The sequence below is a fragment of the Uloborus diversus genome, chromosome 2 (genome assembly GCF_026930045.1).
Source record: "Uloborus diversus isolate 005 chromosome 2, Udiv.v.3.1, whole genome shotgun sequence".
Classification (NCBI taxonomy): Eukaryota; Metazoa; Arthropoda; class Arachnida; order Araneae; family Uloboridae; genus Uloborus; species Uloborus diversus.
In genome coordinates, this window is record NC_072732.1 from 53230830 (window position 1) to 53375008 (window position 144179).

At 33.3% G+C, this 144179-nt stretch overlaps 2 protein-coding genes across 2 annotated transcripts; both read left to right on the forward strand.

The window, feature by feature from the left end:
* The first annotated feature begins 3992 nt into the window (after positions 1-3992).
* Positions 3993-58945, forward strand: LOC129217040 (cyclin-dependent kinase 4-like). Its single transcript, XM_054851277.1, has 9 exons — positions 3993-4117; positions 6363-6731; positions 47627-47768; positions 51176-51343; positions 51535-51644; positions 51943-51993; positions 52988-53123; positions 56498-56650; positions 58633-58945. Exons 2-9 carry the CDS (start codon positions 6391-6393, stop codon positions 58639-58641), a joined length of 1110 nt encoding a protein of 369 aa, XP_054707252.1. The 5' UTR covers positions 3993-4117; positions 6363-6390; the 3' UTR covers positions 58642-58945.
* Positions 58946-72302: 13357 nt separating this feature from the next.
* On the forward strand, positions 72303-119067 carry LOC129217041 (GTP-binding protein 4-like). The gene is made up of 18 exons (XM_054851278.1): positions 72303-72446; positions 72540-72710; positions 75118-75221; positions 83822-83905; positions 85462-85615; positions 90921-91013; positions 91499-91648; positions 101226-101267; positions 103859-103924; positions 104006-104206; positions 106870-106950; positions 110892-110943; positions 111020-111117; positions 113825-113937; positions 114845-114932; positions 117638-117706; positions 118488-118616; positions 118821-119067. The coding sequence occupies exons 1-18, from the start codon at positions 72399-72401 to the stop codon at positions 118971-118973; spliced, it is 1896 nt and encodes a 631-aa protein (XP_054707253.1). The 5' UTR covers positions 72303-72398; the 3' UTR covers positions 118974-119067.
* Positions 119068-144179: the final 25112 nt, after the last annotated feature.

Consider the following 144179-nt stretch of genomic DNA (forward strand, 5'->3'; position numbering starts at 1 on the left):
AAGGGCACCCCGATGGGAAGCTACTGTGAGTCATCGATGTATGTTTGCGGAAATCATATTTATATTACTTTGAAAATTTGAGATGCATTTGAATAAAAGTTTTGTTCAACAATGGTCTGATGAGCAATGAATTTCCAATTGAAGGCTCACCTAAATTTTGGCATGAAATTAGTTAAAAACAATTATATTTCATGTTCTAATTATCTTGGAACATCGGAACAAATTTTGTCTGATGCAGAAAAATTAAAGGTTTTTGTAGATATTTTTAAATAATTTTTGCGAGCATTTTTTAATGTATTTTTTTTTAATTTTTCCTTTTTCACATTGTTGGATTTATGCCAAAATATTGATTAAAATGAGAGGAAACTAACAATTAAAAGAGTTAATTAATTAATTTGATTACAGAATATTGCATTGTCATCGGGTCTGAGGTCGCGTGCCAAATTTCAAAAGAATCCGATCTCAGGAAGTGGGCGAAATTTGAGCTGCAAGATTCCGTTCCAAGATACATACATACATACATACATACAGGTGAAGTTAGTTCTTGCGGTGAACATCTTGTATTATAATTTGTGCAGTTACAGTTTTTTTTTTTTTTTTTTTTTTTTTAATTAGTGGTAATCACTGCTTCGTGTTATCATACATTAAATAATAAGGTAAGCACATTTGCATATTATTTAGACGTGTGTAACATTTATATATTGTAGACAATATTTCAGGTTAACTTTTTAGTTCCGAAAAGTAACGACTTAACTTTGGAGAGACTATGTATTTATTTTAGATAGTAAACTCAATACCTTTTGTAACGGTTCCGTATTTTAGATTTTTTACTTTACTCGAAATGATTTCATTTTCAAATTTTAAGGGGGAATATCCACTATCTCAGTTTAAAAATCTATTCAGTACTCTGCTGTCACGTTTTGACAGAAGAAAACTTTAAATAACTATTTATCAATTAGAGTTTAGAGCAGCGTTAACTTTGATATCTAGAATATTTTCTTTTTCAAAAAACGAATTATCATATCAAAAGCAGGGTTCGTCAAAACAGGCCCAGCACGGAAAAACCCATCCGGGTTTTTGCGGGCGGGAATGCTTGAAAAAGCCTCCATCTCGGTCAAGTGGATTTTTCATAATTTTCTACATCTTCAAACATATTCTTCAGAAAGAAACTAAATATTGATCAATACGAAGTCTAGAAATAGACATATTGTTTTCTGGTCAGTATATGAAATATAAGAATTTTAAACTGCACAATAGCCGTTACCCTTTTTTTTTTTTTTGAAATACATATTAGGCTAAAATAAGCAATAATTATTTCATTCAACTTCCAAGATTTTTTTTTTTTTTTTTTGAGCATCAGTGTTTTCATTTGACCGTCTTTGATGTCCGGTTCCGTTTTAAAAATAGACCAGGGGAATCTGCAGCACCGCCGTCCACCGCAGGACGGAGCTGCTCGTCTTGTCCCAGCCTCCACTACAGCACTGTCCACCGGAATCCCCTCCTTCTAGGTGGTGGCGTCCATATCCTATATACACACACGTCTACACACATACACACACGTAACCGCCCAGGAGGAGGGGCAGGCTTGGGAGGACATAAGCCGTTTCTAGAAACAATAGCCCCCAATGAGTAGGGTCCTGTCGCAACTCGTGATTGCGAAAAACCTAATTTGAATCCGAAATGTCAGAATTCAAATTATATACAGTCGACTCCCGCTACAACGCGATTCAACTTATGCGAAATGGCTATAACGCGAATTTTCCATGAGTAACGAATTTTAGAGCTGACGCGAGCGAATTCCTCGTCCACATCACGAATTTCTTTAGAAGGAAGTAGCGACTTCGTTATTGACAACTAAATATATATTTTGTGAATGTTATTACTTCCCATTAGCATCACACTGACCATCGAAAGTTCCCACATCAAACTAGTCTAGGCATCACTTTTTTTTTTTTTTTTTGTTTTGTTTTGTTTTGTTTTGGGTAAAATGCTTTGATTTAACTGAAACTGGCGATCTCTTTTTTTTAACAGCAGCTCAATGCAAGGTTTCCAAAAGAAAAAGACAGATTTCAAAAGTCAATTTCAAACGCCCCTCCCTTACATCCATCCTTACTCGAAATAACTTCGAGATATGAAGTAAAAACGTACGCTGCGTTCCAAACTTAAAAATGTACAGACTGTTTTTCTTTTGATAAATTAAATGCCAAACTTTTTTTTCCATATTACATTTGTCTACAAAACCGCACCCGAGGTGTTAACTGTATTTTGCTCGAACGTAAATGCATAAAGGCGCTCAAAAGACATTTGCACGACGGCGCCAATCTGGCTTGGCGCGGGCCTGCTGCTGATGAATAAAAAATAGATGTGGCTCATTTGCTTGTGGTGTGAAGGGAAATGAAATCCTCTGCCCCAGGGCCATCTCTACTCCGTCCCGTCTTTTCCTACAATGGTTATTAGGAAAATTAGGATAAGAAGTGGCAGCGATCCCCTATGGGGTGTTAAATGGAAATAAATTACGGGAAGAAGATAGCTTTTTTTCCTTTCCGATATTTTCTATTGCAAGCAGAAAAATCCTTCGTTTCTCAACTGACAAAAATTAATACATACAATAAAATTTTCCATAAGAAAAAAGACGGCAGTTGACCGGGCACTTTTTGGAGTGGCGCACCGGGCATTTGCCCAAATGCCCATGCCCACATAGCCAGACCGACCGTGGTTAAAAGAACGCGTGCGCCAGAAAAAAAGATTTTCCACTCTCCTGTAAAATTGCGAGTGACTTACGTCCGTCTGGCTCTGAGGCACAAATATATATTAGATTTATTTTATGTCTTTTATGGTACTTATAGATTTCAGATTACATGTTCAATTACCCAATAATTAATGTGAAAATTTTCTGTACTTTTCCCACCGTTCTGTATGTAAGGGAAAGGGGCGCCAAAAAATATTCGCCCAGGGAGCGGTCATTTCTTAGGACGGATCTGCCAGCAGGGCCTTATCTCGGTGGTCACGGCAGGGCAGGGACGTCCGAAGAGCGAGGCGATCGAAAACTATTTCTCTTCAATCCCCTTCCCGGGGAAAACTTTGAGACGTCGTGCTTCCAAGGATGGGAGACATTTCTGAATTCCTCTCTTTTAGAAATTTTCTTCATTTGTCGTAGTTTGAGTCTTCGTGTGTGGGGGGGGGGGGTGCATATTTACAGGCAACGTCATCGAAATTTTTTAGATGAGTGTTTGAGAGGATCATTTTTTCCTTTGGGGAGATGCAGGGGTGCTCACCTAGAGAGGACATGGCGCAGACTGCGTCATTGAAATTTTTAGGGGCGGGGGGTGGGTGTGTTTGAGGGGTATTTTTCTCATTTGGGGAAGGGCTGTTGCTTCTTTTTGGGGAGGGGTCTTTGCATTATTGAGGTGTTGTTCCCTGCCCTTAGGGGATGGGCGCCTCCGAAAGATTTCTTCTTTTCAGGGGGCTCCTTAACTTTTGAGAGTGGGGGGGGGGGGCAAAGCTCTTAGTACATATTCCACTGCAACGTAAGAAGTAACAAATTAAGTTTTGTTTTTAATGAAATTCATACAATATGAATTATTTCATTCCAAACATTTTCATACTTACGTTACATCAATCAAATAATAGTCAACTAGCATTAACTATTATAGAGAAATTATATGAAATCAACTTTGGAAGGAAACTTTTTTGTGAGTAGAGAGTAGTTTCTCATTTTCTTTGGAAAAAAGTGCAACGTTGCATGGATATGTGCTGAATATTTATACCGAATTCATGCTTTTTAAAACATTTATCGAACAATAATTTTTGACATCCCTAAATTACATTTCTGCTTATTCTCAGCAAAACTGCAATAAATGCTTCCCGGTTTTTCTAAAAAGGTGACATATTCGCCGATAGATGGCACTGCTCAGTTTTCACATCCGCGCTGTTTTCATTCATGAAAGGAGAATCTAGTCTGGCAGCTGGAGCCGTGAGTAGGGACAGGTGATAAAAAATATTGTTGCAGAACAATTCTTTGTTGATAGAGGATGTATATTGAAAAAAGGATTTGTTAGAATGTTGGGCAGATAGCAGGCTCTAAAACCTATGAAACCTAAATGTGACCTTCTTCTCTGTAAGTTTTTATTAATTATCTATCTTTAAAATTCTTTTGTTGTAAATATGTGATACAATGTTCTTAGAGTCGTAAGCAACATGTGTTAATTATCTGATTGCCTCTTAAATCCCGCCGAAAGATATGCTCATCAACTCTATTAATTATTTTTCTGTTCAGGAAAGCACAGAAAAAAAAAACAATTTTTTTTCAGGAGGATATTTTCAATAGAATCATAAAAATTTATTTTTATTTTATTTTTTGCTCTACTATGTTATTTTATTTATGTAAATACATAGCTATTGCCTAAATTTTTAATTTATACTCTTCTGCACTGTTTTTATAATTAATTACTATATGATAGCTAAATATTTTCATATCTAGTTGCTTTAAAATAGCTAAAATAGTCTTAATTTTATTTTAAGAAATAGCTTGATATTTCTTGTCTAGCATTAACCACCATAAATGATTACTTATATTTTATGAGATCAACGGAAGTATAAAAGTCATCTTGAATCCTAATTATTAAAATTCATAATTTATGTTGTTCTTTATCAGATGATTGTTAAGTATGTTGTTGTGCAAGTTTTGTTTCTTGTTCACTCTTTTAGCATATACATTAGTGAATAAGTATTTATTTTGTTATTCGAATAACTGCTGCGTTGGAAACACATTTAAATGATTTTGCTAATTTCAAGACTTTTTATTCATCAATTAATCTCTAAAATTCCTCAATTGGACTATGAAAGTATGCACATGGTTTTTTTTTTTTTTCAAAAGTTTTTTCTGTTTGGGCTTGCCAGACGTCTCGGTTTGACCGGGACAAAATCCCTGTTCCCGGCTGGTTTACTTCATGTCCCGGAAAAAATAAATTTGATCACACATGACCAAAAAAGTCTAAAAATAATTAATTGTGGAAGATTATCTAGGATAAATGATAATTGTCATTCATAATTCACTTTAAAAATATCAGATTAGCTTGTGAGAATTTTTACAAGATTAAAACCAAAAAGATTTTTTAAAAGAATTCCTTGCCAGTGGAAAATATATGTAAATATTGCCCAATTTTTATTCCTCATTCAAAATGTTTCTTCTCACTAAAATAACTTGAAAATTTTAACATGCTAGAAGTAAAATTTTCAAATTTATCTGCTTCTGTCACTTTTTATTACCCTTGATTTAAGTGCATAATTAGTAACCATTTACTCAAAGCATTGAGAATGAATTGCTCTGTAAAATACTCTTCAGAGCCAGCCAGGAGTGTGTATCCTTTTATATACTTATGACACTGTGTGTGTGTGTGGGGGGGGGGGTCATTTCGGTGTACCGGTTGAACATTTCGGAAATCTGGCAAGCCTGGGATTACACAGTAATCTGTGTACAGAACATATGTTCCCAATTATATATATATATTTTACTTTTTGCATACAATTTTTTATAATCTTCCCTGAGTTGTAAGTATTTTTGAAATCTTTTGGAGCAATGCCTATGATAATCTGCAACTCTCCAAGTTAAAAACTCTGACAGATTCTCAAATAGTGATAGATCCGTAAAACAATATTCTTACATTTTTGTCTTATTAATTAGAGTTTTCAGAAAGATCTCACATTTAGGGTTGTTCCCAGACTTTTGTTTCAGAGGGGTGGTTTTACTTCCTCCAGTATGGAAGGGAGAGGGTGTCAAATTGGAAATCAATATGACTAATCAAATTTGATTTCATTTGTCTATTTTTTTTTTTTTTTTTTTGCAATTGGTTATTTAAATGGGGGGGGGGGGGGTTACACTATAAAACAATGTTATATTCAGGCCTGGATCTATAAATATAAATTCTGGGCCCGCTTGTAAAAATTTCTGCAAAGCCCCTAACTGTTTTACTTGATTTCTATGCTGCTGAGCCCCTTAATTCCCATGGGACACCCCGCATTGGGGGGTTTATGGGTACATAGATCTGGGCCTGGCCATGCTGTTACGCAATAAATGATGTTCTTAATAACTCATACAAATGATACAGCAGATAAAGCACAGAGTTTTTCAATAATACTAACAATTTCATTATTCAAGTAAAACTTAAATGTATTTTTCCACTAAAAATTTAAAGATAATTAATGGAAAGTATTTTTTGGAAGAAAATTTTTGGAGGGGAGCTTAAACCCTATAACCTCCCCCCCCCCCTTGCATATGGCCCTGCTCACATAATGTAAAAATTTATTGCATTAAAATTTCTGGTATCAGATACGCATGTAATTCTTTTCATGTATATTTCCAGATATTCACGCTAGTGAAATTCAAGCTCTATGATGCCAAGCCACATTGCTGCCAAAAATTCATCCCTTTCCCTTCCTCCCAATACTTCTGTACCTTGTGCCAATACACAACAGAACATGCCACCTGCAAGTATAAACAACCCTTTTCTAATGTTTCAGCCAAATACAAAAAGCTACGAAGATATGACTTTAATTGGAAATGGGGCATATGGTACCGTATATAAAGCTAAAGACTTGGCAAATAATGGTCAATTTGTGGCTTTGAAAAAAGTTAGAGTGCCATTAGGTGAGGATGGTGTCCCCGTAAATGCAGTTAGAGAGATAGCTTTGCTAAAGCAGCTGACTTCATTTGAACATCCCAACGTAGTTAGGTAAGTGTGTTATTAAAATGATGTCAATTAATTTATTCTGTAATTGTAAATCAATGTGGAATCTTTTTCTTCAGCAGGCATGCAACCCAGGGTAATATTTTTAGGGTCAGCACAACACCTGCTCCAGAAGCCAGGGGTGCCCACCAAGGGTTGGGTGAGGGGGGGGGTCATGGTGCCGACTGCACCATTAAGATTTTTAGTTTGGGATTTTTAAGGGATATTTTTCTCTTCATTTTAGGGGGCTTTAGTATTTGGGAGGAGGGATTCGTCCTTGCTCTTGAGGGGGGGGGAAGCCAACCATGCAGATGCTGTGTTCAGAAGTTCATTCTTGGCTGAATTAATATAAAAACATTTTCCATCTAAATCATTTTTTAACCTTGCATTAAAAATAGCTTTTGTGCTAAATAGGAAATAGTAGCAGATACAATTGACTGGCAATATCATTTTTTATATGAAATGAAAAGTTACAATTAAAAAAGTTTAATTGCAATACTTTTTTATATAAGTAATTGTACTAATTGAAACCTAACATTAACTAAACTATTAAATGCATGCAGTTGTTTTTGGTATTTCAACCATACCCTCTAATAAAAATATTCTCACTTCACCCCAGTTCTTCTAAGATCATCTAGTCATAATAACTGCCACAATTGTGTTTCCAGATGCAATCACTAACCTCCATGAATAGATATTTCTGCAGTGAAATCTGTGTATGTTGACCACTTGCTGTGCTCTAAGTTGTCCTTAAACAGACAGTCAACTTGTCGAGGTTGATTCAGAATGATATAGTACTAATTCTGTACCTGAAAAGAACAGTCAACTTTAACAGATGGTCAGCTTTACATGTTTTTATTGGAAACTCCTTAAAGTTACCAATTCTTTAAAAATAGTCTTTGTTTATGTTATCTTTTTCTCATGCTGGCTAAAGAAATACATACTGGAAGGCACCCCCCAAACCCAAAATCCTTGGTTTTGGGAGGTTTTCTAATAAGATAGTTTATGTACATGCAAAGATTGTTAGGGCCTAGCTGTCCTCCCAGAAGGTAAACTCTGGCTGCCCAGATGCAGAAAGGGTTTGCACATTGAAGTCAGAAGGATAATCCCAGTTCTTCAAGAATGAAAATAAAGATGTATTTTTTCAACTATTTTTTTTCCCTTAGTGAGTGTGGGGAGAGGGGGACAGCAACTAAAAGTTTCAAATTTAGCTATTGACCGAGGACTCAAAACTTGGTCTTTGCAGGCCTGTTTACTCGTTCCCCAATGATTTCATAAATCTCAAATTGATATTTTATAAATTTGCTTGAATTATATATGTATGTTTTGTTTGTTGGTGTTAACATACAAATAGGGCGTCATTTTGAATTTTTCCAGGGGTAATAAAAAGTATTAACTCAATAGCAACTGAAAAAGAAAATTAACAAAAACCTTGCCGACTTATGTTTATATGAGCAATTTTTCAAAGTGGGATTGGGATGGGAGGTTTGGGTGCATTGCCCCCTTTTGGCTCCCTTAAATGATAGGACTGCATTACTGCATAGATCTCATTCTTTTTCAACCTTGTTTTTTGGCACTTAGTGCAGGCCCGTCATTTGAGCAATCAGGGTTGGTTGGTCATTTGATCCCCCCCCCCCCCCCCGGATTTTAGAAACATTTTGAAATTCGGCATTTTTGTACTTATTTTGTTGTTTTATTCCTATAAAATGTATTAAACACAAACCCGTTGCCCCCCCCCCCTCCCCCCTTGGAAAAATTTCAAATGATAGGTCTGTTTTGAGTGATCTCTTACATTTTTATTCTTATCTTCCTTTTATTATTGCTATTTTATTAATTTTTTAAAACTTTTTAGTTAACATTTGAGTAGATTAAACAGAACTTTTTATATAAAATATAATATCTGTGTTGTACAACTTAATAGTTTTTCAAACTATTTGGTCATATATACCAGGGGTGCCCAACTAGATGGGGTCATAGTGCAGACTGCACCTTTGATTTTTTTTTTCTTTAGATGTTTTTACTGTTGCAGGGCTAGGTGGCATTTGGGAGTAGGGAAGGCGCCATTACCCCTGGGAGGTGGGGATATGGGCACCCCTGTATATACAGTTGCAGAAATGAAACCCCAATTTATCATTCCAGAATATGTGTGTGAAATCAAAAGAAAATAGAAGATGTCTGAGGAAGGTTCATTTAACTGCAATGAGGAACTGAAATCAAAATAGTTGTTATCCAAGTTGTAATTGAGTGTAAAAATTTAATTCCCAATAAATTTGCCAAATCCAATCAATGTGACAAGTTCCATGTCTTGCAAGAAACTGTTAAAAGCATCTTCCAATAGTATTGGATGAAAACAAATTGACAGACAATTCTATGAATATGTTGGCAATTGCAGCATTTTTTTGTGTGGCACACATTTTGGCCCAAATGTGACCAAAATAAAAAACGCATACGAAGGTTTTGAAGTTGCAAAGATCTCCTCTTCTTTCCTGCAAGACGTTGAACTATGCAAAAAAAAAAAAGCCGAACTCATATTAGTTGTTAAATTAAGAATAATTTTTTTCTAAAAGTAATTTATTTTTGTTGTACCTATAACAGGTTCCATCATTTAGGGAAGCCAGGAGGAGCAAATATCTCCCTCCGCCCTCCTGGCTTTGAGAACTCAATTTATTTACATACACATAGATAAGCATGGTTTTTGTCGTTTTTTGATACGATCACTATCTACCCCCCCCCCCCCCCTGACAGGTAACATCTGAAAAATAATGCTTTTGGTTATTGTCTCCATTTTTAAAAAGTTCCTCTCTAATCTAGTATTTTTCAGCGAAAATAATTGCTGATTGGAGTAGAAAAAGAAGACTAACAGACCTCGACTCTTTTCAGATTTTTTTTCTTTTTTCCGCCGCTACTATACATAGTTAAGATAATGATTTTAAAGCAATTTTTCACGTATCGATCAACAATAATGAACTTCAAATTACTTCCCCACCTAGTTCAAGTGATGCTACCAGAATTTTATTCTGAAGGGGGGAGGTATGACGATCCTTATCTGCATATGTATCAACCTTAGAGCATAAATTAAAATGGAGAGAGCAAGTCTAATCAGGCTTGGGAAAAGCTGACCCAAGAACTTGGGATCCCCAAGTCACGTGACTCAACAACGACGAATGGTTTACACGTTTTGCGTGAAACCAGCGAAAAAGACCTGATTTCTTCCAATGCTTTGTTTTAAAATCTATCACGTGACTTGGGGTCTGGGTTTCATGAATGAAAGTCTTCACTCCCTCCACCCTCTTACGTTGCGCCCAGCCTCACTCCTCCTCCCCGCCCTCCATCCCAACCCCCTTTTTTTTACTGTATTAGAAACAAATAACAGTTGAAAGAATTAGATTTTTGCAGATGCCTTAAAGCACCCCCAACATTCAAAAATAGTCGTTTCATCAGATTCAATGTTATTAACATAGTATCAACAGTCAACGTGCGTTTGCAAAACATCGAAAAGGAAATAAAACGGCAATTAAAACATTCTGCGGGACAGATTACCCTCCTCCGTTTTCTCTCTTCAACAGCTGTTCCATTTCTTTTCCCCCTGTTAATTTTTTTTTTGATTCGCGTTCTCCAAATTGATTTACTGTAGCTGTGTGTAACATTTAATTTTCTTTCACCATGGCGAAAAAGTTACAAAATGAGCAAACTGAGTTCCCTGAATTATATTCAGCAATAATTTCGTCACTATGAAAGATACGGCTGTGAATATACTGTGCAGTGTCGTAGCGTTGGATTTGTAGGTCAGAATCGCTACGTGTGCTAAGGGCGGGACATTACGAAAATAAAATTTATATCAAAATAAAATAGAGAAGCTCAAACTCCTCAATTGTCAATTTTAACCACTCAACGCATTTGCTCGTGTCTGACAAGACAGGAGCGAAAGTTACCGGTTAACACTGTTTTTGTACAATTCTTTTTAATATTACCTCCTCCCTCCACAACTGAAATTACAAAATCTAACTTACATAATGCCGATACATTATCTTTCTGTCAAAAAGAGATAAATAAATCGATAATTTTTTGCCAGATTTAATGAAAAAAAAAATCGTGCCCTAAGGGGTTAAGTGAGCAAAGAGCTTAGAAATGTACTTTTAAGATTTCCATTTTGAAAAATTTTCTGAGAAGGAAATCCACTCATTCGCTCTTTCTCCTATATTTTGACCGAATATATCCCAAAATGGCGTTCATGGCTTGTATGCCATGTTTGATTTCAATTTCCAGTGATCTGGCCAGAGGATAATTGGGTCCGTTAACGGACCCTTCACAAAATTCCGATCAACCAAAACGGACCTTTCACAAAATCCAAATCAACCAAAACGGACCCTTCACAAAATTCTAATGAACAAGATCGGATCTTTCAGAAATTGTTTATTGAAAGAGCAAATCTGAAAGCAAAATAACGCATATTAAACGGATAATTTTTGGAACCTTTTTTAAAGTCAAATTAGAGGGATCAGCTCATACAAAATCTGCTAATTTTGCAAAGAAAAAAAAAAATCGGAACTCTTGTGATGCTCCTGCAAGCGATAGATAATTGCTACTGCCAAATAAATGTAATGCTTGTTGTTTGTTTCTTGGAAAGAAATTAACAGCTGAAAATAAGTTTGGTTTTAAATAATTTTGTTAGTTTGTTTTATCACAGCTAATTAGCAGCGTTGTTGTTGTAAACTTTTCTGAAAAGGCGTTGGTGAGCACTTTTCTCCCCGCTCATGATTTAATAAACAATAATAATAATAATTTATATCAGCGAAATGAACTTAGAACTGCAAAGGGATAGTAAAGGTGGAGAAAAAATATGATCGCTTCAGAGAGGGTTACCAACTTCAAAATTATCGCCATTTAGTGTCTGGCGTTAAACCTTTATAATGACTTGATTAGAAAATATTCTCATGATTTTACCAGCTTTCAATATTTGCGGTGCGATGTTTAACTGTTATTTTGGAAGAAAATTATATGGGTTTGATTTTTCGATGCTAACAAGGATGATTAACTTTAAATAAGCTCTTATACTTGCCGTTTTTTTTTCTTTAGATGTGTGCATTTTGCAAAATAATCTTAACATCCGATATGAGAATCATATTTTGTTCTTTTTTCAAGATAACTTCGCTTTATTAGGATGCAAATAAATGAAAAGTCTCTTTATTTTTGTTAGAGCTCTCATTTCAAGTTTTTAAAGCAAAATTCCATTTTCTTTTATGAGTCAAAAATTAAAATGCTGAATCTGTTTTTTTTTTTTTTTTGCTTCAACTGTGTCCACAGATATTAATGATATGTTTATCATAGGACTCTAAAATGCAATTTTTTTAAATAATTTTATCAAAAATATTTCTTTTACAACCCGTTTTTATACTTTTGATTCCTTCACTTTGAGAATTGCGATCTCTTTGCATCCGCTATGGGAATCCGAATTTTTGATGTTTAGTACGCTTTGTTAAGAGGTAAACAAATAAATTCTCTTTTTATTTTTGTTAAAATCACGGAATTTATACGTTTTAAACGAAATTCTGTGCTTTTTAAGAGTGTCTTGGGTCAAAAAGTTAAATGCTGAACCCCTTTGTCTGAATTTTATTTATTTTTCGTTACAATCATTTTAAATACATTAATCATTTTAATGTACAGAAACATTTCTAGTATAATTTAACACAATGTAGAATGGTAGATAAATGTTACTACTTGAGAGAGCGATGCCGCCCCCCCTCCCTTGCCAAATACTAGAAAAACACCCCAGAATGATATTTTCAACATAGAAGAGGAAAACACTCAACTTTAAGTTTAAATGATGCAGTTTGTACCCTCTCTAAATTCTATAATTTCGTTTTAATTTTTTTTTTTTTTTTTTTTTGCAAAATTATTTGATTTTTTATAAAATTAATTCATTTTTCACAAAATTAATTCATTTTTCACAAAATTATTTGATTTTTTACAAAAAATGGACCTTGTGAAAAATTCTGGACAGACCCTTGATTTCAAACAATTTCCGGTCTGGATTCCGGGTTACAAAATGTAGAAAGCTCTTAAAAATCCAAAATCTTCTAGTCATTCCTAGGTGTTTTTATCTTCGAAAAATCATTTGTATTGTTGGAATTCCGCCACCATTGAGTAACGTCATCTTTATCTTTACTAATAAAGCTGAAATTTTGTGTCTCTGTATGTCTGTTACGCGCACAGTGCCTAGACCATTCAGCCAATGCTCATGAATTAGTTCGAACACACACTTACAGAATTAGTTCGTAGCATAGGGTGAGCACCTCGAAGCAAGGGCGTCCATAAGGGGGGGGGCAAGTGGGACCCAAGCCCCCCCCCCTTTTTAGAAATTAGAACTTCATTGCTTTTAGTACTTTTTTATTTGCTAAAATGTAGAAACATTTTTTCTCTAGCCATTAATGAATAAGTTATTAAAAATGTGAAATATTAATAACTAATTTGTACTGAAATCGGTTTCCATGGGGAAAATGACCTGCTAAACCATGGGGAAAATATCTCAGCCCCCTTTAAAATTCTGCATATGGGCGCCCTTGCCTCGAAGCGATTTTTCGAAAATTCGATTTTGTTCTTTTTTTATTCCAATTTTAAGGACATTTTATCGAGCAAATTATCACAACATGGACGAGTAAATTACCATAACGTGTACGTGCAAATTACCATAACATGGGCGTGCAAATTGACGAGTAATTCATCATACATTATTTGTAAATAAAGAGGCGAACCAATATCGTTTTAATTTTCTACTACGGGCAAAGCCGTGCGGGTACCACTAGAAATCAAATAAATTAGAATTCAAAATAACGTGTCCGCACTCCGCGTCGCAGGGCCGGATTTAGCTTTTGAACTGCTCCGTGCTAAGGTGAAAAACTGCGCCCCTATTGACCTTTGTCCCCCCCCCCCCGAAAATACATGGAGATAGTATTTTTACATTTTTTAACAACTATGCAAAAAATGGTATGCGGTAACTGAATAATTAAATGTAAATATTTATCATAATTTTGACTGAAAATGTTTCGTTTCGAAAAACGATTAACAGAAGTTAGGTAAAGAGGATTAAAAAAAAATATTAGAAAATTTTTTTTTGTGAATATTTCAACTATTCAAAAACAGTTAAAGCGTTACCAAGTTAATATTCATCATATAGCTTAATCTGATAAAGGACAAAAATCAGGTGAATTGCTTAATATATGCAGAAAAAAAAAAACTAGCAATATCACTCATAAGAGCAATTATTCTTACGGAAATAGGGAGTTCTGAGATTCTTTCCCGGAAATTTTTTTAATTCGTTCCATAAACGCAATTTTAGCCGATCTTTGGGGTGCAATGATATTAGGAAACTCCCCCGGAAATGTTTAGAAATTGAAGCATTAAAATGCGGTTGTATGCCATATCATTTATGATTGTCTGAGAAATGGAGTGAGGTACTTTCCCACAAAACTCTTAGAAATTTGAAGTTTCAAAAATGTAATTTTAGACTAGCATTGATGATGTTAGGAAAAGGGGCTCGGAAACTATTCCCTGGAACTTTTCGTAGTTGAAGTCCTGAACGCAAAATTTTAGACGATTCGAAATTTCAGTTCGAAAAACGAAATTTTTATTGAGAGGGCTATCCCGGAAAAATTCAAAATTGAAGGCCTAAAAACGCGTTTGTGGGCCATCTTTGACAACGTTAGGTAAAGGGATGCGATTTGGGGATCCTCTCCCAGGAAATTTCAGCTCGAAAAACCCAATTTTAGACGGGTTTTGTTTATGCCAGTATGATGGGGCTAGAGGAGCTTCCCTAAGACTTTTTTGAAATTGAAATTATATTTGAAAAAAATTTAGACGTTCTTGAATGACTCCAAGGGCGCATAGAATAGAGAGGAACCCTGGGCCCTCTCAAATTCCTTTTTAAAAATTTAAATAAGGGTAGTTATTGTCATTTGGTTTAAGTTTACACACAAAAAATTTCCATGTTTGTATCTCCAAAAAATAAATAAATGATGATAATAATACTTTAGATGGCACCAGGCAGTGGTACAACCTGAGGGGTCAGGGGTCCGCGCCTCTTACTCAAGAGAAGAAAAGAACGTGTATTTGGAAAACGAAGTTACTAAGAAAAAACAAATAATGTTGTGGGGAAAATCTTCCTTATTTCAAAAAGAAATCTTTGAACCAAAAACTTTCAACAGGCACAATTTATTGGGCAGCAAACAACGCTCCCCTCTCGTTCTTTTGTTTCTTTTTTTTTTTTTTTTCTAGTCTGCCTGAAAATAAGAGTTTTCAAATCGCTGCGCCCTGTAGCTCTCCTCCCCAGCAAGAAATTAAAAAGAAGGTTTAATTATTCGTTGGAGTAACAATGGGATATTGATATCATATAAAAACGTCTAAGGAAATGCGTTTTTAGGAAATCGATTTTGAAACAATTCTCGATGAAAGTCACTGAACCACCCCTCTTTCCCTAGCGTTACTACCAAAGATAGTCTGAATTCTGAAATCGTGAATTTTAGATTTCAATTTCGAAAATTTTTGGAGAGAGATCCCTAACCGTCCCTTATTGCTTAGTGCCTCTTAAGATAAATTGAAATTGCGCTTTTGAATTTCGAAAATCCTTCAAGCGAGGATCCGATCGACTGATTATTATTCGACTGAGTTTAGAATAAACGATCGGGAGGCTTTACGGTGCGCGCTCTTCATCTGTGAATGAAAGGCGTCTTTCTGTTGCTCTTTTTTGAATTTAAAAAAAAAAAAAAAATGTTGTAGAAACATTTTTTATAAATACAAATGAGCAGTTTTACACATGGATTTTTTATGGATGTTTTCCCACTATCGCTTTATGAAGCGTTTTTCAACCCTTTTTTAACGCTGCTCCCCCCTTCACTTTGTGGATAAACTTTGAAAACTGTTTAGTCATGTATGAATTATATAATTTTCATTTTTAGGATTTTGTTTGCTGATTTTTTTTTTCTCTTTTCCCCCCTTCCTAAATTTTATTTTTACAGAAACTCAGTTGCGATACTTTCTTACTTTGATTAGGTAATTTTGCGCCCCTCAAATTTTTTGCTTCGTGCCGGGGCACGGACTGACGGAGTGTTAGTCCGGCCCTGCGCGTCGTCGCATTCCTGCAGTTTGTTCCCCCGATGAAGGGTGAATCAGAAATTCCATTAGCATTTTTTCCTTTAGCGGAAGAGGCTAGTTCCTTCTCTCGATTGGGTGGCCCCCTTCTTCTGTGAAGGGAGCTTGGCAAATTTCCGCAGCCCGTTTCACAATAGTCTTCCTTCTCTATTCAACCTAGTTTTTCTATTCTCACGCTTGTTTCAATGGGTGCTGAAGTAAAAGACGCTGAGAAACTTGATGGGACTCGTAGGATTCACTTAAAACTTTAATTATGTGAGGTAATTCAAGTTTAACGAAGAAAACTTTAGAATTCAGTTGAACTTCGTCAGAACGAAATCGTAGGCACCTTTAAAATCAGTTTACCTTATCCGAAAACAATGTGGGTACAAATGTAGTTCGTCTTAGCACAATCCGCCTTAAGCATGTTCGAATTGACGAGGTAGGACTAGTTAGTGTGATTAGTTTTGAGTTCCTGATGTCTTCGCCGAAGTTCTTAACAATTTTCGCAGCATTCCACTTTTAAGGCGAAACTTGTAGTTGTTCCTTTAATCAGGGGTGCATACTAGGGGGGGGAGGGGTCATGGCGCAGACTGTCGCGTTGAAATGTTTAGGAGGTGTTTTAAAGGGTATTTTCCTCTGTTTTTCGGATGGGGGGGGTGCGCGCTCCTGCTTTAAGTGATTTTCTATGGAAAAATAAATCTATGTAGTACCGAATTGAGACAAGGATTGCCAGTTAACTGGACAATACCAATAGTTCTTTAAAATGTTGAAACTCCCCTGAATGTTTTGTGTTATGATTTCTTAGTTTAAGTAGAACCTTAGACGGATAAAAAAAGGATTATGCTAACCTCTTGGAGCTTTTTTTTTTGGTGTATATATATATATATAAGCAAACTTTACAACTTATTTCTTTCCGAAGTCCCCCTCCCCCCTTAGAAAAACTCGAAATGACGGGCCTGCCTGCGTTTTCTCTTTCAGTACCCTGATTCCTCTTTTGAAAACAGCTAATCAGTAGATGTTTGTAACCTTTCTAGCTTTGTACCTAGCATCATGCCCATCGTTTCGAATTTTTCAAGGGGAGAGGGTGGGGCAAAAGGTGAATATTCAATGCAAATTATAGGAAAACAACAAAAGCCACTCTCACTTATGTGCAAAAACAAATTTTTCAGTGCCTTAGGGCAATTGCCTCCCCCCCCTCCTCAACGATGGGCCTCCTAGCCTGATCTGTATTAACAGTTTTTTGAAAATAGTATATTTAAAGCCAAGCGTGAATCAAGTTTTTTTTTTATATTTTTTTACCCTGTTTATCCCATTTTTAATACTAGTGCTTGTACTTACATAATTTATTGATATAATTTTATCGAGTCCGCAGGGTGGCGTAGTGGTAAGGCGTTGGCTTCTTATGAACAAATTTGCGGTTTCGAACTAACCCAAGTCAGTGGATATTTCAAGAGGCAAAAATATGATTATGCGCAGGCCCGGCTCTTGGAGTAGGCGACCTAGGCGGCTGCCTAGGGCTGCAAATTCTAAAATTGAAACTTTTTTTTAAAGTTTTAATATCTGTTTCAGTGCCGTAAGATACACAGCTTTAATGTTAAAAAAAGTAATAATTTAGAGTTTGTACCAGTGTTTGAATATGCAAAACATGATTCGGAATTCACTAGAAATTCAGTTTAACTTGAGGGGCCGCAAATTATTTGATTTGAAAGTCTTTGGGAAATATTAATACATGTTTCAGTGCCACAAGATCCGCTACTTTAATGTTAAAAAAGATAGTTTAAAGTGTGTACCGTGCTTGGTACACACTTTATGGTGCTTGGATATGCAAAACCTAGTTTGGAATTTAACAAGAAACTCACTTTAATTTTAAGGGGGGCAAATTACTTAATTTATTTATCTACTAGCTGTGTTACCCGGCTTCGTACGGTCTATTTCGAAAATATAAGTTATGTCAAGTGACGCTTGTTCAACAATTAGGCTTAATAATAGAAAAATATATATACTGTAAAATGTCTCGTCAAAAAAATGAGTCCTAAATTTTGTTAACGATAAATCTTTAAGTCCTGAATAAATTAAACGCAACCCTCCATTTATGCAATTAAAATCCTTGGTTATCTTCTGTTGGCAGTAGAAAAAAAGGGGCCAAATAATATGCAAAAGGGGAAATTTTTGCCTCAAAGCAAAAGCAAGAAATTTTTAGTTCACAGTCGGAAAAAAAATGTCAATAGATCAAAAATGATTATTTACACATTAATTTAAACTGAGCTCGTTGGCAAACGATACATTTCCGACTTGATATGGATGTTCCATTAGGCTTAAAACTGCTTATAACTCTTCTGATTTTACAGCCTTGGTTTTTTTTTTAAATTCAAAGGAAGTAAATCAACTTGAGGGGTATTTTTCGCGTGCTTTCGAATGAGACCTAAATCAAGAAAATCGGGTAATTATTTCTGGTAGAGAGAGCCATTACATTGCATCCATATTTTGCCCCACAAAATATATGTGAGATTCTGGGAAATACCTTTTATATACATTTTTAAGATTAAAAGTGTTACTTTTTACTTATTATTGTAGAAAAGAGTATCAACAATGTTTTATAGTTTCCATCAAGCACTTTTACTTAAATGTATCTGAAAAATATAAAATCAAACATTTCATTTAAACACGTTTCAGGCGTACTGGTTCTCAGTCCTTTACTCTCATTTATTCCTCTTCTCTAGTTCTCAGAAAATAAGAAAGTCTTTTAACGACCCCCGAGCTTCATCTCTCTGATATCACCAAAAGGATGATAAAAATTGAATTTTTAGTTCAGTAGACCCTCGTTTTACGCGGTTTCGATTATACGCGGTTTAAGATTTGACACCTCTTTTTTTATTTTATGCGCATGAGTTTCGGTTTCAAGCGGATGCGGCAATGGAAACAGATAAAATGTTCCCCTCTTTCAAAATCGGAACTCCTAAAGATTTCAGATTACGCGCAATCAACTGGATTTTGGCGTGCTAATAATCGAGCTTGGGCCACTGGAGACATTTTATGCGATTAGTTCCAGAGCTCTTTCTTGAAGTAAAGTTATTAAACTCACACAGTTCTGAACTCACTGGAAAAAGAACTTTTTAGGAGTGACAAAGGAGGTAAAAACCAACGAGGATACCAACGTCGGTGACGCACAACAAAAAACGTTCGCATTGAAAATTTTGAGCCATTCCTAGACAATAGAAATGATCTTTCCAAATGGAATTGCAAATTTTGCCAAATTATAAAATACGGGAATGTATAATGAAACAAGAAGTTCCGTCTAGAACTAAACGAGCCTACTTTCTCGTATACCCATTCTACTTTCTAGTACCTGATCAATATTCTCAAAAATAACTAAAATCGCAAATTGTTTAAAAAAATTTTTTTAAATATTTTACGCTGATTTCTAGGAATAAAATATTCGTTGCTCATCTAAAAAATTAGATGCGTAAAAAAAAGAAAAAAAAATGCAGCACCTTTTAAACAAAGCAGCTAATACACTTTTTTCCACTAAAAAAATCTTTAACAACTTTCAAAACGAAAAAATAATAATTAGAATTAATAAGCTCATTATTATTATATCAAAAAAAAAAAAAAATCGTTTCTTTTTCCCGCTTCCAAAAATAATTTTTTAAATGAATTAATTCGCAACTCCAACGAACTATAGGGGGCACTGCCGTCACTGTCTAATGGCGGACGAAAAAACTAAAACAAACGCACGTGGTAACGAAGAAAATGCTAATAAGCCTAGTAAATTTTGTTCGTATGCATGATTTTTTCGCTTTATTCTTTTAAAATTAATTTTCAAAGTCTTGTTGATATTCTGGCCCACGTAGAAAGAAATAAGAATTCAAGAAGCATTACTAAACGTCAAACATTAATGCAAACTACGTGGTTCGTAGTTCTAAGCAGCTATTTTCACGATGTTGAATTCGATATTTATCAATTCTTGATAAAACTAAATAATAATTGTGGCCTGACAAGAATAACAATTAATGCTAGAAAATTTAATATGACATTACAAATTGTTACCAAAAGAAGATGATACTTCTTTTCTTTGCTTGGCTAGCGCTTATTGTTTTGCATTTGTAGCTGAGTTATTTCTCTCGAATTCCCGAATCGGTTAATTTAAAATTTTTCTGTTTCGATGTTTCTAATTTCTGAGTTACGATTTAATTATGTCATGTTATGCAAATCATCTACAAAATTCTTACGGATATATGGTGGTAGTTTTCTTTTCAGTTGATTGACCATTATTTCTTTTTACTTATCGAATTCTGTAATCTTACTACCATTTTATTCCATTCATGATAAAAATTAAAAATGGTTTAACTAAAAACGCGAAATCTCGCCAAGGCTACTTTGCTCGCACAATACTAAAACTATAACCCTAAACAAATTTGGCGAAACCTTTCAGCTGAGAATAAAAGGAATAAAGTAAATTCTTTCTCGGTTAAACATTTTTCATTTTGTTCTACGATAATATATTCAAGAAAATATTTTGCATACGGTCCATTCCAACTAAATGCTGCTGTAAAATATGGTTAGTTAAATTAATTTAAGATTAAAAATAAAAACCCCATATTCTTACAAATTCACACAAAACAATAAAAAATTTTACCTGGTATCCAAGTTTGTTAATCCAGAGTTCTCTTGTGTTAGCGCTATCACCATTTCTCAATTAACTTACGCGTTTTAGAAGGAAATAAGGAAAACTAACATTATTTTGAGAAGTTCGAGAATACTACTAAGGGACGAAACAATTTCTGTAGCTGAAAGACACGTCGATTGCGTTAATAAATACTCAGAACAAACTGCCTGTGTTTACGTCAACAGACATACAGTGGCTCCCAAAAGTCTTCGTACACCTTCGACTTTCAACGAAATAGGCCCCAATCCATTGGTTGGAATTAATATTTCGGAATAGGTATTTAATTATAAGATCTATGATCTATTTTTAACAAAACTACATGAAAAGTTTTTAAAAAATATTAAAACTTAATTTTTTAAAAACCAAAAAGTGCCGGAAATTTTATCTCACAAAACTCTTCGTACACTTTATAAAATGTCTATATATTATTGAATAATCTAACTTTTGATTAAGTTATTAATTAGTAGAATATCATACAGCATTCATAACACCTTTTAAACGTCCGGGAATAAATCTCATTTTTTTTTGCGTAAATTCTGAGTAAGTGTTCAACCACACTTCGAGTCTATTTTCGTTTTGAAGCCCTATTTTCTTAATCTAGCCCCCCGATATCTATAAATACGTTACATTAAGTTAAAATCTGGAGATTGAGGGGGTATTTTCAAAATTTTAGGACAAGCGTTGAAAACCGTGTGCTTCTTATCGTTATCTTGATAGAAAACAAAGTTGTTTCCAATAACCAAATTTTTGGCTAAGAGTTCAAAATTGGTTTTTAAAATATTTATAGGAACAGCATGATTCATTATTTCATCCAAAAATTCCAAACTACCAAGTCCTGATGCTGATATGCACCCTCACACTAAAACACCTCCACCGTCCTGATTAACTGATCCAACTAAGTTCTTAAGATTAAGTTCATAATTTTTTCTTCTACTAACAATTATGCAACAATTTAACCAAAAATGTTGAATTAATTTTTATCTGTAAGTAATACGTAATTCTAAAACGTTTTGAGATTATTTATCATTGATTTTGCGACGAAAAGCGTAAGCTTTCTGTTTTTCGCACGATCAAGAAAATTTCTGCTGGAAGAGGTCCCATTTAATCCAGCTAATCAGAGAACTTGACGAACAATTTTAGGTGAAAATTAAATGTAAAATGTTTCCTTTAACTCTGCAGAAACTTTTACATCATTCAAATGTGTATTTTTCATAATTTTTTGAACTGTAAATTTCCGATTACGTTTTGTCAACTTTGCCGGTTGACTTTTCTTACCTTGTCTTCGGTCCGATTTCTTACTTTAAAGCATTTTATCAAGCACTTTCATATACAAACAAATAAATTAACTACATTAGAGACATTTCAAACCAATTTACCGCTACTGTGGGAAAAAAATTCAAATTTTGAATGGTGTTTGCGGTTTTTTACGAATACCAACCATTTTACAGTAATAAGCACAATATTAAGGAATAAATAAACAAAAAATTAAAGCCAAATGACTTATAAGGGTCAACACACTGCAAAAATATTAATAAAACGGCATATGATAATTTTAATCATGAATTTATTCTAAAATATTTGAGTGTACGATGACTTTTGTGGCGTGTTATTTCTCTGTCTCTTCGTTTTCTGACCCATTTCAAAAAGAAGATATGTCAATATTTTGAAAAGAACCAATGGGTTGTATTTAGAATGACTTAGGAATGATGTGAAAAAATATTGGACTTCATATTCGATTTCAGTTCCGAGTTATTTTGGTTTTATTAAAAAATTTCAAAGTGTACGAACACTTTTGGGAGCCACTGTACGTGGAACGCAATGTGGCAATGTTTTAGTTTTTCCGGCAGTTTTATAAATCACCGCAAGGTAGCGTATTCGAGCGCTGGAGTTGCGAATGCACTTACCAAAATAAATAAAAACAATAAAATGTCAACTTAAAAAAATAATTTTCACTGTCGAAAAAAGAAAAAATCGTCTGCGCATATCTTTATGTAGAAACATTAATGACTTCGAAGGCGTGAAAATAAAAACAAGTCATATTAACAATAATTATTTCACAGTTAAAAAAATAGCTGCGGAGTCGGAGTCAGTCTCATTTTGGGAAAAAGGAGTCTGACATCCAAGAATAGGAGGCAGTCATTTGTCTTCCGTGTATAAATTTTTGCCAAAGCTACGAAGTCGGGGAGTTTTTTTTTTCTTTTTTGTAATATTTTCAAGATGCATTAAGCCTTCTTTCATGCTTTTTGAGCAATCACGATTGCTTATTGCTTTCATTTGACTGTTTTGGCGTCCTATCATTTTATTTTCTCACCAGCAACCTCTGCAGCACCACCGTCGACCGGCCTCACGATTCTGCTCCTCTAGCGAAAACCGTCTCCAGGTTGCGCCCATATCCTACACTCACACGCATACATGCACACACCTGCACACACACAAACACTCATGCCTGCACACAAACACACACACACGCATGCATGCATACACACACGCTCATGCCTGCATGGAGACACAAAAAAACACGCATACATACAAATTCCTATACACACACATACCCACTCACTCATGCATGGGCACAAACACACACCCCTACACACACACTCGTGATTGCGAAAAACATAATTTGAATTCAAAAAGCCAAAATTCAAATTAATTTAGCTTTTTTTTTCGTCTTTCTCTGACTTTTACTGGGAAAGTAGGCTGAAAAGGGACACTCTCGGGTATTTCAACATTGTAGTATTGCAATGGGGTCGTTTCCGAAATTTTAAAAGTTTTTTTTTTCTACAAGAGCATGCTTAAAAACATAGGTTTTGACCATTTTTTAAATAATTTGACAAAGTTTAATCTGTTTAAATCTGCGCACCGCTTGAAATAATTTTTTAATTTTATTTTTTACGCTTCTGCACGCACATGCTTATGACATCCCAAGTGATGAAATGCCATTAGCGCAAGCACAATATTTAATTCGCTTCTTTACTCACATGTAATGGCAACGATATGGTTTATAGCAAGCGTAGAGCGGAATATCTAATTCGCTTCTGAATTATCATAACCTGGAAACGCGGTAGACAGCAAGTGCAAGAGTTCATTGCGCTAGTGGAATACGCGCCTAAGTTCATCTCTTGTGACGTCATAAAGACCACGCCTTGTTTGAAAAATCGGACAATTCAAAAAATTGATTACAAATTAAACGTTTTGAACGTAAAAGATTCCCTCGCTCCATGTTATTTATTTATTTATTTTTATTTTATTTATTTATTTTTTTGAGCAATCACGATTGCTTATTGTTCTCATTTGACTGTTTTGGCGTGCTATCATTTTATTTTCCCACCAGTACCCTCTGCCAGCACCACCGTTGACCGGCTCCTCACGATGCTGCTCCTATAGCGAAAACCATCTCGAGGTTGCGTCAATATCCTACACACACACGCATACACAAACGCGCATACAAACTCACACACCTACACACACGAACGCCTACACACACACACACACACGCGTACACACACAGCGCTGCATACACAACATGCACACACATGCATACATACACACTCACGAACGCCTACACACACACACGTACACACACAGTACTGCGTACACAGCATGCACACACATGCTTACATACACACACACACACACGCACGCACCCACACACATGCGCCTACACAAACACACACACTCTCGTGATTGCGAAAAACATAATTTGAATTCAAGATGCTAAAAATTCAAATTAATATATATATATTTTTTTTTTGCTCATTCTATGAACTCCAGTGACTAAAAGAAGCACTTTTGACTGGTGGAAAAAACCCCATTATGTCCCCAAATTTGCCGAATGAGGAAACTGTTTGGGAGGTCACAGTGACCTCTCATCGGGATGGCCCTGGAAGCACATTTATGAGTGTTTGTTTAAAACGCTCAAAATGTATCATTTCAATTCACTTGAACTGTTTGAAATTCCTCAAATATCCTATGTGACATAAAAAGTTAAGAAGAAAATTTAGTTTGCTTTTGAGTTCATTGAAGTGAAATTCTAGACGAGGTCGATCGAAGAGGATGTTATTGCGCCATTCTTCGTAAGCGGAATTCTTCATTTGTCTCAGAAACGAAAACATTTTCTTCCGAAACTTTGCTGAACCCCAAATCCAAGCAAATTATCCCTTAATTTTCGGTGAAAAAGAATCATTTATTGTATTTAGATATCTTCCTGCGTACAAAGGGCAGGAAGTTAGCGTGGGTTTCGGCTTTTTGCCGCGAAGGATAGAGGAAAGGAAATGCTCTGCGTCTTCTGTCTGACCTTCGAGATTGCCTTTGATTGTTTCGAAGAACTCCAGTTATTCCCGCCAAAACGAAGTTCTCACACTATTCACTGCAGCTCATCTCTATAGAGACATTTGTTGTGGTGGACTCCTGCTGCATATTAAATCTTAGTTCCTGTATTTGAAAATTGTAATAATAATACGAATTAAGGCTTACGAATTGTATTTATAATTATGTGAGGGAAATGACAGTAGAAAATGTCGCTACGCTTTGTAACAAATGATAAATTAATTTTGTTGCTAAATTTTCTTTTTTTTTTCTGTCATGAGAATGCAACGTGTGCAAAAAATGATTTTTCGGATAAGACTAATTTTGCAAAAAAAAAAAAAAAAAAAAAAAAAAAAAAAAAACGTGCTTGAAATACTTATTTTACTTATTTTGCATTAAAAAATGGTTCTTCTGGGGAGCGAGAGAGTTCTCATTTTGTTCTAATTGTAATGCGCATTTTACTTAAACTCTTCTCCTTTGGGCAGAGAGTAGATTTTGTAACAAAATAAATAAATCGTGGTGGTGCCTAGTGCGGGGCTGTTGTGAAATTTTGATTTTCATCTTGTTGCATTTACAAATGCTTTTTCTTTTTTTTTTCTTTGGGATAGAGTTCATTTATTTAGATCAATTCTAATGCTCAACGGAAGGTACTTATTTTATTTCAGAAAGAGTTACAATGCTTATTTTAATTAATTATTTTTACTTGGGGGGGGGGGGATCTTTATTTTACTAGGGAGTTTTCAGGTTCCGTTGTCGTTATTCCAATTGGGAGGTTTTTTTATTGCTGTTTGAAATATGCTTTTTTTTTTGAATGGATGTTTAGATAATTTGAACAATTGTAATGTTAGCATTTTGAATTTAAAATGCTATACATTATTTACATAAATGCTATACATTTCATTTTCCAATGATTTTCTATAAGTTCGGTCGCCGAATAAAACCGAGTCTAAAACAGATGAAGGAAAACGAAAGAAAAATTTTAAATTCTTCAGTCAATAGCAATTTTATGCTGATTATTTGCAATCTTGCTTACAATAAAAAAAAAAAAGACCGGACTCAAGTTATTAAAACAAAGTTCATTGTAAAGTACAGTATCTCAAAAGTTTTCTCTTGTTAATGATAAAAATCACGAAATAGTTCTGGAAAAAATTATTTGGGTCTTGTGTTCATCTTCCTCTAAGCGGTATTGTAAGAAGTAATCCTATTATCATACGGTTAATAAAACACCATTTTCGTCACAGTTAAAATGGGAGAACCGCACCATAATTAAGAGGGAACATTCGGGGGATGTTATCCCTCTCAAATAACAATGCTTAAATAAATGATCCGATCCAACTGTGGAGCGGAAGTGTAAGCCTACATCTTTTTGATCTTGTCGCTCAGGGGCTCTTGTCGTAGAGGGCTAGAGGGACAGGCCTGTGCTCCCCCCCCCCCCTAAGAATGTTGAGTTAAATATTTTTCAAAAATATTCTTTATTATTGAAGAGAAGAAAAAAAAATTCTGAGAAAGCAGTAAGATTTTTTTTTTTTTTTTTTTTTTGAAAATAGAATGTTTGGGGGGGGGGGGAATCTTTTTAAAAAGAAATCTTTCAATTAAACGTTTTTAATATTTACTGCTTATATGTTAGCTAACTGCCCCCCCTCCCTCCGTCCTATTTCTTCCCTTTTTTTGTTATTTCTAGTTCGTCTATGAAAGTCTTCAAAGTGCTACTCCTTCGAAGCCCTCCCGCCCACCCTCCCCATTTCGCTTCCAGATCTTTATTTCGCAAATTTTCCAGGGAAAACCCTCGAATACCTAACAATATCTCTTAAAATTGCGTTTTTGGAGCTTCAATTTCAGAAGATATTTGGTCAAGGAATATTGTTTAGACTTGGATTTGGAAAAGTTTTCCAGTGGAAAGCTCTTTAGTCCTCTTTCCGTAAAACCGTAAAATCTTCTAAGTTTGTCTACACTGCAAATAATCAAACACTTTTTGAATACTTTTTTCACACGGACACTTGTCTCCTTTTTGAGAACACTTATTTTGGAACATGTATTAGAACCGTTGTCAGAACACTTTTCGAACACGTACACTTGTCACCTTTTTTTAGTACACTTTTTTTTTGGGGCCAGTTTCCAAAACACTTCTAGGAACACAGTTCGGAACATGTATTTAGTTCAGCACCCTTTTTAGCGCACTTTTCAGACACATATAGAATAGTGTTTAAGAATGGTTTTTGAGCACTTACACTGAACATTTAGTGGCACACGTTTTGGTACAGTTTTAGGGCATGTTTTAGAACAATTATGGATCACTAATATCCTCCCTGAATACGTGCTACACAAGAAAGTATAAAAGAAGCTTTGAAAAAAATGTCCTAAATTCACTTTTTTTAAGACTGCAGGCTTGATGATGGGTTTAGACTTTGAATGTGATATTAATCAGCATTATTACTATGGAAAATTCATATCTATTGGTACTGTAAAAGCAATTGAATAGTTTACAGCAAAATGACAAATGAGCTAAAAAGTAGCAAGAAATTGTAGTACAAAATCATACTTACTACAGAAATTACATCTAAATTTGAAGTATAAATTTCCATGATTATGTTTTCAAAGCTAATTCATACTGTAAAAAGTAAACAAAAATCTCGAAACAAAGGCTCATTTTCAAAAATTTTAATTTCTCAAAAACAAAATCAATAAACCTTATTTGTTTGAATTCATGCTACTTAGCTGCTCAGTGCAATCTATTGCTGACCTTAAACATTAGTTGTGTTCTTTTAAACAATGTAAATGCATAGGAGTTCTTTAATGACTAATCATTTCCTTAAAAAATCACTAAAGAGATCAGTGCTGGATCTGAGGGCGGAGGGGGGAGTCAGGACCCTTGCCTCCGGGGGGGCAACTTTTGGGGGACAACAAATTTATTTTATTTCCGTGGGGGGGGGGGGGGGTCGTTGAAACTCAATATAAAACTTGAAGGAAGATGGGTATGGACAGCAGTTGCAAGATTTGTCTCGACTCGGAGAAATCGTAGATCTGGCACTGACAATATTATCAATTAATCATTATTATTTTAAGTTCTTTACTCGAAGGAAGGAAAAAAAAACTTAGTCGTCAGTGACTGGCATACACTTTTAGTACAGTTTTTTTTTTTACCATTAGCAGTAGTTTTTGAGGGGTGCTGTTTGGACAGTGAAATTAATAATGGCTTTTATTATTGATTGACAGGCAACATGTAATAAATACTATGTGAGAACTTGGGATTGCTCTTACATCGCAAACAAATATCTTCAAAATAGGAATGATTTGTGATGAAAAATCATTGGTGCAAACATTGTGTGGCCAGTTAGGTTTTTAAGAGGTGACTGGTTAAGTCTTCTTTTTAGTTTCCAAAATATGACATTTATGCGCCATATGAAAATCGCTTATTTTCAGGTCTAACTCAAGAAAATATCAATCATTGTAGTGCAGCTAAATATAAAATTCGCATAGGATTTATATTTTAAACTTACGTACATAATAACACTGAACTGAGTTTATCGAATATATCTGGTCATTAAACACAATATTTTAAAAATTATTTTATTTAACTTAAAACATACACGTTAAAAAATTTACATAACAATGCTTAAAGCTATCTTGCTGTCAATAACCAAGTAAAAAATTACCTAAAAAATAAGAAAAAGATTATTTATTTATTTATTTATTTTTATTTTTACAAATATAAACTTCATAAAAAGAACACAAGCAATACGTTATATATTTATATGTAGGTATTTTTTCTATAACAATATTTTTTTCGGAAAGAGCTCTTACCCCTCCTCTCTTCCTTTTCTCTTTGCATTATCAAATATAGCTAAAAAGTTTTAATCAGTTTTAAAGATTTTCTAGAGACTCTCCCTTCTCTCTCCCCGGAGTTCCCTTTCTCTAACGTCATTAAAGACAACTTTGAACTGTACTTAAAAAAAAAAAAAAAATCATTTAAAAAAAAATTGCGGTAAATACATTTCCATTATTCCCTCAAGACCTTACAGAAATGTTTTTAACACTTTAGCTTCAAAATAATTTTCGGCTGAAATGATTCTCTGAACGCCAGAGTTTTTTAAAAATGCCCTAAATGTACAGTTTTAACGCTGTAGTTTTACAATTTTTTCCACAGGTTCCCCCCCCCCCCAACCTTTTACTCACCTTTACATCATCGAAGACAACCTTAACTTATTTTAAGACTAGATTTGATAAATCTCCGAGGGAGATCTCCATACGCCCTTTCCATAGTTTTAAAAATGGCTTAAACTTGCGTTACTAATATTGACCTCTGCATTTTTCTCAGAAAAAGGCCTTATACTTCCAGTCTCCCCAGTCTGTGGTCAACCTTAATCTATCTTTCAGTGTGATAGAATATATAAATACTAAAATGCAATTGAAATAGTTTTAACACTGCAACAGGCTGCACGTTTAGTTAATCCAAGTGTTTTCACAAAATCATTCATCGTAATTTTTTTTTTAAATGTTTTTGTTTTTACGTTATCAGGTTGTTCCTGTTTTATAAAGAAATCAAAGTTTTTTTTAAATATATTTTTTTAATTCACATGCTCAACAGCAAATTAAAAAGTGGTATTTAAATGAAAAAAAAAACTATTCAGAAATATCTTCTGAACTAGCGGTTTTAACTATTTTTGTGTCATGACCCCATTTTTAAGTTCCATAGACCCGATACCTGTACGTACGTAAAACGCACAGTTATATAATGCCGCGCGAAGTGCGGGTATTGTGCGTTCATGAGGAGAAGAGACTTCGGAACGCCTTCCCGAAAGCAAAGCTAAGTTTACTAGCCGGGGCCATCGTGAAGTCAGTCGGTTTCCCTCTTTCTACCGGGCCTGCTTCAAGATTTAATTGCGCAATCCACGTGATCCCATACTTTTAAGCGCTTCATCCCTTCTCTTCAAACTTACAATTCGATATGGAGCACGAAAGTCTTAAAACTTCAGTATCTTCAGTTGATTTTGACATATAAGGAATATGAAAGAGGGAAACCGACTGACTTCACGATGGCCCCGGTTTAGCGCGGGGGTGATCGCTACCGCTTTCAATTGAGACAACCCTAAATTTGGCGGGCATTTAAATTTGTAAAAATGTCTTTGTGTTCTTTCCTTTCGTTTCTAGCTTCGCGTAATTGTCGTCTACGGGGAATCTATACTTTTTAAACTGAAAATTTCAGAACAAAAATATTGTATTTACAAAAAAAAAGTAAGGTATTTTGTTTACCGAATGAAACATTTCTATTAAGGATAGGCTTTCTGAATTTTGAACGGTATCCTTTTAAACACTAACGTCCTATATTCGAAATTGCAAGTGCGCTGATGAAAAAAAAAGGGGGGGGGGGGACAGGAAAACTTCATTACCACACAGACTGTGGCATTGAAATGCTTAAGGGTTGCGTTCGTTTTGAAGACTTAATATCTCTCTCCATCTCCCTCTCCCTTTTCTTGAGGGAGGGGTGACTCAGTAGCTCTTACGGGTTGGGTCGTTTTGATGCATCTGTATGGATTGTACAAAATTTCAGATCATATAGAGCGGATATACAGTCAGTAGATCTACCGTAGCAGTTATTTTTAAAAAATGATGAAAACATTATTCGAACAAAAGTTGCCCCCCCCCCTCTTCCGCCCCCCCCCAAAAAAAAACTTCGTTGAACCAAAGGCGGGGACTGGGCAATTGTTCCAGAAAGGATTTACATATGAGAAATAAAAGTAAATGAGAAAACAATAAAAAATCAATCTGAAATATTTAAAGCAATTGACTATTAAAATCAAGGCTATTTCTCTAAGTATTGCATGAATATTAATGTTTAGAAATATGTAATAATTTGCGATGCGTTATAAAAAGTGTCTTTGGTTTGAATACTGTTTTAAAATTATAGGTTCATCGGTTGGGTCGGCTTAAGAGATGATGACTACCCCCAGGGCGAGTATTTTCAAGGCGGGGGGGGGGGGTAACCAACTTCGTTTCTGGGGGGGGGCAGAAACGAAGTTAGTTATAACACTTCAGTACACAGTAGCCTAACGTAAACACGGATTGTCCATAAAGGACGTTACACTTCACCTTAGCCTCTCCCCTCGTCACGTCTCACGCAATGTTCGATGAACATATTGCTATAACGAACGCTTTTATTTGGACCAAAATGTGTGAAGTCATATTTCTTATAATCCCCTCCTTCCCCCTTGAGACTAACTCTCCGAAGTTCATGAACCCCGAACCCTCTCTCCCTACCCCTTTCAAGCGTGACATCATTTGTGAACGACTCCTTAGGTTTGCTCTAAGTCACCAAAATCGCAGTAACAATTGTTTTAAGGGAAAAGACCGGCTCCCTCCCTCCTTCCTGGATAGCTCTAGTCACAATTTGTTTATGATCATGTATGTTTTTAATAAAGAATCATATCGCACTCCGGCAAGGAAAGTGACACAATTCAAAATCTGGGAAAACCGTACCGGCTATTGATTTAAAATCTAAATTTAGTGCTTTTTCTCGACACAAAAACCACAAAGTTAGCTCACCTAAATGGTACGGGGGGGGGGGCGTAGAAACGATTTCATCAATAATGACACATCATTAAAATTTCATAATTTGGAAGAATATTTTTCGAGCTTAAAGTATGCATTATGTATCTATACTTCAAAAACTAATTAATAAACATCACATAATAAGTTGACTGCGCATATTGTAATATTTGAGACTAAATCACTTAAAATTACTATTGCGTCAAACCTTAATTTTCTCCATTGCTGTTTTTTTTTTTCTTGTGGTTGAGTCAGTTTCCTTGCCAGTGTGGGATATGTTGAACAACTGAATAGGTTGACTATAGCAACGTTTCTTGATAAAAATAACGCATTTTACATTCAGAGCCAAGGACGGATCCAGAAACTATTCAAGGAGGGGGCGATTGATTTCACACCCTTACCCTTTTATAAATTCGCAAACCTCCGCCCCCCCCCCCTTTCCAAACACCATGAAAGATCGTCTCATTTCAGTTATTTTGGGAAGGGGAGGGACTTCCTTTTCTACAAAATTGTGGAGGAGTGTACCAAACCCCATCCCTTACCTTAACGCCATCAAAGGTGTCTCATTAAAGTTCCTCTTTTTTTTTTGGGGGGGGGGGGGGGGGAACTTCAATTTTCGAAACTTTCCTGAGAAGAGCCTTTGAACCCTATAACCCTATTTAATATCATCTACAATCTTCTAAAATTGAGTTTTGGAACTTTGAAATACTTCCTATATACAAAGTTCAGATCTCTATCAGTAATGTGTTGAGAATAAGATATGTGCTACACTTTCATTTTCCAGAGAGCAAGAGCTTCGTCAAACTATTGAAGATAGGCTAAAACAATTTTCAACTTCAGTATCAAAGACATGCCGTGGAAGAGTTCTGCATCTCGGCTCAAGGAAGGGGCGGTCGCCCCATCGCCCCTCCCTTGTGTCCGTCCTTGTTCGGATCTGTATTAGAATACGGGCAACAAACTTTTGCCTATTTTATGATCCCCACACGTAACGCTGTTCCGTAAAAGTACTGGAAGAACTGAATTACTTTTAGAGTAATCGAAAAAACTTGAATAAAAAAAGCATGTATATTTTTTCGTATTTACAAAAATAAATAGGTTAAAACAGTAACATAAAACGTTGTTTCAGGCACTTATTCAATTATTCTGTAGATAACCATATTGGCATGTGAAAAGCTTTAATTTTTGTTTTGTTCCTTTTTTCATTTCTGAAGAATAAAAGCCATATTGGAAAAAAAAAATAGTACTAAAGTATCGAAATGTGTCACACAGAGTGCAACTTACCTACTGAGGCTTCCAAAATTGGTTAAAAATGAAGTGCCTAGGAATCGAAATAGTAGTTCAATACTTTTTCATACTGTCTCTACATGATTACATCAATTCAACATTTTTTTTTACAAAATATTGACTGTTTGAAATGGGCCAAAAATGAGGTGACAGAGAAATATTTTCAGAAAAATTCGAAATTAAAGTTATCGTCTGTCGTTTTCTTTCTTTTTTTTTTTTTTTTTTTTTTTGCTATTTTTTCAATGCGGTGATAGTTAAAAAATCTTTTGGCATTAATTTTTGCTTGTTCACTTTACAAATCTACGTATTATTTTAAAAATGACTCGTATTCGCAAAGTAACAACAAACACAATTCGAAAACGCATTAATTCTTTATTATATTCGAAGTAAAACAGTTCGAAATATTGCAAAAGTAGTTCATTTATCCCTAAGCACTGTGTAATATTTAATAAACGCTTTAAAGAAGAAAATCGGATCGAAAATAAGGTGAGAAATGGTTGACCAGCAAAGTTAACAATATGCGATTAGAGATTTATAATTAGAATACCTATGAAAAACCCACGTTCGAGAGCTGTGAAAGTTTCAGCAGAATAGAAGGAAAATTTTTCCTTCCAATTTCACCTGCAACTGTTCACCGTGTTTTCAGAAAATGTTTACTTAGCGTGAAAGACAGAAAGTTTAGGATTTCCTTCGCAAAATCAATGATAAATTAACCCAAAACGTATAGAAATACACTGCAAATCTTAAAATACTTTTATGTCGAACAATTGTCTTAGTAGCACACCTTTTTTTCGGGAAAGAAGGTGGGAGGTAATTTCTTAGAAAATTATAGAACACTTGTCTTCTTACAGCGCGATAACGATGGCCAATTGCAACCTTTCTCAGTGTTGGTCTGAAGCCTCATCTCCAAAAGACGCATATAGAATATTCCGATATCACGTGTTGGGGGCGTGGCCAAGTCTCAACTAGTGAAAAACGGACAATACTGCTAGTCGTGATATATATCATGACATACAGTGACTCCCAAAAGAGTTCGTACACCTACAACTTTCAACGAAATAGGACCCTATTCATTGGTTAGAATTTCGGAATAAGTATTTAATAAGAAGATCTAAAATCAATTTTCAACAAAACTACATGATTTTTTTTTTAATATTAAAACTTAATTTTCTAAAAGTCAAAAACCAAAACGTGCCGGAAATTTTATCTCACAAAAGTCTTCGTATACTTTAAAAAATGTCTAAAAATTACTGAATAATCTATTTTTTTATTAACTTACTAGCAAAAATACCCGGCGTTGCCTGGGTCAGAAATAAATGTAAGAAACAATCGCTACTTCCTTTCGTTTTCTGTTTTAACTGAAAGAACTCAAAACATATCACTTTGACGTGATTAAAAATCGAGCTTCTTCCTTACCCATTAAAGTAAAACAGCAATAAGTATAAAGAACGAACGAATATTCATTTAGAAACGAAAGCACGAATTTAAGCATATAAAAATCTGAAGAATTTCCAAAATATGAACTAACAAAAACAAAGATCACTGAAAAAACCGTGCGCTTTATTTAATTAAATAGTACACACTGAAAAGAAAAAAAAGCTCTCTACCATGTTTCTTTAAGGATGCAAAAAGTAGAGTTTCCAAATGTTTAAACGACTTTAAACTCATGTCTGTTCCGGAGAAGTCTTGATTCAAAAATTTCATTATGATTACTTTTATTATTGCTGTTGTTAGGCAACGAATTTTTGTAACAATGGGTTTTATATTCGCAACTTCAAAGCTCGAATACGCTACCTTGCGGTGATTACCAATACTAAAGAAAAAGGTAAAACATTATATTCCACGAGTTTTCTTTGGGGTAAATTTCCAGCTTCAAGTAGTTTGTGGTGTAATGTAATTTCAGAAGGATAAAAAAGAAAGCTTCGCACAAATACGATGAAATAGTACTGTCATTCACTAAACGTCAAAGCAAGTTATAAGTTATGGCATTCGTTTGTTTCACCTTTTTTCATCCGCCATTAGGCAGTGGCTGCTGCGCCCCCTATAATTTATTGGATTTGCGAATTTAATTATTTAATGGGGAAATGATATGAAATTTACTGTTTTCCACCATAACTTTTTACAACTAAGTTTTTAAGAAATAAATTACAGCCTAAGTTGCTCCCTCATAATGTATCTATCTATGGTGAAAAAATGGTTAAAATCCGTCCAGTAGTTTTGAAGTTTACCCCGGACAGAGATTAACCCTTTATGTATAAAGATGAGGATGCAATTCCTAAGAAAGCAATGTCATGCTTGCTCCAGAGAAGCCTTGATTCAAAATTTACATTATGATTACTTTTAATATTGCTGTTGTTAGGCAACGAATTTTCGAAACAATGGGTTTAATCTTTAATTATTTGATGTGAAAATTACATGACATTTACTGTTTTCGATCACGACGTTTTTAGACTAAGTTTTTTAGCGATAAATTATAGCCTAAGTTGTTCCCCGATTATGTAGCTATCTATGGTGAAAAAATGGTTAAAATCCCTCCAGTAGTTTTGAAGTTTACCTCGGACATCCGGACACAGATTAGCCCTTTATGTATAAAGATTATTTAGTAGAATATCATTCAGTATCAACAACACCTTTTAAACGTCTGGGAATAGATTTCATTCCCCCCCCCCCCTTTTTTTTTTTTTCGTAATTTCTGAGTAAGAGGTCAACCACACTTCGAGTCTAACTGTTTCTAGGTCTATTTTCGTTTCAAAGCCGTATTTTCGTAATCTAGCCTCCAGATAACTCTAAATATGTTACATTAAGTTCAAATCTGGAGATTGAAGGGATATTTTCTAAACTTTTTTTAGGACAATTTTTGAGGCACTAGACGATAGACGTAAACGTTGAAAACCGTGTGCTTCTTATCGTTATCTTGATTTAAAAAAAAAAAGTTGTTTCCGATAACCAAATTTTTGGCTAAGAGTTTAAAATTGATTTTTAAAATATTTAAATAAACGGCATGATTCATTATTTCATCAAAAAATTCCGAACTACCTAGTCCTGACGCTGATATGCACCCTCACACAAGAACACCTTCACCGACCTGATTAACTGGTTCAACTAAGTTCTTAAGATTAAGTTCCTAATTTTTCCTTCTATTTTCTTCTATTATCACCACGGCCCGACATATATCGACTGACGACTGATATATATCGGCGAACACTGGTTTCGAATCCAGGAAAAATCTTCAAAAATTGAAGATTCACATCAAACATCGTGTGTGACGTTAGGAGAACTTTTCTGCATATAGTAACGCATTCTGCGTATAGTAATGCTGGTGAATTGAAGAGAAGTAATTGACAATTTTTCTCAAATACAAGCGCAATTTATTTATTTTACTAGCAGCGTGCCCGGCGTTGCACGGGCTACCTAAAAAATGTAAGAGCAGTCCAGTTGATGCTTTTGTAGTACACTGACACTAGTTTCTAACGCGTTAAGGAATAAATAAATGCGCGTAAAGCAAGGTTTGCAAAACACCAGTAAAACATATTTTTGCCAAAACACCTCATCAACGTTAATAATCGTTATCAATGATACAAGTTATGAGTACATTTTCAGTCAGCACAAAAGGGGAAAATTATCAACTATAATCTTTACTCACGTTAAACTGAATTACATCCGATAGACTATATCGGAAATATTTATGCACAATAACAATCCGCTTTTTACATAAAATAGTCTACTACCCGGGTGTTTATTAATGCAACATACCACTCAGATAAATATTTGGATGGATTCTATCCACATGGTCGTACACGAATTACATCAATCCGTTTTCCAGGTACAAACCCTCAAAGAACTCAAATAACTTGTAAATCACTCATTTACTTTACGACGTGCACGGTCCTCCTCGAAAATGAAAGTTATGTCATGTGACGCGTATTTAACAATCAGGCTTGAACAAAAAAAAACAGCAAAATTTTGCTGCAGATTACGGCAAAATAATCGAAAAGTAAACAACTTAAACACCCTGATTACAGGAAAAGCCTTAAAACAAAAGCCTAATTTTATTTCTTTATATTCGAGAAAAAAAATGGCAACAGATGTTTCTTTTCAATGATTTTCTTCACGCTGTAAATTTTAATAAAAGCGTTCATCCGGAAAGTTGAGTTGAAGCACTGAATAATAATTTGAATGGAGGAAAGCCTTCGAAAAATAGAGATTTGATTTTGAAATCTAAGAGTCATAATTAAAAGTTTTTAATTGATATCTCCGCTAATTATTATCGGAGAATTATGTTAAATAGCCAAACATGAAGACGGGAGGATTACGAATCCATCGATACCTGGTTCGATGGTCAGTTCACTGTCGTTCGGGAGAAGAAGCTTGGACATAGATAGATAGATAGATAGATAGATAGATACTCAGATTTTATATGTATAAGATTTTTTTATTGTTTTTCCCCCAAGGGTTTTTTTTTTAATTTTATTTTTTATTCGTTAAAAAAAATTGTTTCAAAAAAACTTTTAATTCATTTTCTCCCCCCCCCCCCCTGTCACTGAAACTAAGCACTTCCTTTATGGTTCTTCTATTCTCTATTAGAGAAAGAAGAGCAGCTGCTTACTGATGAGATCAGATAAGGTGATATTAAAAGAACATTTCGATCAACTGTTGTGCGATATATATATCAACGGTTACAAAGAACGGGAACTTAATCACTTATCGATTCATGAATTTATTACTGCCTTGCAGTGAAATACTATAAATACAACTGACGCATAATTGCTGACGTTCATTCAGTAATTAAACTGAAATAGAGATTCGTGAACAATGATAGAGGAAAGAGGGGGGGGGGGGGATTGCATTCGAAATTTGTTTTGGGAATTCTCAACCTTTTTCAACTCATGCACGTCCTTTTTGTGTAACCTTTATTTAATTCTGATTAACTCCAATAAAACCAATTTGTTTTACTCAAAGGGTAATCTTGATTATGGTGCACCCAATCCTGTTTTTATGAGGTGGATAGGGACCCAGGGCTGCGGAGTCGGAAGGAAAATGGCCGACCCCGACTCCGAATCCGGGATTTTGAAACGCCCGACTCCGACTCCAACTCCGACTCCGAATTGTTTTTAATTGTATTTTTTCAACTCCCTCTCTCCCTTCAGGGCAAGGGGGAAAACCTCTAAACAGAGATTGAAATATTAATTCCTTTTAATGACAATTTCGCATTTTGTTTTTTATTGTAAACCCAAGACGCATACAACGTTAGAAATTCAATTTAAAAATCAAATTTTTCAATAGTTACGAGTTAAACGTGAGATGACATAAAAAAAAATGAAAAGGATTACCTGTAATTTGCCCCCCTTAAATATTTAACAAATAGATATTGATCAAATCGTGTGCTTCCAATTTTTGAAAGCTGTATCTTGAGAGAAAAAAAAAGCTTTTTTTTTTTCTAAATCCAAATTCTTGAGAATGGGTGGTTTACCCCGGTTGACACCTATCTGGTAGATGACACCCAAAGTTAATTTCAGAGTTTATAAAAAGTATAAATATTTTAATTCTGAAAATTTTCGCGAATATATTTTAAATTATATTTCATCAATAAAATGTCAACGAAAATAGGGCACATGTACGTCAGGAGCTATTTTTACACAAAATGCGGCGGTATACAAATTTGTACGAATAGCTTTTACTATACCTATATTTCTTCTTCGCTAAATTTTTAATTTAAATTTTATTGGCTGCTTTAGAATTAAGCTTAATATGAAGATTTTAAGATTAACAGCAATAATTGAGTGTTATAATCAAGAAATCATTTACATTATTTTGTTCCATACTTTTTAGTGAGAACCAAGCTTATAGAAATAGTCTTAATAAAGAAAAAAACATAGATTATTTCATCGGATCTTTTGGATTCGTGCTTTCGCGCCAGAGCTTCTTTGAATTTGCCGATCACCCTTAAAAATTTCAACCTTAGCTACGGGCCTCAACTTACTAATTTGTTACGTTTCTTTAACTATTTTATAACTGAGATCGAACAAAACACTATATTTCTATTTTATTTGAAAGTGGTTACTTGAAAATGTTAGGCAACAAAACCGTTTGCTGACAGTATTAGTTAAGTTAAAAAGCAAGCAAACTAGGGGACGGCTACAGAAAGTTCGGTAAGCACTCAAGCTAGCTGATTGCCATAACGGCAGTTATTTTTTCATTAGTATCTTTTTATACATGTAATCGAACCAATTGGTATTCAGTTTTCAAAAAAATACAAAGAGAGTCAGTAAAAAGGAAAGAAAAAAAGAAGTCCGGAGTCGGAGTCGGCTTGTTTTCCAACGACTCCGACTCCTTTACCCCAAAATCAGTCCGACTCCGACTCTGACTCCACAGCCCTGTAGGGACCGCATGAAAAAAAATTGTTCGGAACTACACGAGTATTTATAAAAAGTTGTTAAAAAAAAAAGCGGTAGATAAGGGATCGCATAAAAGAAGTCTCACGTAGAAAACAACCCAAAAACTTACAAAATAATTAAGAATTGCTTCTTTAAACGAAAAAGTGATGATAATTTTGCCGAATAATCGGACAAAATATCCCGAATGGGGAAATTTTTGAGAGGTCACAATGACTTCCCATCGGGATGCCCCTGTCGTCACTTGACGGAACAACCTCGCACTCGTTTTAAAAATAATTTCGTCAGTTAAGTCTCAATTTGATTGAAATTTTCATAAACTGCACCAAAAAAAAAAAAAAAAAAAAAATCGCTCAAAAAAAAAAACAGGTTTGAGTGTAATAAGTTAGCATGAACGTGGGGGAAATCTTGATGTGACACGAATTGTGATTTTCCTAAACTTGATAGCTAATTTTAAATCTGTTGTTCTTTCTTATCCCCCCCCCCCCGAATTTCAACCATTTTGTATATTGCATATCGTCTTGCAGCACGCGCCCCTTCAGTTTTTGACTATCGTTTCGGCAGCCTGAGAAAAATTGCATTTTTTAATTTTTTTGTAATCTCCCTCCCTTCTTTAAACGAGACTTGTTTTTAATTCGAAAAAATAAATATGCTTTCTAGTACCAAAATTCTTATAACTGTTTATTACAGCTAAAAGTTGAAGCACTTTCATTCACAAAATCCAATTGCAAACCAAACCCTTTGTCAACAAACTTAGAACAAATAAATCTAGATAAATCCCGCCAGGTGGCAAAAATGTCAATGCTATGATGAATGCAATGCCGTTCGAAACCATCTGCCAGAACAACCCGTCGTAGGCGTCGGCTCTGAGCAACCAGTTGCACGCATGCCGCTAAGCGGCTTTTCTAAATTGCTTTCTGGTATGCGGCCCTCCATCCCCTGCGGTGGGCCACTTCCCGGAAAAAATAGTTTCGCCGCACCACCCCGAGTTTTCCGACCCCCCATGACTCTATTCTGTGTGTACACTCGCGAGTGGCTTGATCTTGATTTGCCCTTTTTTCCTCTCAAACTGACTTGATTATCAAGAGCAGGAGGCTAAAAATTATTTTAACAAGAATTAAATTCCTGGCTGTTGCCATTCTCCTTTATCTTTTTTGCTATTCTGTCAAGACAATATCTACGGCATTAATTTATCCTAAATCAAGGGCGCCCATATGGAAGGGGGGGGGACAAGTAGGGACGTAAGCCCCCTCTCCCCTTGAAGTTAGAACTTCCTTGCTTTTAGTACTTTTTTCTTTGCAAAAATGTAAAAACATTTCTTCTCCAGCAATTAATGAATACGATTATAAAAATGTCAAATTTTAATAACTCTAATTTGTACTGAAGTCGATTTCTTTGGGGGAAATATCCTGCTAAACCATGGGGAAAATATCTGAGCCCCCCCTGCCCCCCCCCCCTCCTATAATTTTGCATATGGGCGCCCTTGTCCTAAATGTCTGTCTGCATCAATCTTATTTCTAAAATATGATGACAAGAGCTACAAAATTATGGCATCATAAATCGTTCTTGGTTTACATTAAAATGTTTCGTAAAATGGGAAGGAATGACATCGAGCGCGAATATCCATAGAGGGGGTCATGGGAACCGCTCCCTTTTAGTGACCATAGATAGCCTAAAGCTGCGGTTTAGGGTACATTTCGAACAATTCGCCCCCAGACGCCCTCTTTATGCTCCAAAATCATTTAGGTTCCACTCCTTCCGAAAATGACCCCTCCAAAAACAGAATGGAGGGATGCGGCCTTGATGTACGTTATAGTGATTGATAAATTCTAAATAGCATTCTTAAACCAGGTGTGCCCATCCTCCGCCTTCCCCTTCAAAAGCGCTTGCAGTCAGCCTTCAAACAGTGACAGCTACTGGGGCATATGGAGAGAGAACGAGGAAGGGGGGGGGGCTAGAATTTTTTAAAGAACTTTGATGAATGAAGTGAGAGGCAAAATCAGTGAAATTTCAACAGCCTCCCTCCTCCCAAATTAATGTAAATTTCTTTTTCTTTTCTTTTTTTTTTAATTTTGTGTTAGTCAAGTTTTTTTTACAGTTTATTTTAAGTATATGCCAATTTAATTTCAGAGAAGAATAAAATAGTTCCCTTTCCTGTTCTCAGGCTTTCTCTTTCTCCATCTATCGAACTACAAAATCAGCTTAAATTTGTAAATGATAAATATAAAAGATACACAACAAACTAATTATGTTCTAATTTGGAAAAAAAATCTTGAATAAAAAAAGCTGCAGATAATATTGAAAAAAAGAAAAAGACGAACCTCAATGGTGGATAAATCTCTTGGGAAAATATTTTTGCAGCAGCCACATATTTCAAAAGAAGTAATTCTCAACCATATTGTAAAACTTCCAAAATTGACCTAGAAAAGCAATTTTTGGCTTTCTCCTTGGCCTAGCCAAAGGATCAATGGTCCTTACTGAATTCCTTCTTGTCTATATATATGAGGGACTTCAGCACCTTTCCCCCTCTTTAGGTACGCCGCTTGTGGGGAGGGGGGGGGGGGGTAAAAAAATTTTGAAGCTGAAGTCGACCCCTACAAAATGTTTTGCCATTGAGGCAGTGAGAAGGGACGTAAATGAGTATGTTCAAGTTTTGAGTGAAACGCGTTTAAAGATAAGATCCTTAGTAGCGTTACATTGAAATTTTTTTCTAAATAATGCTGTATAACAATACCTACCGGGGCTACTAGAGCTATCTCTTGCCCCAAGGCGGAGGAGAGGTTTACCTACCATTTGTACTCGTTATCTCAAAATTTTTACTTTTGCCACTTACATCCCTTTGCTTCTCACTGCTTTAATTGTAGTCTTAAAAACACAAGTTTAGGATAGTTTTGCCGACGCGTTAGGGAACGGGGGGAGGGGGGGAGGAGAACTCTTCAAAAAATATTCTTTGAAGCTGAAGTCTTAGGTTAAGACTCTCTTATGTGGTAAGGGGGGGGGGGGGGTCTTCCCAATGAAAACTCTGAAACTAGAGTCTTAAAAACGCTAATGTAGACTATCTTAAGCAAACTTATGGGAAGGAGTTTGGGGCCTTTCTCCCGAAAATTTTCCGAAGTTGAAGTTTAAAAGACATTATTTCAGGCTATTTTTGAGGAATTGTAGGAGGAAGAGGTTTCTTCTCGTTAAATTTCCTTGAACTGATGAAGTCCTGGAAATTAAATCTTAAGCTTGCTTTGGTGACTTCAGAATAAGATTTGGATTTGTGGGTCTACCTCCAGAACGTTTTCGAAATAGATGTCTTTCAAGGGCAATTTCCCGCTATCTTTACTGATGCACGAGTAAAGAGGAGTTGGTGTTTCCTACAAAAGGTTCTGAAACTGGAATCTTATCAACGCAAATTTAGGCCATTTTTGCAGTAGGAGGAAGGTGTTTAGGGGCTCTGTGCCGAAAATTTTTCGAAATTCAAGTTTTCAAAAAGCAATTTTAAGCTATCTTTGTTGACATTAGGATTCAGGAGATCATATCAGAAATCTTTGAAACTAATATCTGAAAAACGTTTCGATAATCTTTGATGATGAAAAAACTTCAGGTACGGTCTCCCGAAATTATTTTCTGGTTACGCTGGTGATGTTGGTAGCAGACTGAAGATGTTGGTGCGCATTTTTGCGGTTTCCTGAAGAGAGAAAATGAGTTTCGGAGGGGGATGGGGGCGGCGGAAGGCTTTAAGAAATCAGTTTTGGGGATGTACCCTTCGATTCCGTTACTATAGCTTGTGCAAGTCTGCTTCTGAGCAACTTATAATTTTTAAGACTTCAAATTGAGTTCTATTTATTTATTTTTTCGTTTAGACATCGTTTCCTCAGCTTCTAGCATCAAACGCATGACAATAATCATTTGTATGAAGTACTCTGACATCTTCATTTTGATCCGCTATATTCACACATTATTTTCAACGTCACTGGTAAAAAATATTCCTACATCCAAATTTTTCAACATTTAGCCCTCCCCCCCCCCTTTTTTTTTGACTCTAAGAAAGTTTCTATAGTACTATTTTAATTAGAAAACTTGAGGTGTATTTGTAAAAAATGAAATTTAGACGGTGACCGGTTTTTAAGCACGGAAGCATAATAAGTGCGTCGTCATTTAATTTGTTATTTCGAGACCGGATGCATTTTTTAATTATCTGCTATGTTTCCTGCGCCGTAGGGATGAGGAATTGTTAGGTCGGGATCGCACATTTGCCTTGAGCGCACCTGTTACTCGAATTTGTTTTATTGTTGTTGCAAAATTCGCACAACGAATCAGAAGTGCTGAAATTTTTGAGAGGTTATTTTTGACCTTTAAAAGTTAGTTAGATTTTCCAATCTTTTCTTAATTATTGCTCTTGGGGGCTGATATGAAGGAAAACAAAAAGTTTATTAAAGTAAACTTTAACTCGGTTCAAAAATAAATAAATATTTTTTTATGTTTTTCATAATCTCTTTATTATTTAGTTACTCTTATACGATGATTGTGAATTAAAAATCCTGTCTTAAAATTTAAAAATGATATAATGTTACGCAGAAAACTTTTCGTTTTTTTAAAATAGTGTTTTTTTAATATTTAGTAGTTTTTTTTTTTTTTATTCAATACAAATTCACAGTATATGTTTTTTCAATCCTTGTACTCATGCTTTAATTTTTTTAAAGCGTCCTTAAAATGAAATTACTTTATCTTTTGCAAAAAAAAAAAATATATTTTTACGTTTTCACTTTTTTCTCCTAAGATGTCCAGTTTTAATAATTCCTTTTTTCTCATAAAAAAAGTAATGCAATTTTTTCTACATTTCCTATATAAGTTTTATCACTTTTCCTCAGTTACAGTAAACTCCCTATTATCCGCGGATAAGCGAATTCGCCGATAGTCAGCAAAATCTTTACTAATAATAAAGCTGAAAGTCTGGATGTCTGTGACGCGCATAACGCCTAGACCGTTCGGCCGATTTTCATGAAATTTGGCACAAAGTTAGTTTGTAGCATGGGGGTGTGCACCTTGAAGCGATTTTTCGAAAATTCGATGTGGTTCTTTTTCTATTCCAATTTTAAAAACAAAATTATCATAACAGGTTTGCCACACACCTGGAAAATATAGAAAACCTGGAATTGTCAGGGAAAATGAAAATCACGTAAAATGGTCAGGGAAGGTCACAAATTATTGAAATTTCTGGAAATGTCATAGAATTCCTGCTTAATTTTTGCATCTGATGAGTGAAACTGGTGCATAAAAATGTGGAAGTGCGATAAATGTTGCATTCCAGATAAGCGAATTTTCCTGATAGTTCAGAGGAAGAAAATTCAAGCTCATTTTTAAGTACTAAATATAATAAGGCAATTAAAAAAAAAAAAATACGAAAACTATAAATCTCTGATTTATATAATTACATTTTATTTTGCTTCTTTTGAAAAAAAAAAAAAAAATCATGCCATGCTTAGCTGGAAATCACTAATATTTTTCGCAGAGTTCGCATGGTCTTACCAGTATTTTAAAGCCTTCATTCTACTTTTTTTCTTTCTTTTTCATTAAATGAACGATCATAAAAATTTATAAAGTCTCAAAATTTTAGCTTTTATAGGTTAGAACTTATTCTTTAGGAAACATGTCAACATTGGAAGTGACTTCACCGAAAATTGCTTAGTATGTTTGAGATTTTAGTCCTTATGCATCCTTCAAACTTTTCCATTATTTCAATGGTTGGAAATTATTTTAATTAATTCTGGATTATAATGACTTTATTTATTTATTTTTGCAAACGTTAACTGTATTGAGTAAATTAGCAATTACATATATTTTGTAAAAACACCAAATTGTAAAAAAACGAGCATTTAAATTTTTAGTTCATCATTTGTTTTTAAAGCAATGGATTTGTAAAAAATCTTTAGAATAGTATAATCATTTTCTATATTATTATGTATTAAGAATATAAATTTTAAATTGGATCATCATTGCAGAGAATATTTAGCATACATTTTTACTTCCTTTTCCAAAAAAGGAAGTATTGTATTCGCAAAAAAATTTTCGCTCAAAATTCGGCCTTAATTTCTATTTTGCTCACTCCCGAATTAATGTTGAGTTTTTTTTTTTCAACCCAAACACACGCGGATAAGTGCCTAAGAACGTATTAACACCCGAAATATTCATTTTGACATTCTCCGAGTGAATTGCAATGACTTTTCTTGTGACGTCCGTATGTACGCATGTATGTGTGTGCGGATATGCATATAAGCGTATGTATGTCGCATAACTCACATGAACGGTATGTCCTAGAAAGTTGAAATTTGGTACATAGACTCCTAGTGGGGTCTAGTTGGTCTCCCCCTTTTGGTTGCATTTGGGTGTTTCTAAAGGGGTCTTTTGCCCCTTTTGGGGGGAAATCATTGTTAATTTCGATGTATACTCAAGTGGTGTTATAATTTGCGGACACTTGGCGATATAATGCCAGTCTTTCGGTTGCCAAGTTGGCGACAGATTTGGCGATTTTTTTTTTTAAATCTGGTTTTAATCTGCCCACTGGTGGTAATATTTAGAGAGTAAACTACTGAATCACATTAAAATTGCCAATGATGAGAAAATGACATTAAAATTGGAGTAAAAGGAAGTCGTGATGCTCACATCAGCTCGTTATTTTTGAAACAGAATGAATTTATGATTTTTATGGATTCTTGCTTGTCAAAAAAAGATGTTACAATTTTATCCTTTTATCACAATGCTGATAATTTTTTCGCTTGTCTATGTTACAGTTGAGAATAGTGGCGATGTGGTCAATGTTTTGGAAACATCTATCGTGGTTTTTGATAAAACATTGGTGTTTTAATTTTGAACATCTTTTTTTTTAACATCAATGTTTTTTAAAAAGATGTCACACCACTTGTTGAGAGTGTAGTATCAACAAGAGCATGTTGGTCAAAATTTGAAAGAAAAGTCTTGTAGCATTATGGACTGACGGAATGCTGTTATTCATGCTGCAAGGAGGGAGGGAAACTTAAATCAAATGAGATTTCTTAACAATATGCTCAGTTATTCTAGAATGGTCCCTAGCACATATCATCTTGCAATAGGAAAAAGTTGCTAAATAAGAAAAAGCGTAAAAAAAGTGCTCACAAGAAGTTTTGAGCTAAATAAAATGCTTGCATTGAAAGGGAAACAAACATTTGCACAACACAATTGCAAAGATTCAAAATACTAGCATTAATTGGAAATATCTGGTCTTTCAAAGCATTTGTAAGTAAATTTTAAGTTTGTCTTAACCCAAATTTTGATAAGAATTATTGATAATGTTTTAAAGCATTATTTGGTTAATAAAATAGGTTTATTTACAGTAAAAATTATATTGTATCGATATTAACGTAAGTTGACATTCATTGTCCTGGAATTTTTTTCTAAAATTGACTGTGAAGCCTGGAAATGTCAGGGAACTTTCTTCAGTATTCTTGAACTTCTGTGGCAACCCTGCATAAGATGGACGAGTAAATTACGAAATTATCATAACGTGGAACCGTAACATGGGCACAAGCCAATTGGCGAGAAAATTCACCATAAGAGATTGATTTGTTTCAGGAAAATAAAAGCTAAAAATTTCAAACAAATGGGCTTTTCTCGTGTTATTTCATAAGAATGGAACTTTGAATCGGAAAGGATTGGTCTATAGTGTACATCCTTTCCGAATTCTGAGACCATATTCTTCATTTTTTTGGAAGTCATTTAATCAGTAATGTTGAAATTCGAAATTTTACTCAATTTTACAGAAAAAAAGTTTTAGGGCCCCCATTTTTTTTTTTTTTTTTTAAACCTTTTTTGAACCTCCGCTTTTTTTTTGGGTACCAGCCGCCTATGAACACCAGCATTAGTTTAAACTATAGCTAAAACGATAACAGGTGATGTAAAAGTAAGTAAAAGCTAAGAAAGTATGTACACTTTTTCCAAATGGATTATACACGTACGCGAACAAATCCAGCAAACGGATTTCCTTTCACAGATCAAACTGGGTTACACTAGAAACGTACAGAGGAGAGGAGAGGAATATTTTTGAACAAGACTGGTCCGGTCACTCGTTTACTAAATAGTGTAGATTTAAAAATCCGTTAATTGTAGATCTCAAGCAGAAAGTGGTGTACATTTAAAAAAGCAGGTTTCAACTAGTGTGATTGCGTTGACTGTGGAAGGTTTAATATCATTGGGAAAGAGGGGGAGAAAAGAATTAAGAATGTATAAAAAGAAGATTTTGCACAAAATTGAAATGTACACATTTATTAACATTCAGTTTATCAACACTGAATTTATTTTATTATTATGATTTTTTTTTGAAAAGTGCGAATGGTCTCTAATAAGTTGCCCACGGATAATCGGAAGCTTTCTGTATTTCATGTTGAATAATATTGGTACATTAGAGTACATAGTATTTTATTTTCCTGAATTTTCCTCTTATAGCTAATATTTTTAAAGGTTGATTATGTATTATTAAATTTTGTTTATTTTAACGAAATTTATGGGTTTATTTATTTATTTTGAAGCGCAAATTTCAAGTTCCCTTTTTTTTTGTGGAAAAATAGGTTATTAGATATTTGCCAAGGACGCAAGTTGGAAAATGAACGGCAAATGCTGTTATATCTTGTATTTGAACATGTTGACCAAGATTTATCTACATACCTAGAGAAATGTCCTTCTCCAGGATTAGGACCAGAAAGAATTAAAGTATGTTATTCTTTTATTTATTTATTTTTTTTCCAAACACATCATTTGTGATCATATACCATATTAATACAATGATTTTTATTTGTTGCACATTTTAATATAATGAGCTTGGAACCATTTTCCATATAAAAATTCATGCATGCAATCTATGAACAGGGTGCCGTATACCTTTGATCCATAATCAGGACAGTTATCCGGAAAAGTCAGGACTCTTAAAGTAACGTTTTTTATGCCCGAAAAATCTATGAAGCATTGTATTTGGTATATTTTTTCTTATTATTATTTTTTCTCCTCCCTTAATTTTATTATTTATTTATTTTAGTTTTTACTATCATTTGTTAAAAACTTTACATACCTTCCTTAAAATGAAAAAAAGAAATAAGAATTTGGAAATTAAAATCACAATTTTGGCACAGAACTTGTTAACTTTTACCTTTTCATGTAAGGATGTCTCAGACACTGAAAAGTGACCCAGGTAGCATTAACTCATCGGATTTTGCTCGGCCGATCATCGACTCCTCCTAAACTCATCGCGTAATGCACGCTGATATCGTTGCGATCAGAATCCGAGAACGGTTTTCGATGAGCTGTTTTTTATCGGAAAACTATATCGTTACGATCAAATTTTCCGATGAAAATTTGCCGAGCTACATTTCATCGGAAAAAGAGATCGTAACGATCAAATTTTCCGATGAAAATTTGCCGAGCTACATTTCATCGGAAAAAGAGATCGTAACGATCAAATTTTCCGATTAAAATTTGTCGAGCTGCATTTTATCGGAAAACTATATCGTTACGATCAAATTTTCCGATGAAAATTTGCCGAGCTGCATTTCATCGGAAAAAGAGATCGTAACGATCAAATTTTCCGATGAAAATTTTCCGAGCGAAATTTCATCGAAAAACGAAATCGTAACGATCAAGTTTTCCGATGAAAATTTGCTAAGCTACATTTCATCGGAAAAAGAGATCTTAACGATCAAATTTTCCGATGAAAATTTGCCGAGCTACATTTCATCGGAAAAAGAGATCGTAACGATCAAATTTTCAGATGAAAATTTGCCGAGTTACATTTCATCTTAAAAAAAGTAGGTCGTTTAAATTTTCCGATAAAAATTTTCCCAATCTAAATTTTTTGGAAATCTCCCAACTGTTAAAATAGGATAAAATTTATTATTTGAATATCCGACTATTGATCAAACGTAAGGCTATACGGATCAACATTCAAGTTTGAGAATCGGATTAAAAATGACTGAAACTTTGACTCCGAATCCGACTCCTGGATTTTGGAAGGGTTTACTTCAATTTGCTGCAAAATCAATTCAACTTTAACTCCACGATTCAAACGCCGATTACCTCACTGGAATTGCGAACAAAATGAGACTCCGACTCTTGAATGATTTCTCTCTATCTCCAAAACAATTCCACTCCTGACTCCCAAAATTACCGACTCCGACTCTTCACTAGCTGGCGCCATAAGTATATTCACTGAATAAAATTCTCACTTTCCGTTCAGAAATCTGTCATGGCCTTACCACCCGATAGATGGCGCCACAAATGATTTTCCATTTAATACATTATTTTCCGCCATGGAGCGAGCATAACTTGTCTAGTGGTTAGCGTATGAATCTCGTATTCCAGAGGACTAGGGTTCGATTCCCGGCTAGAGCGATTAAAATTGAACTCATGAATCACGCTCATCAAAAGTTGTTAAATTAGAAATTAATTAACCAAGTTATTAAAAAAATAATATATAATAAGTAATTCCCAAATGACGTCATCCGAAAATACCCCTCCTGCAAGTTCTCTTCCCACTGTTATTTTTTTTCCCTCCTTGCTTGTCCCTATATCGTAGTTGTTACTACTTCTCATCGTATTTTCATCCTAAATTCATCGCCTCGGAACGACAGCACTGCTCGTATATTGCTCCAAATTTCATCGTATTTTCATCCAAAATTCATCGCCTCGGAACAGCACTGCTCGTATATTGCTCCAAATCTCATCGTATTTTTATCCAAAATTCATCGCCTCGGAACAGCACTGCTCGTATATTGCTCCAAATCTCATCGGTATAGGGAGCAAAATTCATCGGAATCCGATGATCGGATTCTACTATTGCCGATGAGACATATTGGAGCAATTTCCGATGAAAACTCATCGGAATCCGATCATCGGCCGATCATCGACCGATCAAAGTTTGATCGGATTTCGATGAACGGCCGATCATCGGCCGATGAGTTGATGCTACTCGGGGACTCTTGAGTCACTAAAAAAATGTGTACAGTAAATCATGGTTTCTAATCAGCACCAATAAAATGTTCCATCTTAGCATCGTAACTACAAAATAGCACTTTTAATCTGATTATCTTAAATTTTTACAAAAGTTCAGGGCAAATCAGGGTGACAATTCTAATTTCAGTACAAAATCAGAACAATCTTCTCAACATCAAGACAATCCTCATAGAATCAGAACATCTGGACAATGGGCACGCTATATATGAATACTACAGTATTTTTTTGAAGCCGGAGTGAATTGTCCTGCTGCCTCAAGCCCCCTCCTCCTTAAATGAGCTACAGTATAATTTCGATTTAATGATACCCTATTTAACGATTTCTTCAGTTTAATGATGCATTTCACTGGTCTAGATTTAGCTGTATTGAATGTCTATGCTCTTCTATTTAATGATAACTTTTTCCAGTCCCTTGACAATCGTTAAATCAGGCTTATACTGTACTTCACAACAGCACATCTGCCCACTCTACCGATTTGTTTGGGAGATTCCTGAATTTTGATGCCTTCTCTCTAATATAGTAAATAGCTCCTGAAATTTCATCAACAACAACCCCATGTGGTAGACTTGTTGGTTGGGGTTTCCCCACCTACTCCATTTTTCATTACCACCAAAACAGGGATTTTTCAGTGATTAGAATTACGTGAAAAATCCCTGCAGTAAAACGAACTTAAGTTTTTGGCAGTTAAATTCATTCATGTCAAGTCTCCAGAATTTTCAGCTTGCAATGTTAGTAGTTATGCATCAGCATGTGTCATCAAGGAACAAAGACATTACTTATTTCCAAGCATTATTTTTCAGTACAGTGTACATATCATGAGTTTAAATTATTTTCATTGAAGAAAATTGGTTGCAATTTACAGAGGATATTCACTTAGCTAATTTTCAAAACTTGATAATTTTCGGAAGAAACAAAAATCTTTGAAACTTATAAACCTTTAACTAACATTTAAAGATACTTTATAAATACTTATCTGCTTTTTATATTGTGATTTATTTTTAATCTTTACTCTTTAAAAAAATTGATGTTCTTGTCTTTAAAATTAGTTTTTGTTTTAAATATCAATATGGTAGAATAAATTGACTTTATTCAATTTTTTTTCATTTTTCCCCCAGGATATCACGTATCAACTACTTAATGGCCTTGACTTCTTGCATTTCAATAGAGTCTTACACAGAGATCTCAAACCTCAAAATATTCTTATATCAAATCAAGGAATTGTGAAATTAGCAGACTTTGGTTTGGCACGTCTTTACACCAGCAATGTTACGTTAACATCAGTAGTAAGTAATATTAAAATTTACTGTAAAAGCATATACAGTAAAACCTGTCTACAACAATACTGTTGGGACCAAAAAAAATATCATAATAGACTCTTAAGTTGGGCCAGGGTGTTCAACTTAAGCTTTAAGCTAGATGTTATTTCTCGAGAAAAAGAAACTTTGTCAGATTTTTTAAATACACATATTTTCAGGTTGTAACCCTTTGGTACCGTCCCCCAGAAGTACTTATGGCTCAACCCTATGGTACTGCAGTAGATGTCTGGAGTTGTGGATGCATCCTTGCAGAGCTCTATAGGAGAAAGTAATTGTTTATAATTATCTAACATAAAATATGTATGAATAAGTACTTCTTGTTTAACTTTTTGAAAACCCTTTTATGTGCTCAATAGAACCTATGAAAAGGCTGTGTCACAAAAGTTAAGAATTTTATCTTCCCTTACCAAATGAAATAAATTTTAAAATTCATCTGAATCATATAAGACATTTTAAACTAAGTTCTGTCTTAAATAGAATTAATTGTGTAATTGATATGTTTACAAAAATTGTATTTTCATGTCATCAGTTTCTTTATTCTTTACCTGGATTTTATTATCTTTTAGACCTTTGTTTCCTGGTGAAAATGAGGTAGATCAATTAGCAAAAATTTTTGAGTAAGTATTCAAATGTAAATCATTTTGTCATGCTTGATTTAAAAAAAGCTATTATTTTAACCAATAGAAGTTTGATATATAAAATAGTTTTATGTTATTCCTTTATTTCTAATTTTCATATGCATATTTGTTCTTTTTTTTTTTAATTTTAATTTTATCCTTATATTGCAGCATTATCCCAATGTTTCCTTTTGGCCAAGGAATGAATTTTATTTCTTTTATATTTTAATTCTTTGAAATTGTGAAAAGAAATGTGGAAAAGTTTATTATTCTTAAGTTTGCTTGTTACACCAAGCGATAAAATGGTTGAAGGAGGGAGCTGGACAAAGTTAAATATCATAAAAAAAGTTGTGAACCTAGATGTTTAGATGCTAAACTGTTAAATAAAAACAATTGTTAATTTCCTTAAAAGCTGCTCAATTTTTACATGTGGCATGGAGAGATGGCGGATGAACTGGAAGTTGATACAAATCGCTTCATTTTGTAATTGGAGGGATTAGCAAGAACTAAAACCTTGGTCAGCACTAAAACCTTGACTGGTTGCCTAGTCTCATTGATCCTACCTGTTACAAAATTAAGTGTTCTGCTTCCGCTTTCAGATTATCCGCCATCTCTCTGTGGCACAACTGTAGCCCTTCGCATCTGAATGGCTAGAAGATGTATCTCGTTCATAGGCTTCTTTTAAATTTTACAAAGGTGTAGTTTTTCAAGATATTGTTCCGAAAGTTCATACTAACTACACTCATCAGAAAGATGTCTGTTCTTGCAAAAGAAACTTCCATTTTTACTTTTGTTTCAACAAAGGAATTAAATTTGACACACATTCTATGATCTCCTTATTTATTAGGAACTACATTTTCATTCTTAACATTGATTTTGATCATTCATACTCTTGCTTTTTACATCAAAATAAATTTTGAAATTTTTTTTTTTTTTTTCAAGTTAAATGTCTGTTCTTGAAGTGAATTGATTATTTCCTTGATTTTTACTTCAGGGTTGTTGGTAGTCCTTCACAATCTGACTGGCCACTAGATGTATCTCTTCCATGGACTACTTTCAAATTTTACAAAGGCGTACCTTTTAGAGATGTTGTTCCAGAAATTTGTTCTGATGGTGCTGATTTGTTAAAAGTAAGTGTTTTATAGCTCATAGGCAGCAACAATGTACTGTGTTAACTGTTTAAAATGTATTTTCTTTCTTTCTAATGGGGCTGTGTTAGACTATTTAGCCTATTGCAGACCGAGTGTGATCACCCCACATGACATCCAGTCTTTCATGTGCCACCACTAAGGTGCGAATATCAGTGGCAGATTATTTTGGAGCTCAATTTCCACCGGATGGAAGCATCTGGACTCTCTTCTATGCAAAACTGCACTCAGTGTTTATTTAGCCAAGGGCATTCAAAGCCAAACAAATACCCAAGGGATCTTTTGCATGCCCCATAATCGTACGACATGGGGTTTCTGCAACTCAAAAATCCACCAACTGGCCACCCCTGGTCAGAACTGGGGACCATGGCACAGAAGGGCAATGCCATAAAACACCACACCAACCATCCGACAAAAAAGCCAGCTTGTTTAAAATGTATGAAAAAGAATTGTCCTAGCTATAAAAATATTTGCTTCAACATAACTTTCTTTTTTAACTGAGAATCTGAAGCAAGATATCATTTCAATGACATAATTGCCAACTCTCACGATTAGATAGGGGGACTCCTGAATTTTGATGCCTTCTCACAAACACCCAGAGGCATGCACGGAGGGGGGGGGGGAGAAGAGACCTGTTGGCTCGGACCCAAACCTGAAGGGGGCCCAATATTTTTTAAACGTGAGGTGAAATGTAGGGGTAATCAATATGGAGGTAGCCCCATAAAAGTCATTTGTGACAGGCACCAAAACTTCTGTGAACGAACCTGCAAAAACCCTAATAAAGTAAATATCTCCCGAATTTTCATCAAAATAACAACATTCCCCCGAAAAGGAAATGTTCAATGATTAAAATCTTGAGAAAAATCCCTATGGTAAAACAATTGTCATTGTAAGAACAACACTTTTTAATGTACGACTATAATAATTGTCTGTCTCCGATATGTTTTAAAGCATGTTTGTTTCCTTTCCTTTTTAAAACTTTTATTGCTCAAAAGTTCTGTAAATAGTTGTTAGTTTTTCATTGAACTTGCTTCAAGTGACATTTAATTTCACTTACAAGAGAAACTTATGTTGGGAAACATTTATATGTGAAACAATTGTTTTCAAACCTTAAAGTTCTATTTGTTTTTTACTTTAAAAAGTAAAAATAGTAAAATCGCAATTTCCAAATGTGAATTTCTATACAGCTCAATTTAAGAAATTCTGACATATGTTTTGAAAATCTCATTTGTGCTCAAACTTTATCGCTAAATTTATTCATACAAAGTCCCCCTAATTTTCATCTGTCACTGTTGGCCATTGTTGGTCTTCATGCTGTGAAAGAATATTCGAATAAAAAATAATTTTATATTCAAATATAATTTTAAGTTATCAGATTCAAAACTCCTTGGAAATAAATACAAACGACTTTGAAGGTACTGTGAACATTAGTAAAGTCAACATCTAATTATTTTGTTCCTCCTTGAAATTTATCATAGCTGTCGTACCCGCAATAGTGTTTGAAAAGATCATGAGAGGTAGGGCCTGATTAACACACAGTGCTGGGGGTCCATGGACCAGAGCTCCATAACCTTAGAGGCACCAAAATAGGATACATTTCTTCTTTTCTTCCTTTTTTCAATAGTAATATCTACTTTGAAAAAGTGCGGATTTTATTGTGAGAGGGGGCACCTTTACCAAGACCTGGGCATTACTTTGGTTTGGTCAAACTCCGCTGAAAGATGTTACCAGGTTGGCATTGAGATATTTAACAGCACATGTATGATCAGGACTATTTTTTAGCATTCAAAATTTTGCATTGCATTCAATTCCAAAAAAATTTGTCATGTGATTGCACAATCAAGAACAATTTGTCCCCTTGCAACAACTGTATAAAGTTAGTCTTTTTTTTTTGTACTGCAATAGTATGAGCAAATAGTAGATTGATGCTGGTAAATCTCTTCAATCCAAATCCTATTAAAAGTTTAGAGTCAATTTTTAAAAAATAAAAACTGAATTTTTTTTTTTAATTGAAAGACTCATGCTAGACTTGCTAATGGTCTGCTGGATGACAAATTGTAAATTTGAAAAATGCTTCTAAATCATTCTCAATACTTGGATTAGCTAAACTATAAATATCTATGGATAAACATTTACTGTTAAGATTGTTTGTATCATATTGTAATTTACTGTAGAAATAATTAAATGTGAATTTCTTTTTGCTGTTACAATCATTGGATTTAAATATGATATGATTGTGATGCTAGAAATGATTTGTATAAAAGAAGTCTAAAATCAAAAAAGACAAAACAGTTTTTCTATGGATGTCTTCCCATCCAAAAACTCAAATCTTTTGCATTGAAAAGGAGTTTCTCATAAACCTGAAACACATGTAGGATTTAATTTGCATATTTTAAATTATAAGGTTGCCATAACTATTTTCATTCCTCTTATTGTTTCAGCTTTTACGTAACTTCCTGTTTTGAAAATGAAACTACACAATTTATATACCATCTACAAAAATAAATAAGACAAAAAAGGCATGTTTGTTAATTTTCTCAATCAAAGTAAATGCATTTTTAGAGAATTAGTAATTTTTACTTTTTTGTTAATGTTTTAATTAGGAAAAATTAAGAATTTTTAAAAGAAATGCAAATAACATCTACAGGGGTGTCCCAATCTAAAATTTTTGGTAGAGGGAAAATTCTCAATTTGCCAAGTGATCTTCCAATCTTACTGAATAATAAAATAAGAGCATGCACACATTTCATAAACAAAAAGGATCTAACAAGAAGGATCATCAAAAAGCAATTTGGTAAATTTAAAAATGAAAAAAAAATCTCAATGTTGCAATAGCCTCCAAATTTGCCGAATTGTTAAGCAAAATTTGCTGAATCACTTTGGGGGTGATCACTGTGACCTCCATTCAGGATGCCCCTGAGCAACTATAAGAAGAGAGTTCTGTATATGGCATAGCAAGATAAATTTTATTTGAAACAATAGGAGAAAATTCTGTAACTAACTTCAGATTGGAGAGGGAAAAAAACTCTTTTTCAGTGCAAAAACTGAAATTTGTTTGTTAGTTATGTTATTTCCAACAAAAAGGAATTTTGGATGAATGGAAAGGAGGCTAATGTTAATATATTATGAATTAACTCTGCTGCAAATGCAGTGCTAGACATATGTGAAGAAAACCTGGTCTATTAATATAAAATGATTGCATCTTTGTCATCGCAATTTATATTAACAGATTATCCCTGTTTAATATGTCTGTGAAATTCCTAGTAGATAGTAATTACCTCTTTTCAAATTTATAATATAAAAATAAAAAATAAAAAGTCTTCATTGCTGTTATCAACTTATATTTCTCTGCTTAGAAAATGGTATGCTACGATCCAGTTCAACGAATATCTTGTGCTGCAGCCATGAAACATCCATATTTTAGAGATTTTGAAATGAATCCACCTTCTTGCATCAAAGATACTCTACAAAATAATACCCAACATCCGAAAGCTTCTAGGTTTTATAAAGTAAGTGCATTTAACTATAATTTGAGGGTATTGAATAATATTTCAAATGGCTGTGTAATTGATTAAAATCTTTAAGAAGAGTGTTACTTTAAAATTCAGTTCTTAAGGGAACCAAAGGATAAATTTTTAATTTCTTTAATGGAGAAGTTTTTTCCAATCTTTTAAAATCCTAATGTATGCATTTTTCTCACATTATTGTTTGCTATTATTATGATCCATAAAAATTGTTTTCTCTATAAAGGGACAGTAAAGGTAAGCATATGAAAAATAATCATGCCACTTACTTATTTTAATGAATATTTTCAAAGCATTCAAATTGGTTTTTAATTATTCATTCATCCAGTTTTTGTAATTCTTAAAACATGTGGTGTTTCCGAAAAAATCATTGATATAGTAAATCCTTCCTTTTTTTCATTTATTTATTTATAATTTTTGAAATGTATTTTATCTATTTATTTATGTATATTGTATGAGTTGATATGCATTTATGAGTAGAGTTGTGTATAATTCTTTAACTTACAGATTCAGAATTGTTGCAAATCTCATGACACTAAATTGAATATAATGGTTTTTATTTTATCAATCAACTATTGCAACAATCGGCGTTTTCCATCTTAAAACTTTCTTGATTTTTATTTTAAAAAATGATACATATGTCTGTGATTTCCAACTTGAAGTCTTGGAGCAGTTTTCATGTGGTCAAAACAGCTAGTGAAAATTTATGTGTGTCATTTTTAAAGTTGTAATTAAATTTTGTAAAGAAAACTTGTGGATTAAGCTTGTTTCATCTAATATAATTGTTGTGAAAACATTTTTTCTATTGTAAGGACACTTAGGGGTGAAAAGGTTAAGAATCACTGGCATAGATTATCTGTTTTAGCATTTGAATGAGTTTTTCACCATTTTACCATAGATGATATTTCTACTGGTGTAGCCCATGTCAATTCAGGCAGAAGAGGAGAAAATTTTGTTTCATAGTCTCGGAAGTTTCTGAATTTAACTCATGTTAAAATTCAGTCAAAAATAAGTTAGTGGACAGCCTGCCATAGATGGCAAGCCATTTCTCTCTTGGGATTTTTGAGAAAAGTTTTAAACAGCATTATTGCCAGAACAGAGCACGATATTTTGATGCAGAGTTTATAAAAAATTTTATTTGAAACTGGTATGTACAATTTGAAAAATGACTTCAGTTTTTCTTGCAAGAGCCTTTGAAATAATAATAATATTTATTTTTGAGATAATAATCAATTTTAGAATTCTTTCCAAAAATGCCAATTTTTCAAATTTTGATTTTTTTTTTTTTAAATTGTAGATCAATATGATTGAACACAGCACGACATTCCCTGAAAAGATGAGCTCTCACTTTAGCATTTAACACATTTTAGAGGCCTTTGGAAAAATAAGGGGGAGAAGCAGTAACTGTGATTTATATTACTGTAAATTTGAAAATTTGAAGTTTTTATAAATTAACTAGTAGCCAGAAACCACTTTTAATTTTTGGTATATCACCTCATTTTCATTTTCATTTATTGCTTCAATAGGAATTCAAATTTTTATGAAAACAGGAACACATTCTTTAGCCGATTTTCCGGCCGCAGCCTTATTGCATTTTTTTCTCTGCACGTAACCTTTTAGCTTAATGCTAAAAGATTGCCTTATTGTTTTCATTTTAAAAAAATCAAGACAACTAAAGTTAAAATGTTAAAAGTGTCTTCTGATCACTAGTTACTTCGTAAAATTTTGAATTTTCAAATCTTACATTTGCATATCATACGATGACAGGAAAACCCTAATTTTATCGAATACCTCAAAAACCTGTTAAACATAAAAATGGAAGATCCCCTTTTCAGGCAATGTAGTCAGGCCCGGATCTACATATCCGCAGAGATGGATTGGTTATATTTTAGCTATGCGTATTTAGTGTTCTTTTATTTCTGTACTGCAGTGTTTACTGATGCTACTGCTTTTTTTCTTCACTTTAGATTTCATAGGTCATTTTAAGAAAATATAGAAGAAGAAAAAGATAAGTCATGATGTTTGAAAACTTCTATATCTAACAAGTTTTGTGCCTTAAAAAATCATATGTATGTTTCCCTGTTTTCTTTGTGAAAAATATTTAACTAAAATGATAGTTTGTATAAAGAAAATTTCAAACAAACTCCAAATTTTCCAACCAAGGGACTAGCAAAATTTTGGAATCTTCACAATGAATTTGCTCAACAAAAACCATGTCCACATGCATGTAAATGCAATAATTAATCAAATTGGAGTTTGGGAACCTAAGTGTTGTAATCTCTGAACATTTTTAATGTTTTTAATTTATATAGAAATTGTAGTTTCATTACATTTTAGTAAGAGGTTCATAAGGTGAGAAAAAAAAAAACCTTGCTTTTTACAGAACTGTACAATTTATAATTGTTATTGATATATATAAAAAAAAACAACAACGTAACTATTTGTATTGCTTAATTGCTGTTGACATTTAAATTATTCATTTTCTTAAATATCAAATTCATTTTAAAGATCCCCTCCCTCCTTCATCAACAAACATTTTATTACATTTGCTTGCTTTATCACCTTTTTCATTAATTGACTTAGCTGTTTTTGAAATATAAAAGTTTCATAACTTGCATTGTATTTGATATTTTTGTTGAGTTTTTTGATTAATTAAATGTTATCAGAATATGTTTGAAAGTTGCATCATAAAAAAAATCTGCTCCCCCCCCCTCCTCTACCTTTTTTAATTCACTTAGATAATGTTATCCTAAAACCTTGATTTATTTAATTTGAAATGATTGTTGGTATTATGTTATTTGCTATGTTTTTGTACCAATTCTGTAAAACTGCAATTTTAAAATGAATTCAAGCAAACCATATTTATTAAATTCTGAACCCTGTAGGCATAATCATGTGATCTCTTGACACTGTAATTATTTGTTGAACTTCATACATTAAAGTAATGACCTATTATAGAATTGTTTATATTTTATTATTTTATTTGACTTCTAACTTATTCAAGTTATTACACTTGACTTAAGTTGTGTATTTATGTATTTTTTTTTTTTTTATCACAAAAGAATTTGACTTGATTGATCTCAAATTTCTCACAATAAATATACCTTTAATTTATGTAAATTTTTGGGATAAAGCTTTCTTCATTGTGATTGCTTTGATTTCAGTTTTATTGTTTTATTTTGATTAGTTTAATATCCTACTTCATATTTAAATATTTTTTCTTAAATCGCCCATTTGTGTCAGAAAGATGCTTCATTTTCTTGAAATATATTTATTAAAGTAAAAATGTAAAATACAATTCTGCCTTGCTGATTGTGTTGTTCACAGTAAATGTTATCAATGAGTTAATGTTTTCTAAGTAGTCTGGTCCTTGTCTTTTCTATCCATTTCACTTTAAAATTGTGTTTTTGTGATCACTTTTATCTGTTAGTTTTATTTTTCTTCATTTTTCTGCCGAAAAAAAGTTTAAGTGTGGACTACTGTATTACAATACTTATGTTAGTCTTAATTGCATCTAAATTAGTGTATTTTTTCATAAAAATGTGATGTGCGAAATTATTACCAAATGTGTTTTAACATTTACTGTTATGCTTCAGAGGTGTTGTAATTACTTTAAAGTTGCTAAAAGGTTACAATAATCTAGCTTTGAATTTAGATTAAAAACAGTGCCATATGATTGTTGAACACATTTTGTTTTGCATTTTAATAATCATAAAACAATAACAATCTTTGTCCTGTTCATGAGACTTTTTTAGAAACCTTATTTATTTCAATGAAAGTAGATTATTGAGAAAATATTTTGGGTGAACTTCATTATGCATTGAGTTTGTTCTATGTGAATGCTTTATCTTATTTACTCAAGTACTTCTAATCTCAAATAATAATTTTAGTGTTGATTTAGTAGTAATTTCCTTTTGCCATATTTTGGAAACAGTCAACTCTCGATAACTTGCAGTCCTTAGGGACTTGGTAAACCCTTCAAGGTATTAATAGTTTGAGTTGTGGGAAGTTCCCACTACCTTTTCGTGAGTTTGGGACCTAATAAAAACTTTGAAATAAATTAATATTTGAGTTATAGAGCTTCGACTTATCGAGACTGGACTGTATATAGTCATAATATGTTAGTATTTTGTAGCTATCTAATTGATAATGTACCACAAATCCAGTGTATATGCACAATATCTGTGCATTGTTAATTCAGAAAAGAAGAATGCTGCAATCTTTCTACTGGTCATGCTTCCTAATGATGCTGCAAAGAGCAATTTGACTTATAAAAATCCCAATAATTATGAATTAGCTGCTTGGTTTTAAAACATCTATACTTCTAATATTCAAAAACACCTTTAGAGAGGAATCCAAAGAGTGGTCTTTGCTACAAAATATTTAAGCTAGAATTATGAAAGGTTTTTAAAAATCTAGGTATTATACATTTCACTGAAAGCTAAAGTGAGCTATGACGTTATACACAAATAAAAGGTCAAACCTTCTTCTTTTGGGGGGTTAAAGTCACTTGAGGGCAGGGGCAGATACAAAGAGAGAGTCATGGGGGCACTAGCGCAGCCAGAATTACCTTCTGAAGGGAATATTTTGATCAGAAGTTCTTACATTTGCATAAACTGCTGTATTAGGATTGGCAGTAATGTTAAACCCAAGGCCCCGAGAAAGGGGTACACCCCCTTTTGCTGCTCCACTGCATGGGGTCATGATCCCCCCCTCCTAAACCATCGACATTATTATACGTCCCACATTGTGTTCAAACAGTTAATGAATAAAAGTATAGGATTTCAGTACAATTCATTATTTATTTTTGAAAGTCAGTATTTTAAATACTACTACTTATACTTGCTCTTGAAATTAATCAGTAATGTTTATGCGCTATGGGTGGCCAATTTAGTGTTTTTTATTGCACCCAAGCAGTTTCAGAACTCTTTCGTTCCCAGAAACATAGGTTCGTTCATGGGGTGAGGGAGTCATTTTTCAACATTACCCAGTCTCCCTAAAATGATATTCTGTAACCACCTCTGCTTGAGGGTGTGACGAAAAACCATTTAGGGAGTACTTGCAAGGGGCAAAAACTATAATATGCAGATTTTCTTATTAATGATTTACCAGTGGGTACTATCTTACCAGTGCCCGATTAGGTGAAAAACATTGATTTAAAAGACCCTGACTTCTAAGAGTTGATGAGATAATGTTGAAAATGAGTATTTTTAGAGGGATTAGTTTACTCAAAACTTTCATACATCAATATTTATTATAGCCTAATTGTCATCAGCTGTATCTTATTGAGTATTTAAGAAGTACTTGCTAATGTTTTATTTAAATGTGAATGTATTTACAGTTTTTGAGACTCCCGTACTAGCTGCAGTACTACTTGCAGTTCACGGTTGAAGCGTTGAGTTTTAAAATGAGTTATTACTTATAGATTTTAGATTGATTACCCATACATGTTTCAAAAATTTACTCTGAAGTATCTACTGAAAAAAGAGAAATGCAGCTAATGCTGCTCAATCCATTTTGTCGAACAAGAATGTGGATTCATTTACTTCTGGACTAAGTTCTTGTTTCATCTTATTTTCCACTTGGACTCATAAGAAGTTTGTCAATATATATTGATCACACAGAAGTTAACTTATTGAATTGAATGTTGCAGTTTTATAGAGAATGCCTGTTATTTTATCATTATTATTATTTTTTTTTCATCCACTCCTTAAACCTTTGTGTTCAATATGCTTTATCAATGTAAGATGTAAATATATTTTAACCTTAGATCTTTTTGTGGATTCAAAGGTAATATTTTATTATACAACTTTTAAAATATGTTGGAAGGAATGCTTATACTAATTTATTTAAGTTATTATTTTGGAATTTTTACCTCTTGATTCCTTTATTTCCTGTGTTTATTTTTATTATTTTCTTTCTCAACCCTTGTTTACTTCGGCATTTTATGTGTAGTGCATAAACATCCATTTTTATGTTAATTTGCATCTTTAGCAATAATTATTTTTGTAAAACTGATCTTAGATGCTAATTGTTTCTTAAAATATTTAATCTAAAACATGTTATTTATTCGTGAAATGTTGAACTAACTTAAAACTTTTACATTTTAAACCCATATTCAACTTGTTTCTCAGTGTTGATGTTAACATAATTATACTTCATACTGCCAAATAATTTTCTACCTCTTGTTGTGTACCTCAGCATATTTCAATGGATAAATAAAATAATTTTGTATGCATGTATGACCTTTATTTATATTTTAAAAGCATGTTTCGAAGCACATAAAATACTACTTATGATAGTATTTTTTTTTTTTGTAATTAATTCATTTATTTTTTGACATTATTTCCGGACGACAGACTTTGGTAAGTATAATATAATGATTTGACCCAAAATAAGTTTATGAATGATTAGTTATACTATTAGCAACATTAGAAAACCATTTAAATCAACATATCGCTTAAGCAAGGCTGTTCTTGGATTTTTATCAGTCCAAGACAAAATATTTTTTACAAATTTCTGTTCTTTATTTTGAGAATTGCCCCGATTTAACATGGTTTCGAGAATTGACTCTAATTAGTGTTTTAATTACAGTTAATTCCTTGGGCATAAATACTGCACTGTTGTAAAATGAACTATGACATGCTGTAATTAAAATTTAAAAAAAAAACCTTTGAGCAAGTTTATGAACATGCACAATGCTTGGAATAACTATTATAAACATTTAAAAATCTAAATTTAAGCTACTTGTATGAACAACTAAACAATATGAAAAATATGTTCAATTTAGCGGATTAAATCATACACAGTCGTTACTGTGAATATGTTAATGAATAGTAATTTTAATAGATTTTTGAACAATAAATTTCAATTTAAAAAAGAAAAGTTCAAAGGAGGTAGATCATTCAGCTATCAGTAGCTTTTATTTTTGAAATCAATTGAACTAAATTACTATAATTTTGAATTGCAGAAAGCATTAAGAGCTCATGTGAGAAAACTGACTTTATGTGGCTATCTTCTTGAAACTTTTTTTTTTATGTAGCTGTACCACTTCACTTATTATTAACTCCAAAGCTGTTGCACACCAATTTTTAACATGTCAGCTGGTCTGGTTATATACATGGGCGCAACCATTCTTGAAGTGTAAAAAAATTTTAGGTGCTGCAAATGACTAAGATAGAGCTGTAACTGTACCATTTTTGTGGAGCTCGGACTGGTATGCTGGAATAATTTGTACTACTAGTGTGAAGACGTACTTGGCTTCTCTATGAGGTTTCTTGCCTTCAGCTCTCTTATGGCTATTGGCTATTCCAGATTGACAAGCCCAAAATAGGGGCAAAACTGCAGTCTCTGGATGATGCAACAAACTGTCAGGGCTGGACTAACTCTCTGTCAGTCTGTGCACAGGCACAGATGAAAAAGTATGAGGGCTGCATGATTTCCAAATCAAAGTTTGAAAAATGCTGTAACTTAATGTCTGAAGAAAAAAAAAAAGACAACCCAAGAAAGCTCGTAAAAAAATTCTAGAACTCACTCTAAAATAAAATAAAAACATGATGAGCAATGATTTTGCACAGCACTTCCCCAGTTATAGGGACCAGGGAGACGGGCAGGGCAGTGAAAAAATTGCTTTACTTCAGCAAGAATATCAGAAAGGAACTTCTACAAATGACGAGGGCGCAATGTGAAATCTCCTTTTCTACTTTATTTATATGTTAGTTCCTGTGTAAATTTGACTAATTGCAGAGACTTGAAAATCATTTTTAAAAGATGATGAATCATCAGTAGGATCGTCTCCTGGGAAAGCGGGTTGCACACACCAATTTTTCAGAAAACGGGACATAAAAAAAATCCTTGGCAGTGTTAAAGGTTTTTAAAAAATTAATGAAAATTATAAACAACTTTTTTTCTGCAAAAATTTGAGAAGAAAATGCTAATTTAAAATATTACTAAGCAATATATCCGAGCTTTGTATTATTAAGGTAAACCAACTAAGAGTCTCTGAGACAGGGCCGTAGAGAAGGGGGGATAAGCCTAAGCATTGCATAGGGACCGTGAGAGATTGGGGGGCCCGCGAAGCGGGCCTATAAAAAAGAAAAAATCCCTCCCACCACTTTTTTTTTTTTCTTTTAGCTTTTTAGTTTGAAGAAACTCTTTCTCCAAGAAATTGCAAGTTTTCAATCTTGAAAGTTCGAAGTGAGATTTTTTTTTTTGTCCTTATCTTCAGAGGACTCTTATCAACCAAAAATAAATATGACTTTTTTTTACGTAAATTGCAAGGCTAAAAAAAAAACGCAGATACATGAAAGATTACCAGAACTTTAGTAAAATGAACAAGGGGTAAAATTTTTTTTAAAAAGCGCTTGCATTTTTTGCAGCGTTCGAAACTTAAAACATTAGCAAACGGCTCAGTTTGATGAAATATTTTAAAATATGTATTGATTTGAATTTTAAGTTCAGTGATACAAAATGAAACTAATTCTAGCATTTCAAGAGTGAAAACGGTTGCTTAATTTGGGAAAACATTTTGGACAAAGCACTTCTCATCAAATGTCTAAAAGGGGCACTGTTATGTCACCCAGGGCCGTCCCGATGGGGGGGGGGGCGAGTGGGGCAATTGCCCCGGGCGCCACGAAATGAGGGGGCCCCGCACAGCACCGCTTGTTTCGACGGAACACGACAACATTCACACGAAATGAGAGGCACCTTGCAGTGCCTCTCTTCATATAAATTGCCCCGATTGTATAAAATTAGGGGCGCCTTGCAGTGCCCCCTCATTTCACGTATCATAAATACGCAGCCATAGATACACAAAATAGCGAATCATTGCAATGGTTCTCTATTTTGTTCTATGGCACGAAAATATTCCTGTCTCTCAGTCTCCAAAACATTCGTTTCCTTTGTATCATTGAAACAGATACAGTTTCTGAGAATATAACTGTTTAAAATCAAACAAAAGGCACTTTTCTTTTGTCTAGTTCTCACCAAATTTACTTGAGTTCTGCCCCTGCATGCAGTGACGTAACGAGAAAATTTTTTTAAGGGATCACTTTGAAAAAAAAAAGTTTTTTTATTGATCGGATAGGAAAAAGGTCTAAATTTTGAAACTTTTAGTTTTAAAAGCGCAATTTTAGCCTTAAAACGAGATTATAGGCCATGTTTATTGACGTTAGGGTAAAGGAGGGAACTCAGAGACTGTTTCCGATCGATCATTTTTTTTTAAATAGATTAAAATCAATTCCTTCTCCCCCTGAAGTTTTCGAAATTGAAGTTTCAAAAACGCAGCTTTAGACAAACTTTGAAGATTTTACGGATAAGAGGATCTGCAGCATCTCCCAGGAAAATTGTTCAAAATTATGGTCAAAAAATTTAAGCAGTGTTTTACTTTCAGGAGCTATCCCACTTCAATTTTTGTAAGTGTCGTTTGAAAAACCCATTGCTTTTGTGATATTAAAGAAAGGCGGCATGGGGACGAATATTTTCTTAAATTCAATTCTTAAAAGCAATTTGTAAGGCCATATTTTGTAATACAGTTGGCTCTCTGTTTAACGACTTTCAAGGGACACCAAAAATCGTCCGTAAGTAGAAAACGTCCTTAAATAGAATGCTTTTAACACTACAGTTGAACATCTGGGATCGTGAAAAGCCGTCGTTAAATAGAGAAAGTCGTTAAATAGAGCGTCGTTAAAACTGTATTAGGGCGAGGGTCAGTGATTTTTCGAAATTAGAGCTCCAAAAACGCAATTCTGAGCGATTTTTGGTGTTGTTGAGTATTTGTGGGCTTCTCCCTAAAACTTACAAATATTTGATGCAAAAGAATAACATCTTTGTTTATAACATATAAGAAAGCTGATATTAAATTGCTACAGGTAAAACCAAAAACCTCTTGAAAAGAATCATTGGATGAGTTCCTATCGAAATTCAATTTTGATGTAATTTACTTCGATAAATACATTTTCTCTTTATAACCAGCAAATTATATTCGTGTTCTTAGTTTGATCAATATGAATAAACAATTCAGTTTTAATTTTGTTTTTTATCTAGTGGGATAACATTTTACTAGATAAATATTTCGATTTTTAACATTTCCGTTTTTCGAAAAGTTTTTGAGGCATTAATGTTTCACAAATATTAAAAACAGATTCATTGCTTGTGTTTTAATTTGTATTATGCATAGCCCTTTGATTGTTCTGTTTATCAATATGTAAAAAATTCAAGTATGTACTATGCACTGATGTTGTAACTAACTTGATTTTTCTGTGTGTATACGGGGAGGGGGGGGGGGCGTCAGGAAACTTTCGAACCGGGCGCCGTCAGCTCTTCGGACGGCCCTGATGTCACCCAAGGGTGCCCACCTAGGGGGGTCAGGGCCATTAAATTTTGGGGGGGGGGAAGCGGGTACCCTTTCTCTTGGGGGAGAGGGGGATGGGCTCCCCTGTGTCACTGTATTAATTAGAATCAGTGTTGAATTTACCTATAAGCTAAACAAGCTATAGCTTTAGGTGAACTTTCTGAATGGTTAGGGTGTTGCTTTCTCATTTTAGTACCAATTTTTAAAATATTTCCACCATTTCTTTTAAACAATTTTATGCATTGTTTAATCTTGATAATTTTTCAATTGATTCAGCGTTGTGTTTCTCGGTGGGTGGAAGAGATAATCAAAACTAACGGATCGAAAAATAGAATATGTAACCGAAAGTCGTTGTGAGCAAGTGATAGACCGTCATATCGTTTCTTCTCTCTCGCTCTTTCTCTCTCGATAAATATCAACGATTTGTTGAACCAAGGGCAATTTTTCTTTTGTATTGCCTTAATTTGCAAAAAAGTGCATAAGTTTTTAAAAAATCTGTATTTTGTTCTCCTATTTTTGCTGATGTTTTTGTAGTTCGAATTACCTCTTATAAGACCTCAAAATGCAGAATTTTTTAATGCATTTTTCAAAAACATTTACGGAGGAGAAATCCCCGGACCCCCTCAAATTTGAAGTGTATTCTACCCTAAACTCAAAGGAGGGCCCTGTGTAACTCTCCTGAAAACCCTCCTCGTCCAAGGTAAAAAAAAAAAAAAAAAAAGAAGAAGAAAGAGAAAGACAATACAACAAAACATTTTTAAAAAACACATTCATGGCTATATCGCTAATATGTGCCAGAGGAAAAGACACATAGTGAAATAGCCTGTTTTGCTACTAATATAATGTTGTCCGAGCTACAAAAAAGGTCCCCCATACTTAAAATAGCCTAAGGCCCCATTAAGTCGAAATCCGATCCTGTATACAAGAATCTCTTTTTATTAACGTTACAAAGTTTGGATTACAAAGAAGCACAGCAAAACAATTTTAATTGAGAAAAAAAAAAAACTTTCAGTTAAAAAAAAAAAAGAATAACTTTTTATTAGACCTAGACCCATTGACAATATTTAGGATATTTATGTAAAAGCAGAGCGAAGAAAGAGGAGATTCAAGTAAAAAGTTAGGGGCCCTGAAGAAAGTTGCATAGGGGCCCATAAATCCTGTCGACGGCCCTGCTCTGAGATAAACGTTTCAAACATTTTATGACAAAAAAAAAAAAAAAAAATCTGCGTTATAGAAATCCATGGCAAACTTCCATTTGAATATAATAAAAAGGTAAATAACTGGGATAATTTCCTAGAAATTGCTGACATATTTATATTTCTGTTTTTCTTTCTTTTCTCCCCCCCCCCCCCCTTTAAATCAAAATATCATGAAAATCTCACAACTAAATGGCAAAAAATATATTCGCAACTTCAGAGCTCGAATACGCTACCTTGCGGTGATTAATAGTACTAAAGAAAAAGGTAAAACATTCCATTCCACGTGTTTTCTTTGGGGTAAATTACAGGCTTTAGACAGTTTATGATGTAATGTAATTTCAGAAGAATAAAAAAGAATGCTTTCCACAAACACGATGAAAAATTACTTTCATTCACTAAGTGTCAATGCAAGTTATAAGTTACGGCATTTGTTTATTTTACCTTTTTCATCCGCCATTTGACAGTGGCTGCAGCGCCCCCTATAATTTATTGGAGTTGCGAACTAGCCGCGGAAATATGTTTCAATCCGAAGAACGAGATATAAATTATTATAATGAAAAGTCACACTAATAGTTTAATGAAGACAAGAGTTCTTCAGGAGATTCATGAGGCAAGATAATTAAAATAAAACAAACTAGAAAACGCAGACGTTTGAATTCAAATGAATAAAAAGTGCGAGGGTGAAAATTAAAAAAATTCAGCAAAAAAAAAAAAACTAGGCAAAGAATTCCCACATTCTTTGAAAAATAAGTACATAATAGAAGTTAAAGAGGTAGTCAAAGGGGGAGGAGAGAGGGTTCATTGAACCTAATCCGTTCATTTTACGTCCCCAAAAGAAGCATTAAATTTCTTCAATTTCGTAAAAAGAACTTCAATTTTCTAAAAATTCCGGGGACAATTTCCGCCCCCTACAGCAATCAATTTCGGAAAACTTCCGGGGAGAGTCACTAACCTCATACCTCCTCTAACCTCATCAAACTTTATGTACGATTGCTTTTTTAGGACCCTATTTTCGAAAAGTTCCTTGGGGAAAGTAAACAAAACCTGCTCCCCGTATAACATCATTGATGATTGTCTAAAATTGTGTTTTTAAAATTTTAATTTTGAAATTTTTCCTAAGAAGAGTCCCGCAATCTCATGCTTTCCCATAATGTAATCGAAATTGGTTGCAATTGCTTAGTTATGATTTCAATTTAGAAAAGTTTCCGCAAGAGCGCTTTTAAACCTTCCCTCCTTCATCATTAGTGATCAACTTTTGTTTTAAGGACTTCTATTTAGAAAAAAATCCGCGGGTTACTCCCTTAACTTTCCTCATCGTAAGGTCATCGATTGTCTAAAATTGCGTTTTTGAAGAATTTCTGGTGGAGAGTTCCCCAATCCCATCTCCTTATGAACCCCATTCCGTTCCCTAATCTACCTGCAGCTTATTATTGCATTATTATTTCTATTTTTAAAATTTTCCAGGCTAGATCCTTCTTTCTCCCCTTCTTCGCTTCCCAAAATTCATTTCGTTTTCAGGATTAAAAATTTGAACAGTTTTGTTTTGAGCCTTCAATTACGAAAACTTCTGAAGAATTTCAGAGAAAACGTCTCTTAACGCTTTCTCTTCTTAATATCATCAAAGAGCGCCTAAAATAGCGATTTTAAAATTCCAATTTCGAAAATTTTCCAGAGGAATCCTCCCGTCCAGACTCCGTATCTGCACGCAAATAATAGTCATAACGAAATGTTCAAATTATATATTTTTTCGGATGTAGAAAAGGATTCGTAATGTGTATATGTACATCGCATTATTTTTATGGTACTCCTGATTAGTATGCTCATACGAGCTCTCGTCTCGATATGTCTAGAAATCAGATTAAAATGCTAAAAAGTTACGTTTAAAATAATTTGTGATTTTAGCTGCTGAATGTTTGTGATTTTGCTGCTTGGGAATACTGATCAGATACTAGAAAGTCGATCTTGGTATACGGGAAAGTAGGCTCGTTCAGTTCTGGACGGAACTTCTTGTTTAATCTGCGCCCTCAAGTCTGTGCGACTTCCCTTCCTTCTTCGTTTTTTTATTATTTTTTATTTTTTATTTTTTGCGCGCTCAAAAAAAATTTTTTTTTAATTTAATTTTTCTGCATTTGTACGTGCTCACCTTTGTTTTTTTTTTCTTCTTTGCACTCATAAACCTGAGAGCCTTTGCTTCTTTTTGCGTTCTCAAACTTGTGTGCCATTGATTCTTTCTTTCTTTCCTTTTTTCCCCCTTTCTTTTTATGTGCCGTCAAACCTGTGTCTTTGAGTTTTTTCTCTTTTTTTGTGCACTTTCGAACTTGTGCGCCTATGTGTCGTGGTCTGTTTTTTTCCTTTGCGCCATCACTTTTTTTATCTATTAATTTTAATTATTTTAATTTTTATTTGTTTATTTATTTTTTATCGCGCCTTCGGCTTTTTCCCACCTTCGCGGTGTTTTGTTTATTATTTTTTCGCCGTAGGTTTTGAATTTATTTTAATTATTATTATTATTTTTGCACGCCTTTGTTTATTTATTTATTTTATTTATTAACTTAATTTTTTAAAATTTTTATTTATTTTTTGCGTCTTTGTTTTTTCTTTCTTTTTTTGTTTTTGCGCCTATTGGGAATCAAGGTTGGCGCCTTCTTGGGACACTCAATCACCCAGTCTGCCCTTCCCCAACGTGATGGGTCTGGGGGGGGGGGGGATCTTCACAAGCTTATCCAATTACTTTTAAAAGTTAATGTTCAAGTGTCAAAGTAATTATCCTAAAAAATTCTTCACAATTATTTTTAGACTTGTTTGGCCATTTGTAATTAAACAGTTTTTACTGTTTTCAACCGCCACCCCCTTGAATAGACTGTAAATCCGCCCCTGATCCAATCCATCCCTTATTGCAGGTGTTCTTAAACTTTCACCGATTTGCTGCACAGCCCTTTGAGGAATTAGAATTCTCTCACGGCACCCTAGTATCTGTATTGTATACATAAAGATCGATACCATGAACATTTCTCGGCACCCCTCGTCTGTTCCTACGGCATCCAGTTTGAGAACCCCTGCCTTATAGCATTAAAATATAAAAAATATTATTATCATAGAATTCCTATTCCTATTCAGAGTCACAACTGACTACAACTGTATTTATGTCGAGGACTGCATACTAAGTGCCTTGCCTCCATTATTTTATGTACCGATAGATGGCAGCACCATCACCGGATCGAACAATTAATGAGAATTTAGAACTAGTCCAGGAGCTAATAGCTACCTGGTGCTAGCACCCCCAGAGGTATCGTTTCACTTGGAGGACATTGAGACCACGAGCATATTTAACGTCGCCCAGTCCCCTTTAATGACGACGGTAGGTCTTCGACCCTCGAGGTTCGAACTCAGCACCCTCCGGCCCCGAATCCGACACTCTACCTAGAGTCCCTAACTCTACCGATCGGGCTACCACGGCCCATCTTAGAATTACAGGCACGACACAGATAGTGCTACAAGTTAAAGCAAAATACGCATCTGAAAAACAGAGCATCTGTAGGAGTGAGCAAGTCGGGGTACTTGCCCTAGAAAAAAACTTCTGACGGTCATCCCCCAGAAATCGCTCCATTTCTGTGCTTTTTTCCGTTGAAATGAAGCAGAATTTATTTATTTACACAGACACACAGAGAAGATTTTACAGAGCGAAGAGAAGGGCACCGGCAGGAATGGAACCCACGACCTGACGAATCTTCTATCACAGGGCCACGGAGGCCCCAAATTAGGTATAAAAACTTGAAGAAAGATGGGTGAGGGCGGTAGTTTCAAGTTTTTGCCATGGTTTGGAAAAATTATAGATCTGGAAAGAGGGGCAAAAAAGTTTAATGCGTCGTGCCTTCAACAATAGGAAACCGAACTACGACCTCTAGAACAACACGCAAACAGCTGTCGAAGTTAGCTCATTTGATCGCTCTAGAGTTCCTATATGGGGACTCTAGATCTCTCGTAAAAGGAGGACCCCTCGATGGACATTTGTCTCTCCTCGTTCCTCTCATGGAGCCTCTTTTCTGGATTACGTATATACAACTAAACTTATTAATCGTCCTTTGGCGTTGGCGTGAACGAAAGGCACCACGCTGTAAAACGGCTCCACGTGGTGTAGATATGTGATTTATTATTTCAAAAGTTTCTTTAAAAAATACCAATAATGACACATTACAACTTCAAAAACATCGTGGTTGTTCCAACTGCGAAAGTAAGCTAACGCAATTTCATATATTTTGTATCACTGAGGTAAAATTTATTTGCATATACTTGAGTGCCATAAAATGTTTGATTTTCTTTCTAGGACTTCACGGACATTATTTTGTCAAAAACTCAACGGAAGACTCCTACGGTGATTCACAAACATTATAAGATATCAAGAATCAGAGCGTTTTATATGCGAAAAGTCAAGTTCACTCAGCAAAATTTTCATGATAAATTAACACAAATCATTACAGATTTCCCCAAACTAGAGGTAAGTCAGTGGAATGCTTTTCAAAAAGTTTTATGAAATATTCCTTTGCACAGATATTCTGTTTTTCAGCTTGTATTGCTGTCTAACTTGCACAACTGTGCTATAAGAAATGATGTTTCGGCAAGTCTCGACTTTCCGAATATCAAACAATGATCTTGTAGCTGTCTTGCTATCACTAATAAAAAATCGAAAGTTTTGCTGTTATAACATGAAACGTGTTATATATTTTGAAAAAGTCTCAATTATTGATTTTTTAAATATCTATAAAGTTGATCTTTCTCTATAGTAGATCTTTAAGAATAAAATTCTTTTGTGTAAGCACTGTTCTTACCAGATAAGAGATTTTTCAGTATTTTTTCTGAATTAAGTAATTTTTTGAGAAAGCAAAACACCATATGCAGAAGAATAGAAGGAAGAGGACATGGCAGACTAAATTTTAACATCCAATGTTCTCTGTACAGACAAACCCTATAAGCTTGCTGGTGTAGTAAAATATACTGACAATGTTGTTTCTTCATGCAATTTTAGTATTTTTCGACCTATTTAGATCACATGCAGGGTTTGCCATATTGTTGCATTATTAACAGCAGCTTATTGCAAGGTTGCCATGTGAAAATATTGCTTTTCAATAATCAGTAATTAGTTAAAATTATAATTAACCAGCCTGTGTTATGACTTTTCCATATTCCTTTAACTTTTATTAATTTTAATAGCTACTTTTCATATTTTTATTTCTATTTTCTCTAATCAATGAGTTGCAAAATACCTAATATTGTTCATATTTATGGTTTATGCTGTCCTTTTAAGTCTATGTAATGAATGGTTAAGAGTTTTTTTAATAACAAGGGGGATCTGCCCCCTGCTTGCTAAGGCTCACCAACCACCCGAAGATTGCTTCGCAATCTTATTTGATTCGCAAAGATTTAAATGGTCAATTAGAAAGAAACAGATAAAAAACTCATGAGTTCCCTTTGGATCAAAAAGGCATCCCATCCCCTGGTTTCAAAATAACATGTACCAACTTGCAGAGCCGTAAGGGCTACAGGGCTCATGAGCATTAAAAAACTGCAGTTTTGCACGTTTGAAAAGTCGCTTTCATAAGTGTGGACTCTAGTAATATATTTTGCTCTTTAGCTCTGGGCTTGAATTGAATTGAGATTTTCTGTTAAATTCGAAACCCTTGACGTTTGTGAATAAGAAAGAAAAAAACATGCAAATAGAAAAGACGTAACTATGGCAACACCAAATAAAAAATCAATTTTATTGGAGATGAGATCATTCTTAAGTGATTTTTAATGGCTTGTAACTTTTTTTCCTTTGGAGATATAAGTTTAGTTTTTTGACCATAGATCGGGAGGAAAAAAAAAAATTCTTTTTCAGTGGTGTCAAAAAGAAAACTGTATTACAATTCCTTCGCTTTTTACTGATAGTTTTAATAAAGAAAGTAGTGCATACATTTTAGTTAAGCCTAAAAAAAGGTCAAGCTAAAAACGCAAATAATTCCCGCCGTATTTAAGTTAGAACAGTGGAACAAATTGTGTAGAACACTGAAATTCTGCCCTTTCCAACGATATATAATATTAATATGTGCAAGTAATTTTTATACCTTTAATAGACAGTAATAAGCAATTCACGCAATTTTTGAGCTGAAAAGGTTAATAACGAAAAAACGAATTTGAATTAAAAAAAAAAAAAACAAAACCCCAGGTGCACACCCACGGGGCTTGAAGTAATTTTGTACAAAATTTCAAGGCTGTGCGGTCTCCTAGACGCACGTCCACCATAGATTTCCTTCCAAAATTTCTTTGAAACCTTTTGTTACTATAAAGGGAAGTTAAATATATTCATCCACCATGCTATTATTTCGGTTATCATGAATTATTTATTTTCCCTTATTTATTTAGAAATTTGTGTTTCATTTTTTTAAACCTGTGGTGCAATTATCCAAGATATTAATGTTCTTTTTCAAATAATCAGTGTTTGCTTGTTTGTAATGTTTCATTTTCATACGGGGAAAACACAATGAATTTTTTTTCCAAAATTGAGTGGCAACTCGGTCATTTTTTAGGTTTATAATCAGCATAAACATTGTTTGGTTCAAATAATATTTTTCAACTGATAATCCACTAATTTTATGGCCTGTATTATTAAACAAGCATTATACACTATTCCTATCAAAGAAATTAAACTAAATATTTGTTATAAAAAATACATTTTTTCTTACTCAACATGATTTTATAGTGTATTTTTCAAAATGAATAAAAAATTCAAGACGGTTTTCTACAATTGAATGTTATTTTTTAGTTTTAATTTTCAAACGCCAAGTTATTTACTCAAGCCTGCTAAAATGTTCAAATAGTTTTAATTTTATAACTGAAGTATAATTACAGAATTTTTCATTTTATAGGACATACACCCATTTTTTGCAGATTTAATGAATGTTCTTTATGATAAAGATCATTACAAATTAGCATTAGGCCAACTAAGTACTGCTCGGCATTTAATTGACAAGTAAGTCCTTTTTAAAATGCATTGTTTTTATATATTGCTCATTTGTTTTGTTCTGTACATATGATGGTGTAATTTAAATTCCTAAACCCCAAAGCAGAATACTACTTAATTTGCGACATACGTCGCAGAACGGATGCCTAAACTGCAGAACAATTCTGTTCAAATGCAAGAGGAAAACTCAAACAAATTTTCTGCAGTAATTCTACAGATTTCTGTGAAATTTCTGCAGAATTTCTGCAGATTTTCTACAAATATCTTCCAACTCAAGTCAGAATTTTGCACAAATTCTGCAGATTTCTTTAAATTAGAAGAAAATCTACCATTCTCGGAAATTACAGTAATTCGGTGGAAAGCCCACGGAAAATGTTGAATTCCATAAGTCATCTGCAGGAACTTTAGATTTACTTTGAACTTATCTGCAGAATTTTTGCAAAATTGTATCTTGAGTTGGAAAATATTAAGATATTAGTTGAAAATCTGCAGAATTTCTGCAGAAATTTAAAATTTTAAATCTGAAAAGTTTTTTTAATAGCGTTTTTGGTTCCCCTTTTAGGAAATTTCCCAAATCGATCTTCATCCACTGCAATTTCCTTCATAAACGTATGTTTTAATCTTTTGGAAACATGCCAACGTTGAAACACGTCCATCGCCCAAAATTGCGTGTCTTGTTTAAGATTGCAATCCTTTTGCCCCCTGAAAATATTTCAATTATTCAGAAAGTTATGAAGTGTTTTATTATATGCTACGCAAAAACGACTCATTTTATTTATGAATTTAGTAATTTACCATTTATTAACATTATTATAATTGCTCCTTCATACCATGCAAAATCAACCTAAAAAACATGGTTTGACACCTGAGTTCGGATTTTTATAAAAGTTTGTATCTTTTTTCTTTCTATGCATTTTAGAAAGCACAAAAAATGTTTTTGGAGAATCTCAATCAGTTACCCCCTGTATGTTAGGATTTGTGGAAAAGGTCACGTTGGTTGCTTATGTATACAATGCTTGAAGTGCTTGCAGAACAATTTTGGTGAAATGATTTGACGTTGCAGAACATCGTCAAATATTCTGCTTTGGGGTTCCTAAATATTGACATTTACTAAATTTTATTGCAATATTACGATTGCTCTGAACATGTCAATGCAAATTTGAAACGGGGATAATTCTTCCGAATAAGTTTCAAAATTATCAGTTTTTTAAATTTTGTTTACTGTTTTAAAAAATGTTTTAAAAAGTCATATTAAAATTATATTTTGGAATGTAGGGCACAATAGTGTTGATTCTGTTATTGGCTTTGGACTCATTAATGTATAAAAACACCAGGGCGGTCATTCCAAGCTCGTCAGCTTGCTAGATCGAGATTCTCGCTTACGTGATCGATCGGTTGTGTCGTATAAATGTCGCAAAGTAGCATTCTAATCTACTCGACCTAGCCGCAAGATAAGTATGAGTAGATTAGAATGCTACTTTGTGACATTTCTACATCACTACCGATCACGTTAGCGAGAATCTCGATCTCACAAACTAACGAGCTTGGAATGACCGCCCAGCACATGTATTATCATATGGTTAAAACAGTTATGTTTTCAGTACCTAAACAGTTTATTGTAAATGTTTTGTCATTGCTTTATGTGAATTCGGCAACATATAGCTGATCTGCATCGATTTGAAATGCTTACAAAGTTTATCTGCTTTTAATTTAAAAAATAATAGGGTAATATATCATTCAAATCGCTTATTAAAAATATTTTTACTATTGACAAAAATAAAATTAAGGCAATATTATGATTATAAGTGCAATATTTGTTTTGCTGAGAAAGTTTACGAGGGATACTTTTTCTGCTAAAATTAGAATATTCTATGCTTGGGAATGTTACCAAGGCACAGTAGTATTGATTCTATTGTCAGCTGTGGACTCATTCCAATAGTAAAATTCCAGCATTTGTTTTCTCAAGCACATGTTGGTAACAGTTATATGTTCATTCTTGCAAATGAAATGTTACAGGTTTTTGGTTTTAATTATGTAAAATTTGGTGTGCTGAAAACATTTACAAGAAACTTTTCTTCTAAAACCACAATCTATTATATTTGGGAATGTATTACCAAGGCACAATAGTATTGATTCTATTGTTAGCTGTGGACTCATTCCAATAGTAAAATTCCAGCATGTGTTTTCTCGAACATATGCTGGTAACAGTTATACGTTCATTCATGCAAATCAAATGTATTAAATAGGTTTTTGGTTTTAATCCTGTAAAATTTGATGTACTGAAAACGTTTACAAGGGAAACTTTTCTAAAACCACAATGTATTATCTTTGGGAATGTATTACCAAGGCACAATAGTATTGATTCTATTGTCAGCTGTGGACTCATTCCAAGAAAAAAAATCCATCATGTGTTTTCTCAAACATATGCTGGTAACAGTTATATGTTCAGTCAAGCAAACTAGGGTTGGTCATTTTGCCGACAAAATAGTAATTTTTCTAGGTCAGCGGCAGAAAACTGGAAAAAACCCTCGTAAAATGAGCAAAAACAGGAAAATTTTCAAACATACAAAATAACAATATAATTTTCGCACAATCCAACTAAGCCTTAAAGCTTAAAACAGACAATTGAAACTTAAGTATGTATTTGATCATTATTAATTCTATAGATCATAATTGCAAAACTTACCTTTTGTAATGCAATGTTAAAAATTAAAACGATGTGTACTGATGTGGAGGATTAAAGTGGATTTGAATTAGATTGAACTGTTTTATGTAAAATTTTCATAAATAAAGCTAGTTTAATAAGAGTTTTACTTTTCTCCCATATTTATATTACATTTTAATCAGATTAAGTCCAGAAGATTTCCTGGACTTAAAAAAATGCTGAAATGGAAACCTATTATGAACCTTCAGGCTGGACAAAATCAGTTTGCGGGTCGTGGGTTGCAGACCTCTGCTTTAGTGTATACATAGCTTAAAAAAAAACCCCCTTGACACTCGCTTTTTTCGGTGACCTTTGCAGGTTTGATGTCATTTGATGGTATGGGGAGAAAGCAATATGAATGTCCAAAAATAGATCTTGTTAAGTTAAAACCTGTGCATTTATCTGCGTTCGGCTTGTATTCTGTATTCATAGTATTAAAAACAGCAACTTTGTACAGGTAACGTTTAAAATACTGTTCCACGGTGCATTGAATATTTTCCATTTAAAACATTCAAGTTAAGTGTTAAAATTACAAACAGGGTTCGTACACTCTTATAAACTCCTACTTTTTTAAGAAAAGAAAATAAGGGCTCTTAAAACTCCTGAATTTTGCTATAATCTCCTTACAAACTCCTTATTTTTTACTTCTACATGACCTCAAAGATTTTCTGCTATCGCCAATCCGATACGAGCAATTACATTATGCCGAATTTTACCGGAATTCCGCTATTTTTTCATCTGTTAATACCTGAAATCCGATTTTTTCGTTCGACTATTTTCTCCCCCAGATCCGAATTTTTTTCTAAGTTTCTGACAATTATGTCGATATTTATTAATAATATAACATCTTGTAGTCTTGTTAAAGACCATTCTAAGTTTTTTTGCTTTAATAAATTCTTTTTTTTATTAGACGTTTTTAGACTTGACGCTTTAAATTTGGTTATAGCAATCTGTTTGCATCTGATTTTTGATGCGTATAATGCTTCTTTGGATGGCAAGTAAATGAAATATCTTTTTTATTCCTTTAAAAATAACAAAGTTAAAAATTTGAAGCCAAATTCTATCCCTTATGAGAGTCAAAAAGTTCAAATCTAAATCGCTGGTTTAATTTGATTTTTGTTTCAATTACATTGATTGTTATTAATAATACGTTTATTGTAGAGTTCTAAACTGCAATTTAAAAATAATTTACTTGAATAAATTCTTTTATTTGCCGTTCTTTAAACTGTTAACGCTTTCACTTTGAAAATCGCAATCTCTTTGCATCTGCCATGGGTATAAGATTTTTTGCATTTATGATGCTTATTATGCCTTGTGAAGTGGCAAAGAAATTAGGTTCATTTGTATTTTTATTGAAATCATTTAATTGAAAAGTTTTTAACAAAATTCATGCTCTTTAAGAGTGTCAAATGTCAAAAAGATAAGTACAGATTCGTTGGCTGAAATTAATTTTTGTTTCAATTTCTTTAAGTTTTTTAATACACACTTACTGTAACATTTGTCACTTTTCTATGTTTATCAGCCAGCCTCATCTACAAAATTTTGATCTATTTTGAAAATTGAAATAATCTGTACAATTTTTTCAAAAGGATCCCTAAATTTTAAATTGCGTTTTTCGGATTTCAATCTTGTATGAGTAACCTATTGTTCCTAAGCCAAAATCAAAAACAAGCTTCACCGAAAATTCTTTGTTGTATTTGAAGTTAGCCTTTTGTATCCTGTAAATATTTCAGTTATTTTGATAGTTGGACGTTATTTTGGCCTTTGCTACTTTCTGTCCACTTCTTATAGTTCTTATTTTAGCAATTATTTAATTTTTTAAAGTCTTTTTTTTTGGTTAAGAAATTGTTAGTACCTGTTTTACTTTTGAGAAAGTACTAATTTTCAATCAATATCACTTATTTTTCCTGCATTTTCAAAATAAAACATTTCAATGGTCCCCCCCCCCTTTTGTATTTGAATTTGATTTCGAGAACCTGAAATACATTTTTAAAAATACATAGTCGTTAAAAAATAAAATAATGCCTGCAAAACTCCTTATTTTTAATTTTGAAAGTTGAGTATGAACCCTTATAAAACTGGGCTTGCTACATTCGATCCTCTTGAATGTACGGTACAACTTCGATTTAACAATACCCAATTTAATCAATATAGAGATATTTTCACTGGTCCGAATTTGGCTCCATGCTCCTTGATTTAACGATAACATTTCCCCACTCCCTCGAAAATCATGAAGCTTGGTTTATACTGTATTTATTTTTGACCACTTTCGAAAAAAATCATGCCAACCTTACTGCAAATTAAATGTATAAATTTAGTTTTTCTTCGGTTTAGTATTCAGTAAGTGCACAAAAGAGATTTTCATGTTTAAAGTAATTAATTACATCAAATGAGAAAATATGCATTGAACCAATCTGCAATAATGATTAAAACACTTTTGTACTGAAAAACTATGTTGAAAATTAGAGGCTGTTTCTGAAGTTGCATTGGTTTTGATTTAATGATGTCTTATATAAAAATGTCTTGATTCCGGAATTTACAAATGTACTTTTATGCTGTTTTTTTTTATGAACCAATCTGCAATAATGATTAAAACACTTTTGTACTGAAAAACTATGTTGAAAATTAGAGGCTGTTTCTGAAGTTGCATTGGTTTTGATTTAATGTGTTATATAAAAATGTCTTGATTCCGGTATTTACAAATGTACTTTTATGCTGCAAAGACTTGTTTTTCTAATTTTCTACACCTGATAATAGTGTTAATGTTAAATATCTTATTTATCCACTTTACAATTGAGACAGTGAGAAGCAACGGGTTGTAAGTGGCAAAATTTAAAATTTGGAGGTAACCAGTAGAAATAGGGGAACCTTCCCTCGGCCTTGGGGCCACTCGGCAAGAAAGCAGCTGTGAATTTCAGAATAGTCACTTGACAGACACCTGGCCATTATTTACCCTTTTTCGAAGATACGTCCAGTGACTTACTAGTGTTTTGAGTCAAAAGTTGCCTTTTCTCTTGTTCTTTTTAATTATTTTTTTTTAATAGAAACCACAAGTGAATGTCCCAATTTTGTATGCAAAAAGCATATAAAAATTAGAAAATACAATTGAGAGCTGCAATAATTGTTCAACAAATGCCAACAAGTTGTCTCAATGACTAAAATATCATTTATATATACTAATTTTTTTTATATTTTTATTCATAAAATTCGTAAATTAAATGTTATTATTTTACTATATTGTGATCATATTCGTTTTAATTGTGTTCGTTTAATTAGATCTTTGATACTTCCAAAACATTACTAGACATTTTATTAGATAGAATAATCTTTAAAAATTGACAGTTAAGCTTTAAAAAATGCTGTCGTATGTTCTTAAAGGTTAATAAGAGCATGTATTAATAAGATTAATGAGCTTAAGGTATGAGCAGCTGTGATGTAGTATCCTTTTACTGAGAAAAGAACATGCTGAATATTAGAGGCTGTTTCTGAGACTGCTTTTACCTTTTTTGCTTAATTTCAGAGTTTATTGCAATTAATTACTGATCATAAAATCTCTGTGTTCTCTGAGTAACTTGCTAACCCGAGTGTTTCTGAGGATTGTTCGTAGCTTTTATTTTAAGAATTCATTGTTTATATCGATTATAATTATCTCCATGTCATTAAAAGTAGCTGTGATGTATTATCTTCATACTTAAAGAATTTCATGCTGAATATTAGAGGCTGTTTCTGAGGCTGCTTTTACCTTTTTTACTTAATTTAAGAGTTTATTGCAATTAATTACTGATCATAAAATCTCTCCGTTCTCTAAGTAACTTGCTAACCAAAGTGTTTCTAAAGATGGTTCTTAGCTTTTATTTTAAGAATTCATTGTAGTTTATTATTGATTATAATTATCTCCATGTCATTAAAAGTAGCTGTGATGTATTATCTTCATACTTAAAGAATTTCATGCTGAATATTAGAGGCTGTTTCTGATGCTGCTAAATTAGAAACTCATTAATAAATTTAAAAAAATCCTCTAACATTGTAATCTCCAATATCAAATTCTGCTAAAAAAAAATTCTGAAGCCCTATAGCCCCCCCCCCCACACAAATGTTTTTTAACTTGAAGTAGCTGAAATTTTGCCTAAAATAATGTTAAAATTTGCTTAAAATTGAAAAAAAAGCCCCTTTGCAAATTAAGCCCCAATATAAGGGGTTATATGTAAGCAGCTGTGATGCAATATCTTTTCGCTGAGGTTGCTGTGTCTTTTATAACGCACCTCTTTAAAGCCTTTGACAGAGGTTTTTCCACCTCCAGCTCAGTCACTTCCTATGCCTGGCTAATGAGAGCTAATAAGCACAAAACTGCAGTCCTCGGCTGGAATGACTGAGCTAGCGGTGTAGTTCATGTATTTCTGCGTTAGCCCTGGCTATAGGGCGGTAACTTACTGAAAACATAAGTAGAGTGCTTTTTGTGCTGTAATATATTTTAATATTTACAAAATAATCTGTTTGAGATTTTAATTTCAATCCCATTTAGCTTCGTCACAGTTGAAAGTTTTTCTGCTGACCACATGATGGGAGAAATCATTGCGTTTTAAACTTGTTCCTGACATATTTCTCAGAAAATCAAGTTTAAAATGAAACATATGAAACACCTAAAAATATGTTTTTTGGAGATGTTTAATTTCCAGAAATTTTGAAACGGTTAAAAAAAGTTTCTAGAAAAATCAAACAAGTTTGTTTTCCCCCAAAATTTACTGTTTTTTCTCCGACCATTTCCATCTCTAATACTCTTACAATATTTGCTTTTCTTCATTCAATAGTTGAAAATGGCTTTGACATTTATTATTTAAAACCAAAGTATTTCTTTGTCTTGTGTAGTGATTGTAATAACGAATACTATGTTAATGCATGCATTTACTACCATTTAATTAATAAAAGATTTAATTATTTTATCAATTTAATATTTTCAATTCAATTCAGCTTTGTCACAGTTGAATATTTTTCTGCTGACCACATGACCAGATAATCATTAGTTATTACATTTTAAATTTACTTCTAACATACAGGGTTTATTATTTAAGTAATGTGCTTGATTTTATTGTGACGCGACAATCGATGGTAGCGCGACAAAATGAGAAATGTGGTGGGGATCTGCATTTTGAATTGTCAGTTTGTTCTGAGAGTGAACGGAAAGACGTGCCTCCGCATGAAATGTGTTTTCGACTTTTGTAACACAGCGCAATGGAACATTTGCTTGAGCAGCGACCACACAGCCTTCATTGTTACCAACTTCCTGGTCTGGAGCAGCACCCTGGTTGTCCCAAACTTTTTCCCAGAAAAAGCGCATTACTTTCATATTTCTCAGGAGATCAAATTTAAAATGAGTTCATTTTTTAACAACACTTGAAATATTTACCTTCCTTCTGTTGTTACAAATGGTTTTAGTATTTATTTTTCAACCTAAGTAATTCTTTTCTTTTGTAATGACTGTAAAGTAAGGAATATCATATTTTATGTTAATGCATATGACATTAATTGATAAAATAAAAGATTTCATTATTTAATTTTATAATATATATTTTCAATTCAATCCCATTTAGCTTCGTCACAGTTGAATGTTTTTCTGTTGACCACATGATGGGAAAAATCACTACATTTTTAATCTTGTTCCTGATATATTTCTCAGTAGACCAAGTTTAAAAATGAAACATTAAAATTGGATTCCATATTTTTCGTTCATATTTTTAATAAAACTGTTTTACCTATGTTTACCTTTCTTCTGTCTGTAGTTGATAATAGTTATAATATTTATTATTTTCTTTCTCCTGCTTAATGTAAGGAACATCTTATTATATAATTACATACTACAATTCAATAAAATTAGAACTTCATTTTAAGATATATAATACATTTTCAGTGTTGCTAAGGATTATTGCCGTCTCATGAAATATGGAGATTCTCTTTACCGGTGTAAACTATTGAAGAAAGCTGCCCTTGGAAGGTATTAGCTGCATTCATTATCTAATAAAAATTCTTATTCTCTTAATAAATTTCTTAAATAGTTTAAAATTTTTGATATTTTTGCATAATTTATTTTTATGAATTTTCCTATAATATGTTCTGTAACTGATCAAAGTTAGAAATGAGTTGTTATACTATGCAAATATTTCAAGGAGTTCACTCAACGTTGCAAGTTAATACACTGCTTTTGTGACCGTATGAACTGATATAATTGTAACATAAGTAAACGCTTTTTAGCTTGAAAAAAAGCGATCGTTTAGAGTGGGTGGCTAATTGGAGTGGTTTAATGGTTAGCAAGTTAAACATAAAGGTTTCAACAGTTTGCAAACTTAACTAATCCTAGAATTTAAATTCTTTTGAATTTTATTTACTTGCCTCTAGTGTTTTAGTGTATTATACAATAGATGGGAAAAATTACTGCAGTCGAACCTCGTTTAACATCAACTCGCTTAGCGCAAAATAAATACTAATGTCCCCCATCATATAAAATTACAAATTAGTGTTATATCAATCGCTTAACACGAAGAAGATTTAGGAAATCCCGCATAAGACAAAGACAATTTTAAAGTCTTGAAGGGAAAAGAAAATCCCCCATACTTTTACATGAAATTACTTTCGATAGTCAAAATAAATTCCTCTCCTTATGTAGGAAAATAAGGGAAACCAGGTTGCTTCAAGAAAATATGAACTTTAGTTGTAGACTATGCTTACAGTAAAAAAAACTTGGATGAACAGTAAAATCTTCACCAAGTGGCTGACGAATCTAGATTTAAAGTTTCGTCGTGAAAAAAAAGTCGAATCCTGGGCACCTGTTCTGCCCATGTAAAAGTCTACCATTGTCTACACTACCTGGTCTGCCATCTAAAAGTGATCAAGTTTTTTTTTTTTTTACCTGTCAGCACTGCAGCGAAAATCCAGTCTTGCACTGTCGTAGAGATGATCTGAGTAGCCATTGTCTGTTTTGAATTACTTGTTTCTTACTAAAACTATAAATTTTGATACTTGGGTGTACATTTTTGTACAAACGTTCTTTGGTTCCTATATTTTCTGAGACAAAAACAAAAAAACTTGTCTGCTTACACAAAATCTGTTAACACAAAATATTTTGGTGTCCCCTTCGAGTTTCTTCTTGGGAAAACAGTAGTTTAAGTAGTATTTCTAAACATTTTTGTTTTATGTTGGTACAAGAATTTGAAAAGCCTAAAAACTGAATCTACAAAATATTTGAATATGTTAAAAGCCTGGTTTTATTTTCTGTTAGGTTCAGTCCACAGCCGTAGTCTAGAATGCCCTTTTGGCACTATTGTCAACAGAATCAGCATATATGGGCCTATAAGAATAGAATGGAAAACCTAATGACAGTCCCTAGGGAATTCTATGGCATTTTAACACATTAAGAGGATTTCATTATTTTTTTCTTCCTAACTTCATCCTTGTGAGTGGGCAATTAAAAAGTAAAATTTTAAACTTAGATAACGATATCCATTTTAAGTTTCAAACCTTTTCTTTAACTAATGCATTATTTTTTTATTACAGGATGGCAACTATAATGAAGCGTCAGAATCAAAGTCTTCAATATTTGGAGCAAGTCCGTCAGCATATATCTCGTTTGCCATCTATAGATCCCAATACACGTACTCTGCTCATTTGTGGATTTCCTAATGTTGGAAAGTCTAGTTTCATAAACAAGGTTAGAATAGATTTTGTAAAAATCTTTTTGATAAAATTAAAAGTGAATATCATCTTTATTTCATTTGAGCTGAATAGTGTAACAGAAAAATTTAAGTAACAGACAGCACAGGACTAGTTTTATCATCCATAGATTGCGTTTTGTCTTTGATACCCATCAGTCTGGATTTTTTCCCCCCAACTGTTCACTTCATATGTTTTTGTAATTACAGTCGGACCTCCATATATCGAAGTAGCAAATTGCCGGAAAAAAATTCGATATATAGAAATTTCGATATATAGAAACAATCTTATTTTATCATAATCTCCTAAAACATTAAAAATTATAGCTAATTTTTATGCATAAAACCTAATTTCTAATTTGAAAAATTAACAGAAATTACATTTTTATGCCTTCATACATCTTCATTCTTCCGCAGTTCAACTTGATTCGCAACATGAGGGGATTTTCGCTTTGACAGTGTAATCGAGAGAAAAGTAAAAAATCAATCTACTTAACTTGAATGATTTTTACTGAAGCTAAAAAGACTAGGAATGATAATCAACAGACAAAAATGATAACGTGAAACTGATTTTACAGTGTTACTGGTTACCACTAAGATTTGAAATAAACCTGAGGGAATCTAAGAGCTCCAGAACGGAACGACCTATCTACACACCCCCTCAAATCCAGATTTCTTATGAGTTTCGTAGCAACCTTTAGTAAACATAATTTTCTCCCCTAACCTTCATTTTTCATGAGAATGTCTCAAAAAAAAAAAAAAATCGATATATAGAAACAATTTCTCTATGTAATGAACATTGAAATTTGCTGAAATTTCGATATATAGAAAATTTTGATGTGTGGAAGTTCGATATATGGAGACTCGACTGTATTACTAAAATATAAAAAATAACATCTTTAAAAATATATTTTTAGTTATTAGCTTGAAACAATTTACGTAGTGCATTTTATATACAGTCAACTCCAGATTATCCGCAGATGAGGGTGGCACGTTAACCGCGGATAATCCAAATTTTAGGTAAAAAATGATATTGGTGTACACAATAGCTAAAAAATAGGAATAAAACTCACACATACATTTAAGTTATAGCTAAATCAATAACATTGATTGTAAAAAATATATGTAAAAGCTTAAAACAAATAATAACAATCATTATTCACCGCTGTTGAAGAAAAAAAAATTGAAAAGACCTACAGATAATCTGAACAGTGGATAATCCGATCACCGATAATCGGGAGTTGACTGTATAAAAATAAATTGGTCAAGAGAGGAAACCATTATCATTGATGTATGGCAACATAAATCAGCAAAATTTGATAAACTAATCAGGGAAAAGTTGAAAGTTCCTGTTGCCTCCTTGTTTTTAAGAAAAAATTTTAAGAAAGAGCAAATTAAAGTGATGTACTGTAAAAGCTCGTATTTTCTCGAGCTGAAAATTTCATGAATTTTATGTGAGTGGGGACAAAATATTTTTGTTTTTGCTAAGCTTAAATTTTTATGATTACGACGGGGTCGTAAAAATTATGAAAAGATGCTTTATACTATTTATCTAGTGGGAGCGCTATCGACCATATTTCTAGTTACTAAAATGCAAATAGATACTTTTATTGTATTGAAAGCTCTGTGATTTTATGTTGCTTTGCATTTCGTGATAAGTTTTCACTTAGTGTTCTATTGTTATGTGTAATTGTTACCTTGTTGAAGATTTTCGCTTACTTGCAGACTTCTTTAAAATAAATGATTCATAATCTCATTTTATGCAATTGTTATATAATTGAAATAAAATGCATTTATTTAAGTAAACTTCTAGAACTGTTACAACTGGTTCAATTTTTTCGTATCAAAATACTTCATGCTTATGATGACATAGATCCAACTCTGAAGATGTTTTTGTTGATATTTGTTGTCTGAAGCAAATGTTCTTTTTTAAATATAAATGTTATAAATCCCATATTTTTTCCCTTTGCATTGTGTTCCATAGTTGTATTAAAATGTTCATTTTTAAAAGCAATTTTAAAGAGCAATGAAAGTTAATTTTATATAATTATATCCCTTGTTGAAACCTACCTTTCAAACTTTCAATGTATGTCAAGTAGTACCACATACAAACTAATGCAAGTCTTTAGCAATAGTTTTGATTGAAAATATATTACCAAATCTACAATAAACAGAATTACAAACACAAAACATAGATCTTTATTTGAGTTATTGATTCATTATAAGTACTATTTTACATATTAGTTTCCCAAGTTGGTTAATATGATTTGAAATTTTTTTAGCTTCTTTTCCATTTATGTTTTTAAAACTGCTTTCAAATTATCATTTATTCCAGTATGAAATTTCTGTAGCTCTCAAAGCCGAAGTAATGTAAGTCCAAAAATTGCGATCTGTTTTTTAGTGCATTGTATGTAGAAGCTTATTCCAAGCAAATCATGTAAACAAAATTAAAAAAAAGAAAATCTTTTTCAGTCTTTTACCAGTGTTAAAAAAGTGCTCGTCTGATTATATTAGAGAGTGAACTTAATGTTTTAGTTTTAAAAATATTTTATGCATGACAGAAACTCAAGCATTTTTTATTTGAATCAAAACTCAAGAATGTGTAATGTATTATCAGAGCTGTGTACTTTTGCATCATTTTAAAATTATTTGTGACAAATGTGTAATTTATTATTTTTATTACGTTACATACTTGCCAACTCTGTTTTTAACGGAAGACTCCCGTTTTTTACTTCCATCTCCGGATTTCCTGTTTTTAAGATTTTCTCCTGTTTTTGCAGTTTTTTCATTCAATCATCAATCTGTATTTTTCTGAACCGATGGCGCACCTTTTTAGCCACCTACCAATGTAGGGGAATAAGAATTTTTCCAATTAATAACTCATGTAGTAGAAATTTATTTTTTGGAAGCTTTCCACATTGCATGTCCAACAAAGCACGTGCTTTGCCGAAAATTAAAGCAGATTTCAATCCTTTTGTATCCTGAAAATAAAGTTTGAAGTTGTTTTAGCATGTGTGCTACCCTAAACATACTTGTTTTGTATTTTATTTTCATTATGTATTGATTTTTTTCTCTCGGATTTTAGTAAATTTTTGTAGCTACCTTTTTTGGTTGTGACTGGGAATGTACGAAAATTAAAGCAAATTCTCATTTGGTGTTTTCTTTGCAGTATATTTTTCTTGCTACTACCAATAAGCTTATGTCTGAAAAAAATCCCCAGTTCATTTTAAATTTGGTATTTCTTATTTAAAAGCTTTTTGTGAAGATATGTTGCTGGTGAATAATCTATATTGTCCGTTTTTCACAAGAAGGCACTTGACTCCTCCCTTGTCACGTGGTATTCGCAGGGTTCGTACGGGTCATGGAAATCCTGGAAAGTCATGGAAAAAAAATAACAGAATTTCAGACCTGGAAAAGTCATGGAAAATTGAAATTCTCATTGAAAGTCATGGAAATTTATTTCAAGTCATGAAAAAATTTACCTGGACAAAGGGAAAGGAACAGTAGCTAAAGGAACATTAGAAATCTTGAGTGATTTAACAGTATAGAAAATAAAAGCTATTAAAAGTGGAAAATTGAACGATCCAAAAATCAAATCTGAATTTTGAAATCTCATTGCATCCACTTCTGTCGCAGCCGCTTGCCATTTTTTGCGGTGTGATTTTACTGCTTGGACATCATTTATTTTGAAATTTTGAATTTTCTGTTATTTTCAACACTTCTTATGTTTCATATTCTGTAGTAGCAAAATTTCACGTTTTTAGTTTTGCCACGCCCACTCAAAAAAGAGCAATTCAATTGCATGCGAGTTCGATTCCATCACTCGTAAGGACTTTATTATTAAATTTATCAGAGTTTATCTTAGTTTGTTGAATGTTTTAGAAAATAAAGATCTTAAATCAGGCGATAGAATACAGAAAAAGAGGAAATCTAATGCTCTAAGACAGTAATGCCCAACATACGGCACGCAAAACTAATCCATGCGACTCACTTCAATGTCGGGAATTAAACGTGTTTTGGAATTTCTGAACCTATTAATTTATATGCGTTTGAAATTATGCAAATTTGTAAACAAAACAAATATACTTTTGAATCAGAAGATTGATTAATTACTGAATGGTTTTTTCAAAAAGGATCTGGTTTAGAAACATAAAGAACAAAACTATGTGGCTTTACTTCAAAGAACCAAAATACTGTCAAGTTAAGTGGATGATTAAAGGCACTGTTGACACTAAAAGGTAACTTTTGAAGCAAATTTATTGAAACTTAGTGATGACTCATTCAACCTTTGTCCCATTCAATATCATTCTGCCTGTTTTTATAAAATATCAGACTTTTAAGCATCATCATATTCGCTTCACTGCATTTTTACTTTACTTAAATTTATATGATGAAGACAAATAAGAATAGTTTAGTTTTTTAATTGTGCACTTATATTTTTTCCATTACGAGTAAGTGCTTCTATGAGGCTGTGGCATTCATATAGACGTTTTGCTAATGTTCATTTCCAAATATTACCAAGTTTGAGATTAAATAGTGCTATTCTCTTCGTGTAACGAGGTCATGAAAATTTTCATTGAAGTCATGAAACAGTCTTGGAAAAGTCATGGAATTTTTTCATTTAAATAGAGTATGAACCCTGTATTCGATGATTCTATTTCGCTCTTTCGGCGGAAGGTGTACTCGGATCATTGCATTTTGTTGCAAAAGCAGCAGTTTTTAAAATGTAAGAATAACTAAAATGCCAACTAACAAGTGAAACAAGTGATGTAAAGGACACTGACTCTTTTGCACATTAAAATGCACCCCCAAGTTAAGGCTGTCTGGTTATCTCCTTTAGAAGCAGATGGATTGCATACCAATCACCCTCGCGTAAAATGGAACTCTGCGTTCGACGGGGTGTGGTGATGTGCCTTCGTCTTAAAAACGAACAATACCTCTAGTGAAATCTCCTGAAATTTGTATAATCAGAGCAAATAGTAAATTATCTGACTGTCGACTTTAAACAAAATCTTAAAACATTCATAAAACAATTCTTTAAACAAAATACACATTGTCTGCCACCTTTGCTCTCATAGTATTGGTGCTTCGTACGTGTGTTAAAAAGAATGAAGAAGGAAAAAGTTTAATGTTTATTAATTTAAACCTTGCCATTTATCTTCTTCATACAGTTTTTTAAAATTGTGTTGTAGTTAAATGTAAATGTTGCTGAAGAAGTAGTGTTTAACTCTTTTTTCAGAACAAATTTTCATGAATTACTTTTATTTTTTAACTGTTTTTCTCTTTTAAAAATTTTGACCATAGATTACAAGAGCAGAAGTTGATGTACAACCTTATGCCTTTACGACCAAATCATTGTTTGTGGGTCACACAGATTACAAATATTTACGATGGCAGGTTAGTACTTTTATTGTTTTGTAATACTTAATTATGCTTTTGTGCCCCCTTCTCCTCCCCATTTTTCATATTGTTAAGGGCTTCCAAATCATCGATTTTTTGAAGAATAAAAAGGTAATGACCAAAAGGTAATGACTTATGTGAGAAATGAATTAAACTTGTAGATTTCCTTAACAATTCCATTGAAATATTGCTTTGATGCTGCTCACAAGAAACAAAAGCAGTGTATTGTTGAAATAATTCAAAAACTATTTAGTTACAACATTTAATATTTTGTTCTTTTGATGTTAATGAATTGTGGTTGCATTTTTGCATGTTCACTGATTATTGTTACTCATGTAGTAATGTCACACAAACATGCTAAACTAATATGTAGATTAATTAGCAGTTTTTCTTTGTGAGAAACTGTCCAGTCACTTACATAACATATATAGACATTAAGATTATTGTGTGATTTTAAAATTGGTTTAATTTTTATTCTACAGGTGATAGATACTCCTGGTATTCTTGATCATCCACTTGAGGACAGAAATACAATTGAAATGCAAGCAATCACAGCTTTAGCTCATCTGCGTGCATGTATTATATTTGTTATTGACCCTTCTGAACAATGTAATCATTCAGTTGAAGAACAGGTCAGTATGAAAGTAATCTTGAATTTTAATGTTTTTATAAAATGTTTTAATACCTTATTCAATCAAAGCTTATGACTTCAATTTAAAAAAAATTTTTAACTTGAGATATTTGCTTTCTGCATGAGAAGTTATAATAAATGTAAACTTAATGATACATTTAGTTCTTAAGAAAATAAAAATTTAAACTTATAATTCTCTTGTTACTCATCCTTTAATGAAAGGATACTTGGGTGCTTGATTAATGTGGTGTGGACAAAGAGGTTCTCCTTTGCTCCTTCTCACGAACCTGGATCTAAATCCCTGAACCACAAAATGCGTTTCATCATAAAATAAAACCTTTTCTCCGTCCATGTATATTTCCGTACCTATTCTAACCTTTTTTTCTTCATGTAAGGCATGAAGCTGCTTCTTGTATGGTTGACATGCTTTCTGCCCACGTTCTAAAAGCCTGTATCTCACTGTTGTTAGTTAATTAAGGATTCATAACACTCATTTGATGTAAATTTTTGTCATCACGAGCCGAAGTTGATCTTTTCCGCTGCATTTTCCTTTATTGTTGGTTTCAGCATTTCCTGTTGCCTTAAACCGCTGCCATAGCCTCCTGACATGTGATTTACTCACTCCACATATTTTGCCTATTTCTTCAATCACTTCAGCACGTGTTTCAGGGCTGATATCCATGACTCTAATTAATTACTCCCACAACAAGCGAGCAACTAACACTATCAACTTCTAGCCCTTTGGCGGAAGAATTGATATACCTGCTACTTACCTGATGTGTACAAACAGGTACTAGTTTGACAATAACTGCCATTTGAACTCTGAGCTGAATTTGAGTGTTTATTCGTTTGCTTACGTGTGATAAAACAAAAAAAATTAACATTTCCTAATTAATTGCCACAATACTGTACTTTAGACTTGATTTCCTAAACTAAGATATTTTTTAATTCTTCAATGCTTTCTGTAGCCTGCATCTTGATGATTGAAACTAAGAATTGATGACCATGATAGTTATCCAAGTATATGAGAGATTTTTACCAGGAAACTAAATCCAACACTTAAATAAACATTTTCTAACAATCTGTGACAAATTCCTTCAACAAAAGGCATTTATCAATGGTTACTGTGTAATTCAGAAATAGATGGTTCTAAGCTAGACTAATTAAATGCATGTTATCCAGTTATCAATGCTTTTATAAGTATTAATACTTTACAAACATGCAAAATAAAACTAGATGGGTTAATTAGCAACCTTTCAACTTAAGAAAAGTTGTTCAGTCACCCAATCAACAGTTAGCTTTGTAAATCTATTTACTTCTCAAAGAAAACTTACTGCATTTCACGAGCAAAATTCCTCTTTTTTTCTCTGGGCTTCAGTCTTCCTAACGCATGATACTTTTTATTTCCAGAAGATTATAAGAAAGCTATAAATAAGAGTTGCTTCTTTCATTGTTTATCAATCACCTAGTTGGATGTTAAATTTAAGAATTAATCATTAATGCATTGATCCAATCTTCGACTGCATTTGAATATTTTTGCTCCCATGAAAGTGAGATTTCCATTGCATAAAAAGTTAATTGCAGCTCAGCTGGTTTATTGCTCGATTTCATGTTCTTAGTCATAACGCCCGACATTAAGCTTTTAAAACCCTTAGCATGTAAATAAATGCATGTTATCCAGCTATTGATACTTTTATGAGTATCAATGCTTTACAAACATGCAAAATAAAGTAGATGGGTTAATTAGCAACTTTTTTAACTTAAGAAAAGTTGTTCAGTCGCCTATTTGACATTATGCTTTGTAATTCTATTTGCTTCTTAAAGAAACTGCATTTGGTTAGCAATTTTTCCTGTCTCATTTTATTTTTCTGCATGCTTGTAATGACATAGATTCAACTCTGAAGATAATGTTTGTTGATATTTGATGTTTGAAGCAAATACTTTTTTTATTTGCTATTTCTAAATATCATTATTCATTTTTTCCTCTTTGCATTATAGATTTCTATTTTTTGTATGAAAGTGTTTGATTTTTAAGTTAAAATTTCAAGATCTTAAAGAGTCCTCTTACTTCACTCAAATTTCATGAATATCTGACGAATGCTTCTAAAATGTTGTAAGATTCCAGGCTGTTCAGCTGTGATCTGAATGTTGTTACTCCAAACGTTATGGCCGCATCTGCGGCAGCCAGTCTGGTTGGTTTACCTTCTGAGCAAACCCTGTTATTCTTTCGACTTGCCTTATTACAATTAGTGAATTTTTAAAAGCATCCCTATGTCATTTTTTAATATCCAAAATGCATTGTAGAGGCATTTTAAGTACCATTACCATTCTTAACCATTTTTGAAAACGGTATGGCTGCAGAAACAGTTAAGAGGCAGTTTTTATAAGAAGCGGGCAGAAATGGGGTCGCTCAAATTTTTGTGGTGGATTCTTTTAAAAGATTTTAGAAGACCCATATTTTTTTTTTTTTTTTTTTTTTTTTTTGCTCCAAAAAAATTTGTGGAGACCTGTAAAAATTTGTAAAGTGGAGCCTGACGTAGAGGTTTTTCCAAATCAGTGTTTTTTTAAATGCGATTATTTCTGTGTATTAAGCATCAGCCAAAAATTTTCTTGTGCTCACAATATGACATTTAGTATCTAAATTGAAATGTGTCTTAAATTGTGTGGCTGACCTTCAGTGCAGCCTTTCAGGGGTCGCCAAACTTTGTCGAAAAAAGAAAAAGTGCCATGTTTGATGCCTTCTGGTTCCCTGCATTCAGGCTCAACCATGGTTTTTGTACGTAATTTGTGTAAGAATATATATAAATCATTCAATACCCTCATTAGTTGCATGGCTCACCCTCTGCGCTGCCAAAAAATGGCATTTTTTGTATCGAAAAATGCTAAAAAGTGCAGTTTTCATGAGTTTTTATCTCGGTGCTCTGAGGGTAAGTGTAGAACTGGATGCCTGCATTTTAAACTAGAGTATGTGTATTTTCACAAACAAGTGACAAAACTATGAGCAGATTCTTTACAAGAACACAATACGTATTTCAAAACAGTAAAATGAACTATTTAGCTTTCAATTCAGTCAACAAATCCAAGTTTAAACTTTCCTCCAGGGATTTCCAGATACTATTTTAAAAACTAGTATGTTTAAAAACTTACCATTTAAGAGTTATAAACTTGAAAATAGACGGATTATGCTTACTTGCCTACTTTATAATATAATAATTAAAAGGAAAGTGAAAGAAAAACATCAAAAGATGTTAAAAAATGTACTTTTTTTAGAGGCTTGTATCTCAGTCTATTTGCAAGTCTATAACTCTTTTATGGTACATTTTTGATCATACTAGTTTTTTAAATAGTATCTGGAAATCCCTGGAGGAAAGTTTTAACCCGGATATGTTAGTTCATTTTACTGGGGGGAGGGGGGGTTGAAATACGTATTGTGTTCTTGAAAAGAAGTTGCCCATAGTACTGTTACTTGATTGTGCAAATACACATACTCTAGTTTGAAATGCAGGCAGTAAGTTCAATACTGACCCTCAGTGCACTGAGATACAGGCCCCTAAAAAGTACTTTTTTTATCATATTTTGATGACAAAACTGCTATTTTTTCACAGCAGTGAGCACTAACCATGCATTTAATGAGCCTATTTAATATTTTATATATATCACTACACAAATTGTTCGCAAAAACTATGGTTTAACCTCAGTGCATGGAACCAGGATGCCTCAAAATGACACATTTTCGCTTCGTTTGGCACAGTTTAGCCACCCCTGCCATGGTCCACTGAAGGTCAGCCATAAAATTTACGATATTTCATTTGAGGCACTAAATATCACAAAGATTACTTTTGCTAATGCTCAATGTGCTGAGATAATTGAAATTAAAAAATGTCGATTTGAGAAAAATCCCAAGTTGGGACAAAAATGTTTTTGGAGGAAAAGAAAAAATATGTGTCTTCTAAAATCATTCAAAGAAACTACTGTAAAATTTTTAGCAAAATCAAAAATGGCATGTATCTGACCCTCCTGACTCTTATAAAAACTGGCTCTTAAGCTGAGTTTTTGAAATATGAATAATTAATGGAAAATTTATGAATACTTTCATTAAGAAATTCAAAAATAAATCGTCTTGATAACAGTCAAGTCAGCATAAAATTAGCTTGACGCAACTTTTCAACACAAAATGTTTTCAGCTTCACTTAGCTTCTCTAACAAAACCGTTAATGCACTTGAATTGCTTTGATTCTTCTTTTTTTTTTTTTTTTTTTTGCTGGCCATTTTTAATGTAGGAATATATTGGCATTATAAAAAAAAAAACATGCTAGCTATTTTGTGCATTGCATCTCGATGATTAAAACTAATAATTGATTACTATGATAGTTGTTATCCAAGTATATGAGAGATGCAGTTTTAAAAGTGCTATTATGTAAAAACTAATTAAAACTTTTTTGAGGAAGCTATGGGTTTATTATATACTCAGAACTCGCATAGGAGTGATTTTATTCACAAAGCAGTTTTTAATAGCTAAAAATAGTATGCATATTGCCCTGCTATTAGTCTTTTCCAAGTGTCAATGCTTCACAAACATGCAAAGGTAGGTGGTTAATTAGCAACTTTTATTAACTTGAAAGTTGTTGAGTTGTCTAATTGACCAATTCTTTAATTTTTTAATGGATTCAGAAGGATTATCAAATATTTAATTGTCTTTTATTGTAGCAAAGCATAGAAATATATGTTTAACAGGTATGTATCTCATAGATTCTTATGTCTAAACAAATGTTAAGATTAGTGTTTAGTAGCGAATACTAAATATTTTTCCAATTTCTATGGTGAACTGTCTCAACAATGTGACAAATAGTATGCATGTTGTCCTGCTATTGTTACTTTTAATAAGTATCAATGCTTTACAAGCATGCAAAATGAAATTAGTTGGGTTAATTAGCAACTTCCTCATTTTAGAAAAGTTGTTCAGTCGCCTATCTAACAAATTTCTTTAAATTGATTCAGAAACATCATCAAATATGTGTATTCTTCATTTATTTCAAAACAAATCGTGTAGTAGATATCATTCCCAACTTTTCAAATTTCTTGTTATTTGCTTGCTTTTTGCAAATTGTCTTAAGAGCTTTCCTTATTTTCTGTTAAATTTGAAAAATATGACACAGTGCTTAAAATGTGTGATAAATATATTAGTCAATAGCTCAATTATTGATCTTTCTATTGTTATAAATTTAAGAAGTCTTCAAAAGTTGTAATAACATTATAAATGTCAACAAAAATCTCTAGTACAAAAATAATCTTTAAAAAATTGTTATCATAATAATTATATTGATTTGGGTGTGTCTGTGTTTCACAAGTATAGTTGATATGATTAGGACTTGAAAAGAGAACTTATTAATTCTTATTCCTAAATATTTTAAAGCAGTTTAAGTAGTGAATGCATAATCTGTATAAACACCTTGTAATAAAATCTCAAAGGATTAAGATTGTATGCATGTTGTCCTGCTATTGTTATTTTTGTAAGTATCGATGCTTTACAAGCATGCAAAATGAAACAAGTTGGGTTAATTAGCAACTTCTTCATTTTAGAAATGTTGTTCAGTCACCTAACTAACAAATTTCTCTAATTTAAAATTTATTTATTCATTATAAAATACATAAAATATATTAAATTTCATATTAAATTTCACTTTTATTACTTTTAAGTGAATTAGTTGCATCAATGAGAAATTAATTTTTTTTTTGATTCATTGAATTCTAAAGTTAAGTCATTCTATTTTAATTAAATGATTAATTCATAGTAGATAATGTATTGGAATTAGAGTCACCCGGGGTAATTCCTGGTCAAAAAGCACCAACATTCAAATTCTACAAAATCTATCTAAGCTAGAGTTACTAATTTTGGCATGGAGCAAGTACAGTGTGATGTCCATCTTAAAAAATATTCATTTTATTAATAATGCATAACTAATTTGAGTAATTATAGTTAATTAGTGACCAGGATTTACCCCAGGGATGGGGTAATTCCTGGCCACTTCTGGGGCAATTATTGGCCACTCACATATTTGATACAAATACATAAATTTTTTATGCACATTATTGATACATATTATTAAAGTAATAAGTTTATTTATTTTATTATTTATAGCAAATTAAATGCTGTACTTAATTGTTTCAGGGTTGAATACAAATTTATTCAAAATCAGAAACATATAGATTAATAAATACAACTTCAACCAAAATATTTTTTGTACAATTTGTATGCAATGTTTATTGCTTCTATATCTGCTGTGAATGGATCTACACCTTTCAAATCAATAGGTCCATAAAAAATATATCGAATGTCAATTGTCTCTACTCTATCTCGCTTCGGCCAGCGTAAATTTCCTGCTCCTCTTTCTAGAAACTTTACACACACTTTACTGCCCTTCAATTTTGTGATTTTTCCAACATAAAACAGATCTTTATCATAATATACAGCATAGTATCTATGCTCTTCTATGGAATTCTGTATGTTTTGAATTACATTTTTTGCATTTTGCAATGATGATGTACTTTTATTTAACTGCATAACCATGGTTGAAATTTCCGGTGGTTCATCGGGATCCTGATCTGTTTTTATTCTTTTTGGTACCCCCTTATTTTCTTGTCTTTTTTTCTTTTGATCGACATTTTCTTTTATTGCTCTGTCACGTTCTGCGACTAGTTCCAGAAAATCATGATTGGTTATAACAGCAGCTTTGGTATCAATTTTTCGCCAAACTTCTGAGCGCGCTACTATTTTTGGAGTTTGTCTAAACTGTGTGCTTAGCAAGTCTTCAAACGAGGTGGATTGGGACGGACTGACAATTGTAGATGTTTTGCCTATGCCAGCACTTGTAAAACTAGGAGCAATAGATGGTGTGTACTCTTTTGTTTGATATCCAAAAGTGTCCAAGTTAAATGATGGTATGCTACAGTCGCTTGAACATGTACTGCGGTTAGTTGAATCGGATGATGTACTAGCAATAGTCAACCCTTTATTAGGAGAATTTTGAAGTTTATAAGATGCGAACATTTGGGAACAAAACCTCTTCTCTGGATACTTTGTTCTGTCCACTGGATATATTCCTGTTGACTGAAAACCAGATTTAATATTCTCTGGAGTAAGTGATGTTTGGTATAGCTCATCAACTAATTGAGTAAAACTTGCTTTACTGATTCTAGTTGCTCCCGTCATTCGCTGAACTTCCACAAGCCTTTTGTCCCATTGTGCTTTCAGTGGTCTAAAACAGCATTTATCTAGTGGTTGAATCGCATCTGTTGTGTGAGCAGGTAACTTCAAAATTGATATATTTTCATTACGTGCTTTAGTAATTAAATCCAAGGAAATATGTGTCTTATGACCATCATAGATTAAAAGTAATGGACGTTTTGATACTTGTTGACAAAAGATGTCAAACCAGCTGTTAAATATTTGCGTGGTCATCCAACCATTTTCACTGATCGCTAATGTCAAATTTTTATCAACATTTGGGGCTTTCCAGGTGCTTTGTAACTTTTTTCCAGAGAATATAATAAGTGGAGGATGTCTCTCACCAGAAGCACTAACACATACCATTAATGTAACAGATTCTCGACCAGGTGTTGCTGTGACTCTGGTCAACTTCTTTCCTTTTTCTCCTACTGCTCTTCCTCTAGAAGGATCCATGAACATAGCAGTCTCATCTAAATTATATATGTGAGATGGTTTATCTATTATATCCAATGCAGTAAGTTCTTTCTCAAGCAAATCGTAAAATTCAAATATAATAAATGGATTAGATGTCGCAATAACACGGGTCTTCTCCAGAGCACTGGGTTTTTTTGAACTAAGATTATGTCGAAACATAAACGCAGACAACCAATCATCGCCAGGCATATCATTTTTGAAGCGACAGTATTTTTGTAAATGATTAGTCAAAATATTGTCACCTTGTTTGTTTTTAGTTACAAACTCTGCCACAACATTCTTGATTTCTGTTCTAGTTAAAGGAAAACCCCATTTCGCCATACATTTTAAACAAGCTGCTAACTCATTTTCATTTTCAGCAGGAATGCTTATAGGTGTTCCTACAGAATTTACAGTACCAAGTTCGTTTTTCAAGTTTGACAAGTACAGCTGGAAACTTGATTTAGGTACATTCACAGCCTTTGCAGCTGCACGTTGAGTCAGATGCTCATTTTCCATTTTAAAAATAGCTTCTTGAAACTTACTTTTTTGGAATTTGACATCTTTTTTTTTAACATAATTTCGCACCATCTTAATTTGAAAGAAACTGTTCAGGAAAATTTAAGTTCTGGACAAAATTACTAGTTAAAGTAAAATAGCTATCTACTTAGAAAGATACTGGGCACATGCTTCTGGTTCTGTTTTAACAGGTTAAGGTCAGCAGTTAAGTGAATAGTACATTGCAGTTATAGTTAAGAAAGTTTCTTAGTATAATTATCAGTGATTATTGAAATTTATAAAATAATAGGATGAAATTTAAAAAAGTAAAATTCAGTACATTAAATATTAATCATTATTAGCTAAGAATGTTACATAGTAGTTACAGTTAACTTTGCAGTTAAGGCTCAAAGAGTTACAGATAGTTAAAATTAATGAAATATGGCAATAATCGGCAAAATAATAATGCATGAATGATAAAAAAAAAGTACTGGCCAGGAATTACCCCAGTGACCAAGAATTACCCCAAGAAACAGGGGCAGTATTTAGTGCACTCCTGCAAATTAATTAAAATAATAATAGCAAATCCTAGACTATTTTTCAAAAGCTGAAGTAGTTCACTATTCAACTAAAAAGAGTAAAAAGAAAAATATTTATGACTTAACAGTTGACCAAGATCTTTGTAAAAATGTATCATAAATAAGACCAATGTTATTTTACGGAAATTTAACAAGCCATTGCGAACAAATTTAAAAAAATAAATAAATAAACAATAAACTAATAATTGAGTACTGAATTCCAATGAAACTAGTTCAGAGTACCTCTGTGATTTTTTTCATTTTTGTGAAGTGTTCTTAAAACATAAAAATGGCTGTGACCAAGAATTACCCCAGAAACGTGCTGACCAGGAATTACCCCGGGTGACTCTATATACTAATTTATAACACCACAACAATAAATTTATGTATGGATAATCAGTTGATTTTTCATTTTGTCCAATTTCTTCTGGTGTCCCAGACAAAACAGCAACCCTGGATGAAAGTATGAGTGATTAAGAGGTTATCTACATTAAGTTATCAGGAGTATCCATAGCAGTACAAACAATTCAACAGTTTCTGTTCATGTTATTCTGGAACTTTAGTTCTGGATTATTCGGATCTTAATGGTTCGGATTTCAGAAGCTTGATAACCAAATTCACGAGCTTTTCCAGATAGGGGAATTGAAGTTAGATTTTATATTTTCAACAAGAACGAATTCATTGTTTTTTTTTCTGACATGCTTTTTTCTTGCATGTAGGTAAAATACATTGCTTTTTTGTATTGAATGTTCAGCTTGGAAATTGTTTTTTAAATTTTAATTTTAATATTTGAAATTCTAAATAAGATTTTTATATTTCAGATAGAGCTCTTCAACAGTATTAAACCCCTGTTTTTAAACAAGGTAATTCATGTTCGTTTGTATATTCTTTCTGTGCATGTTTTAGAGTCAACTAGTGTGTATACCATAATTCATGTTTTGTATGCTTTTAAAAAATCATAAAAACTGCTTGAATAAGAACTTTTAAAAGTTCTTGAAATCCACTATAATGTATCTTATTCCTTGGACTTTAAGATTTATTTTTTAAAAGGTGCATTAAAAATTTAAGTCAGATGTTACTGAACTTAAGCCAGAGCTAAGAATAGAACTACATGCGTTATAAAGTTGAATAGCTACCTTTGTGCTTAAAAAAGTAAAATGAAAAATAAGATCGTTTGTTTTCACAAAATTACTTATTCTGCAGACATGAGCTTCGGCGTTACTAGAAATGCCTTTTGCAATGCAAAAGAAAAGTTGCTTGTAATGCCGAAAGAAGTGTCTGCAGTAATCTACTGTTTTGTGTATTTAACACTAGATTGACAGCAGTCTTCGTATTCCTAGAAATATGAAGGGTAACTTTGATCCTCAGTGAATGCATCTTTATAGTTCTCTACATATTGTTGTATATTTGTAAAAAATAGCAAAAATAAACATTCATGCTTGCCAACTCTACTGGTTTTTCCACGATATTCCTGGATTTTGATAATTTTTCTTGACTACTTAAGATGAAAGGAACATTTGGTTGTACTAAGAAGGATAATAAAAAAATCCTTTATTTCCTAACTAATAATGAAAAATCCATTGTAAACATCTACTGGATTTTTTCCCAGTAGACCATCGCCTTGCACTACCAACTTCAGATTTCTCAAGGTACGGACCTTTCGGCAGGGGACCCTTCTTATCCCAACGGAAAAATTCAAACCACTTACGACTCTAGGCACCGTGGACCCAGGTACTACACCATCGCAAAACCCTCCCCATTTACTCGGGCTTGGGACGAGTTTGGTCCCCCAAAACCTCACTCCCCTACACCTGGGTTCAGGTGTTGGTAGATATGATATTTATGGTAAATAGTTTATTTAAAGATAAGGTACTTAAAAATACTACATTTTTAAATAATGAAAACCTTATTTTTGAAAACTTGCACTTAGCCAAAAATTGCATGCACTGATATCAATTTCAATCCAATCCTTGTTAATTTATTAAATAATTTACAATGGCAATCTGCACTACTATTTACTGAATCTGCAGTTTCTAACATTAGCAATCTTGTGGCCGAATCCTAGATAATAGGTGCCAAACTTTAGTGCACAACAAAGACTTGAAATCAGGGCTTGTTTAAAAGCTAATAAGTACTAGGGAAAACTTAAATATTTTCCGGAAGTTTTAAAATGAATTAAAAGTACTTCTGAATTTTTTTTGAGAAATATTAATTGTACTTCTAAATTTTTTAAAAATATTGATTCTATTTTTTTTTTTTTTTAATTTTTAACTGCTAAGCTTTTGTTGCTGCTGGTTGCTTTGCTGAATACTCCTTGAAAAAATGTTTTAACGTTGGCTGAAGAATTATATTAAAATTCCATGTCTGTTTTGTTTGACAAATTTATTACAAACAATTTCATGCGTTGGACATTTAATTTAAATTGTGTAAAATTCTAAAAGAGTAAAAGGCTTAGTTTTCAGAGATGAAAATCTTCCGCGGATCCAGGATTTTCCGCTCTTTGTATGTTTTTTCATTTTCCGGCCACCTAGCACTTTCAAGTGATAGATCGCGATCTTCCCGTCAGTATTTTTGTTGACTCACGTGTTCTCTCCGAGACCAGGTAAAAGAAGTATCCCCTCTACTCCTAAGGCGCACATCTGAATGAAGTCTAAGGTAGAAAGGAACTTCGTTTTGTGGGTGGGGAGGGAAAGAGGCTGGAGGATTACGTAGAAAGCATCGGCGTTTATGCATTTCGAAATCCAATTGCATCCGCTTCCATAACGCTCACTCATTTTTGTCTACTATGCCATCCTATCACTTAGACCTTTATAACTTTTTGTAGACTATTGTTTTCAACCCTGCTTGTATGTATTTTATTTTTTGCTGAAGGCTTGTACGCTCATTGTTTTTCCCCGCTCATTGTTTTTCCCCGACCTTCCCATCAGGATTCTTGCTGAGGCACACGTTCTTTCTTGAGTAGAAAGATGTAAGGAACTTTTTGCTGTTGGTGGAGAGAGTGAAATAGGAGTGGAAGGGGAAATGCTGGAGAGTGATGGTGGGGGGGGGGGTGCAATCGTTAGGTGTAGCTTTTGAAATCCGATTGCATCCGCTTTTGTAACACTCATTTTTATCTGCTATGCCATTCTACTGTTTAGACATTAAGACACAGCCATTCAAAAATGTTTATCCTATTCCATTCGAGTTAATTTAAGCCAACATCATTCCTCAAATCTAGTTTTATGCTTATCAGGTTTACCAAAGAAATAGCTCTTGAAGATCTTAAGATATTCAAATTTATTTTAATTATGCTATGTTATTTTATTATGATAAGACATATAGGAAATTAAAGATGCTTATATTCTCAAATCATGACATAATATTTAAAGCTGTTTTATTAATTTTAAAATAATTATTTTTATGCTAGTGCTTTTCATCTGAGTTTTAGTTTGATTCCATATCTGTTTTTTTACAGCCAACAGTAGTTGTTGCTAACAAATCAGATATTATACAAGTAGAAGAGTTACCTCCTGAAAAAAAGGTAATCCAAATTTTATGTTCAAAAATTTTCTGTTGTAAAATAATTGCACTTTTATGTTGACAGCTGTTCTTATTCTTTTAGCAAAAAATTGAGGCTTTAAAGGAAGAGGGTTTCCCATTGTTGCATATGAGTACTTTAAGTGGTGAAGGAGTCATTGAATTGAGAAATGCGGCTTGTGATTGCTTATTGGCTCATCGTGTAGAAGTAAAAATGAAAGGGAAGAAAGCTGCTGGAATTTTAAATAGGCTGCAAGTTGTTGAACCTAAACCAAGAGATGACAAAGTAAGGTATTAATATTTTTTTTTTTTTGCAATAAAAAAAAAACTTATATGTTAATGATAAGAATTGTCAGATGTGAGCTGTACTATTACCATTGTTGTAAAAATAAATCTTTTGATACTAGAAGATTTAAATTTTACCACTTGTACAATTGAAAATTTTAAAACTGAAAGTAACTTAGCAGAAAAAAAAAATCTCTTTTGATTCCACTTTTCCTACTTGACTTTTTTACAACTTCTGTATTAGAGGACTGCTTGTGCCAAGTTTTTTACGAACATCTGTTCTTCATATTAACTGTTGTTTCCTGGGCGAATTATTCCTCTGTCATTTGAAAACTTTTAATGAAACCATCCACCGTATGCTCCCAACATTTTCCAATTATAAAAAAGAAAAAATATATATATCAAAAGAAAACATTTCTTGAATAGAATTAGTTTTTCTTGTTCTAAATTTAGGAAGAAAAACCTTTTTCCAGCAAAGATTAAACTCGATGCAATCTTGCTTCTAGTTTTTCCCTGTACCAACCCTTGCAACCCATTCAGTAGTGCCAAAGTTCATGAAAAATTCTTGAATGTTAATGTTTCTACACTGTAAAAAATTTTAGCGTATCTCAACACCAAAAGTGGTGGCAACTACTTTACACCAAGTGTAGAGTTGTGAAACACCACACATAATTTTTGGTGTTATCAAACACCAGAAAGAATTTTTGTTGTCTGACAATGCAAAAATTCATCTTGGTGTTTATAAACACCAATAATTATCTGTGGTGTTTCACTACACGAAACTCGATGTAGAGTAGTTGCTACCAGTTTTAGTGTTGAGATACACTTAATTTTTTTTACAGTGAGCATATTATACAAGTTTTAATTTCCTAATTGATTATTAACAAAAATATACATATGTGCAATTATTTTGTATATGAAGATTCAACTTTTTGTTTTTTATACGAGGAGTGCACATTTATGTCTATAAATTGTTCAAAAAAGTAACTTTTAAAATATTTAAAGAAACTAAAATTATCTGTACATTAGAACAACGAAATTAATTTCTTAAAAAAACATAAAAATGGAAAAGATTTCCATCAACTTCTTGGAAATACTCTGTTGAAGGAGGGGACAAAAACAAGCACCCGCAGCAAATGTATCAGCACACGATTGTGTCCACCTTACGCGCTTGCGTATATACTATCCATTTATAACTTTTACAAATTAATTGAATAATATCAGTTTAAAACAAATTAGCAGTAAGAATTTGAACGATTATTGCGAGATGCGCGAATGTATCCGCACAGCAGCGAATACATCGACTGAAAGCGCGGGTGTATATACTATCTGGTAATAATTTTTACAATCTAAATAAAAAATATCAATATCAATTTAAAACAAATAAGAAGTAAAGAGCATGAACTTGAACGATTATCGGACGACATGCAACTCTGCGGCAATGTATCCGCACGTCGTGCACGCGTGCGTCTACATTATCTAGCTCTGCCCAGCCATAGAGCAGCCATGTTGAAAATAGCTGCTAAAGTAACGATCATTCCCTCAAAAGAATATATTCATTAGTTTATTTTTCGATTGGACTAAAAACTTTTCCAACAATGGTGCAAACTAGCTTTGGTTTACAGTAATTTGCATTTCATTACAAATAAAATTTAACATACCTTTTGAAAACTTCAATCCCTACACACAACGATTATTTTCTGACGACGTTGCAACGTGCGTGAGCCTGAATCATGTTTTGTTGCCACCAGCAGATTTCTAATCGTACGCTCAAAAAACGGTGTTTGCTCATGTGATGTTAGTGTAAGAATTCATTAATTTCGGTGTTCGGCTTTAATTGCACCACTTTCAGTTTATGGGTAAGCTCGATACGGTGTTGACTTGAAATAAGCGTTGATTTCTACAGTTTTTGGAGTTACTTCACGCCAAACTTGTGTTATAACTCGGTAGGCCATTCTAGTAATAATTATCCATTTATGTGAAATCAATTTAAATAAAACAAGATGATAATAGATAAGCAAAGAGCTTACCTTCATTTGTTCATCTGTTGTTCACGTTGAGACTTCTCTCTATAATCATTTTATATTTCTTTTAATTGTGTAGTGTTGTCATTGTTACATGCTTTATGTAGTCACTGCTCAATAATTTAACTAATAAAGAAATTAAATACATTTATTAGCTAACGTTACATCACATATCTACACATTACGGTGGTTCGAAAGAGACCGACTGTTTTACAATATGGACGCGAACGCAGAACAAAAATGAAAAAGTTTTTGTTTGTATTTGAAAGTTCCCGTTTCAGTTTACAGTTTTGGTTTGCATTTAGCAAGGTTCCTCTTCAGTTCACTTCAAAGATCACTATTGGAACGTCATTTCTAATAACTTGGAGAATTATTCCACTTCAGTTTTTATAGTGTATTTGAAAAGGATTTTTTTGTACTAACACGAATGAATTTTGCAATGTAAAGTTAAATTGATTGCAATTTATAATGACTTTAATTTGCTTACCTAACTAAAGGTTTTACTTTGGCGATTACCTCAGTATTTGTACTGGGGTCACAATCATCCTTGGTTCATGCATTAACAGATGATAGTTTTGATATGTTATGTCATTAAACTTCTGATGTTTGTATTTTGTAATTTACTAGTATATCGTTTTAGTTAAGGCTGCCTTTTGTTCCTGCAAAAGTTCTGGAAAAGAAACAACAAATGGATGTTGACTCTAAGAAAGACAAGAAATTGGTAATTTTTTTTTCAAATAGATTTGTGTACTTACTGAATATCATGTAATTTGAAAAAAATGCTATAATGTAGCTCAGAAAATTTGAGCCTTAACTTTAAACCTTAACTTTGTTTTTTATTGAGCAATCACGATTGCTTATTGCTTTCATTGCTGTTTTTTGACGTCCTATCATTTAATTTTTCCACCGCCACCCTCCACACCATCACCGTTGACCGGCTCCTCATGATGCTGCTCCTATAGCGAAAGCAGTCTCCAGATTTCATCCATGTCCTACATACACGCGCATACATACACAACTATACGCACACACATATGCACACACGCACAAACACCTACACACTTACACAAACACATACACACATGCATACATACAGACACCTACACACATACACAAAACTCCCCACACATTCATGCCTGCACACAGACACAAACACATGCCTACACACATATACAAATACCCCCCCCCCCCCCAAACACATGCATACACAACTACCCACACGCTTATGCCAGCACACAGACACACACATCCCTACACACACACACACATACCTCCTACACACAAACACACGCCTACATACACACACTCGTGATTGGGAAAAACAAAATTTGAATTCAAAATGTCAAAATTTTTCTTTTTTTTGGGGGGGGGGGGGTACTTCAATTTAAAGGCATATGAGGCACTGAGAAGCAAAGACATGAGTACCAAAAATGAAAATTCTGAGATAACCTGTGCAAATGGTTGGAAAATCTCCCTTCTCTGTTTTGAGATTGGAGAAAGTACAAATAACCCTGCTGCTATACAACGTGATTTAGGAAAAAAAAATAATGAAAACAGACCTGAGCTTGAAATGTGTTTTACTCAAAACTTTAAAATCACTTACATCCCTTTGCTTTTCACTACCTTGTCTGTTATTGGCACATATTTCATTTAGAATACTTTCAAAAAACTTACGAAAGTAATCCAACTTTAGCTCAGTGATAAATACCCTTCCCTAGTATCCCAAAAAAAGAAATAAACATTGTCAAGTTCATGGGTTAACATAGCAGAGCCACACTGTCTGGGTGGACACATAAATAAAAATGTTATGTAAGAACGTAATTCAGCTTGTTTTGTAATGGATTGCAGTCTTAAATCAAAGCCAGTGGAGAGCACACCAGTTGAGTTTGACACACAAAAGGACTTCGCATGCTTGAATTTTCATTTCTCTCTAAGATTCTTAGACCCAGTGCTCGAAATTAGCGGTCGTTAGTCGTATTTTGCAACTGTAAATTTCATTTTGACGACCGCTATATGAAACGTAGTCGTCACTGTGACGCCTAGCTTTCCCCCCTACTAAGCTTTCACTTTCGGAAGATTTGTCTCCAAAAACATCTGCGTGCGTTGCGATCGCGGAAAATTTCCTGGAAGTATCGCTTTCAGTCGGAAAAGCTTGAACAATCCCCCCCCCCCCCCCCACCTTCGCCCGCGAACTGTAGAAACCAGTGTCATTGCAAGCACACCCCTCCATTCCTCCTCTTTCTGGAGTAATCTTTACTCCCCTTTGTTCCCTTAGTGTTGTTTACCCCCGATCGCCCCACCCCTCTAAAACCGGACTCATCTCAGGGTTGTTTGAGCAGATAGTCTGATCTTTTTCATGTTTCAAGTTCGACCCCCCATCGTAACACGAACGCACGGCGAGCACGAGGATTCCTTTTTTTCCCACAGGATTTCGCTCATCTTTTTTTCTTTCTTTTTTTTTTAAATCATCGCTACCATCATTTTTTATTTGTTGAAAGTATGAGTAAACGTAACTTAAAGTCATATTTTACGCCACTAAATACTAGCGGAAATAAACGGCCAAGGATTGCCGATGAAGTCGAAATAGAAAAAAATAATGACGAAGTAGATACGACTTATAAATGTACACGGAAAAGTGTCAACGCTGCAACTTTCATCAAGTGGCAAAAGCAGTTTCCGTGGTTGGAAAGAAAGGGTGAAGACCTGATGGTATGTAAAGTCTGTAAAGATTTTGGAAAAAAAGAAGATACTGGATTCATCGATGGTTGTCCTACTGCAAGATTCGAAACAATAAGTAGTTTTCTTGTTGATTAGTGCAGGCGGTTCATTCGTTTTTATTATTTTTATTATTATTTTTAAAGATATTTATTAAATTGCGCTTAATTGTTTTTCAAAACACATCATAAATGCAATTTTCAATACTGAACACGTTCTTCTTGGAATAATAGTTCCGGTGTTTGATATTGCAATCCTTCTATATTTTAAAAGTATTATAATATCTTGCCGATATTATAATACTTTTAAAATATAGAAGTTATTTTTACATATGCTACGATTAGGTTAGCTTTTTTTCTTTTTTATTTTAATTTATAACATATTATTTTTTCAATACATGCGGACAATGAACACGTGCTTTGCCGGAAGTTTATTTTCGCTTTTGACCTTTCAATCCTTTTGAATCTTGTAAATATATTAATATTATTTGGCAATTGGACACATGCCACTTCAGATTAACTTGTTTTCTGCGTTTGTTTTTCTTTTTGATGAATAAATTTATTTTCGAAATCATTCCAACACTAAACTTTTACTTTGAGGAAAATTGCGTATCGTGTTCGAGATTGCAATACTTTTGCATCTTGTCAATGTTTTAATACTTTTAAAATATAGAAGTTATTTTTACATATGCTACCTTTAGGTTAGCTTATTTTCTTTTTTATTTTAATTTATAATATATTATTTTTTTCAAAACATGCGGACAATGAGCACGTGCTTTGTGAGAAATTTATTCTCGTTTTGGACCTTTCAATCCTTTTGCATCTTGTAAGTAAATATATTAATATTTTGATAATTAGTCGCATGACACTCAGATTAACTTATTTTCTGCGTTTGATTTTCTTTTAAATGAATAAAAAATTTTCAAAATCATTCCAACACTAAACTGTTTTTACTTAGTGGAAAATTGCGTATCGTGTTCGAGATTGCAATCCTTTTGCATCTTGTCAATGTTTTAATACTTTTCAAATCTAAAATTTGTTTTTACATATGCTACCTTTAGGTTAGCTTATTTTCTTTTTTATTTTAATTTATAATATATTATTTTTTTCAAAACATGCGGACAATGAGCACGTGCTTTGCGGGAAGTGTATTCTCGCTTTTGACCTTTCAATCCTTTTGCATCTTGTAAATATATTAATATTTTTTGATAATTAGTCGCATGCCACTTCAGATTAACTTATTTTCTGCGTTTGTTTTTCTTTTTAATGAATAAATTTATTTTCGAAATCATTCCAACACTAAACTTGTACTTTGTAGAAAATTGCGTATCGTGTTCGAGATTGCAATCCTTGTGGATCTTGTCAATATTTTTAATACTTTTAAAATCTAGAATTTGTTTTTTTTTTTTTTTTTTTGGTTTTATGTCACTAAATTAAGTTAATAGTAATTATGGTACTTGTATAAACTTAGCAGGTGATTCCAAAATGCATTATTTTAATGCATTGTACATATATATCAGCTTGTTTTCATGCATATTATAGTTTAGTATAAATTTCAGCATGTTATTGAACGCATTTGCAAATTGCAACCAAGTAAAGCATAACGGCACCTAAGAAAAAAATATTGGTTGCCAATGGCACCTAAGTAGCTGATGCTAATTTCGACCTCTGCTTAGACCCATTGTTTGGCCAATGCGGTACTTGGCAACTTGCATATCATGTCTACTCATAGAGAGATGGATTAGCTACTCAGAAACATAGTGCAGTTGTGAATTTATTGTATTTTAATTTTAAACTATTGGGTTGTAAATTATTGTGAACTACTGTCTATAAATATGTGTTTGCTTTCTCTTCTACCTGCCTTTAAATTTTTGGCGTCGATTTAAACCTCCCTGTATGTGAGTAATAACTAAATGATATTCTATTAAACATTTGGTTTTTCTTATAGGAGCGAGATATAGAAATGGAACTTGGTGATGATTATATCCTTGACTTGAAAAGTAAGAGTTGTCTTTTTAGTGTATTAAAATCTTTGATTGTGATATGCAAATTTTATTTCATATTCTTTCATTTTAGAGAATTATGTCATTCCTGATGACCAAAAGTATGATGTCATTCCTGAACTCTGGGAAGGACATAATATTGCAGATTTCATTGATCCTGAAATAGAAGAGGTATGAATATTTTTTCCCCCAGAATAATTTTGACATAAAATCCGTATTTTTTGAAGGCTTTCCTCTATTCAAATTGAGTGCTTCATCTCAACTTTCCGCAACAATGCTTTTATTAAAATTTATAGGGGTGAAGAAAATCATTGAGACGCAAGATATGTTGCCCCTTCTTTTCTCGAATATGAACAAGTAAATTTTAACTGATTTTTTCTTTCTTTATTCAAGCCTGATTCTTGAACACGCGTCACTTGCATAACTTTTATTTTCGAGGTGGACCATGCAAACCCAGGCAATGTAGCTAGTATTGTTTAAAAATTGATGCTTATCTAATGAAACAGTGGAGAAAATGTCTAATCTTGATTTAATTTTTTTAATGTTAGATAGTTTCATTTATATCAGGAGTGACAATTTTTTGAGAAATTGTTGCTTAGTTTGCATTTACAAATAAAAATTGTTTTTAAGCTTAAAATCGCTTGACCAGCTGTGGTGACGCCCTCCAGTATATCTTCGTCATCGAATGCGTGTAATAAACAGACTTCGATAAAATAAAAAAGTTTCTGCGAACACAAATCCCAACTAGAAATTTTTCTGCCAGTAATTATTTTGCCTAATTCACCCTTAATTTACATTAAAATATAAAAAAGGCAAAAAAATCTTTTTTTTTTTTTTGCAATAACATATAGTTTACACTTTTCACCAACTGAAGAAAACAACCTTAACCATTATTTTTTGCCTAATATCAATCACATGATCATTATTATTATTTTCAAGTAAAAAAAGTTCATGTAGATCTGGTAAAACATGAGCTACCTGCTTTTTACTTAATTTTGATGAAGATATTTGATTTTATAAACAAATCAACAAAAACTAATATCAATTTTTGTTTAAAATGAAGTACCTATTTCTGCAAAAATAAAAACCATATTTTCCTGCATATTACAGGGTTTGTACGCTCCTTCAAAACTCCTCCAATACTCCTTCATTCAGGAAATTTTTTGGAAGGGCCCTTCAAACTCTATTTTAGTTCTAACTCCTTCAAAACTCCTTCTTTTTTAGTTTAAGGCTACATAATTTTCATCTATGACAGTAACATAAAATACTTCAATCGACAACTTAACATCGTCACAAGAGCAAAGGTATAAGGATGATTTTGATGTAGTAATTTCATATTATTTATATTTTTCATAAAGATGTGATTTATAAATTAATCACAGAAGTCATAAAGTTTAAGGTGAAAATATTATTAGATGATTAAGACATTTCATAAGTGAAGTAAAATATGCTTAAATGGGGCTTGGCTATTTTTTCAAGTTTTATGATTATTGCTTTTCCCTTCACCCATACTCTCAACGGCAAAAGTCGGTTTAATTTTTTTTAAATGTCTAAAGATACATAAGTAAAAGTACTATATTAAGTGATTGTATTAAAAAAAATATTGTTTAGTAAATCACAGTTACAGTATTGTAAAAAGGGTCATCCACATCCACAAGTGATGTTAAGCCTTGAGGGGGAGACGGGTTCATGAAATTGTAAAAAGGGGAACAGAGAGGGTGACAAAAAGTGACATCACTTAGGTATTACAATAATGCGACATGTGACAAGAGTAGTAAGGTGAAGTGTGACACTTTGTGACAAAGGGGAATGGAGTCAAATATATTGAAAACACAAAGTAACATCACTTAAGGTTAGCCCATTAGTACTCCTTCAAAATCTCATTTTACTCCTTCAAAACTCCTTCATTTTATTTCTGAAATTGATTACGGACCCGGAATTATCTGTTAAAAAAGTTTAAATTAGTGAGGTTTGGATTATCTGGGCGTTCTTTTCTCTGTCAACTCCAACACATTGAAATTCAATTTACAGCAGGATTCACCAATAGAGACCGGTTCCATAGTCTTTAAAGTTGTGTATATTAGATAGCTTGAATTTTCCTCTTACACGATTCTGGCTGTGTAAAATAAAAAGTGTACTATAATCACGATTTCAAGAAGAAATTATTTTTTAAAATCGACGTTAGTAGTTTAAAAAACATTTCTGCAGAGCTAAAAATTCTGCAAACGCTGTTTGCGCATTCATCTATAATATGCTAGACTGGTAATAAATCTGACAATGAAGGAATTTGTGATGTGATTCACTGATACATGCATGCATCACCAACTTCTGGATTTTTAGCATTTCTAATCCTCTCGTCATGAAGGAAGATTACACGTTCTGAAGAAAAACCTCACAGGCATACAAAGGACAATTCAACAGGACAAAAAAAACACCAGAGCTGTAATCAATTTTCCTTTATAATAATTTAACTGTAAAATCAATTTTCCTTTTAATGAGAAATCTTTATAAATAAGTTTATGTGAGAAAATTAGTTTGATCAGTTTGTAGAGAAACAAATTGGACTTTCTGAAAAGGGTGATGTAAAGCATTACCCGTAACCCCTTGTTTTAACATTATCAGTGTTATTTTTCAGGGACCATCAGAAAATGGCATCATAAGCATGTCACATATGAAATAGGCAACGTAAAATTGGGTTTCCACTGTAATTAAAAAAATCTTCCAATTTTGTTCTGAAGGCTCAAATCTTAATTTAATACAGCATTCTTAATTTATTGCAGCTGTAATGCATATATTTAAAAATGTGTAGCTCTCCTGTACGTTGTTATGCTGTTTTATAAATTCTTTCTGAATTAACTAATATTTGATCTCTCTCCAGAAATTAAACAATTTAGAAAAAGAAGAAGCTTTAAGAGAAGAAGCTGGTTTTTATGCTGAGTCGGAAAGTGAAGATGATGAAGAAATGAAATCTATACGTGAATTAGCGAAAAAGTAAGATAAATAATATGATTTAGGGAATTATTTTAAAAACTTAGACTATATTAGTTCTGCATGGTTATTGCATCATGACATTTCAATAGGATCGATATGTTACGTAATGATTATTGTCAGTTTTGTTTTACAGAAAGTATTTTGGCAAAAGAATGAAAGCATCTTGTAAAGTATTCAATTTACCGTAGACCCTAGTTTTACGCGGGGGGTTACGTTTGCAATAATTGGCGAAAACTTAGCCTGCCAGCAATATAATTCTGAGATTAAGGCCTGCAGAGCCTTCACACTGCTGTTAAGTTTGCCATATCATTCTTTTTAAAAGAAATCTATGTAGTTGGAACTTTCTTAATACTTCTAGTGTAGATATGGACAGCATCCTCTTTGTTAATTTTTGTTTCTTTATTTATACTGTTTGAGTTCCAAGTGTATACAGTAGCAAAAATCCTGTAGCACCCATGTCATTTTTTCATGCCCACTCGTCAATTACAATCCAGTTGTATCTGCATTTTCAAGCCAGTACCACTCACAGTGTTCCCACAGTTCCTTGAAAGTGCATTTGTAAAATTACCCCTTTTCTCAATATACAATTAATTTCAATAGACTTTTTATTGTTTAAAAATCAACAGCATTGCCTTAAATTTAAGTATTTTGAAAGAAAAACCATAACTATTTTGGTGTGCTAAATGCATTTATTAAATACATTCAAAACATTAATGTTAATAAATTCAATGAGTATTCATCATTTATCTATTTTTTGTGCCTAATTCTGTTTTGGGCACATACATATCAAAAATTTTGCATGGTTGACTCACCTTTTCAGGGAGAATTCTTTTTCTAAGAAATATCTATTTCTGTGTATCTGTTTTTGTATAGTTGATTATTTCCTCATTCATTTTAACTCTTTTAGAATTCGTGAAAAGAAAGGCGTTTTAAAAATTCAATCTCAAATTAGAAAGAGCTCTACGAAGCCTAAACTTCCCAGGACAGCTAAAAAGGTATCATAAAACTCAAGTTTGTTTCTTTTTTTAAATAGGTTGTATATAACTCCTTTATCTGCAAAAATAATTTTTGCCATCTAGTTCGATATTAGTTCGATTTATACTCTCTCATCTCTCTATTCTGTGTTTTGGATTAACAAAAATATAGTGCTTTGATTATTTTGATTTATTACTTAATAAAAATGTTTACAAAGTGTTCTATAGTTCTTAGATTAAATTTACATGTTTGGCAACTGCATGAAAACTTTCACTTCACTTTAACTTGGGTAATGTTGTTTTCTCTTGTTTTTAAAACCATCTAAACTTATTCACAAGGATGCCCACCTTGGGGGGGGGGGGGGGGCGTCATGGCGCAGACTGCGCATTGAAATTTTTAGGGGCAAAGGAGTGTTTTGAGGGGTATTTTTCACTATTTAGGGTGGGGGTGCCCTTGCCCTCGGGGAAGGGGCACCTCCTCTTCACTCACTAACCATGTAGCCATAGTTACAATGTAAAGCAGCAATACAGTGTTCAATGGAAGGTATCCTAAATGTATTAATGGGGCAAAGAATTTTTAAAAGTTTAGAATGATGCTTATGATGACATAGATCCAACTCTGAAGATCTCTTTGTTGATATTTAATGTCTGAAGCTAATATCAAAGTGGGGAAAAATCCTGAGTAAATAATGAATAAGTATATTACATATTTATTTTATAGGGGGATGACGTAGTTGACAAATAATTGATAAGTACAGGGATGAGATTTTACTGCAATTCCGGCTTTTTAAACCTTTTTTCCTTTTTTTGCCTCTTTCGGGCCATATTTTTCTCAAAAGTCGGGGGGGGGGGGGATTCGAGTTTTTAAAATTTTCGGTCCCCGATTTCTTATTCTTTCTATTTTTTCCCCTCGAATCTTCATCCTCCATGATATCTGCCAAAAGCGTATGTTTTGTAATAATGCCAACAACGTGAAACACGTGCTGCGCTGAAAGATGTTCTACCACATCAAGAAATTTAAAGATTTTTCTCTCTGTTGTAAATTTTTACTTTAAAAACAGACCTAATTTTAAAATTTATGTTCTCACTGGTATAACACTATAAACTCAAATGTTTTTAATGAAAAAAATGTATTTTTCTCTAATAAATATGAAAAGTTGACACTATTGTGTGCCAAGATCAGGGTTGTCCTATTTTGTCCATCCCAAAAAACACCGTCCCGAGCAAAATGTCATTTTGTTCGTTTGGTCCCTTTTGTCCACTTCATCAGTAAACTGAAAGTTTTTAGTTAAAAATTTGAAGTTTAAAAATTATATATAGGTTTTCCTATTCAAGTAATATTTTAATATAAAAATAGCATACATAAATATGTATATAAACAGTTATTACAATATTTTAAAGTGAAAATAAAAAAAGTAAGATCGGTTGAAGTTTGTTAGTGTGTTGATAAATCAAATGAGTGTTAAAATAAATTATAATGCATGTAATAGCATTTATAAAACAATCACATCAGCTGTGAATTTTAAAATGTTTATCTGTGATATGGAGGTTTATTGCCCATAAGTGCATTTATAAAATTAAAAAGTAGAAATAAAGTTTTTAAAGCTTGGAGTTTAAAACAATAAACATTATTTTTAAAAAAAAATTGATAATAAAAGAAATGTTGTCATGAAGTGAAATCTGATCTTGCAATACAAATACAAATGTGATGATCAGCAACAGACTCTGACTAGGTTGTTCCCTAGTCAATTTATTCGGCCCCCATGAAGATTAATGGCCCTTTTAAAGCTGTTTACCCTCTTGCTTATTATAGCTTCTTCCGGTACACTGTTCTGAGTGCCCACAACCCTACTAAAGTAGTAATCTTTCTTAATTTGTCATGCCCAATAGCTTATTCATTGTTAAATTTTATTACTTTTAAGTAAATTATAATCTAAAATTAGCTGCACCAATGTGTAATTAATTTTTTCTTTAAAACGAACTATTTTTTAATGCAATTTCCTTTTTATGTCGTCCCTATCCACAGCACAAAAACAGGTTTGGGTGTATATATTTTAATTGTGTGTTAGTGCTTGGATTTGGTTCTCATAAAATATGCTTGAATTGTATTCATATAAAAGTTTGTTATCTCTCAAGTTGTCAAGCTTATGACTGTCTCATAACATCAAGAGTATTGCTGTGCTAAGCACAAAAGTCGTATCTGCAGCTGGACTGCAAATGAGAAATTTCTTTTTCTAATAAGAATACTTGGTTCAGATGCCATTGTTTTGTATTTTAAAAAAGATTTCCTATTCACAAATGCTTAACACATTTTCTTTTTTTGGTAAATTATAAGCTGCCTCCTGGTAACCGAGTCTTAAAAAAAAAAGTTAATGTGCTATTTCTGTGCTTAGCATGGCAAAATTCTGCAAAATGTTGTGTGTAGAATCTTCTAAATTCTCATTCTTTTGTTTACCTGAGTAATGTTATATGCTCTTCTTTTAACATTAAAATGAGTTGTTGAATTTGCATTTGTGTGGAATGAGATGAAATTAGAAAAACTTACAACAAAGATACTCAAAAAAAGTTAAGATTAAAATAATTCTTTTGACTCTGTTATGTTGAATATTTTACATTCATTTAAAAATTTCTGACATTGTGCAATTTTAATTTTGCATCTTTTGCTCATTCAAATACAATATTGCATACATAGAAAGTGAAGTAACTTCCATTTTATAAAATTTTAGCGAACAAGAAGTGTTAGTCGTTTGAGAAGTGAAATGAGGCAACTTGGTGTGGAACTGGATAGTAGTAAGGTATGTATTTTGTTTTCAGAAAAATCTTTGCTTTGTATCATGTCATGTATAGAATGTGATCGAGTGCGACTTAAGATGTAAAATGATCATCAAAATCCAATCATGACCAGAATTTTCCTTTCTCACTCTCTTTTTGGCAATGGCGCCCCGTATTTTTATTTTTGGCAATTAGACATTCCCTTTGTCTGTTATTTACATGGAATTTTAGCCGTTTTCTATTAGCATTCCAGTGTTTACAAATGTCAATAATTTTAATGTTAATCCCATGGAAGTATCACCTAACTAACATCGAATTCAGTTTTTCATGTTCTCCTGCAGTCGGCTAACAAAATGCTTAGCAAGGTATCGCTAAGTGGTTGCCAATTTATGACATTACTTCCTATCTGCATTTCATACATCTTTCATTGTTGCCAACGCCCACCTTTGGTCATTGACCGATTAGGTGACACATGACCAGTATAGATGACCCAGAAAAGGTTGTCTGAGAATTCATTACTTTGGTTCAGAGCAGAGCAAGCTTTCAGGTGTTCTGCGTTCATGTTTCCATAGGCACATAGATGGCACTCTGGTGATGTCAGGATACCAATACGGCCCCAACTACTGCTGATTGAAGATATATGTACAAAACTTTCAGCCATTTTCTATTTAATCTCAATTTTTTTATTGTAATTTTATATGATGACTTGCATCAATACTGTTATGTCATGGATCAATTTCCTTTCTGTCATTCCATTCATTTGTAAATAGGAAAATATTAAAGCTGTAAAAAAATTTCTAATAGGCTCATTTTGATGATGCTATTGTTGGAAGAACTGTAAGACCAGTTAAGAGGAAAAGAGAAGATAGCGAAGGGCGTGTTCGCAGTAGTTCCAGAACACCAAGAGATGAATCTGGTGTCAGGGATATTAAGGTATTTAATTTTTGAGTATAAATTTTTAAAAATCAAGTTTGAACTCTCAACAATGTTTTGAAGTAAGTTTGTTGTGTAATAAAAACTGTAACTGTTTCTACATTTTCTATTCTTATTAACTATTATTCTTATAGCTCCCTACATGCTTAAAAGTTTTAATAACCCTTTTAACATTGTTCATTTTTACTTAATTTTGTTTTGCAGATGCGAAAGAAAGTTAGAAAACTTGCAAAAATTTCCCAACGATCTTCTAATCAAATGGCTAAAAAGGGTGAAGCAGATAGAAAAATACCCAATTTGCGGCCCAAACATCTGTTATCTGGCAAGCGGGGTCTTGGAACTCATAATAGGCGGTGAAATTTGTATTATATATTGTTATGTTAAGTTATTTTTTATTAATTTTGTGCAAATGTAATGATTACATTTGTTGAATAAAGAATATTTTACTTCATTGTTTGGTATTTGTCTGCTTATTTATAATTCTTCTGAATCTACACATTTTGTTTTTGCATTTTTTAAAAAAGGGTAAAAGATTCATTTCACTCTTTTATAAAAATATAACCTGGATTGCATGCACTAGAAAGTCAAAACATTCAGGGGGTCATTCCAGAGAAAGCCAAACTGAAAAATCTGCTATATAAATGCTATTTTTGTTTCCTGCACCAATGATTGCTTATTCTCGTCATGGTAATCTGAAAAATCAGAGCAACATCTACTTAGGTCAAGTGAGTATAATAAGCAATTTCAGATTGCAAAAAAAAAAAAGAAATAAAACGATCTGTCAGTGCGGTACTGACTGGCTGATAGGATGAGTGTGTTTGGACGAATGTATTGAATAGAGGGATTAAAACCTTTAAATCTTTTGAAGTCAACTTCTAATAAGGTTTACTTTCTGCTTTTTGCACGAGGACTGATCTAAGAAATGTTTCGAGAGAGAAGCTGTTTTTATTACCTACTTACAATATCTTTTCTTCACACATGTTGACCACAAATGAATCGATTATTTCAGGAAGGGGGGGGGGGGGGTGAAACTTTTCAGGATATAATAAAAAGTATTTCATTCATAAATTAACTAAATTCTACAAAATTTTTTATGACTAATCGTGCCACGAGTAGTATCATAACTTCGCCTTAAATTAAGTTTCATTTTGAAACTGCAATTAAATTTTTTTTTTTTAAATTAGGACAAATGACCTGTTAGTAATAACCTGAGAGTCTAGTTTTGAGTGATAAAAAAATTTTAACTCGATTAAAATAGATTTATTTTGATTTAAGTTAATTAAAAATAATGTAACAAAGTAACCAAAATAATAAGCAAGTCCATGTGCATAAATTCACTATCATAAGAAAATACTTCTTGTATTTTCCTCTTTTTCTCGTCTTGTTTTTGAAATAAAAAAGTCTGGTGTAGAAAAAAAAGCAACAACTATTCATATTCTTCATAACACACCCTCCATAGAAATTCTTTTTCGATTCTGCTCTCGTCTAGCTTTGTGGACCAAGTTGGATGTAATGTGGTCAACGCAATTTTGACCACAATCAGTGGCGCATTGAGGGGGGAGGGCGTGAAAGCACTCCCCAGAGCCATTGGTTTTAACAAATTCTAATGTAGTAGTTTTTGCATATGGAAGGTCTGTTTTGATCAAACAAACCCCTTCAGAAGGTTTTTTGATTTAAAAAGAAAAAAAACCTCTCCAGAAGGTATTTCTGGCTGCGCTGTGACCACAACCATATGATCAGGGATCGTACAAGTCATGGAAAAAAAAGCAAATTTCAGACCTGGAAAAGTCATGGAAAATTGAAATTTTCAGTCTAAGTCATGGAAATTTATTTTCAGTCATGGAAAAATGTTCTGGGAAAAAGTAACAGTAGCTAAAAAGAGCATTGGAAATCTTGAGTGATTTAGTATTGCACCATGAAAGCTATTTAAACTGGAAAATTGAACGATCACAAAAAACATTGCATCCAAGTTCGTTTCCATCATCCTAAATCTTTATTTCAAAATTTATCAGAGTTTATCTCAATGTGTTGAAGGTTTTGGACAATCTTTAGTCATGCGATAGAATACAGAAATAGGGAATTCTAATGCTCAAAAACAGTAGTGGTATAGTGCCTAGAAAGAGGCCCTTTTAAAAATAGTGCCCTTTCTAGGCACTATAGTAGTGGCCAATATACGGCTCGCAAAACTAATCCATGCGATCCACTGGTACGTTCAGTGTCATTATTCAAACATGTTCTGGAATTTCTGAACCTATTAATTTATATGCATTTGAAAAAGTACAAATAAGTAAACAAGTGCATTTAAATCAAAAGATTTATTTATTGTGAAATGTTTTTATTTTTTAAAAAAAATATCTGGTTTAGAAACATGAATTTACTAAAGAATGTGGCTTTATTTTAAAGAACCAAAAAATTGTCAAGTTGACACTTAAAGGCAACTTTTGAAGCAAATTTGTTGAAACTTAGTAATGATTCATTCAACCTTTTCCCCAATCATTATCATTCTGCCTGTTTATAAAAAAAATAGTCGACATTTAAGCATCATTCACTAGTTTGTTTTGCTAATGCTCATTTCCAAAAAAAAAAAAAAAAGTGGCAAGTTTGATATTAAATAGTACTATTTTCTTCATGTAACAAGGTCATGACAATTTTCATGAAGTCCTGGAAAAGTCATGGAATTTTTTCATTCAAATAGAGTATGAACCCTGTATGATTGTCGTCAAAATTGCATTGAATAATTATCAAAGTTCTTTCCTCCTATATCATGAAATGTTTCTCTTAATGCTTAATATTGGCAAAGGTTGTTCAGCTGTGAAGTGCTATAATTTTCAAGCACAAAAGTATGATTTTGAAAACAGTGAACTTGTAAAGTTAAGCATTGTTAACTACCTACTTAGTTCTTTTTAAACAGTGATTTATCGTTCTAAAGTAGTTGATCAAGTTCAATTAACGTGAAATTACAAGTATCCATGTATTGATGACAGGGATACTCAGTGAATATTCGTCCATGAAAAAGGAGTCTGTCAGCTAAAACGTTTGGGAAGCACTGTTCTATGGAAAAGATGTTTGCTTTAACCGTACTTCAAAATATCTTGTAAAAAAATGGAGCTATAGCTAGATTTTTTGCTATGAAAATAAAGTATTAAGTTCTTTACTTAACCAAACTTTTTAATTTACCTATCCTACCTACGTTAGAAAGAGCAGTTAAATACTATTTCTGACTTTTCACACTTGCATCCTCAACCAATGCCAATTTTCCGATTTTATTTCAGTCCGTCAATGCAAGTTTTTATGTTTGGAAAAAATGTATCTATGGGAAAAAAGTGACAAGTGTAATTTTTTGTGCCCATGTTCACATTTTATTTTGGAGGGGCCCATATAACCAAGATTAGCTCCACCCCCCCCCCCCGACACTTATTTGCAATTTCATTTGGGGGGGGGGGGGGCAACGGTGCTCTGATCTTCTCATTTTTACTTTCTTCTATATCTAATATATAGAAGAAAGTATTGGATTCGTGCAAATTTTCGAATTTCGAATTTTGACGGATTCGAACGTTTTGAGGTGTGCTGAGTTCATTTCGACCATTTTTGGAAAATGTCTGTCTGTCTGTGTGTGTGTATGTATGTGTGTGTGTGTGTGTGTGTATGTATGTATGTGTGTCACGTCTGTGTGTGACCAGTTTTTTGTGGCCGCTCTACAACAAAAACTACCGCATGAAATCGAACGAAATTTAGTACACATATGTGCCCCTATGTGAACTTGTGCCCATTAGTTTTTGGCGCGAATTCCTCCAAGGGGGGTGGAGCAATGGGACATTTTTCGAGTTACGCGTGCTTGCTATTCCTCAGGAAGTAACTGGCGGAATCAAACAAAATTTGGTCCATATGTTGGTATTAACAGGAACAGGTGCTGATTCAATTTTGGTGTCAATAACTCAAACGGGGGTTGAGCTATAGAACGTTTTTTGTCGTCAATTGTGACTGCTGTATCTCAAGAAATAATGAACGGAATGAAAGAAAAATTTATCGGCAAGTAGCCCTTAGTGGGTATAAGAACTGATTTTATTTTTGTGTCAACAGCTAAAAAGGGGGGTAGCGCAATCACCCGTTCTTTTTTTCCATTTTGAGTGCCCTATCTCAAGAAGTAATGCTACGTTCTGGTTGAAATTTGGAATATATGTGAATCCATTTGTAAACAGGCTTTGGTTCAATTTTGACGCCGATCGTTCCAAGAGGTGTTGATTTTTTTTTTTTTTTTTTTTTTTTTGCGAATAAAAATATTTTTATTAATGCAACAATAAGAAAGATAAATCGTAATAGATTGTCTGCGTATTTCTCGTGATTTTAATTGTATGGAAATGATAGGAAATATTATCTCAATGATTTAAAATTTTTAACTGTTGCCATCTTATGTTTGTCAACAAATAAAATATTTGTAATTAATTCAAGCAAGGCTTTTAAAATAACTTTCAATTTTCGCTCTTTGCTTTGCTTTTGCAATAATTCAGACATTAGGATGGTCGTCAAGTTTTTGCATGTGTAATTTTGTTTTTGTTGGGAATATTGCTTCCTCGTCAAGCATGGGGAGGGATCAGAAAAAAAAGAAAAATATAGAAGAAAGTTTCGTGATGGCCACAACATACTAGTTTTCAAGGTGGGGCAAGGACTTCGCCTAGTTGCGCGACAAAAAAAAAAGTTTTAGGAGGGCACTATTAAAAAATTCTAGCTTCTGATGCAGAAGTTCGGGGATTCTCCCCCGAAAATTTTTTGGATTTGTAGTCCAAAAAACGCAGTTCTAGACGGTCCCGATTGATGCTACGGGACGGAAAAAATTCGGGGGGCCTTTAAGCAGAAATATTTAGGTATTGGAATTTTAAAAACGCCATTATAGGCTATATTTGTCGACGTTAGTGTAATGAAAGGAATTGGACTTTTTGAAGTTGCCTCCAATTGATTTTTTAAAAAAATATACCGAAATCCATAACCCCTCCACGCAAGAAGGGATTTAGACGCTCTCCACCTTAGTTTTTTTTTAATTGTAGTTTTGTTTTTATTTTCAGATTTCATGACCGTATTTGGTAACGTTAGGGGCCATTTTTTAAAAATGAAGCTCCATGAAAGCATTTTCTATGATTTTGCTTACAGAAGGCAAGGCGTTTGGTAATTGTTCCCTGGAAATTTTTTGTGGCTTGCAACTGACTAGGAAAGAGAAAAAAATGGCGTAAAAGAAATAGGAGGTATTGAACGAAATTACCTGCTTAATAGTCGGCAACTTCTGAAATTTTTATTTTAAGGTTCTTTTCAGAAGCAATTCAGATTTTTCTCCAACATTAGGCAATCTTTGGAAAAGAAGAGTTCGATAATCGAATAAAACGCAATGGGGTCGTTTCCGAAATTTTAAAAGTATTTTTTTTTTTTTTTTTTTTTGAAAGAGCTTGCTTAAAAACATAGGACTTGGCCATTTTTTAATAATTTGACAAAATTTACTAATATAAAAAAATTATTTAAATTGGTGCTCAGACTCAATTTTATTTTTTACGCTTCTGCGCATGACATCGCAAATAATGAACTGCCATTCACTGTTGTCATTAGCGCAGAGCGCAATATTCAATTCACTTCTTCACTCATATGTAGTAGCAACGATATGGTTGATAGCAAGTGTAGAGCGCAATATATAATTCGCTTCTAAATTATCATACCTGGAAATTCGGTAGACAGCAAGGGTAAACATTCAGCGCGCAAGTGGAATGCGCCAAAGTACTGCATTATTACTCCAACCTAACAACTAAAACTTATTTTAAATGTCTTGCAGAGAGAGACATTGTGAAGACCCTTCTTTTCAGACTGACTAGGAAGAAAAAAAAAGAGGGGAGGGGGAGAGAGGAGAACTTAATTTGCTAAGCACTAAGCTGCATCTATTAAACATTTTTAATTAAAAAATTTCTTTTTCCTTTTTGAAAGAGTTGAGATTCCCCCCCCCCCCCCCAACATTATTTGCTTTTCTTTTTGTTAAAATAACTTCGCTTTCCCAAGACACGTTCTTTTGTTGAGTAAGGGGTACAGATCCTGACCCCTTCTGAACACCATTGCCTGATGCAGGGGCGGCTCTAGCAGTTTTGCCGCCCCGGACAAATTTCCAAAGTGCCGCCCCTCTCCACGGTAAAAAAAATCAAACATTACAATTTTTGCATTACAAATATAGCCCCTTCTTTTTGGTAATTCCTCTTTTTTTTTAAATATAAAACATTCTTTCAAAAAAAAAACGATAAGCCCCCACCCCCACCCCCTAAAATGGTCATGCTTGAAAGCAGTTTCGCGTTGTCTTCACGTATTCATCAATTCATCAATCCTAAGTACGACCATGGCTTTCCTGCACTTGGGCTGTGCCACCAGAAAATATTTATAGGGGGGGGGGTACGCTTAAAAAATACCCGTATCTGCTAGAGGGGTCTGGGGGTTCTCCCTCGGAGAATTTTTTGAAATTATAGTCTTAAGAACGCAGTTTTAGACGCTCTGTGGCGGTTTAGATGGTGGAAAGTTTCAGGGGGTCTTTTGAGGGGGGAATTTTAAGAAACTGAAGTCTTAAAAACACGATTATAGGCGAAATGTGTTGACTTCAGAGTAAGGGTTTTGTCTTCGATGATTTTTTTTTTTAATAGATTTGAGATGACGTAAACTTTTCACCCCAATTTTTTGACACTGAAGTTCCAAAAGGCAGTTACCGACAAACTTTCATGATTACAGGAAAGGGCTCTTTGAATCTCCCCAAGAAACATTCCAAAAGAGAAGTAATAAAAAGCGATGTTTTTAAGCCATTTTCAAGGACTGGGGTGAGGGTTAAAAGGTCTCATCTTAATTTTTTTAAATTATAGCTTTTTCTTTTTCAGATTGCATACGGGAGCATCGTCTCAATGTATTCAAAGAGGACTTCGCGCTAAGCACCTCAACAAAGCGTCGTTTTTAGACGATTTGTATGATATTAAAAGCAGGGTGAAACGAGATTTGAAGAGCACTTTAATGATTTTAACTGAGGGAGGAGGCTTCCGAAGCGTAGAATTTTAAGTATTTTCTTATTTTTTGATCGTCTAGTAAAAGTAAAAAGAAAAAAAAGGAGAGGTGGGGGTAAAACAAATATGAAGTGTAGTGTGGGGTGTGATTAACTAAGAAATAATCTGTAACTAAAGAAAAATTTAATTTTAAGTTTCTTTTGAAAATAAATTAAGACTTTTTCACGACAATCGATATTTTTTCCAATTAAAATTACTTTGTTTCCCTAAGGAGCATTAATTTCTTCTCTTTAATAGCATGGAACATTTTTTTAAAAATGCTCAATCTAGGAAGGGGGTGGGGGAGAGAGAGGAGTCCTGTGCGCGGGGGATCCAATTCCGACAACATGCAGAAGTTCAAAAACTGGACCGTCAAATATGTATCATTATTTAAAACGTGGTAAATAATATAAATAAATACCTTTGTGCTGAACAGTAAAGTAACATAAAGTAACAACGTCTAAAAAGCACAAATTCTGCGAATTTGTGCTTTTTAGACGTTGTTACTTTACGTTACTTTAGTGGTATATAATAATTACTTGCTACGCAATTGCAATATCCCACGGCACCCCTCCCCACGGGAAAAAATAAAAAGGGATAAATTGACAGTAAATACATGCCAATAAACCTTTAATAGATCATGCCAATAAATAAACAGCACAATGAAATGAAATCAAATTTATTAAAGCTGTACATTAAACTAGACAAAAAAAAAGGGCACTTCAAAACAAACACCAAATTAACATGTCTTGTATTAAAGACCTCGAAACATAGCTGGATTATCAAATTATTGGAAGAAAAAAACAATTATAGTATTTAATTAATTTAACAATATTTCTTGAGAACAGACAGGATTTTGGAAGTGCTATGCATTACTGACAATTAAAGTGACAGCAAAGCAAAATACTAAAATGGACGAAAAAAATAGAATCGTTATTTTAAAAACATTAACTCATCTTTTTTTTTTAAATAATCATAAAGTAGGAATACAATTAAACAATTTTTGTATTGGTGCATATTTTCATGACAGCTTAATGAAAATTACTTTCTCGTGTTGTACAAAAGTTTTAGAAGTCAGATTAGTGTTTACCGATGTTTCTCTTCTTGTAGTAACTTATAATAAAAGTTCAGTCTGCATCAAGTCTGTTAAATAACTAAAAATGAAAAAGAATACCAGGACAAAGGTTAGAATTCAATGTGTACCGCCCCCCCCCCCCCCTCCTCTAAATTATTACTACTGCGCACCTTAACTAAACACATTTAAAAGGCTTTTTTTCTTACTTTTAATTCTGCAAACTTAGTGATTATTTTTTTTAAATCTATTTGTTCAGCTAACTCATGTTCAATAGCCAATGTAGCTAAACCATTTAACCTATCTTGAATTGTTGTGGAGCGTAAGAAATTTTTTATTAATTTTAGTTTTGAGAAACTCCTCTCTCCACTTGCCACACTTATTGGCAAAGACAATAAAATTCTCAAACTAATAGCTAAATTTGGTGCGATATCAAGAGTTGAAACTAACAACAAAACTTCAATTGGGCTTTGCCTTTTTCGTAATAAGGCGGAAACTGACACTATTTCGTCTGCTAAGTCCACTGCACTTATGTCTCGTGAATCTCCATCCGTCAACACTAATTCTAAATCTTTGCAGTGTTTAATTAACTCTTCTTTTGGGGTGTCCCTTAAGTCATACACATTGTATAAAAATTTAAAAAAGCTGCTGTGGGTACTCATTAATTCAAACCTACTTTCTAAGGCATTAATTGCCTGATCTATTGTAAAAAAGTAAAACTCTATTTTGAATTTTAATTTCGGATCTTCCACTGGATCATCTCGTGCTTCATACACAAAATGAGTACTTTTTCGTCTTACTCTATGACGAGGTTGTGTCAGCTCAAAATTAGCCGGGATGTCAATCTCTTCAGCCAATTCCGTTGCATCAGAGAGCATTTCCTCGAAAGATGCATCGGATCGCAGATCCTTAAAAAAATCTCCACAGTTTTTTATGAGTTCTATTGCGGATGGAAGGTCATAGTCTATGGTCTGCAATAACTTACTGATTGGATTTATGCCATTTAAAATTTTATACCATATAACTATTGAGCATAGAAATTTAAATTGCTTCAGAGCTTTTAACAATCCTGATGCCTCATCTCTGACAGAGTTGTCAATTTCTATGTTGTCATAGATGCTAAGGAAAGCATTGTAAATTCCCCCTAATTCATACCTTAAGGGTTTTATAGCCTCTACGCGGCTTTCCCATCGAGTTTTACTTAATGGTTTCAAGGTGAACCCTTTTATATGTTGTAGCAATATGCCCCATCGGAAAGTTGATGAGGAAAAAAAAGTATAAATTTTCTGAACAAGATTAAAAAAATTACAGGCCTCTAAGGATGCCTTTGCCATGTCGTTGATAACTAAGTTTAAGGAATGATTACTGCATGGAACATAGACGGCTCGTGAGTTTAACTCCTTAATTCTGGATTGTACCCCTAATTTACCGCCTCTCATATTCGAACCGTTATCATAGGCTTGTCCCCTCATATCCATTAAATTCAGACCTAATTTTGAAAGTTTTTCGACTAATATATCTGAAAGGTCTTTTCCGGTTGATCTTTCAACTGGAAGAAAACCTAAAAACCTTTCGTTGATTTTAACGATTATCTGATTTGGGTGCGATTTGTCAATTGATACATATCTTACCATGAATGTCATTTGTTCAATCTTACTGACATCAGGAGTACAATCCAGAATTACGGAGTAATATTTGGCTTGTAAAACTTCACTTACAATATGTGATTTAATATTTTGATGTAAAAGGGAGATTATTTCATTTTGTATAATTTTCCCTAGATAGTGGACTTTAGCTTCCTCCTTTCTAAGTACTTTTCGAACATGCTCCTCCATTACTGGGTCAAACTGAGCAAGTAATTGAATTATTTGTAAAAAAATACCATTATTGGAGTCATAGAGTTTATCACTTTTACCTCGAATTGCTAAACAATTTTGAGCAAGCATTTTCAATGTTGCCACAATGCGCAGAAGAACTTCACTCCAATAATTAGTTTCCGCAGCAATAAGTCTTTGTAAATCACAATCAATCGTTTTAGAGCACTCTAATCGCTGACTGAATTCAACCCACGATTTTAGGCTTAGAACATGATTTCTTGATGTCTCATGTTCTTTTAAAGTTTCTACAAGGTGCTTCCAACTTTTGAAACCTTCTTTGGAGAGAGAGCTACAAGAATAACTAAAAAGCTTGCAACAGAAACAATATACACAGTCTTTTTCAATGGAATAAACTAACCACAGAGCCGTGTCCAAGGGGAGGGTTTTAGGGGTTAAACCCCTCCCATTGAAAAAAAAAAGTATGTCAAATGAAGAAAACGATCGACTTAAATTAACTTTAATGTGAAAGCCTGCGTTTGACGTACCCCCCCCTCCCTTCTCTCTGAAGTTTTTCTGTCATTTTAACTCAGTAATTCTGTATTTTTTCCCCTCTAATTCAACTCAGTTGGACCTAAACGCTTGCATTTCTTTCTCTTATAACTTAAAAAATTTTGCATAACATTCAAATGTTATGTAATTTACAACTGTTAAGGCTTTGCCCACTGAAATAATATTTTGGAAAAACTGTGGTGGTAGAACCGTTGAATTATCTACCAATACAAAGCATTAATATTGCTTATTGTAAGGAGGTAATGATGAATTTGGCATATGTTGCAGCTATGAAGATGTATTAGTGATTGTGTTTAGTAATGTAATTTGCATCTACAATAAGCTCGTTCTAAGCATTATTTCAGAACATAAAATCTGATATGCATTCTCTTACATAAAGAGAATTCGTGGACAGTTTTTAATTCTTGTTGCAATAAACCGCATAGTTAACAGATTGAATTAAAAAGAAATAAACAAAGTTTGATGTAAGTGAACCTGTAAAATGAAGGAATATTTTGGTCACTTGAGCAGCTAGAATTATTCTTCTAGGGGAAGGGGGGGGGGGGTACAGCAGTACTTACAGGTGCATAAACGCCAAACTGGGATCGACAATTTGTAGTAAAACTGAAGGTTGTGAGGGATTGAATCCACCCCCCAGGTAAGATTAAAACCCCTCCCTTTATGAAAATCTGGACACGGGCCTGACTAACCATTTACGCATAACTTTTTCACCATTGTTTAGAGCTCTGACATAGTAATGTGTGCTAAATCTTCGACCAGAGTCATTATAAGGAAAATCATAATTTATTAACGGTTCGGGTGGACCTTCTTTTACCAAAAAGCATCTATCAGCGTCTGATAAAATTGCTGGCCATGATCCTGGATCTGAATTATTGATTATCATCAGCGTATCTGTATCATTAGTAGGGGAATAATGAGAGTTCTGCACCAGGAAGCGGTGTTGCGGTGTTAACACCGCCTCCCCCTCCCACTCTTCCTCCCACCGCCTCCTCCACTTCCTCCCCACCCCCTCCCGACCTTGGGGTTGACCCTCCCCACGACCGGGGCCGCCGCGAGAACCCGTAGAAGGTGACGAGGGTTTTTCCCGCGTTTTAGATATTTTTCCCGCGTTTTCGGACTTAGAATATTTTGAACTTGTTGTCATGGTATCCACAAAGTTTTTACTTTTTGGATGGCAACACTTGTTTGAGTTTCGGTTTTGGAATGGCAACACTTGTTGTCATGACAACCAGTTTTTAGTTTTCGGTTGGCAACACTTGTTGCTATGTTTTAACTTATGCTATGTTTAACGTCGGTGGCGCCATCTATTGAGAGGTTGATTTTTTATTTCCGGACTTTGAATAATTTCGACGAATGGTTGTCAAGACAACCAAAGTTTCGCGAATTTAATTATTTTTATTTTTACAGAGTGTCGCTGCTGGGAATCGAACACCAAAAGGTCTTAGTAGCTGTCAGATTTAGACACGCGCAAACTGACCAAGCTACTAAGACCTGAGTGTAAGCACGTTAATTATCATCTCAATATAATTTTCACATGTGCTAAATGCTCGTGGCGTCATCTATTGAGACTTTGAAGATTTTCCGTGATTTTTTGGACTTGGAAATTTTTTTTTTTTTTTTAAATCTTCGTTTTTAGGGAATGGCAAAATGTCGCAACGCGTTTTCGCCTACCCGCGATTTCGCTCGTGAAAGGTTATGGAGCTATTTTTCGCAAAATTAATTTTTTTTGTTTTAAGTTGATGGTCGAAGTTTTGTTTTTAGGGAATGGCAATATGTCACAGTTGTTTGTATAGCTACATGTGTTACTTTTTGACATATCATCCAAAAAGTTACTACTTTTAGGATGGCAATATATATTTTTTTTTTTTATTTACAAAGATACTGGACTTAGTCGAATTTTCCTTGAGTTGGAACTTTAATTAGTGAAGTTTCATAAAAATAAATTTTAGTTTTAAGTTGATGGTCCCACCAAAACCAACCAGGTGTATTAAATCAATACACCCCATCAACTTTTTTTTTTTTTTTTAATTAGTCTGCCGATGCATAACAATTCACCTAATTTAGAATACGAATAAGTTACCAAAGAATTTGCCGAATAAAATAGGAACTTTGAAAATATTTTTCGCGATTTTATGGTTTTTGATTATTTTTTTTACGAATCAGTTTATTTTCCAGCATTGGAATATTTTTCAATTTTGTTTATTTTCATACATTTCAGAGTTTGATTATTATTATTATTTTTTTATCATTAAGGTCTTCGATTATTTTTAAGGTCTTTTGGTTATGTTTAAGATCTTTTATTCATTTTTCACGATTTTTTTTTTATACTTAGTTTATTTTTTGACATTTCCAATCTTTAACTATTTTCTTACATTTTTAGTCTTTAACTATTTTCAATCAGTTCACATTTTGACACTAATTTTTTCACGATAAAGATTTTTTTTTTTTTTCAAGAGTTTCATTTAATTTAACACTATTCATTTAATTAATTCAAATTTCCAGCTCAATATATGTACCATCGTCTCGTTCTAAGCATATTCCACAGCATTCTTCGAAAGAGCAAACATATTTTGCGTAATTTTCGAAATACGTTCATCGCGAACACATCAAATTTCCGAAATAAACATCTCCAAAGAATTTGTTATAATCAAATCAATACTTTCATAAGTGTGGAGTGTTAACGCTTCAACCAACGAATCGATGCTTTAATTGATCCATTATATAAAAAATTTTACAACACCTTGTCTTCTCATACACTTAAACGTACAATCTTCTCTTGCAGAGCGCAGGGCTAAATTTCAACCTTGCGAACTGATTCATATCCTTTAGATAATGGGAGGAGGGGTTTTGCCAATCAGTGAATCGCGCTTACACAGTCATAAGAGAACAAACTCATCTCCCCTCTCGTTGAAAAATCCTACCCCCCTTATCTGCAGAGGTGTTTGCACTTCAATGAATTCGAACCATCTTGTTTTGGCAGATAAAGAAAGAAATAGAAAATTTTCTTCATTGAATTCTCTTTCGAAAACCACAAGTGGTCAAAGGGGAGGAAGATAAGAACTTTACACATACTCAATGGGAGGGGGAAAAAATTTCCGAAATGTTATCATTCTACTGTTTCATCTAAACCTTTAAATAATTTTATTCATATAATATTTTTCATAAACGATTAAAAAAGAAATTGTATTAAATAAATTGTTAAGGATGAAAAATACTTGTAAATCGAAACAGGGAAATTAAATCAAACACATTTATTTAAACATATACATTTCAAATAATAAAGAAAGTACTTTCAGATAGATGTTCACACTTTTAAAATATTCAAAATTGATTTTTCGCATCGTCTTGTCAGATATCCAAACCGATTGTGAAATTTTACATGCAAGTTCATTTAAGTTCACAGTTAAAAAAATAATAAACTTCACTGCTTAGATGTTTCGAACGAAAGTTTTGCGACCTACAATTTTAAAGACAGCGGTATATATGTTTATTCAAACATAAATATCTAAAAATAACAGAAAAAACATGCAGATAACAAAAGAAAACTTATGATAGATATCCCATCGTTACATTACAGGGATCATCTTTTACATACAACACTTTCAATGCATTGAATACTTCACTAAAATTAATTTTTTCAAAAAAACTGGCATCAATGTTCACAAAGTAAGGGATATTTTTACATGCATCTACAAACACTTTGGAGAAGTTTATCCAGTCTATTAAGTAATAGGCCAAAAGTCCATTGTCCCTAAACAAGGTTTCAAAACCAGAGTTTAAACACGAACAAGCTAGCTGGTTCCCCATCATGAAGCGGCAGCCGTCACATTTCTCAGCAGAAAGTTTTCTGATGTTGCGAGATATTTCCTCGTGAAGACACCGCAATAGTGTCTCCATCAAGACTGTATGGGAGAAGGAAGCCGGGGGAGAGTTTTCTAACAATTTAGAGGCATGTTTTGCCAGCTGGTAAGATAGCAGGGATTTCTGTAACAGGTAACTAACGTCCGAAGCATATTTCAACAACTCCGAAACTTGGAGAGGTTCAAGGGTAACACACTCAGGGACAAATTGGAGACTTCCATCTTTCTTCGTGAACATCCTCTGTAGCATTATGGGGCCATTGGATTCGTTTTTCCAAACACATAAGTCTTTGCAGAATACCTTCATGGATTCATCCGGCTCGTTCAGGATACTCTCTAGATCCAGCATGAAGTAATGCCAAACTTTGGCACTAATACTAACACCTTGCGATGTAGCAAGAAGTTTTCTACTGTGAGGATTTTCGCGCATAAATTTGCGTATGTGCACTCGGGTATGGTCTTTATAATTATTCACAAGAGTAAACGTTAAACCTCCAAGATGAAACATATGGTCAGGGATGTCGCTTACCATCAGAGGGCAATTTGATTCCATAGCGTCTCAACTTCTGCAAACGTATATTCAGCACAAAAAAAAAAAAAGAACTGAGAAGCTTGTGAGATTTACAAAGGCTGGCGAAAACACTTTATACTTAGTAGTAGAGTAAGGACATTGGACTTGTTGCCCTTTTGATTAAATAGTGTAATCATTTTCTCATGACCACAACGTCTATCTTTGTTTTATCTTACTGTTTAAAGTTTTCATGACATCAATTTATCTGTGAATAAACATTTGTCATTAAAACCTTTACTATGAAACGTTTTTCTAACAGTGACTCTTAGCATTCACCACAACAACGTCGTTTGTCTTTTGATCTCATCTTATAAGTGAATCATGGAACTCTCGTGGTTCGAAAACCACAAGTGGTCAAAGGGGAGGAAGATAAGAACTTCAAAATCACGAGATTTGAATGAATCATAACCTCGGGACGATCAGAGGGCTAAAGATTTGTCGTGACGTATGAGAAACGTGAACTAATTTTAATTGGTCAGAATCAATGATGTCACTTTAAAGATCCTTTATTGGTTGGGATTCAGCAATGTCACACAGTCTTGATTAATGAATTTAAGTTCATTGGCTAATTAAATTGACGTCACTTCTTCCACACTCTTAACAAAATTTCGAAAATTGGTCACTTCTGCGTTTTGCTTCGCCATAACCAGACGTTCTCATCTTTAGCTTTGGCTCTTGCCTTGTGCTTTTTCGTTCCTTTCTTTGGAGTTTAAGCTGTTTTTAGGCTTTTTTATTTTAAGTATTGACTATCATACCAATTATTCATAGCACTAATGGAATTCAACAAGGGAAACACCACCTCCTCTTCTGCATCTAACGTAAGTTTAATTTTGTATTTAATTTGTAATTAATTTTAACTTTGCAATTTATTTTAACTTTAATTCACTTTAACTTAGTAATTGATTTACAATTCTTAATTCAATTTAACTTTACTTTCTTAACTAATTAATTTAATTTAGTTTTATAATTCATTTTTAATTGTTCTTCATTTATTGTCCAATAACCAATGTATTCTTTTTGCAGTTCATAGACTTTGGAGTTGATGAAGCGGAATGGGACGCGATTATGGCAAATGTCCCCACATCCATGTTGGAGCCCGCTGTTGTTATGCCTCCTCCTGGATTTGCACCAATTGTAAGTATTAATTCATATTAATTATTGTCATCATATATGTAACCGTATTTTTGTTGAATATGTATTTATTATTTTTATTATTTTGAAAACAGGCTGGATCCAGCGGAGTCCCACGACCCAGTATCGCACTAGCTCCTGTTGCTCAAACTGCAATGCCCGCTCCTGATGTCTCCTCTGAACCGAAGTCTGCTCATGTAAGTCTATTTTGCATTTCGATGATATTACATTTCAGACATTAACTGCTTTTAATTGGTCATTACAAGTAAAAATATTTTTTGATTGTGAAATAGAAAAAAAAAAAAATTTCGTAACAGATTAAAATCTTTTTGATTGTTATAAGTAAAAATCTTATCATAAGTAAAAATCTTTTTACAAGTTAAAAAAAAAAGAATTTATAAGTGTTGTTTAATAGAAAAGAAAAAAAAAAAAATACTGTCACTTTTAGTTTACCGTAACTTGCATTATAGTGTCTGAAACATAGTATCATGTGTTTAAAACATTTTGGATTGGGAAAATGTATTTATGTGTTTTCAGGTTGGGGAAAAAAAATGTATTTTGTTTACTAGTTTGAGAAATTGATGAGAGAAAAGTTGGGAATGTATTTGTTTACTTTTTTTTTTTTTTTTTTCAAAGTCAGAGAAAAAACTTTACATGTTAGAATATTTTGTATGCTTTAAAAAATTATGTTAGAAAAATTATTTCACATAGTGAAAAACAATGGGAAAATGTATTTATGTGTTTTCAGGTTGGGGAAAAAAAAATGTATTTTGTTTACTAGTTTGAGAAATTGATGAGAGAAAAGTTGGGAATGTATTTGTTTACTTTTTTTTTTCAAAGTCAGAGAAAAAACTTTACATGTTAGAATATTTTGTATGCCTTAAAAAATTATGTTAGAAAAATTATTTCACATAGTGAAAAACAATTTTTGTTTGAGAAAGTTTCGCTTAATGAAGAATTATTTTATTCGTTTGAGAAAAAAAAAAATTAGTTAGTTTAAAAATTATTTTGCAAAAGAAAAAAAAAAATTTTACGTTTTGAAAAATTAATTGGTTACTTTTTGTAAGTTGAGAGAAAAATTGGCTTGGTTACAAGTTTGAAAATATTATTGATAAGAAAATTGTTTGAGAAAAAATTATTTACAATTCGGAAGAAAAAAAAAAAAAATGAAATCGTAAGATATAAAAATTTATTTGTTTACTTTTTGAAAGTTTAAGAAAAAAAAATTGTTTGAGAAATTATTTTTGAAACTTATTTGTTTTGAAAAAATTATCCGGTTTTGAAAAAAATATTTACAATTCAGAAAAAATTTTTTTTTTGCTAATTTTAAAAGAAAATTTTTAATTAAAATAATTATAAATTTTCAATTAAAATAATTATTCATTCAAGAAACAGTGTATGCTAAAGAAATGTTTGCGCGAGTAGATAGAAGTGAAACGATTCACCGTTTTCAAAAGCTTTGTAACAAATCCTTTTGTAAACATGTTTCCGAAAAGTCAGTCAGGCGTGGAAATCGTTCCTTCCCCCAACCCCTTGTATACAAACAAACGAACAGCGAAATCGCGCTTTCTTCTCTCTCCACAATGTTCAGAGCTTAAGTTTCACTTTGTTGATAAAGCGAAGGGAACAAGATTTTTAATTTAAGCACATATTTTGTGAATGATGGCAAAATTGCAATGTATTTAGACTCGTGAATGACAAAAACATATTTTTTGAAATGTATTATTTGGAGAGGAATTATATTTATGTTTTACAAGTGGTCAATTATAACTTATATCAACTATATTTTTGAAAAAAAAAAAAAAAATGCTTGAAATCTTAAGATAAAGAAAAAAAAAAATTAGTTATGTTTTTCACAAGTTGAATTACTTTTTATCACTGAGGAAAATTTATTTACAGTTTGTAAAAGGAATTTCGCGTTAGAAAAAAAAAAATTGCTTTTTTGAAAAAATATTTTGTTAGTTTGAAGAAAACTTTACTTTTTGAAAATTAATTTACATGCAGTTAGAAAAATTTATGATCGAAAAAAAAAAAATGTGAATGTATTTGTTTACTTTTTTAAAGTTTGAGAAAAAATGTTTGATAACTTTACATTGATTGAAATCGTGAGTTTATGAAAAAATTGTTTGAAAATATTATTGTTGGGAAAAATTATTCACTTAAGAAAAAAATTATGATAGAAAAAAAAAATTGTTTGAAAAAATTATTGTTAAGAAAAATTTATTTGAAATTTTTAAAGTTGATTGTTTGAGAAATTATTCACTTAAGAAAAATTTTGCTTAATGAAAAAATTATTTACAAGTAGTTAAAAATATTTATGTTGGAAAAAAAATGAAATCACAAGATATAAAAAATAATTTTTTTATACTTTTTTAAAGTTTTGAGGAAAAAATTATTTTGAGTGTTTGAGAAATTATTTTCATGTTTGAAAATATTTATATTAAAAAAAAATTAAAATCGTAAGATATAAAAAATTATTCTCTTAAGAAAAGTTTATGTTTATAACTAGTATTTAAAATTCGTAAACAGAATTTTGCGTCAGAAAAATTATTTACAAGTTTAAGCAATAATCGTAATTTCTCTTTGCGAAAACATTGTAAAATTCACTTTTCGTAACATTGTAAAATTCTCTTTGTGAAAAATTCTCTTTTTGAATGCAATCCTTTCTTAACAATGATAAGCGCAGCGAAAGTTGAATGAGTCAGCCCCCTGCAGCGTTTCTCTCTCTCACATTCATTGACCGTAAATATCTCCCCACAATGCTTACTTTGGAATCCAATGACGCGTAAAATGCACTGCACTTTCGAATGCAATGTCCGGAAAAATGTCTCCACTTTGTTGATAAACAAAACTACTGAAAGTTAAAGCTACGCTTTCCAATTCTTGCGAGTTTTAAGAATATATTTTAAATTGTATATTTAGGTATATGTTTTTTTTTTTTTTTTTTATTTTGGAAAACTGTATTTTCATGTGTTTTTACAGGATGTGATTGTATATTTTATTATGTGTTATTTTGGGAATTGTATTTTTTTTCAGATTCACGATACCATGTTTTATTATGAAATGTATACTGTGTTAGATTATTTTTGAGAATTTGCTAGAATTTTCAGGTTTGTGTTTGTGGTAAGTGATTATTGATTTGATAGGAGATAGGGTTTTACAGAGTTAGAAATAGGTCTTCGTTTTATGATTTGTTAGGAATAGGTTTTCGTGAGACTATCGTCAAACATTAGTTTGAATAAACGGAGATTGAATAGTTCCGAAAATAGATTTTGAGGGAAAACTTTGCTTTATAGTTAAAGCTTGATTTTCTGAAAAAAAAATAGATTTTGAGGAAATACTTTGCTTTTGACTAAGCTCGATTCTAAGAGAGATTTTTTTTGATAGGTCTGTCCAACATGCAATAAGACTTTCGCGAGGAAGGATGCTCTTACTAGGCATTTGAAGACGCATTTGACTGTAAAGCCATTTTCGTGTGATGAGTGCGGTAAAGGATTTACCCGTAACTCCGATTTGACTCGCCATATGCTGACTCATGCTTCAGCACCTGCTGCTGCCACACTAAAATGTAAAGATTGCGACATGAGCTTCACAAGATTGGACAATCTGAGGAGGCATGAACGTGCGGCTCATGGAGAGCCTATTCACAAGTGCCTCCAATGTGGAGAAAAATTTAATCGAAAGTCGAATTTGCTGCAGCATGTGAGAGTTTCACATACTGCGGGTCCATCAAAGCGCAAGGCTGCGGATCAGGGTTCCACCCCAGCTAAGAAATTTAGGAAAACAAGGCGGACAGCCTTAGATGTTTTTTCCACTGAAAAATTATTCCCATCAAAAGAAAATGCCGAAGATGTGAAGATGAGCCTTGGGGAGTTAAGACCACAAATTTTAGATGTTCTCGTCGATGAAATACGGGAAAAAAATGCTCTAAAGTGGAGAATCATAATGAAGGTGCAGCTCTCTCGAAGAATGGAGAATGGTGAAAGACAAATTATCACCCATTACTTCGGCAGTGTTACGCAAATTGAGCTTGTAGAGCATACCATTCCTGAGCATCTGGAGGAAGCCTTTACCAAGGTGGAAAGCACTTTTGAGGCATTTCTAAAGCTAGGATCGGGGTGGACCCTGGATCACGTCATTCACGTGGAAGTGACAGCTGCCAAATATGCGCCATTGGCTGGAAGAAGTTACATCCCGCTCACTAGTAAGATGCAGGCAAAGAAAGCGGTATTGAATATTCAAAATGAAGATAACAAGTGTTTGGTGTGGTGCTTGCTAGCACACAAGATGAACATTTCTCGAGAGGATCACCCACATCGTGTGTCCCACTACACACAACATGAATGCAGCATCAAGATGGAGGGGGTGGAATTTCCGGTCCCCCTCACCAAAATTCCTGCAGTGGAGAAGATGAATGATCTTCGGATCAATGTTTTCGGCTGCGAAGAAGAAGCCGAAATATTTCCACTTTACATCTCAAAACGGGAAGACACGGACTGTATCAACCTGCTGCTATTGCTAATGAGGAGGCACAACACTACTGTCTCATCCGAGACATGTCACGTCTTATATCCAGCTTCTCCAAACATAATGGAAAATGTCATATTTGTTACCGCTGCCTGTATCGTTTCTCCAGCGAACAATTATTGAAAGATCATCACGAGTTCTGCAAAGACTTGAGTCCGCAAAGGGTAAAATTACCCGAAAAGGGGAAAAATATTTTGAAATTTGAAAATATTAATTTTCAGCATACACTCCCCTATGTTATCTACGCGGACTTTGAGTCTATTATCGTCCCGTTGCATTCAACAACACCCTCAGATACAACATCCTATACGGAAAATGTGGCACGTCATGAAGCTTGCGGCTACGCCTATGTTGTTGTCGGCCCCGATGGAAAAGCTGTGAAGCCTATCACCGTATATCGGGGTTCCGACGCGGCCACACATTTTGTTGAAAATTTGCTGGATGAGCGGGGCGAAATTGCGGAACAAATGATGGATGTCAAGCCCATGTCCCTTTCCCCTCAAGAAGAACAAGATTTCAAATCTGCAGCGTCATGTCACATTTGCCAGGGAAGATTAGGTTCTGATAGAGTTCGCGATCATGATCATCTCTCTGGGAAATATCGTGGCGCTGCACACAACCAATGCAATTTGAAATTCCGTTTGCGGAAAATGATCCCTGTTATATTTCATAACCTTAAAAATTACGATGCTCATCACATCGTGAATACCTTAGGCGCATTTAAGGATTATGAATACGAGGTGATTCCGACAAACATGGAAAAGTATATCTCCTTCTCGATTGCGCCTAGAGGGGAGAAACGAGGGGAAAAGGTGAAGCTTGTGTTTTTAGACAGCTTTCAGTTCTTACCAACTTCGCTGGAGAAGCTAGTGAGCAACCTAACTCAGGGTGATTTTCATACTTTGGCCAGATATATGCCTGTGGATAAAATCCACCTCTTATTACGGAAGGGGGTCTATCCATACGAGTACATGGATTCAATGCGGAGATTTAATGAAGAGGCACTCCCACCAAAATCTGCATTTTTTAGCAGTTTGACGGACAGTCACATCAGTGATGAAGATTATAGTCATGCGAAAACTGTTTGGGAGAAATTTGGGCTGAAGAATCTCGGTGACTATCATGATTTATATGTTGCCTCCGACGTATATCAACTCTGCGATGTCTTCCAACGTTTTCGCGAGCTGTGTAGAAAATATTACTCCTTAGACCCCCCAAACATGTACACCGCCCCTGGTCTGGCATGGCAAGCGTGTCTGAAGATGACACAGCAACCTCTCGAATTGTTCACGGACATTGATATGCACTTATTTATTGAACGTGGCATTCGAGGGGGCATTTCAATGGTTAGTAAGAGACATGCTGTTGCCAATAACAAATATATGGCAAATTATGATCCATCCAGCCCATCCAAGTACATTATTTATTTAGATGCAAATAATTTGTACGGATGGGCGATGAGTCAACCACTACCCTACGGTGAATTCAAATGGATGGACGTAACTCATGTGACCGAAGATTGGATCAAAGCCATTCCTTCGGGCGGTGACATGGGATATGTATTTGAGGTGGATTTAATCTACGATGAAAAATTACATGAAATTCACAACTCCTACCCTCTTTGCCCCGAATCGGTTAAAATAACCGAAGATATGTTGTCCCCCACAGCGAAGGAAATTTTAAGAAAATTACATAGTCACAACTTTCACGAATGTGAAAAATTAGTACCTAATTTGATGAATAAGGAGAAGTATGTTGTATACCATCGAAATTTGAAATTATATCTGTCACTCGGTCTCCGACTAAAGAAAGTGCATAAGGCATTATCCTTCAGACAGAAAGCTTGGTTGAAGCCGTACATTGAATTTAACACAGAGAAGAGAAAAAATGCCACCAATTCCTTTGAAAAGGACTTTTTCAAACTTCTCAATAATTCGGTGTATGGCAAAACCATGGAGAATTTGCGGAACCGAGTGGATATACAGTTGGTACACAATGATCGGCGTGCTAAGAAGATGGTGGCATCTCCAAGTTTTAAAACGTTTAAAATTTTCACGGAAGAATTAGTAGGGGTAGAGAGGGTGAAGACGAATATTCTACTCAACCGTCCTTTGTATGTCGGCTTTGTAATTCTGGAGTTAAGTAAAAAATTAATGTTTGAATTTCATTATCAGCATATTGTACAGGTGTATGGGGAGAGGGCTGAGCTTTTGTACACGGATACAGATTCTTTTTTGTATTTGATTGAATGCCCGGACCTATACGCTGAAATGAGTCAGCATCTACACCTCTACGACACCTCAGACTACCCGAAGACTCACCCGCTTTTTAGCGAAGCAAATAAAAAAAAAAATAGGATGCTTTAAAGACGAGATGAATGGGACCATTATTGAAGAATTTGTCGGTCTTAGAGCAAAAATGTATTCAATCAGGTCAGCAGAAGAAGAAAAAAAGACCGCAAAGGGTGTTGCAAGACATGTTGTGAAGCATCGAATAAAACACGCCGACTATTTAGAATGCCTGAAAAGCGTGACGAGTACAAGAGAGGAAGCGTCGAGAATAGGGAGCGAGAATCACCGAATATTCACGCAGAGGGTGAATAAGACAGCTCTCTCCCCGTACGATGATAAGCGATATCTACTACCCGACGGAGTGAATTCACTTGCATATGGCCATCGTTCAATTCCAAACCCCTGAGTTAGTGTATCATTGTATATATCTATCTGTAAATATTCATCATAAGTATATAATTTGAAGAATACTGAAATTTTGTGAAGAATGAAAAAAAAAAAAAAAAATGCAAACTACTAGGAGAAGAAAATGACGCATTTTGAAGATTTAAAAAACAATAGGAAAACCAATAGATGTACATAATATTTGAAGAAAATGCAATATAAATTGAAGAAATTTGAAGAATATTAAGTGAATGAGAGAGAGGATGAGCTCTTTTTTTTCTCTTATGGCCATTTAACTTAATGATTTTTCAACTTAAACGTTAATTTTATTTTTTTTTTCTTTTTATTTTGATTTATTTTATTTTTGATTTATTTTATTTTTTGATTTTTTTTTTAAATTTTTGATTTATTTTTTTTTAAATTTTTGATTTAATTTTTTTTATTTTTGATTTAATTTATTTTATTTTTTTTTTTTTTATTTTTATTTTTTAAAAGGTACCTTAGTGTATTCTTGTGATTAATGATTTTTTTTCCTTTTAGCATTGGCAGCTGATTTTTCATTATGTTTTAATTCCTTTACTTTTCAGATGCAGCTTTTTATTTTTGGCCACTTTTTGCTTGTGTATATATTTTTGAATATAATGTTGTATATATCATTGTATTTAATATGTTTGTATGAGTGAATGAATGAATGAGTGAATGCATGAATGCATGCGTGAGTGATTGAATGAATGCATGTTTTGTGATTTATGATTTCCTGGTCGAGCCGAGGAAGGGGACTGATACCTGGGCATCAAAAAACCCCTCGGTCTATGACGCCCTGAATGAAATCTCCAGGTGTCAGGAAATGATTATTTAATGAGTGAATTGCTTGAAACTCTTAATTATGATCCGTCAAAAGTCCCAAATGTATTTATATTATAGTGTCTTAAATTGAATGTTTGATAACCTTACATAGTATTGTACATAAATTAATGTGTGTGATGAATTGAATGTGAGTGTTTGATATTCTCACATATGTTCACGCGCACTACAATTGCACGTTGTTAGAAATTTTATTTCAGAATTATTAAGAGAGATAATGTGAATGAGAAGTTGACAACGGGAAGAGAGGTAAGAAAAACCATGAAGAGGAATAAGTGTGTGTGTGTGTGTGTGTGTGTGTGTGTGTGTGTGTGTGTGTGTGTGTGTGTGTGTGTGTGTGTGAAGTCAACAGCGTGAAGAAGAAGTCGTCTGTTTGTGAGTATATTTTAAGCGGACTGTAGAAGTGAAAATCTTTCAGAAAATTTTACTTCAGAAAAGTTTATTTCAGAAAATTTTATTTCGGAAAATTTTATTTCAGGAAATTTTGTTTCGGCATATTCTTTGGTAACTTATTCGTATTCTAAATTAGGTGAATTGTTATGCATCGGCAGACTAATTAAAAAAAAAAAAAAAGTTGATGGGGTGTATTGATTTAATACACCTGGTTGGTTTTGGTGGGACCATCAACTTAAAACTAAAATTTATTTTTATGAAACTTCACTAATTAAAGTTCCAACTCAAGGAAAATTCGACTAAGTCCAGTATCTTTGTAAATAAAAAAAAAAATATATATTGCCATCCTAAAAGTAGTAACTTTTTGGATGATATGTCAAAAAGTAACACATGTAGCTATACAAACAACTGTGACATATTGCCATTCCCTAAAAACAAAACTTCGACCATCAACTTAAAACAAAAAAAATTAATTTTGCGAAAAATAGCTCCATAACCTTTCACGAGCGAAATCGCGGGTAGGCGAAAACGCGTTGCGACATTTTGCCATTCCCTAAAAACGAAGATTTAAAAAAAAAAAAAAAATTTCCAAGTCCAAAAAATCACGGAAAATCTTCAAAGTCTCAATAGATGACGCCACGAGCATTTAGCACATGTGAAAATTATATTGAGATGATAATTAACGTGCTTACACTCAGGTCTTAGTAGCTTGGTCAGTTTGCGCGTGTCTAAATCTGACAGCTACTAAGACCTTTTGGTGTTCGATTCCCAGCAGCGACACTCTGTAAAAATAAAAATAATTAAATTCGCGAAACTTTGGTTGTCTTGACAACCATTCGTCGAAATTATTCAAAGTCCGGAAATAAAAAATCAACCTCTCAATAGATGGCGCCACCGACGTTAAACATAGCATAAGTTAAAACATAGCAACAAGTGTTGCCAACCGAAAACTAAAAACTCTGGTTGTCATGACAACAAGTGTTGCCATTCCAAAACCGAAACTCAAACAAGTGTTGCCATCCAAAAAGTAAAAACTT

Bases quoted from the DNA above. Each gene is read 5' to 3' on its own strand.
- LOC129217040 (XM_054851277.1), top strand. From the start codon at position 6,391: ATGATGCCAAGCCACATTGCTGCCAAAAATTCATCCCTTTCCCTTCCT. The intron at 6,732-47,626 runs GTAAGTGTGTTA...GTGGAAAAATAG, and splicing joins GAACATCCCAACGTAGTTAG to GTTATTAGATATTTGCCAAG. The intron at 51,994-52,987 runs GTAAGTATTCAA...TTTTTACTTCAG, and splicing joins CAATTAGCAAAAATTTTTGA to GGTTGTTGGTAGTCCTTCAC.
- LOC129217041 (XM_054851278.1), top strand. From the start codon at position 72,399: ATGACACATTACAACTTCAAAAACATCGTGGTTGTTCCAACTGCGAAA. The intron at 85,616-90,920 runs GTTAGAATAGAT...TTTTGACCATAG, and splicing joins AGTCTAGTTTCATAAACAAG to ATTACAAGAGCAGAAGTTGA. The intron at 104,207-106,869 runs GTAAGGTATTAA...ATATCGTTTTAG, and splicing joins CTAAACCAAGAGATGACAAA to TTAAGGCTGCCTTTTGTTCC.